This window comes from Misgurnus anguillicaudatus, chromosome 7 (assembly GCF_027580225.2).
Source record: "Misgurnus anguillicaudatus chromosome 7, ASM2758022v2, whole genome shotgun sequence".
NCBI lineage: Eukaryota > Metazoa > Chordata > Actinopteri > Cypriniformes > Cobitidae > Misgurnus > Misgurnus anguillicaudatus.
Window position 1 is genome coordinate 27,427,816 of NC_073343.2, and position 144,112 is coordinate 27,571,927.

General features: G+C 38.0%; 2 protein-coding genes across 2 annotated transcripts; both read right to left on the reverse strand.

The window, feature by feature from the left end:
* Positions 1-7,263: 7,263 nt before the first annotated feature.
* On the reverse strand, positions 7,264-78,429 carry ldah (lipid droplet associated hydrolase). Its single transcript, XM_073869685.1, has 7 exons — positions 78,299-78,429; positions 75,408-75,596; positions 57,164-57,298; positions 43,497-43,666; positions 33,178-33,418; positions 16,458-16,540; positions 7,264-10,512 (listed from the first exon to the last, which is right to left on the reverse strand). The coding sequence occupies exons 2-7, from the start codon at positions 75,565-75,567 to the stop codon at positions 10,321-10,323; spliced, it is 981 nt and encodes a 326-aa protein (XP_073725786.1). The 5' UTR covers positions 75,568-75,596; positions 78,299-78,429; the 3' UTR covers positions 7,264-10,320.
* Positions 78,430-103,489: 25,060 nt separating this feature from the next.
* Positions 103,490-141,364, reverse strand: apoba (apolipoprotein Ba). The gene is made up of 29 exons (XM_055171784.2): positions 141,218-141,364; positions 140,870-140,929; positions 140,125-140,237; positions 139,886-140,031; positions 131,115-131,262; positions 130,756-130,908; positions 130,545-130,669; positions 129,497-129,585; positions 128,105-128,552; positions 127,084-127,198; positions 126,861-127,004; positions 126,299-126,504; positions 125,897-126,101; positions 119,193-119,372; positions 118,908-119,111; positions 118,653-118,820; positions 118,368-118,573; positions 116,922-117,104; positions 116,195-116,325; positions 115,905-116,115; positions 115,524-115,696; positions 115,272-115,447; positions 114,092-114,213; positions 113,603-113,976; positions 105,940-113,478; positions 105,399-105,510; positions 105,288-105,311; positions 104,980-105,166; positions 103,490-104,907 (listed from the first exon to the last, which is right to left on the reverse strand). Exons 1-29 carry the CDS (start codon positions 141,342-141,344, stop codon positions 103,705-103,707), a joined length of 13,272 nt encoding a protein of 4,423 aa, XP_055027759.2. The 5' UTR covers positions 141,345-141,364; the 3' UTR covers positions 103,490-103,704.
* Positions 141,365-144,112: the final 2,748 nt, after the last annotated feature.

The window sequence follows — 144,112 nt, forward strand, 5'->3', positions numbered from 1 at the left end:
TGGCCCCTCACCAAGTACACATTTTTTAGGGGTGATTTTAATTTAACGCCGACCCCCAAATATTTGAACGACTGCCTGGAGGCTGTGACAAGAGGGGATATGATTTTTCTTTAAGAGGGATCTTTTTAAACAGCTTGTTTCTTCTTTATTGAATCATGTTGCAGAATCGCATTCAAGACCAAAAAAAGCACCGAAGCGTTCAGATTTTGACATCCGTCCAGTGTCTTTCCCTGAGAGCTATACTATTGGCCCGAATAAAACTTAATTTAGGAGAAAACCTTGAAAGACAGCTCAGGATGGAGGATGAGATGAGCCCGGGTTTAGTGCTGTCATCCAAATAGTTTCTTTGGATTTTGGGAAAATACAACCAGTTTAGGATGAATCCTGTTAATGTCAACATATTAAAATACAATAAGAGTTTTAAATTCGTAAAAATACTCGGTCATTAACTTATTATTTCGAAAACTGAATACTTTTTTAGTAGCATTTGTAGTATTTTCAGCGGCAAGTATATGTCATATGTCATACATATGTGGTAAACAGTGTTGGGGTAACCATAGACTGTAAAAAAAGATGGACGCCGCCCGTTCACTCTCTTCCATTGGTGAAAAGTAAAGCCGCTAGTGTCCCAATACGGCGCTGACATCTTGGGTCTTGAGTCTGCGCAGTAGCGATTTCGGGACCAGTCCTGCGCAGTAGTGAGCAGGAAGTAAAGCCGCGAAATCAAGACCCGGCCCTCCTCTCGTAGAATGCGCATGTCACAGCTGTCAATCATGACGTGACACCACCGTTTTTATAACATTAAATAACTAACTAAAAACAAACTTAAATTTAAAAACAAACACTTGAATTTACATCAGCGTGATAAAAGCTACAGTAAATGACAGAAACCATCTTTGGAAAAAAGATAATTGAAGTGTAATTAAATTGTTTAGTTGGTCTCAAGTACCAAAGAATATCATGGGGAGGCAGGGTTTATGACCTATACTGGGACCAGTCACTGGGGGGCAATCGAGACTTTTCAGGGCTTGTGCGGCATGCTTGGGGGTAACGCATTACAAGTAACTTGCATTACGTAATAATATTACTTTTCAGAAGTAACGAGTAAAGTAACACATTACTTTATACATGTACACATTCATATTTGAGTTACTTTTTAAAAAAAGTAATGCAAGTTACTTTTCAGTTAAATTAATAAAAAAATAATGTACTGCATTAAACTGAACTTATACAATGGGCCTGTTGAATGCTTTATTCTGATTGGTTGAGAAATGTTCCATGGGTGTTGATTATTTTTCTGTGAACCGCACACCTAAACTGTCATATGTCTTAAAAATAGGCACCAAAGCGATGTTTGTCGTAACCATGGTATGAGAAGAATCATTGACTCTGGTCCTTTGAATTTACATGAATAGATGTAGGGGAAAACACAGAAAAATCGATAGATTTGAAATGAAGATGACAGGCTTGACATTTTTGCTACGGAAATATGCAGTTTCTGAATGCACAACTTCTCTGTCTTAAAAACACCTCCAAAGCCTGAAAGAGATCAAGCCTCAGCCAAGTAAGAAAAGGTAATGCAAAAGTAACTTAAAAGTAACATAAGCATTACTTTCCATGAGAAGTAACTAATTAACGCAATTAGTTACTTTTTTGGGGAGTAACTTAATATTGTAATGCATTACTTTCAAAAGTAACTTTCCCCAACACTGGTGGTAAAGCATTGTGTTAGCGGTGCAAAAGGTTGTGGGTTTGATCCCAGGGAGCACAGATACTAATAAAAATGTATACATTAAAATGAACTGCATGTTGTTTGGATAAAAGCATCTGCCAGATGCATGAATAATAATGACCAAATGAAGAGTTTGGTTCCAAAACTCAGTATTGTAATATTTTAATTGTTTGTCCTGGACATCAATGAGATTAAATGTATAGCTAATGGAGTGTGCCTTTTTGCTTATGTCAGTTAGCTTTGAGCATATGCAGTAACCTCATAAAAGTAAAAAAAATGAGTTACTGCCAAAATCAGTATTATAATAATAGGTCAGTATTTAAATGCAAATTATTAATTTTACGCAAAATACAATATCCGCCGTGTTATTGTGTCATCTTTTGTCCCTTTTTTCCCAAAACGTGACAAACGCCACTCCTCATTTTCTACTGAACGCAATAAATCCGCTCCACAAATTACAGCGCACCATTCCACGCATTGTAAACAAACAATGGTGGCGCGTTGAGTACACAAAATTCTAGTTTTCCTCATCTTGTACTTCGTGATCAACAAACAAACAAAAACAAAATAATACTTTAATGGCATTGCTTAACCTGTGGTGGTTTTCCGTGACGAGAAAGAAACGTAAGCCATCAACATCTAATAATTTACGTGAGAAGCACTCACGAGACGGAAATGCCGGTTGCTTGTTCCCCCGACAGCATCAAGCTCTCTCGTGCTAACACATCTTATAAAAACTTTTATTTTACGCGAAGCCAACGAAAATCGAGCAGGACCAAAACATTTTACAGCTGATCGCGGTCAAAAACGTTCAGCGACGACGTCTCAAGGATGACAACAGCAATCAGTGTATACCACTAGTCAACTAAATGAATATAACATGGCAAAGATGAAGGCACATTTATATATTTATGATTCAATAGATTTATAGCATTTTGAGAAAAAAATTATTCATTTTTATAACAAATCTCTGAAAATCAAATTATGGATTTGAATATTATATGGTTTTTTTTATAACATAAAGATGCTATGTGAAAGTTTGTAAAAGAAAATAGTGGTTTTCATCTTGTCACTTTCTTGGTTTAGAAAACACGTTTTTACCCAAATTTGTCAAAATGGATTAATTGTGTTTTGGAACCAAACTCTTCAAATACAGCTGCGAATATATTTTTGTGTTTACTGAAAATAACACAGCAAATGCAAGGTAAAATCTACAGCATCCTTACATAAAAACAGTTTGATTTTCACAGTTTGAACTGCAGCGAAATGAAGTCAGTGCCATTTCCAAACATTTGAGCATTTGCTATTTTGCAAAGCTTTTCCAAAACTAGGAGTCAGCCTGCCAATATTTGTCAGAACTTAATTATAAAACTATCACACACCAAAGAAATATAAACAAGTACCAAGGAAATGTAAACTACAAAAGCCACTAGTTTCAATAATGTGCAAGTACAGTACATTATTATTATAAACCTTAATAGACACATATGCAGTTTGATTGTATATTAGTATGTATATTTCGTCTGATTTCTTCAGAAAAATGCTGAGATTTAAATGCAAATACTGCGTAAACAGACTTGATTCGCTTAAACGGAATCAATAGCAAAGATGGGCCACTGCGGGGGAGTTGCACAACCTGCAAAACATGTTCAATACCCCCTGAGAGAAGCTCGTGGGATGGGATGCAGCACTGTTTGCTTTTCCTACACTCACAGTTTTGTGTCATTGAATGGGAATGTGGGACCTGTAGTGTATATATACAGTATATGGATAGGACATAGCTAGTCGTGCCACTATAACAAAACGCAAAAGACTGTAAAATGTATACTAATAGATGTATACTGTATGTATGGTAAAAAATATCTATTTTAATTCAAGGTCAGAATGTATCGGTTGGTACAAAACCTGGGAGGCAAAGGGGAAACAGAGCAACTATTGCAATGTCAAAACAAAACATAAAGAGCGGGGGGAAAGAATATGATCTATTGCAGATGATATTTGGCAGGAAAATAGCAGAATATCTCTGGAATGATTCTATATCACCACAAGAGAACCCGAACCACTCCGGAGACGTAAAACAGTAAAGCTTGTTTGCTTTGCCACAATTCAATCCACCCGGGCAGGATTACTCCATTTCCTCCTATGAACTAGCCCTGCCTCCTGGTTTAAATCAAGGATAAGCAAATTAAGGGGCTTTGTCATTCTTTTCGAGAAGTCTGGGAAGGAAGATTAAAGAGACCTGGGCTTACACGGAGAGTCCCAACTCCGAGAGGGATCAGCTGGAAATATTTACAGAGCCACTCGGCAACAAGATGCGTCAATCACTGCCGGAGCGGTCCACCTCGGTGCTGAAGGAGATCGATTTCAAAACTTGCTCTGGAAAACACAGTGTTAAAGGAAAACACCACCGTTTTTAAATATTTTACAATGTTCTTACCTCAACTTAGATGAATTAATACATACCAATTTTTTTTCAATGCATGCACTAAATCTTTGTACAGCGCTTTGTGAATGTGTTAGCATTTAGCCTAGCCCCATTCATTCCTATGGCTCCAAACAAAAGTTTTATTTTGTGCCACCATAATTACTCGTGTAACTACTCATGCAACAGTCTTTAAATAGGGAAAACATGGAAGTGTTTGATGGCTTCTAAATTCATCCTTATTTGGATCCTAAGGACTGAATGGGGATAAGCTAAATGCTAACACATTCATAACACGCTGCACAAAGATCAAGTGCACGCATCGAAAAATATAGGTATGTATTAATTCATCAAGTTGAGGTTAGAACATAGTAAAATATTGAAAAACCGGTGGTGTTTTCCTTTAAAGGATTAGTCTATTTTCTCAAAAAAATCCAGATAATTTACTCACCACCATGTCATCCAAAATGTTGATGTCTTCCTTTGTTCAGTCGAAAAGAAATTATGCTTTTGAGGAAAACATTCCAGGATTTTTCTCATTTTAATGGACTTTAATGGACCCCAACACGTAACGGTTTAAAATTAGTTTAAAATTGCAGTTTCAACAGAGTTTCAAAGAATCTAAACGATCCCAAACGAGGCATAAGGGTCTTATCTAGCGAAACGATTGTCATTTTTGACAAGAAAAAAAAATGCACTTTTAAACCACAACTTCTTGTATATCTCCAGTCATGTGACGCGCCAGCGCGACCTCACGCAATACGTCATCACGTCAAGAGATCAAGGAGGACGTATGCGAAACTACGCCCCAGTGTTTACAAGTGTAGAAAAGAGGACCGTTCCGACGTTGTTGTATGTGGAATGATACTAATTAATGTCTTTGTACCAGTTTATTGTTTAAAATGGTCCGCAAATGTGCGTTTCATATATGTAACACGTGATCTTTCCACGGCATTACGCAATTACGTCAGGGCGTGCTGGCGCATCACAGGACCGGAGATAGACGAGAAGTTGTGGTTTAAAAGTGCATATTTTTTATTTTTCTTGTCAAAAATGACAATCGTTTCGCTAGATAAGACCCTTTTGCCTAGTTTGGGATCGTTTAGAGTCCTGTGAAACTGCAATTTTAAACTTATTTTAAACTGTTACGTGTTGGGGTCCATTAAAGTCCATTAAAATGAGAAAAATCCTGTTTTCCTCAAAACACATACTTTCTTCTCGACTGAACAAAGAAAGACATCAACATTTTGGATGGCATGGTGGTGGGTAGGTTGTCTGGATTTTTTTAAAGAAAATTTACTAATATTTAACAGTGCATATCTGCTATTGTCACGGCCAGACACTTTAAGTATCGCAGTGCACACTATAAAAGTTTTGATGTTTAATTGCATTGACCGAGCTCGTTTGAAGACAGAATAATATAATGGGCCTTTGGGCTATTGAGGTGAACTGTCAAAATATTTCGCTTGCTAACCCCCAGGAAGCCACGCAAGGAGAGATGAAGCCTACGGCCGAGGTCCCTCTTTGGCTCCTTCATTTACCATTTAACAAACTCTTGGGATGCGTCGGCAGCCAAGTTGGGGCCTACAGAATCTAAATGGATCGCAAGCTAAGAGAATAGCGGCTTAAGAAGTAAAACACTATTCCAGAGTCCCCGTGATGCTGTCTGGAAAATAAAAACCATCCATTCACGAGTGACAGGGCTAATGTTGAGGTTCATTCATATGGAGACAGCTGCGAATATATATAACTTTTCTGCCTTAAAATGGGGTATAGACTGAGATCCATTAAAATTCATAATTCTGTGGTTCTTTACGGCTGCTGAAGACACTACCATATTTGACCCTTGCTAGTACAGGCATTTCCTGGTTTCAAGATGTATTAATATGATTGAATTTCAGATAGAAATAAAAGGACATGTAACGTAAGAGGCCATGATCATCATCTTTTTTATTAAAAATCAAAAAGAAAATGTTAGGGGGTAACACAAGGGTGATATGAAATGCTACAACAATAAATAATGTATATATAATAATAATTTTATATAGCCATTCATTAATTTACTTTTACACATTGGGCAAATACAGTGACTACAGTGCATTACAAGGTATACATTTTAGCAGTATGTGTGATCCCTGGAATCGAATCCATGAGCTGTTGAGCTGCTAATGCAATGCTCTTCCCATTGAGCTAATGTACAGAAACAACTCCATCTTTTTTATAATGCATAAAGTATAGGGTCAGGGGAATGTACATTTTACATATGAATCTGTAATTTAACTCCATGAATATGTATTATGAGATAGGATACTTGTCATGCTCCCCTATTATGTTTTTAATGTTAAAACATGACAAATAAATGTTAAAAATTGGCTAATAGCTAATTAAAGGGATAGTTTACCCCCAAATTTAAACTTTGTCATTAGTTAACCACTAGTTAAAAGTTGGGGGTTTCTAGTTATAATGGGGGTGAATAGTGACCACCTCACTTACCATAAACTCCCATTGTAAACAGAAACCAAGCTTCAAAATGACTTAAAGGGGTCACACTTTATTATATGGCATCACAGTTACAGTGTAATTATACATTTAAGTACTAAGTAATAATCATTAACAACATGTACTTACTAGATTGGGGTTAGGATTAGGGTTTGGTTTAGGGTTAGCTGGATGTAATTATGCAAAATTAACTATAGTAATTGCATGTAGCATGTGCAACAAAGACACCGTAAAATAAAGCATTACCCCCAAAAGTATTAAATAAATAATTTGACTCTTTAACTCTTTCGCAGCCATTGACGAGATATCTCGTCATTTAAGAGAAAACGCTTCCCCGCCAATGACGAGATTTTCCGTCTTTCCGCAATACCGCTATTATCCACCAGGTGACGCACTTCCGCAACTTATACAACCCAGAAGTAGCGCCTCACGTGAAAGATAAAGAACTCCATGTATGTTTTAAAGATTGCGCTGCATCTGATCTCTATCAAAAGTCCTTCACAAAAATGGAATTATCTCAGCTTTTTGCTCAAAATTTGGTGTTTTTGAAGAAACCTATCCCATGTTTGAGAGGTGATTACAAGAGAACTAATGAAGGTAGGATGAAATGTTTTTGTTTGAAAGCAGAGGGTCTGTTCTTTCATCTGATATATTGTTTGTTTATATATTCAAAGAAGAACATTTTCTGGAAGGCATTAAACTTTTGTGAAAATCATGAAAAATGCTGGCGCTGGCTGGCAACTTTTTTTTTAAAAACGCTGGCGGGGAAAGAGTTAAGTGTCTTGAAGACAATGGATATCAGTTGTTACACACAATTGAAACGTGAATATCCTAAAACCAGTGTTGATCGAGCATTGAGTCCAACTCAAGATCGAGTCCTCATCCAGCTTTATCTGGACTTGGTCCTAACTCAGACTTGACGCTTGATCTCTGGATTTGGTCTTGACTTGGACTCGACTACAATTAAAAACTTGTTTAGGCATAGTGAATGTGCACTAAAAGACAGGCAACAGTTAAAATCAGTTAAATATCTGCATTTGGGTTCTGAAGAACAAAGAAAGTAAATTAGTAAATTATGACAACATTTTCATTTTGGGTAAACTAACCCTTTTACATTCTCTCAAATACCAACCCAATTTTTTTAATGATTCATAAAGTTAAATACACACCACAACTACACTGAAAAAAAAGATGAATTCAATTTACTAAATTTTTTAAGGCAATTGGCTGCAATCAATTTATTTAAGCTACATCCAAACAAAAGTTTTTTATTTTATTATAAATATTTTTTAAATGTAGCTTAAACAAATTGACTGCAACCACCTACCCCAAAAAAATGCATTAAATTGAATGAATAATTTCTTTTCAGTGTAAGTTTACATTTTCTAATAAAAATTAAAGGGATACTTCAACGAAAAACCAAAATTACCCCATGATTTACTCACCCTCAAGCAATCCTCAATGTACATGATTATCTTTATCCAGACAAACACAATCACAGTTATATTAGAAAATGTCCTTGCTCTTCCAAGCTTCATGGTAGTAAACAGAGACCAGGGAACAACTTGACTTTAAAGCCAAAACAGAAGTAATTTTTTTTAGAATAACGCCAATATTGTAAACTTTATGAACCAAAATAACTAGCTTCCGGTGCATTATTGCCACCTACTGTGTTGGAGTGGCTTCTATAATCTTTGACAAGAGTAAGTTAGGTGGCGATAATGTACCTTTACGTTGGTGCTACCCAGGGGCGTCATGCACCAATTTTTTTAAGGGGGCACAGTGTGCATAGCTCAAAGAAATTTGTGCATACAGAGACATCAAAAGAAATATATTATAGAGCTTTCAGTCTTTTCCATGGCACTTACATTTCTAACAATCTGAGCGCCTTCATGCAAAAACCTCCAAAATAAAAGTGTTGACTAACTTTTATCAAATACTAATCAATCGGAATAATGACATATTGGCATCATATTTACATCTAAAATGGCATGTTTTGTTTATTTACGTTTTGTTAAATGACTTGTTTAATTGTGTCATTAATGCATTTTGCACACCAACTGCATGATCCTATGAAATTAATGTGATTTTAAATCCATAAAGTATATAAACAATGAAAATGACATAAGCTATAGCCACGTGATTGATTTTAATGTTCAATAATAATTAAAAAAAATATGTTTAGATAAAATTATTAGAGGAACCGATTTTTGCATTAAATTTCACCTCATATGAATATGTGTGATTCCGCGCCCCCGTGAACTCTGGCGAACTTTGGCGTTGTACCAAGAAGATGAATCTAGAAATCTCTACTAATATAACGTTGAGACGGTCACATTTTAAACAATACATTTTCTACACAAAGGAGGTTAACTGCACATTACCGTACTGGGATTTGGAAATATTGTGAGCGTTTCTTACACGCAGCAGCAACAGCAAAGAGCTAGTGAGCGTGCTCAGATGATCAACATGATCAAAACACTATCAAAACGGCAAAAATCTCTGCAAAGTGACAAGGATGCAGCACAGAATTTAAAATGCTCCTCCCCGTTCTGTGATTGGTTCCCTATGCCGTTTATTGGGCGCTACGAATGTCTATCAAATGCATCTGTACGTAGCTCACAGTCAATCGGTGTGTCGCATAGACGTCATCATCTTGCTGCCTCCTCCCCGTTCTGTGATTGGTTCCCTATGCCGTTTATTGGGCGCTACGAATGTCTATCAAATGCGTCTGCACGTAGCTCATAGACAATCGGTGTGTCGATAGACGTCGTCATCGTCTTGGTGCCACCTCCCCGTTCTGTGATTGGTTCCCTATTTCATGATATGATATTTCAGAAATTCCATGTCCGACGGGAACCCTGACATTTTTTTAATATAACCCCGATTGTCTTCGTCTGTAAAAAGACAATCATGTACCGTTTGAGTAAATCATGGGGTCATTCCCACCTTTCGCCGGAATATCCCTTTAAAAGTCCGTTCACATTATAACGATAACTATACAAATATGGTTTTATAAATCTTTTTATATTAAAAAGAATAGCAGAGTTCACACCACAACTGCAACGATAAAGATACAATGAACTATATCATTTGGATCAGTTTCTGAGCGATTTTTTGTTTCTAACTGGTGAACGATAAACCATTGACGACCAATCAAATCTATTTAAATTTCAAGTGCACGCACATTTAATGACAGATGACACAGTGGAGAAGCTCATTGCTGGGGTTAAGTTATAGCTTAATATTACCTCAGGTATCCAGTTGCTGTGAAATTCACCACGTAATGCTTTTTTCTACTACATTGACTATGCCAAATGTAAGATATTAGATTTCATAAACTATTAGATTCTCTGTTTACAGTTACACGCGGCGTGTTGAGGACATCTGCTGGTTATACCCGCTGTGTAAATGCAACAAGAACAGCATACTTATTACTTAATTACGAGCGTTTTTAGTAAAGAAACATGCAATATTAGTTAATGCCATTGAAGGTAAATGATTTGCGCCTTATAGTTAACGTTATAATGTGAACGGCCCTTAACAGTGCTAAAATTAGTGCAATTTATGACCACAGACAGTATATTCAAGCACCCAAATAATAACTTTTGCATGATCTTGTCATCATCCATTAAACTGCATTGGAATGAAATGTTAATCTTAACAGTCACAGAGTCCTCAGATCATCGCAGATCCACTGTGCCGTCATGTTGGCCACTTCCTCTCCCGCATCTAGGACGAATGCATGTCGGATACCCCTCTCACACAGACGAATGTCACCTTCAGGGAAGTCCCTTTGGATATCTTGGTAATACTGCACGGGGCACCAGTGATCCGTAGCTCCATAGTAAAAAATAAGCTGACGGAGAAGAAAACAAGTTAGTGGAAGACCCGGAGCTGTAGATCCACTTGATGTCAGGAATCTGATTTAGGTGACGTCTCCTTTGGGGTTCACAAATCATAATGCGAGCAGAACTGACAATAAGTCTTTTTCTGATGGATCATATGATTTAGATAGAAAGTTATTCTAGTGCCTTAAAGGACTAGATCACACCAGCCATAAAGGAAATAAAAAACATGTCTTGAGTGATTGACTCCTGTTTGTACTGCAGTGGTCTGGGATGTCAAGGGTCATAAACAAATATATTGTACCAAATTAAGTGAAATTTATATGCAACCTTTCATTTTGACTCGAAATGCCAAAGGCTGCACAATATGCAAAGCTGATAAAACATCCCAGTAGACCATTCATCGGCGAGTACACAACATAAATCTATAAAGCAGAATATGTCAAATTATAGAGTACGCCTCATGCAAAGCCATACCACATATAATCCAACTGCCTATACAAGCAAGTGGGAAAACCATCAAGATGTTTTTGAATGAAAAAAGCTGACACTAAGACTTCCATGCCTGCCATCTCCCCTCGGACACCATTGCGGACACTTCGAAGTTATTTCCGCCGTAACCTCCACTGATTATAGCCAACAACATCAAGAGGAACAGAAAAACCACCCGTGTAGACTTCGAAGGGCTATTTGTCGGTGAGACCTCAAGAGCCGTGCACAATAGAAAGATCAAATTCTCTTGTCAACCGCTTTGCATGATTTCTCTGACAAACTGCATAATGTTTGGCCTTTGCCGACTGTACCAGTTAATCGTGATGGGTTCTACATCTGTCGGTCTGATCGATTTCACCACAACCCATAAATCTAATAGAGGAGTCAGATGCATGTGGTTTAATGCGGAGAGGGGTTTAAACATATGACCTCCTGTCTTCACCTTCAGCTCTTCCTGAAGAAAACGATTCCAGCGGCGGTATTGGCAGGCGAAGCAGACCGCGCGTCTCGTGAAGCAGATACGAAGGAACAGCGAATACTCAGACGCGTGTAAAGACGAACGGACTTTTTTTCCCAGATGGAATTTTTTGGGTGGGATGCTGAGGTCTGCGAAGCGAATTTGCGGAAAATATTCGATCGGAAATGTTCTCAAGGAATTTGAAAAACGTCTTCAAGCGGTAGTCTGACTGAGTAGAGTCTGCGCTAGGCGTAATCTGAGACTTGAAGACTTTAAATAAGCGATCCTTAAAAGTAACGGGCTGAAAGCTGTAAGGATTTCACCTTTTTAACTGATGACAGATACAGTCCATCAGCTATCAGCAGCCCTCCACCATCTGCATGTGCACGCGGTCTCTGGTTTGCATCACACCAGGGTATTGAAAAGGACAAATGCATCAGGAATCAGTCACAAACTTTCTAGTGGTAGTGCTTTTCAAATATGTTTAAAATTGAACCCAATACGCTTTAAAAAAAAGGGATGAACCCAACCCGGTGGGTCGTAAATAAAACTATGTTGGGTTGTTTCAACCCATTGTTGGGTCAAATATAAATATTTTCTTGGTTAACCCAACCTAGTCCCTTTTTGACCCAACGCTATAGGTTAAAATAACCCAGCATTTTAGAGTGTACAATCTGGGCAATAAACTGAAGAAACGCATAAAAGTGACAGTCCAAGCCCATTAAATAAATTTAAATGTTTTGTATTTTATTTTATAGGCCTAGTACAGTGCTTTGATTATATATTACTACATTAAATAGTGCTTTTATGTGCCTTGCGCACTAAATTAAAAGGTATGTAATTTTTTATACACTCTGGATGCCTGACAGTTAAAGGTGCAATGTGGGACTTTTAGCCATCTAGTGGTAAGACTGTGACATTGCAACCAACGGCTCGCTTCACAGTTCACCCCTCCTTTTTGAAACGCATAGTGAAGCTACGGTAGCTGCCACAGGACAAACATGTCATCATCTTAGATAGGCTTGTTGCGATAGTCAGTGAAACGGTGATTACTGGTGCTTCAGCCTCTCACCGGTTAGATCACTTGCCCACCGCGACACCGTCTTTCACCGTCGTTTTGATATTTTCTTGTAATTAAATCATTTAGTTTTGTTTGAGAGAGCAAAAACAACTGAATGTGTCTGCTGCCTGAATTCAGCGGAGCTGAGCGCGCGTCATCACAGAGCAGCGGCTGCGGGTGTCAGATTTCATTTATTCCTGTCAGACTGCGGCGAGCTGACTGACCAGACGACGGCAGAAGCCGCGTGCTTACTCATTTTTACACATTTTTGTTATAATATACATATATGATGTTTAATATAAGCGATATCGTTTTGTTGTTGTGTTTTTCATTAAGAATAATAATAAACCCATCATTCAAGCAGCGCTTTATGGAGAAGTAGCCGGTTGCTCTGCTTGGGACTGGCGGGTTTCTGTCAGAAGTACCTGCGCACATTGACTCAACCACTTAAACCAGCCGTTGCACATCTTTAATTAATTCGCGATTTAACACAGCGTAAGCAAACGCTGGATTTAAACAACAGTTGCATCTTCAAAAGTGAAAGTAAAATGCGCACGTCTGTATGTGTATTTATAAGCCCCTCCCACCCGGTGAAACCGGTATCACCGGGTTTGTCACGTGCTGATTAACCGGTGGGAAAATTCTGTCACCGCAACAACCCTAATCTGAGAGAACGTAGTAACAAAACGCGCTCTATAAATCAGTTTCCCCCTTAGGGCTACTGTAGAAACATGGCGGCACGAAATGGCAACTTCCATGTAAGGGGACTCACGGTGTATGCAGCCAAAAACGACTCATTCTAAGGTAATAAAAACAATACAGTTCATTATGTAAGGTATTTATACACCACTGATAATATAGTTATGTATTGCATTTCTGTCAAGAGATCCTTCTATAAGTCCCACATTGCACCTTTAAGTGGTTGGATTTGTCAGACAGAAGACAAGGTTTGGAAGAACTTTATAAGGTTTAAACTTTCCTTCAAACCCAAATAATGGTAAAACTTTACAATACGGTTGTTTTTGTTAAAATTAGTAAATGCATAAGCTTACATGAATTAACAATAAGCAATTTTTGTAGCATTTATTAATCATTGTTAATACCAGTACAAGCCCATTAAATGTTTCAAATGTTTGTGCATTAAGTAAAAAATAATTGACGACGGGCAGTTGAATTATAAGGAAAAATAATGCACACCTAAGGTGGTAATGCGGCATGACACGAAACGGAGTGTCATTATATCGCGGTTGTGCATTATTTTCAAATAATTCAAAGGACCGGAGTCAATTATTCAGCTTATACCACAGTTACCACAAACATTGATCTAGTGCCTATTTTTAAGACATTTGACAGGTCAGGTGTGCGTTTATTGAAAAATAATCAACACCCATGAAACATTTCTCAGCCAATCAGAATAAAGCATTCAACAGACCCGTGGTATGTTAACAGCTATAACTTTTGTTTTTAAAATGTATTTTTAAAAATAAATCCTGGATTCCTACACCCCATCCAGAACATTACGTCCAGCTAATAAATGGCGCCTTGTCATAACTTCACAAAAGGGAATCATGTTCCCATTCATTTTCCTTCACTACTCCCTGCTGGTGGAATGATCTTCCTATAGGATTCCAGTCAGCTGGAATGTTGCATTGCATCTATTGCAACGTTCAAAAAACTAACAACTAACAACCATTTTCCACATCAAATCATCCTAAAGAACATCTGTTAAAAATTTTAACTTGATAGCTTTAATATTGACTGTGTAAGGTCATGTCAAAGATTGAAATCAATATGAAATCAATGACTAAAATCAAACTCTTTGGGCTCTATCTTACACCCGGCGCAATTATCATTTTCACGTTTAGCATTGTTTAAATAGCAAATGCATTTGCGCCCCCTTTTGCGCTCATGAGTGTTCCGGTCTGAAAATGAGGTGTGTTCAGGTGCATTGTTGGTGCGTTGCTATTTTGAGGCAACTAAAATAGACTTCGCCATTGACCAACAAAAACCTGGTCTAAAGTCAATGGCGCAATATGTTTTTTTTGTTATTTAAAGAGCGTGTTAGTAATTATGCGCCTATAAACGGGACGGCAACGCGGGTTTGCTTATCACATACATGAATGCGCAGCAGCACAAAATCGTTTTTAAATATGAAAAATTAAAGGATTAAAATGTAACAGATTACTATTGCGTCTCCTGGACATAAATGAAAACCAATTATGAGATGTTAGAAGGCATAAAGAGCTGCTTCACCTGTAGCCTGTTAAGTAAATAAATGCTTTGCTTTAAACAAATGCATCTGTTTTTAAATGTTTTTTTTTAAATGCTACCTCACGGATTTATTGTATATAATGAACCCGTGGATATGGTGAGATGAGAAACATTTTTAAGTAATTCTTAAAAAAAAAACTTGTGACGCTGTCCAAGTGCTGAAACATGCGGAGAGCCGTTTGTAAATTCTTTATCTCCTGTTTGTAACAAATAAAGTATTTTTAGAGTACAAACCTTATCTTACATACTTGTAAATCATTTTTTGATGATATTGGATAGCCATACATTTAAAGCAATGATTTTTTACTTCCATGACTAAAAGAAAACAGGTTTTAAAGGTTTTAATAAAAAAATAACAATTTCAATACAAGTGAAAACAACACAATTATTTAACATTAATCTTAAACTGGAGATCTTCTTCCTCCGCTTAGTTTTTCAGTTTACAAAGTCCGTCATCTAAATAGGGATTAGACACAGCGCCAGCGCAACAGGCTTTTAAAGGGGATGAGAGCTGAGACTCTCATTGGTTTATTGCACGTTACGCCCAAAATACTCCCATTACTCATTAAAAAAATAGGACGAACCCTTTTCGACCATGCGCTCGGCGCACAAACCATTTTTCCCGTCGTTAAATTAGCAATGTGTATTGGTACATGTTAACGATATGCAAAAGGTACAAACCCCACAATAACGCGTGTTGTCGTCTCCGACGTAAATCTCTTTTCTTGGACTACAACAAACACACGGATGGTAGGCAAAAGTTTACTTCCTTGGTGATGTAGACAAGACCGACATTATCATAATTCCTTCCGCTTCGGACTCACAGCCTGTAAGTTAACTCCTGTCAGCATTGCATTGTGAGGGAATCATTCAAACATGGTAAGGAGCGTCACATTTCCTGCTGAAATCAGGTTATTCAGGCCAATCTCAGCGTACAGATTTGCTTGCCAATCAGGGACATAGAGCTTTTCAAATCTGGGCGTTTCATGAAGAGAGTTAAATCTGGAGCTACAAAAATGTACGCTATGTGGAAAATAATGTGTTTTTTTAACCATAAACCACACAAACACATTGTATAATACCAAATATACAAAATAACGTTGTTTTTAGCAATGCTCTTTAACTTGCTTAACCTTCTCCAGGAGGGCCGACATCCTGCAGAGTTTAACTCCAACCTCATCATCCAAACCTGAACAAGCTAATGAACATCTTCAGGGTTACTTGAAAATCAAAGGCAGGTGTGTTGACGCAGGTTTGAAATTGAACTTCGCAGGACGGTGGCCCTACAGAAGCACGGTCGGACACCCTTGAGCTAAACAGATGCGTGGACGGCACAAATGACACTCATATTTAAATCCCTAAACTTCACCCAAAGCCTAGTCATTTAGATATAGCATCATTTACTAATAGGTCGCTCATTGAGAGTGAATCGGTGTGGGTCTCATTTGCTTTGAACACGTTTAGAAGGTTCCAGATTGTCTTTGATTCGCTCCTTTAGTACGCAGGATATCGAGAAAAAGTGCGTCATTTGGTAGCATGGTTCTTTTCAGTGAAAGCAAATAGGCCTCTAGCCACGCATTGGAAACAATGGATGCTGTTTCTACTTTCTACTTTTGTAATCTGCTACGTTTATTCTTTCTACCACTGGTATTCAAATATTATGATGCTATTGTTACCTTTCTGAGGTGTTGACGTATGGTTGAGTCATCTCTTTTTACCACAAGTCTCATTTCTTGGCCTCCCATATACATAGCATTAGCTGTAGAGAGAGAGAGAGAGAGAGAGAAAGCACATGAAGTAGTTATAAAAACTCAAAACTGGAATAAATGAGGTAGTCCAAACAGAGCTTTGTAAACATTTACACATCACGCATAACACGGCAGCCACTGCGGTTTGCCTAAACATGAAGAGTATCAAAATAAAATACACAAGCAGAACGCAGCCGCAAGCTCAAAGGCCAGCGCTCGTACAAACACGGAAACAGCAACCAGATTTGGAGGATTACATCTGTTCTCATTCCCATTCACTGTGGATGTACAATCCGGCTAACAGTTTAATGATGCACAATGATGTCATTGTGTTGAGATGCAGGCTCGGAGCGTTGAAATAAGGTGTGTCATTTGTATTTCATGTGGCCTCTCTCTCTCTCTGGTCCTGCAGCGTGGACAGTTCGTCAAAAAATGACTAAACCAAATATACGAGGAGGGAAACATGGACAGGAAAGTGGAAAGTAACTCAATACCTTTGATCATACATTCCTAAATGTTTTTTTTTCTTTTCGGGAATGAAGTGGTTTTATTGAAACCATTAGGTGAGGTATACACATTAGTCTATGTTGTCATCTTTCATAACATTTCAAAAAGCCAGGTAGTGATGACATCAGTATTGTGGACAGGGATTCATAGATATAGAAAATCTGATTATATACATAAATACGACATTAAATTTATATTACTTTTACATTAATGCATTTGGCAGACACTTTCACCCATTGCAACTTGCACACTGTTTGAAAAATGGTCAAAATATGTAGGGGTGCATGGGGCAAAAACTAACGCGGGGTTAGTTGTAACACAGACTGTTTACATTGTTGCACAAGTTCGAGCATTTTTTTCACGCTGCCAAAAGACGATCTTCTGCAGATAATTGGAAATGTATAATGTTTTTCCGGAGAGTTATTGATGAACGAGTGTTTTGGTGGCATGTAAGTACATTTTTTCATCATATGTTTTTTTCGGTTTCTAAGTTGGTTGTGTAAGAGAACAAATCCAATGCTATGTCATATTAATCAGTGTCTTGTTGACTAAAACATAGCATCATTTTGAAATATGTCTTCAGCTCTTAGCAACTTTTTGGGGGGGCTTAAAAATATTTTGAAGCAGTGTGGTTAATTGTAAAGCTGTGTTACAACTAACCCCTCACCTATGGGGTAAGTTGTAACGTTTGCTCTTCTGTCACAGTTGGTGTAATTGTCCAATAATGGTAAGTACTAGAAAAAAACTTCAAATGCTGTCACTGGGGCAAGACCCTTTAAAAGGTACCATATATATACATGCATATACATACAAAGCTGTACTTTTTAAAATCTGGGGTACATATTTTGACTTTTTTTTTGACGGTGCACTGCATTGAAGTGTTATCGTGTGCTTCCTGTGAATCGAACCCACAACCTTTGCGCTGGTACCGTAATATAATGCAATAACAATTGAGGATTTTAATGTAAACACTTGTTATAAATAGGAAAGTCAACACCTAAAATAAATTGAACTCAGTAGTGGTTAAACAAATACAATAAAAAAGTCACCATTACAATATATGCTTTAAAGTGAAATTAATTTCTATGCATTTTTTTGTTCCAGGGGACATCTTTTAGTTCCATTAATAAAACCCCCCAAAACACACAAGAACTCAAAAGATTCATGAGATTGACACGTTGACCCTGGAAACTATTCAGAGACTGATCCTGATCCTGCCAGTGCCGTACTATACATGCAGCTGAGAGATGAATATCCTTCTCACGTGGACATTCCTCACGGCTCGTATTGATGATCGCGAGCGCTCGCATGTGTGTGCGGAGGAAACTCCTCCTCAAATGACTTGCTTCCACTGAGTGAAGAGGAAGTGAGGTCTGATCATACATCCGCCGCTCTGACTCCATCATATAAATCAAGCCCTGTGTACTCCATTAACTACAACTCTTAACACATTTCACAAGATGTAGAGTCTGATACTGAAAGTGAAAAACGACGAGTAATATATTTTATCCTGTTTCCAAAAGGAAAAGGCACGGAAAGAAAATGTTAGGTTAAGTGAGTAAAGTTACATCATGTTCCATTTGTATTTCAGAGCGGTGTATTTTAAAGCTTAGAGGAAATGATTTTTGCGATTAGGGAAAAACTAACGTAAGCCATCTATATACAGTAGAAAACGAATTTAATGTCTGGTTCTTGTTAGGTAAAGCATCACTATTGCTATTGCTCATACTTAATGTGAGAGATTATAACAAACCTCAAGTACTGAAAGTTGGGGCGTAATTTTTCCACAGCATTTGTGCTATGGACATGATTGATACTGCACCTCAAGTTCCTAACTTCAATATATAACCTAAAGATAAAAAATAATGTTTCACAGACAGGGTTTATGTCTTAAGATCTTTGCACACTATATTCCAAAATTTTTGTGTGTGTTTTTTCATCATCTTATTATCTCTGAGCGTATTAATTAATCCGTTGCAAAAATTTGAGTCTTTATAACATAATCACTATTCACAAATGTATGAATGACATTAACAACAAGCTGTTATTTAGCTAACTTGAGCACAGAATTGTATAATCTTTGGTACCCGAAGGTTGCCGGTTCGAGACTCATGGTCGACAGTTTGCGACTGAGGTGCCCATGAGCAAAGCACCTTATTCCCTGCTTTTTTAAAAAGTTGCCCGCACACATTTTTTGTGATTTTCAGAAAAGTTTCACAAAATGCCTTTCAGGAAACATTTCTTCTAAAAATATATAAACATACAAATATATCAAATGAAAGAACAGACCCCCTGCTTTCAAACAAACAATAAACAAACAAACAAAACGGGAAAAAAAAACTCTTATAAACTCTAAACTGCTTATAAACTCTTAAAGGAATATTCCATTTTCTTAAAAGAAAAGTCCAGATAATTTACTCACCACCATGTCATCCAAAATGTTGATGTCTTTCTTTGTTCAGTCGAGAAGAAATTATGTTTTTTGAGGAAAACATTGCAGGATTTTTCTCATTTTAATGGACATTAATAGACACCAACAATTAACACTTAACTCAACACGTAACAGTTTTTTTCAACGGAGTTTCAAAGGACTATAAACAATCCCAAATCAGGCATAAGGGTCTTATCTAGCAAAACGATTGTCATTTTTGACAAGAAAAATAACAAATATACACTTTTAAAGCACAACTTCTCGTCTAGATCCGGTCGTGATGTGCCAGCGTGACCCCACGCAATACGTCATGATGTCAAGAGGTCACAGAAGACGAACGCGAAACTCCGCCCCAGTGTTTACAAGCATGTTGAAAGAGGACCGTTCCGACGTTGTTGTATGTCAACTGATACTAATTTATGTCTTTGTGTCAGTTTATTGTTTACAATGGTCCGCAAATGTGCGTTTTATATATGTAACACGTGACCTCCCTACGTCACTACGCATTTACGTTAGGTCGCGCTGGACCGGATCTAGACGAGAAGTTGTGGTTTAAAAGTGTATATTTGTTATTTTTCTTGTCAAAAATGACAATCGTTTTGCTAGATAAGACCCTTATGCCTCGTTTGGGATTGTTTATAGTCCTTTGAAACTGGTGTCTATTAAAGTCCATTAAAATGAGAAAAATCCTGCAATGTTTTCCTCAAAAAACATAATTTCTTCTCGACTGAACAAAGAAAGACATCAACATTTTGGATGACATGGTGGTGAGTAAATTATCTGGATTTTTCTTTTAAGAAAATGGAAAATTCCTTTAAATATGGGTATTTTTGTAAAAAAAAAAGAGTTAATGGCATGGATTAAAAGCAGAGGTCATATTTTAAGTATGGGCATTCTGCACCTTAGCCCAAGTGAACTGCGCTCGAGCCCACCACTGCAAGCCGGCGCCCGGGCATGGTACAGATCAATCCCACTACTCAAACGAACCAGACTTAAGGGCTCGTTATAGTAGTGCTTAGGTCCTACGGCGTAGGTTCCATGTCGGTTTTCATTTATACTTTTGCGTCGTCGTCCGCGTTGACGTGCAAACACGCGCGCAGACCGCTGGTAGGCAGTATCCATGCGTGTAACCACAGTAGCAGCGGGACCGTCAATGAAGAAGAAGCATGGCAAGTTAACCCACAAGAAGAAGAAACAGCAAGTTGTTGTGTATGATTTGAGAAGACCAGCAGTGATGGAAGTAAATAAATAGGGATTTTGGTTGCAGTTTGAGTTAAATCACTCCTCAACTTGGCTCATCTTTGTTTTCACCGTCGCAAACGGAAATACCTATGACGCAGTTTGTTTTACCTGCCGGGAGGGGTTCTGATGGACCAATCACAACGTTTGCGGTCCGCATAGAACTAACACGCTGTTAAAAATTTTGCGAGTTGCACGTCAGGCTACACAGAGCTACGCACAGGCTACGGATAACCTATGGCGTAGAGCTTACGCACGACTATAAATCGGGTTTAAGGGGGTTTAACGCGCCCTGGCGCGGTTAGGTTTGTATAGTGTGAGTGCGCCCTTACGCATAGTCTGTGAATTCTGCCTTAATCTTTTCTCTCTCCCTAAACAGGTTGTGTCCCTAAAGAAAGCTGTACCTTTTTTAGCTAAAAGTCACATAGCACGTTTCACATGTGACCCTGTCTGTGAAATCTATAATCTAATTATGAGATTAGGAGCATTTCAATCATTGATTTTATTTTATTTTCAATATTTGACACGGTCTTACTGAGTCAACTTTTAAAAATAGCAATGTTATATATTATGTAGGATGATTTTAACAGTAAATCATTATGAAATGACTTTAGCTGGGTTTTCACAGACTCTGCCGCATTTTATTGCTTCCCTGTGAAGAATCACTTGCAAGTCGCTTTGGATAAAATCACCTGCTAAATACCCCAAAAAAGAGCAAGAAAATTAGCATTTTAAAAACTGTTTAACAATAATACCTCCTTTATACCCAACATAAGAAGGGTTTCAAAATGCCTCAAATGTTTGGGTTGGCTGCTTAATGGCTCTAAATAGATGCAGTTATATGCATGCAAACACAACTAACCTTTGCATTTTGATGTGTACTGGGAAACTTATGTCTAATATTTACCAAAGAACACTATAAACACATAGAAGCCGTTTAACTTTATTACATCAAAGAAATGTAAGCCATTACATCAAACCATATCCACCAATTGAGGAGGATGATGAAACCAAAGGGTTTAAAAGAAAAGGATAGTTTAATATAGGGTCACTTACTGAGTCAAGATGGTAAACACCGTCTCCCAAAAAAAATTTTTTTGTTTGTAAGTACATTACAATTTGCTATTTATCATTTACTGTATTTAAAAAATGTATCAAATTAGTTTTAAAGTTGCAGTGAATTTTTTGTTGTTTTGGAATATTGTGGTCATTTTTATCAATGACTTATCTGTGAGCTTTATTATTTTTTAATCACCACTCGCCACCACTGATCCAGACTCTCATTAATATTTAGGATTTGTGTCTTGGAAAACTGATCCTAGACCTGCAGGGTTTTTCCAGAGTAGTAACAGGCAGCGCTGGCACTTAGCCATACACACATTCTGACATTTACATTTATGCATTTGGCAGATGCTTTTATCCAAAGCAACTTTCATGTGTGTTCTTTGGGATCGAATCCCATGACCTTTGCGTTGCTGACACAATGCTCAGCTAACTGAGCTACATGAACACTTGCTTACTTTAAATATTGTATATTTTTTATAAAATACACATCCTCAAACAATCATTTTTGTGCATGTAACACAAATTTGAGAGATGGATGTGCAGATCATTAAGATGTGTGGAGTAAGAATGGGAAAAGTGATGAGAGTTTGGACAGGGAGACGGGTGTGCCAGTCTTGGGGCAGATATCTACGAGACATCCCCTGCTCAATCTCACTTATCTCCAGGGGGTGTCAGACTGGGGGGTTTGGCAGGGCACAACATTCCACACAATTTTACACATCCTCACACATGCACCTAGTTAACAACGGACTGGAGAAGTGGAAAAGAGGTATCTGTGCACAAACAGACCCAAAGAGACAAACACATGCAGATATGGCAAAATCTTGTGGGGGCATTGGATGCATTAACAATACAAAAAAAGAGTATTGTCTAATCCGTATTTGTGAGCAAGGGCTACCACAATGGATAAAACAATATGGAGGGTTACGTTTTTGATATAGTCTACTCAAAACTTTTTTTGTTTTACTTGTTGATTTTATTTATGTGTTTATATGTTTTGTCATTGTTTAAAATGTTAACATACATAACATAAGTCAAGCTAATATTATTAAAATAATGTTATAAATAAATTGAGGCTATTAATAAAATGTGCTTTGGCATGCAACTCCAACACAGACTCCGTGGGGGCACCATGTTGGAGACCATTGGTCTAATCTATACTCCCAAAATCGGACAGTACACTGAAGTAGGGATGCTTAACGATTAATCGCGATTAATCTATAGCAGAATAAAAGTTTTTGTTTACATCATATATGTGTGTGAACTGTGTATAATAACTTTGTATAGATAAATGCACACAAATGCATGTATATTTTTAAGAAATGTTTACATGTGTATATACATTTATATATTTATGTATAATTTATATTATATATAAATATATATACTTAATATATAAATAAATTTTTTCCTTAAAATTATACATGAATGTGTGCATATTTATATATACATATTTATTATACACAATTTACACACATATATGATGTAAACAAAAACTCTTATTCTGCTATAGATTAATCGTGATTAATCGTTAAGCATCCCTACACTGAAGATTAGGAGATTGAACAATGCGAAACAAAAGATACTGAAGATGTTTTCAGTTTGTTTTGTAGTGTGGTGATTCAGACAAAACTCTCACAAATAAAAGCTTTTAAATGTTTCATTGTGTTCAAGCTGCAGGAGAAAAAGTTAAATAGTTTCGTTTGATGTTTTTCATTGTGCCACATTTGGGTCTTTAGTCTTTGCATTTACGGCATTTTAATTTACAATTATCAGATTGATGTTAACTACAATACACAGTACACCACACTTAGTAAATAACAACTATTTATATAGTTGAAGTTATATAGTATATTTTGTTATTTACCAATCATTTATAAATCTATATCTTTACCCCAGTTCCAGTACTTTGCATTCGACCACGGATCTTGCAGTTTCTACATCATTCGACTAAATGTGCTTCTCTTCATACTTTTTCTTTATAAAGATCTAAACGAATGTGACAGCAATTTTTCTCTTTCCAATTCAATAACAAATGTCGTAATAGAAAAGCCACACCGACTGAAATACAATACAGTTTTTTAGATCCGTTAAACCCAGTGCTAGGTGGGTGGCCGTGGTCCACTGCACCTAACTTGCCAACAGATTTTTTAGGGGGGCTGCACAAAAAACAAACTTTGCATTATCACTTGTCATCACTGTTTAATTTGTGAAAATGCCTCTCATAAGCAAGATTTTTTTGTCTGAGGTTTTGGATGGCTTGGGTACTTTCGTTTCTTTGCACGAGGAATGACACCTGTGCCCAAATAAACGTGCTTAAAATGATCTTCACAGTGATGCAATATAAGAACCATTTTTGGTTCCTCAAAGATCCATTCTTAGAAGAACCATTTCTGTAATACATTTTTTAGTCTTAACACTGAAAACAGCTTTTTGTAAAACATACTGGAAATGCAACACAAATTTTGATTCATTTATATTTATTCAGTAGTGAGTAAAACTCGTAGATATGGCTTTTGATGCGATCAAATCCACCTTTTGCTGACCTCGCTTCCCATTTTTCCAGTCACATATAAGATCAAAATGGCATTAATTTTCAATAAAAATTAACAAAATGGTCGAAAAGTGAAAATAAAGTGCCTATAGAGTGTTTATTAAGAATGAAAAATTGGGTAGGGTCAAGGTAGGGAGGGCATTTATTCCCCCAATAATGCATCCATTTAATAATTGTAATAAATATAATTATTTAAACACTGTTTTTACTGCATCCTGTTAATATATAGAAATACTGAGGTGCAAATAGTATCTGCCAATATAAAGTATAGATAGCTGCGGAGGCTGCACACGTGCCTCATCACAACTCTCTCTTCTCTCGAACCCTGCATTGATCTCAAAGCACACAACAGACTGTAACAGGGTTTCCACACCTTGGTTAACTTCAAATTCAAGGACCTTTCAAGGACTTTCCAGGTCCAATACCCTCAAATTCAAGGACTAAATGTGAGGACACATTTCGAGTGAGAGCAAGGTTACATCGTGTTACCTTTTAAGATATATTGTTACAGTTCCTTTCAAGGGAACTTGTGCTGCATCACTGCGGTGACACTTTGAGGACGCCTCCAGGAGTAAGTGCGTCTGAATGTGTATATCAAATTCAACCAATGTTGAGGCTTAACGACAAAGACAGGGTGACGTGGGAGCCAGGAAGTATACCGCTATCTGAAATATTGCCAAAGACGCATTACAGGGACGAAGGAAGTATGGCAAGGGAGACGCAGCATCTCGTTCCCTTCTCAGGGAACAACAGTTACATACGTAACCCGAGACGTATTCATGTGTCAAACCCAACTATGCAAAAAAGCATTTTGGTATGAATCAACATTCGCATAAAGAAGATACAAGCATTTAAAGCGAACAGCATGTGTGCTTAAAAAGTCTATAATTTTAATGATATTACCCTACACTACACAGGGAATAATATGGATTTTTTTTCAGAAAACTTATTGCATAAAATAGATTCAAGCTCTTTCAATGACCTGTATCTATGTATGTATATTTTCAAAAACTTTTCAGGGCCTTGAATTTTCCCTCCCAGATTCACAAACTTTCAATGATTTTAAGGACCTGTGGGAATCCTGTTGATTATATGTAGAAAGCAGTAAATAACATAAAAATTACAAATAAATCTCTGCACTGGATTAAAACAAGTTATACTCCATTAGACGATCCCATTCTGTTTTTAGCATCTATGATTTTAAAAAACTACAGGAAACCACAACAATTGATCAATATGCTGAGAGGCAAAAGTGTCTGTTGCCAAATTCACCAACACAAAAGAATTCATTATTCCGGACAAGCCCCCAAGCAGAAACAGGTGGTCGGACAAGGAAGTGAATAAAGGTCTCCAAAACGAAGGTGCCAGGTAGAAAGCTTATGAGTTTTGCCTTAAGGTTCCAAAATCAGGTCGATGTTAACTTTGTTCCGCTCCAACAGGAAAGGGAGCTACTTTCCGCCATGCTCTGGTTTCTCGCTCTCCCCGGTGAGCCAAATTATGATTGAAACAGCAATACGGACGTAAGACACAGAAGTTCAAAAAGTCAAACTGCATCTCCAAAGATGGCAGGGCAGATCTCCTGGTTCTCATAAATCAGGTCAACAGAAGCCCCGACAGAAAAGCGCAAAAGTTTCTTCGATCATAAAAAATTGCCGTGAGAACTGGCATAAGTGGTCAGGTTAGTAAAAACAGAAGCCGTGTGAAGTGGACTGTGCAGTCCGCTGAAAGGATAAAACACATTAAGCGCTGTTACATAGCGGTATTCCCGGCGGATCCCAAGCAGGCATGCCTCATTGACGTTTATGCTCCTAGATGCTCGAACATTGATCTTTGCATGACAGACATTGTGTGCATGCTCCACATGCAGTTAACAACAAAATATCAACATTCTCGGTTTCAAGGAAAGGGATTTCTGAGCAAATAAATCCTTAAATGTGCCCAGGAAGTTCCAGCTAATAGCAACATGCTTTCTTAATTAAGTCTGTCAACTAGCCATTAATTATGTATGTAATGCAAGACAGAAAGTTCGAGCAGCCTTTCGTACGGAGTCACGAGCCAGCACTCAATGGTACAAAACGCACGCATGCACATGTGCTAGCGTACATACTGTATGGGACCACCTGGCCTTTCCGATGAATAACAAGGGATTATGTATCAAAACTTCCTTGTGGCAAAGTATTCCAGAATCCACAACAAAAATGAAAGAACCAAAATCTATTCCAATTGACACGAGATGAGAAGTGCTAATGATGAAAAACATGTTTATGAGCGCCTGTCAGGAGCGCAACTTTAATTCCCTGTGCAGAACAGAAGGAAAGAATGGAGCGGGTGGTGGTGTGCAGGCAAATACTAACAAATAGCTTTCTTTGTGGCTCCCAAAAGTGAAAAATAATTCCCATGGTTGGGAAAGGTAACATCTGCGAGTAGACTGATTAAGCACAAATACTATCATTACTAATTTCACAATTGTCGAAATGCCAATGCCATCTCTTTCAGATGACAGACAAGTTCCCCATGAAGAAAGCCACAGCGTGTCATCATTTACTTACCGTCAAGTCCTTCTTAAAGGAACATTTCACCAAAAAATTAAAATTATGTTGTTATTTACACATCCTTATGCCATCCCAGGTGTATATCACTTTGTTTCTTCAATTTTTTTATATTAAAGGCGGGGTGCATGATCTCTGAAAGCCAATGTTGACATTTGAAATCACCTAAACAAGCATGCCAGTATCCCAATAGAACCCGGACCTTCTTTTGTGTTTTTCAAAAATCATGCACCTGCCTTTAAAATGCTGTAAACTATTCCATTAAACTATATGTAAACAATAAGGTATGAGAGGCTGTGCTATATCGTGAAAGTCCTATTCACGATACAGCACTAGCCTTGAGTATCTTATTGCTTTTATAAAACGGTTACCACACAATGCAAATATTAAAGTGAATAAAATATGTATCAATGCAATTTTCATGTAAAATCACAAAATTTTCAAGTAAAATCACTAAAAGCCTTCCTTACACCCGAAAAAGTAGTCCCTAAACGACTGTGAACAGCAACAGAATATTTCACATGTTTATGTTGCTACAGTAAGAGTGCTGTGCAGTGATAATCGTTGGGTGCAGCGGTCAAAGCTGTGCTTTATCGTAAATATAAAAACACCTATTGACCAATCAGAATCAAGGACTGAAACTAACTATTTTATAAGGGTCGATTCACATTTTGCATGCTCAAGCGCGTATTCAAATGTAGCGATGTTCATAATGGAAGCGATGTGGTCGCGCTGCGCAGGAGGTGCGACGCGCTAGTTTTTTCCAGGCGCGTCCGCACCGCATCGAGTTAAAAACATTTCAACTTTTCAGAATGCCGCAAGCGCACCGCAGGTCATGTGACAAGAACCAAGCGACGATCGCATTTTCTGCATGGTTTTAGATGCGCAATGTGAACCGCCCCTAAGACTGTCTTTCTTATGTGGAATACAAGTGGGGAAGTTTGGAAGAATTGTTGAATTAAAATCATCAAAGTTTGATTTCAATCATTGATTTCAATCTTTGATGTGACCATAGCGCCCGATCACACAGAACCAGATTTTTAACTGTTAAAACACGGCCGTGCCGCACTGCCTTTTTTTGTTTATTTTAAAAAAGAGCAGTGCGCTGCGTTTACTAGCAACCACTGAGGAAGTTGTCCTGTCAATCAAATATTGAAGCGTGAGCTAGAGGTCTTCACGGGTCCACTTAGATCCAAAAACCCATGTCCAACACGAGTGGGTTCGGGTCTACAAGTTTCACATGTGCCTCGGACACGGGTCGGGTATAATAATAGCGGCATCGGGTCTCGGGTAATTTCAAACGACCCAAACTATCTTGTGTGTGTGCATTGAGATCTTTTCCAACACCCCCCCCCCCCTTTTTTTTGCCATGACCGCTTGCGATATGGTGTGTTAATTTCCCTTAAGCCAGACCTGTCAATCAATTTTGAATGCACATTTTAGGGGTTACCTTGGTGTCGTCGTCAGATAACAAAGGCCAACAGGGTTTCTTTCTGTCTGACTGGTGCGTGGGGGGCTGCAGACCACATACACATCGGTGGCGTTTACATTCGGTTTCAGTCAGGTAAAAAAAAGTTGCTGGTTCGGGTCGGACTCCAGCCAAATTTTCTCGGATTTGTCTCGGGTCTGGTCTCTCTTTAAAAAAAATATTTATGCACATCGGGTAAAAAGTGATTTGGGTAATTTCGGGTCAGGTACATCACGGCAGGCAGCAAAACCGCGAGGCGTCCGGAGGCCATAAACATTGCGCGTAATGCTCACTGCCCATAGAAAACCATTCAAAAAAGACGCCTCTCACTCCCATAAATGCCTTGTGTGATCCCTTCGTTAACTCGTTCCCCGCCATTGACGAGTTCAGTCGTCAATTGAGAGAAAACGCTTCCCTGCCAATGACGAGTATTTCCGGCAATCTGTGATACCACTATGATCCACCAGGTGGCGCTATTACCCAAATTATAAAACCCCGAAGTATTGCCCCAGGGCAAACAGCTGTATGTCTGTGTATGTTTTGAGGATGGCTCTGAATCTGATCTCTATCAGAAGTCCTTTACAAAAGAAACCTACCCATATTTGAGAGGTTATAAAAAGAAAACTAATAAAGGTATGATGAAACGTTATTTTTTTTAAAGCAGAGGGTCTGTTCTTTAATTTGATATATGTTGTATGTACATTTTCTGGAAGGTATTAAACTTTTGTAGCCTGACGTTGTCATACTCAATTCTAGTCAGAATTTGAGTCTGAGACCGCTCCATCGGGCTATGATTATGAGGCGTATCTCAACCGAAAAATGCCTCTGCACTCAATTTGATAGACCTACGACCAATCAGAGCAACGGAGTGTGTGACGCATGTTGAAATTACGTCTTTTGCAGCCAGACCGAACTGCTAGTTATTTCGCTACAATGACACTAACATTGTGATTATACGAAGTCTGAGTTAGCGAACGTACATCAACACCTACTATGTTTACAACTTTTTATTTATAACACAACATTAAGTATTTACTAAGTCAGTGTTCTTCACTCCCAATCCTGGAGAGCCGGTGCCCTGCAGAGTTTAGCTCCAACCTTAATCAAACACACCTGCAAGCTAATCAATGTCTTCACGATCACTAGAAGATCACTAGAACATCACAGGTAGGTGTGTTTGATTAAGGTTGGATCTAAACTCTGCGGGACACCGGCTCTCCAGGATTGGGAGTGAAGAACACTGTACTAAGTCATACAGTCAGACTATCTCTTACCATTTGTACATTAGGTGATCCACAACGATACCCATTACGTTCTGCTTGAAAAATATCGGAGCATAGCATGTCCCTCCACTTATTCAGCAGCCACGATTCCGGGGTTCCGAAAAGAAGCTGGCAACGACCGCTATTTATATCGATGACTTTTGCCAAATCCCGTAGGAAGGATGGCAAAAACATCTTTCTGATCAACAAATGCCTTGATCACGTTTCTCTGTTCCTCTTTTAAAATCAATGCTCTGTCGATATCTTTTAGAACAGACTCAGTGTCAGAATCCACATATTTGAATTCTACAGCGGCAGCCATTTCGTTGTAAATAGATTCAACACACGCGCTCTTTGGTGACGTGGTTGGTTATGTTACTGTTGATCATCTGTCCATCATCGTATAAAGCCTGCCCTGACAATTTGATTGGTCGACCAGCTTTGGGTCTCCTCAACGGAGAAACCCCAGACCGATCTTCCCGTCCTCAAAATGTTGTGGGCGGGGCTAAGATCGGCTGGCACCAAGGCTAAAACTTTCGTGAAAATCATGAAAAATGGCTGGCAACTTTTTTAAAAAATGGGGAAAAAGTCAATATTAAAGATATAAAGGTTATATTTTCACAGAATGTTCTTTATCAAAAAACGACATTTGCTGGGTTTCACAGGCAGGGTCACATATATAATATACAGAAACTATACCGAAAACAGATAGCAGAGATAATGGTGTTAAAACAAAAGACAAAAGGAGAAAGGAAGGGCAAATGAGAAAACTGGTTCTTCACAAAGTGAATGGAGACTAGAGCTCACACTAAGCCTCTGGGCTCTACTGAGGCCTCTCTGGCAGAGACTCTCTGGCCATCACAACATCCATCACTCTCTTCCCAGGACAGACAGGGAAAACACTCAGCCTTTCACCTAGAGAGAAACTCAGTGTTACTGGTCCGCTCGCTCGCTAGAGAGGCCTCTTAATTACTCCTACTCACAACACTTCATCTGCACCATTAGTCTGTGTTCTGAAAGCCCTCGAGATTAAATATGAGTTATGATAAATAAAACTTTATTCAAAACACTGGGAGACACTGCTCGCTTGGCTGCCACTCAAATATTATTAGCTTTTTTCCTCTTTGGCCTCGACTTATTCTATCTGAACTAGATCACCCGACTCACCTTTGAAGTGGTGAAATACTTCTTATCGCACGATAAAGAAAGAAAAAACGCAAAATTTGGAGAGAAGCCAGTATGCGAATGTTTTTCTGAAAAGTTTCAGCACCTCGTTGAAATGAGGATTAGGTCGTTGGAACAGAATCCAAATAACGAGAGATGGAAACGAAGAAGAAGAAAAAAAAGAACCAGGATGAAGAGACTTGTACAATTGACTTGAACTGCTGAAACCTATATTACTAGAAACATTCATCTGAATATCATGAAAGTATTTATATAAAAAGTGAAAAAAATTATTTGATTTTGAATTCTAAAAAATAACATTATTATAGTCCTGCGAAAGGATTAGTAAAATGAACCTGCATCATACAGAAAACTATTGCTGAAACAGATTTGTGACTTCACCTGTTTACTAAAGACCGAAGTATAGTCCATTTTTTACATGTACAAGGGTCCACGTACAGTGCGCGTGACGCAATTTTCAGTACATTCGCCTACCTCTGAAATTTTTAACCCGGTTGTGCATGCGCCCACAGAAAAATTTAGTATGTAGCAGTGGCGGCTCGTGACTGCTCTTCCGAGGGACGCAAATTTTAAAATAAGTGTTCGGAGTGTCATGTGTGCTGCTCATGTTTTCAAAATATGTGTTTGTGCGTCATGTGAACTATGTGCATCAGGTGTTTTGTCAAAATAAGTGCGAGTATCTGGCAAACGCGAGCGTCTCTTTTATCATAAACCCTTTAGACGCGTCTGCAGCAGGCACTTATTTTGACAAAGCATGTGATGCACATAGGTTCACTTGACGCGCCAAACACATATATTGAAATTACGAACCACACACATGACGGGCTACATATGTGTTGTGACGAACTTCGCATCATGCGCCCTCGAAAAAAGAAGTCACCGACCGTCACTGGTATGTAGCCCAGGAGATGCATTGCATTTTGGCGCAATGCGTCGAATGTCGTTTTTACACCTACGAGTCAAATATACCATACTTTGCAGGCTTTGCGTTCGACCATGCACACAGGTTCGCATACTATAAAAACAGACTAAACTTTGTTCTTTAGACTTGAATTCAATTCAATTAATTTTATTTATATAGCACACAGTTCTTTAATTGTATTAAAGCAACTTTACATTAATAAAAGCAGGAAAAAACACAGAAAAATCACAACATAAGCAGCAGAGCAGCTAAGATTATACCGTACTAGCGAGAGTAGTAATAATGTAACGTATAAAAGAGGGTGCTAAGTTAAGCCAATATCAGCTGACTCCCTAGGGGTTGGAAAAAAACTCCTAGGAGAAAAACCCTGTGACTTGACTTTACATAAGAGACATCACTTTTAAAAAAGTTGTCACAAGATGTCACCTTCTAAAAGGGCCTAATATGTACCATTTAGGTACAGATATGTATACATTTGGTACCAGTATGTAACTCTGAAGTACAAAGGTATACTTTTTTAAAAAGTGCCGCCCCAGTGACAGCTAGGGAACAATTTTTGACCATTTTCTGACAGGGTTCTGCTGTTTGTCTATGATGCATTAAAAATCTTGAAGCTGTTCTACTACAGCATAAAATACTGAGATGAATCCCACTGGTTCATCTTTAACCATTACATTACACGGCCTGATAAATCAGGGTTCCCACACCTTAGTTAACTTCAAATTCAAGGACCTTTCAAAGACTTTCCAGGTCCAAAACCATCAAATTCAATGACTCAATGTGGGGACACATTTCAAGTGAGAGCAAGGTTACATCGTGTTACCTTTTAAGATACACTGTTACAGTTCCCTTTTAAGGGAACTCATGCTGCGTCACTGCGGTGACACTTGGGGGCCTCCAGTGGTAAGTGCATCTAAATGTGTATATCAAATTCAACCAATGGTGAGGCTTAACGACAAAGACAGGGTGACGAGGGAGCCATGAAGTATGTCACTATCTGAAATATTGCCAAATACGGCGTTACAGGGACGAAGGAAGTATGGCGAGGGAGACGCAGCGTCTCGTTCCCTTCTCTGGAAACAACAGTTACATACGTAACCCAAGACGTTTTCATTTTCCAAACACAAATAAACTATGCAAAAAAGCATTTTGGTATCAATTAACATTCGCATACAAACTATATAAACATTTAAAGTTAACAGTTTAGCACGTTTGCTTAAAAGTCTAGAATTTGTATGATATTATCCTACACAACACAGGGAATAATATGAATTTTTTTCCAGAAAGCTTCTTGCATAAAATAGAAGTACTAGAATAGTCAATGACCTGTATCTATGTGTGTATATTTTCAAAAACTTCCCAGGGCCTTGAATTATTTCCCCCAGATTCACAAACTTTCAAGGATTTCAAGGACCCGTGGGGAACCCTGATAAATGTAAAGATGGCCTGTAACTGTAAAAACTTACCAGCACAGTCTACATTGATGAGGCTGACGGTGGCTGGTACGATGGAGGTGTCCAGCGAGTATAAATTCCCCATGGCTAGACGCACAATTTCAGCTTTCAGCCTCTCGGGCAGCAGGGACAGCAAGAAGATGGGCAGATATACGGCGTACCGAAGATGACAGAGCAAAGGGGTCATGAGCTTCCCCTGAGGGCTACAGGCCATGCGCTCGATGGTGGGAAACAGCATCACGGCCTTCAAAACCTAAGGATGACAAATCAATGGTTTGGTATGAATGCAAGCAAGGTCCTCATTAATATACATTTTTATCATTTTGGACCCTAAATGTGGGTCAGTCGTGAAAAAGCCAAACCTTTCGTCTCTCTGCTGTTTGGTCTAACTCAACAACACTTACACAGGCAATAAAAAGAAGAATAGCAGAAGAAAACGTTACACCCAGAAACGCAACACACGATATTTATGACAGCACAGAGAACGCTTCTAATCATAAAAAGATGACATATCTTAATTTCAACGCTTAAGAGTTATCAAGCTATGAAAAATGACATGAGCGCGGCCCCGATGTTATAAAAAATCGATAAGAGAGAGAGGGAGAAAAAGGGAGGAGAGAAAAAGAGACTTTCAGAAACAGGAAACACCTGCCTCTGTTTGGCCATTGAGTAGAAGGCAGCTAGACTCATTCAGTGAGCATGACAGAGTAGATGTGCTTCATCTGTCTCGGCAATGCTTTGCAGTTCCAGCCAAGTATTTTTCAATGAAACTAAACAGTGCAATATCTTCGATTCTCTTGTGTAATATATGTGATGGCCAGCACAATTCTTTGTCAGCGGTGCCAAATGTAATCTATTCAGTTTCAAACCGCTAAACTTCAAACTCGGCTAGCGCTGGAATCCTGAAGGAGCAGCGGTTTCATCACGCCCGGCAACAGGCGAACAGGCAAAGTTCTGCTGCCGCCGGATTTATCATCTAAACAGGCCTTAAGGAATGAAAATAATAAAAAAATATATGACTGTCAGTGAAAAAATAGATTTAAAATCCAGAGTCCCATTATTGGAAGAGAAAATGTTTCGGAATGAAGAGCAAATTTGAGTGATTTGTAGACAAATTCGCAAAACCATCTGCAATGATGCTAGTGTTGTGGGTGGTTGTTGGGATGCTACTGTGCAGATGCTAAGTTTTTTTGAGTGGTCATTATCGCATTGGGGTACGTGGTTGGTTGCTTATTAGCCCAAATAACAAAAATCAAAAGTCGGAACACTTAGAAATCTGTTCTGAACAAGCATTGCGGAACACTACCGATATACTAATGTTTAATACAAGTAATAGAAAGTACAAATCTATTTAAAGGAATAGTTCACTGAAATCACTGATATCATCATTTACTCACCCCTAAAGCCGAAAGTATACTAGGGACGTCCGCGTATGCGCGCCGTCCGCATGACGTCATTTTCGTCATCAGGAGGGTCCGCGGCCGGCCGCGCGGACCGTCCGCGTGCCGCCCAAAATTTGAGACCGCGCGGACAGTGCGCGTACAGTCCGTGTACGACAGCGCATGCGCGTGAAAATATTTAGACAGGACACGCCACTATAAACAATTATATAAAGGAAATAGACAGCATTTGCACACACACTATCGTTTTTCTTCTTTAACTTTTACTTCTTCCAAGAACAGAAAGCTCTGGAGCATGTTCGTTTGATTCCTGTTCTTTTGTTGTCTTGTTGTTTGTTCTAAACTGTGTTTGCAAAGGTGGATCAGTTACTTTTCTTCACCTATCCTAAAGTTTTAATGTACTGTAAATGTCGCCAAATCAGTGCTGCCCTGACAGCCTGTTAGAATAATAATTTGAATAAGAAATAATTTGTATTGCGTATAGTGTCGAACGCGGCCATCCGCGTGTAGCCGCGGGGACTATACTCGGAAAGCTGCGCGGACGCGTGCGCACGCGAGCCAGACGCGGACACGGAAAAAAGTATACCCCGGCCTTTAGTCGTTCCAAACCTGTATAAATTTGAATGGTGGACTTTGCTGCTGTAGCATGGCTGCAGCAGGCGTAGTGATATAACGCAGTGCTCGAAAATAGTCCCCTTGGTTACTTTCAATAGCAGGGGACTATTTTCAGGCACTGCGTAATATCATTGCACCTGCTGCAGCCATGTTACGGCAGCAAAGTCCTTGATTATTACGCCACAATGGGAGTATAGTTCCTAGCCATATCGCCCTAGAAAATCGCAACTTTTAATGTTCCGTCGGTCTTAGTACATGATGTAACAACAGAAGAGTCAAGTTTTAAATAGAAAAAATATCGAAACTCAGAACTGTCTTAATTCTACGTGGCATTGATTCAAGAAGGTGCTGAAAGCATTCTTTAGAAATGTTGGCCCATATTGATTGGATAGCATCTTGCAGTTGATGGAGACTTGTGGGATGCACATCCAGGGCAGGAAACTCCCGTTCCGCCACATCCCAAAGATGCTCTATTGGGTTGAGATCTGAAGACTGTGAGGGCCATTTAAGTACAGTGAACTCATTGTCATGTTCAAGAAACCAATTTGAAATGATTCGAGGTTTGTGACATGATGCATTATCCTGCTGGAAGTAGCTATCAGAGGATGGGTACATGGTGGTCATAAAGGGATGGACATGGTCAGAAACAATGCCCAAGTGGCACTAAGGGGCCTAAAGTGTGCCAAGAAAAGATCCCCCACACCATTACACCATTACACCAGCCTGCACAGTGGTAACAAGGCATGATGGATCCATGTTCTCAATCCATTTACGCCAAATTCTGACTGTACCATTTGAATGTCTCAACAGAAATCGAGACTCATCAGAACAAGCAACATTTTTCCAGTCTTCAACTGTTCCATTTTGGTGAGCTCTTGCAAATTGTAGCCTCTTTTTCCTTGTAGTGGAGATGAGTGGTACCCGGTGGGGTCTTCTGCTGTTATAGCCCATCTGCCTCAAGATTGTGCGCGTTGTGGCTTCACAAATGCTTTGCTGCATACCTCGGTTGTAACGAGTTGCTATTTCAGGTTTTGATATTTCAGGTTTTGATATTTTTTCCTGGACAAAAAATTATCCTACATAATGCAAAGAACATTCTGTGAAAATATAACCATGACATCTTTAATATTGACTGAGTAGGGCATGTCAAAGATTGAAATCAATATGATATCAAACTTTGATGCTTCTAATCTCATAATTAAATTCTGAGACGTTAGACTGAATTTCACAGACAGGGTCACAAATTATTTTTGCAGCGCACCCTCTCTCAAACCTAGTGTCAAAACACAGACACATAATGAGTGTGTGTGTGTGTGTGTGTGTGTGTGTGTGTGTGTGTGTGGGTTGGCAAATGTGGTTTACGGGGACATGAATAGTGTATAATGACATGTTAACTATGCTATTACCATGGTTTATGAGGACACAGGTAGTTTTTTATAGATTAAAGACTGGCAACAGGTTTTTGTGACATTGGGGTTAGGGATTGGGGTAGGTTAGGGGAATAGAATATAACAGTTTGGCCAGTATAAAATGCATTGCGTCTATGGAAAGTCCTCATAAACCATGTATGCCTGACTGTGGGTGTGTGTGTGTGTGTGTGTGCGCGCGTGTGTGTGTAGCAGGTGATCTTTGATGTGTAAGTAATGCACTTGACAAGAAGCAGTTCCTCTTCCTGGAGGTCACAGGAATGTTGAAGAGAACACAGAACAATCTGACAGGGACTCTGGGAGTGGCTCTTTAATCAGAAAGACAGACAGCCACTCACACATGCATGCACGCTTTCACCTATACAAGCTTCCTTTGCTAGTCTGCTATGGCCAGGAGGGGGGAAGGAGTGCTTTGCATCTGGTGATGGGGTGAAGAGAGTTTAAACGTCACAATCTGACTTCCACGGATCTGAGATGTGAGGGTGGATTGGGATAGCGGAGGAATGTTAATGACACGCAGATCTACTGAAGCTTCAGACGGCATGACACTTCCTACAGCTGACGCAGAGCAAGCCTGCCTTCATCTTGTTCGACAAAAGCACTTACAGTAACTCGATGGTTAATGCAATGTCAGTCGAGAAGCTACTTAGCATTTAGGAACTCATATGTGACCCAGCCTGTGAAAACCCAGGTAAAGTTTTTTTTTGTGATTTTGTGTTTCTGCATAAAATCAAAACCTACATAAATAAGAAAATATAATCTTGATATCTTTAATATTGGCAAAGACCATGTCAATGGTTAAAATCAATAACTTTCATGATTAAAAACTTATCACATATTAATAAAAGAAATTCAAGTTTTTGTTTTCTGAATAAGTAACTAAATGGACATTAAATTTAATTTAAGTTGAAATGATGTTGATAAATAAGAAAAAGAAAACATGGAGTGATATGAAATTAGCACAATTATGCATGACATTGTTAGCATGGGACAACATTCAGTTATACAACTTAGCGGTCATTAGACAAAAATATCTGTCAGCAGAATGCAGCGATTAACCAATCAAAATCAAGCATTCCTGAGAGCCGTGTAATAATTGATAAAAACATCGATATTGCGAGTGTTTCCCAGCCGTGTGAACGCATATCCAATGGGTTGGACGGGTCGTTCTGGGAGCTTTAAAATCCGAAGCTGTTGTGAGAGTAATTTGAGCCAGTGCCGTGTGCTGTAATGTTTAAGCCCTTGTTTGGCTCATGACGTGACTATAATGATGTTTTATTTGAGTGAAGCATGAAATAATGCCAATAACTTTACGACTGTCAGGCCGAACTTTGCTCCCCGGACAAAAGCCCACCCAGAAGACCGCGACACAAGCTCTCGCCCACAAGTTAACTCAGACACCCACACACGTAAGTGCTCACTCCCGAGAAGATACAGAAACAATGTGTCAGAATAACATAGCATCACTCCACTGAGGAAAAAGGTGCATTTACACGAACCAATTTGAACTAAAAATGAAAACGTTTTATTCGTTTTGCTCGTTCGTTTAAAAGGCTGTGTGTATTGGGGACCTGAAAATGAAAATGGGTTACAGAGTGTAACTTATGTTTTGGAAAACATCACAGTCGTCTTCTCTGTGTAAATGACAAAAATGCTAATTCATAAAAACGGTGATGCATATTATATTTTCGGACATCGTTTCGGACATCACCAACTACTGGCCTGGTATACTTAATTTAAGTGTTTAAAGTCACAATGAAACGTAAGTAGCCATTGTCTCATTTTCCTCCGTTGTTACAACAACGTCGACAATAATACTTTGTCAACAAATATCTTTGTTGTCGAGTAGTCGTTTGGTTTCACTTAACCAAATGTAAGAGCCTGCAAAGTCGTGATTTGACCCTTCATTAGTTTATGATTAGTATATGTCATAACTCAGCATTACTTCATATTTAAGTAAGTATTCATTTACATGTAGATCAGTTCATTATGGTAAATGGACACTTACTACAAAATGTCACCAATAAAATTACAGTAATCTTATGATTTATTTATCATATAAAAAAGGATGATCGAGTTTATGAGAAAGGATAGTAATAATAAATAGTTATATTATATAAACACTTTTAGATCTTATAGTCTGTTTTAGAAAAGAAGCTCTTAAAGCAACACTAAAGACTTATTGCTCGTTGCTCCCCCTACAGGTTAGAAGCGTATTTGTTCATTACCACTGTCGTAAATACGGCAGCATAGCTGGCTCTGATTGGATTGTAGGTCTGCCGTAAAGCAAGCTTTTGTAGTTTTCACTCGAACTACAGGACCGCTACCCAGCAGTTGGAAACTTCTTTACTGCGGTTTTGGCCGATATAGGGCTGCAAAGTGAATGTGAAAGTGCCATTCACCCTGTTTTGTGTGGATGAACCACTGAAACTTTTTCGGAAACGTTATTTTAAGGTAAAAAAAACTCTTTGGTGTTGCTTTAATACTGCTGACAAGAGATGTTTGTGTTAAAATTGCTGTTTAGTGTTTGTTTATTTTTTTACAGAATATTTAAACAATGTTAGAAAGCATGTGTGTGTAATTTTAGTTGGACTGAAATCCGAAAAATTAAGAGAATTACCTGCTCAAAGTTCATTAAAATAACTATTTCAAATGCTGAAGTGATTTTCTTTTTTTTAATTATTAGTTAGAATATGTATAACTTAATGTTTTAACTAACTGAAAAAGCTGAATAGTCATTCAAAACTTACTGATTAGTCGTCGAAATAATCGACGATTAGTCGGTTAATCGGCCGAATAATCGGTAGATTAGTCAATTATCAAAATAATCGTTTGTTGCAGCCCTACTAACTGCTAATTGCTGCTATCATTTCGTAAAGAGCGATGGTTTCGAGGAGCGTTTTTGATTAAGATTAAAATGAGAAAATTATTTTTTTGAAAATAAGGAAGCTCACAGATAAGTCATTTGTAAAAAAATACCAAAAAAGTTTGCTTTTTGCAATTTATTGTGGCTTTAAAGTCATATTTAAAGAGACGTGTGAATGGGATCGTTTTAACAACTTTGTTGTCTGTACCCGAAATTTGCCAAAAAAATCAGTTTTTTATACTGTTATTTTCTACATACCGTACATTTTTGTACCTCCAGATTTCACTCTCTTTCTGAAACGCACAGATTTGAAAAGCTCTGCGTCCCTGATTGGCCAGCTAATCTGTATGTTGTGATTGGCTTGAATTGCTCTGACGTCAGCCAGAAATGACACTCATTACCATGTTTGAAAGATTCGGCTGCTAACAGGAGTTAACTTACAGGCTGTAAGTCCAAAGCGGGGGGGAGTTATGATAATGTCGGTCTTTACTACATCACCAATCCCAGGAAGTAAACTGTTGACTACAATCTGTGTGTTTGTTGTAGTCCAAGAAAAGAGATTTACGTTGGAGACGATAGCTCGCGTCATCGTTTACTTTGGGGTTTGTACCTTTTGCATATCCTTAACATGTACTAATACACACCTATAGACGGTTTCATCAGACGCACGTGATACACGTCTGGATCCGAACTTTACTTCCGGTTTCGTTGTTTTAATGGTCTGACTAGTTGCTAAACTGATCTCTTGAACAAATGCCTCGTCGAAAATAACAAATGTTTTGGTTTCCTAGGTAATCTAATCTAACCGGAAGTTACGTGCAGACCACGACAGCCGCTTGTTTATGTTGTTAATGCTGAAACCGTCTATATACCAAAGGAAATGTAAAAACGTGAATCGAACAATAGGTGCTCTTTAAAGATTCACTTAAGAGGGTTTTTCCAGCTGTCCTCTTTAGTGCTCCACCTCAGACTGAGGTGTTGGCCTGTAAACGCCTGCAGGTTTCCAGTCCCTGCTGTGACTTTTGAGCCACACATCAAGCGTTCTTTCTAGACTGGCTTTTCTGCAAATGGCATATGCAGTCTTCAGTGTCACTGCATAGCAACTTTCTAGCAAGGCATAGAGAAAGACATGGAACTGCACTTATGACAGAGACAAACACTTATAGTAAACCCCTCCAGGTGTAGTAGATCACTAAACTCTTCCTCCGAGCTTGGAATTGCATTAGGAAAGTTTTCCAACCTACCTCATGCCGCACCTGGTCCTACGCTGAATTTTGCAGGCATTCTTCACCAGAAGTACACTACAGAAACCCCTACCATCATTTCAACCGACTTAACTGGTCCCCTTTTACTCCAAAATAAATATCTAGTAACAGTTTGTGATTATCACACATCATATGTTACCAGGCATAATCGCCAGGTTGGCTTCCTGGCAGCCTGCAATCTGCAGCAAGACAGGAAATCTTTCTCTACTCCCGTGCATGTAATGGTCTTTGGGGCACGACATATCTAAATACAAAAAGTCACTTTAATGACCTGAATAAAAAAATTTTTTCATAGTTTATGTAAGGGGATTTCTGAAACGATGTCTTAAGTATGTGTCAAAATGCAACCAGTGAATCTGATGTTGGGATTGGGAAAATTTAGGAAGAATAAACAGACCGGCTTGGTAGCTTGTATTAAAACGATCATTTAAAAAGTTTTCCACAAGAGTGGATGAGGATTGTTTCCAAAAGTATCAGAACATATTTTTACAAAAATAATGATATAGATCTTTAACACTGCAAGCAAAGCAATGTCTAACAGCACCGGACCCATTAATGGAGCTTAAACCCATTTCCATTTGTTAGTAGGACAACACGCCCCTTTGGTGAGGGGAATTACTAAAAAAATTGAGTGAGGGAGAAAGATCTGCGGATAAAAAATCCTTGAAAATAAAAATGATGAAAAGCACATCTTAGGAGCTGGAAAACCCCAGAGGGAGAAAGAAAATCGGGGTGTTACTTAATCTCCTGACCTTTTTATACGGCAAGCAAATGTCTTATAATAATCCTGTCTCACTGCGCTTTCAGGCATTGCTAACTTTTATGCAGTGACCATATATTGGCCCCTTGTTTTGCGATGCCAAACTTGCAAATCGCCAAGGTGGTCGAGGTTCTGTAGAAGGTGGTAGCCATTATTTGTACCGTTTAATGTGGTGAACCAGAAGAAAATCAGCAGATGGGCATTAAAACAAGGAATGAGTGAATAGTTGTTAGGGAGCTTATTTTATTCACTTGTTTAAAATAAGACGTTTAAGGGAGCAATTCTGAGCTGTAGAGAACATTAGCCGAAGGCGGTGATCTAAGGGTGCCGGTACTCAACAAAACTGAGTACCGGCAAATATGCAGTACGAAGAATTATTCAAACAGCCCTTTTTATGAGCTGCTGTTTGTTACTTGGCAAAATCTTTACATTATAGGGTTTTCAACATTAACGTTCAAAAGATAAATGTAATTATTTGTACAAAAACAGGTTTTTATTTTTTTTCTTAAAAAAAAAGTACCCCTCCCTACAACCCAGTACATACTGCCTATTATATTATATTAATGATATAAAATTAAGTTAAAATAAATAAATACAAATAATACAAGTAAACCAAAATAATCATAAAGATAATATATAAATATATACGGTCATAGAGTCCAAAACGCAATAAACGGCATTTAAAAAAAAATAGTTACCACCAAAATCAATATGTATCTGGTCAGTATTAAAAAGTAAATTCTTAATTTTATGCAAAATCCAATATCCACCGTGTTATTTTGTCATCTTTCCTCCCTTTTTTCCCAAAATGCGCTAAACGCAGACGTCCTTCTCAGCAGAATGCAATAAATCCGCTCAACAAATCACAGTGCACCATTTCACGCATTGAAAACAAAAATGGCGGCACGTTAAATACACACAGAATCCTGGTTTTCCTTATCTACTTTGTACTTCGTGATCAACAACAAGAAAAAAAAACAAAAAAATACTTTTGATGGCATTGATAAACCTGTGGTGGTTTTCTGTGGTGGGAAAGAAACTTAAACGTCGGGCACTCGGGCGACAGAAAAATGCCGGCTGTTGCTTGTTCTCATACGGCAGCATCAAGCTTCTGTCATGCTAACACATTGACCCCAGGGGATCTTATGAAAAACTTTCCATTATTTTACTCTAAGTCAACAAAAATCGACATTTACAGCTGATCGTAGTCAAAAAAGTTCAGCGATGACGTCCCAAGGATGACAACTGCAGTGACAGTGTTCTTAATATGACAAAGTACGTTAAGTGTTTTGATTAATGCTATTAATGTTACATTTTTTTTAATCAGTGTATACCACCAGTCAACTAAATGAATATAACATGGCAAAGATGAATGTACATTTATATAATGATTTAATAGATTTATAGCATTTTGAAAAAATGGCATGGATTTATTGCATATTGCGAGAAAAAATTCAGTTTTTATAATAAATCTTTGAAAATCAAATTATGGATTTGAATTTTTTATGTTATTACAGAAAATAGTGGTTTTCATCTTGTCACTTTCTTGGTATAGTAAACACATTTTTTCCCAAATAGTCAAAATGGATTTATTGCGTTTTGGAACCAAACTCTTCATTATATATAGTATAAAATATAAATATAAATTTGATATTTAATTTAATTAAATTTAATACAGTTGTTTGCCTGTTTGCGCTATTTTATATTTCACCAATATGCATACTTTGTACATATATATTCTACTATTTTCTTATTAATTTTATTAGGTCCATTGTGTAAATTCTCACCAGGATTTAAATAGATCCTTTTATTCATTTATTTCGATTTTTTCTATTTTCTACTTTTTTCCTACATTTTTTTATTGCAAACTACAGAAGTTAGTCACACCAATTTCACTGCATTTCAAAGTGTGTTTAAACTTAAACAAACAAACAAAAACTGCATTTTTTAAAGCATTATTACTTCAAAGGATTTGCTTTTATCATATACTGTATATACCTTCAGCTCCGGGTCTCTCTTCATCATCTCCAGGATAATGTAGCAGCCGATCGAGTGACCAATCAGCAGCAGAGTTGTCTCTCGAGGCACATGCTTGCGAAGGAAGGTCAGCTTGTGTTCGATCTGTCCATCAAGCCCGAAAACATCCTCCTTCTCAGCCACAGATGCATCTTAAAACCACAACAGAAATAAAACAGAGTAAACCTCAAACACTACATGACGGCCAAAACAGTCGCCAGATTGTTCATCGTGATGAATAAATGAATATATGCAAAGGTGCCTAATTTCATTGATTGGGGACCTCCGATTACAGTTCATGGAAATTGCGAAGGACCCAGCAGGCAGTCGAAATTGGTAATCGCACCCTGTGAGAAGTTTTCTTTCAACATCTTGTTCTTCATTATTTCTTTGGAAAGGAGTAAGATTACGCTCTATTGAACAATTCCGGTAACTGGAGATCCTGATAGCGCTTGGCAGACTTTGATATTAACCGCTTTCTGAATTCAGCACCGCTAACCTATGAAAAGAGTAAGAGGCGCAGAGACAAAAGAAAGAAGAAAGGACAGAGAAGAAGCTGGTCTGTGGTTGGGTGAGACTGAGACATGTATCACTGTGATGAGTTACGAGAGCAGAACTGTTGATGATGAGACACTGGAAGATGGGAGTACCAGAAGGGAGAGAGAAATAATTCATATTAGCTTCAAGACATAAATAGACGAAGTGCTCCTTCAAGAGACGTTTCACAATATATGGTTTCTGGAGAGCACTGCATCCTCTCTCCTCTTACTAAAATAATAGAGATATCCCAGCTGACATGGCTGCACATGGCTAATTACTTAGACCTGTTTTATAATGAGAAGCGCTGGAATAAAAATCACTGCGAGTGTGAAACAAATCCTGAGGGTCTCTTAAGTTATCTGGAATTGGATTGTTGTTGAAAGACTAATGAACATATTCTGAATCAGTGACAACTGTCAAGTGTTTCATAGTTTTGAATTAAAGAAACAATACACCCAAAAATTTTAATTAGTCATCATTTATTTGCATTCATGTCATTCCAAATCTTTTATGGGGGGTTGGAACTGGGCTGTATATATGGAGGAATGCCTAAAACTTCACAATACTGTTCAGTTTCAATCTGTTCCTGACTAAGAGCTTTCACATGGCTTCAGAAGATTTGGAAAACAGTGCACAAGTTGTACAAGACCCCACAAAAAGCCAACACAATTCACTATAACAACAAAGTGAATGGTTTTAAAGAGTCTGACACCTCAAAAACAGACCTTTAAGAAGACCAATTGAGGGGGAAAGGGTGGATTGAGGAGCAGGAAGGTGAACAGTAAGATGAAAAGAGAGCATATGACCATACAGACAGATGCAGGAAAGATTAAAAGAAAGCCGAACCAATGAAAACCGTTAAACCGTGTGTACGTTTTAGCGGCATGTAGTGGTGAAGTTGCAAATTGCAACCAACGGCTTAGTCCACTGCTCACCCCTCGCTTTTGAAACACAAAGAGAAGCTATGTTAGCCGCCACCAGACAAACATGTCATCGCCGGAGACAACTTAGTAAAAAAAATGGTCCTTTAAGGGCTTCTGTTGAAAAATGGCGGCACAAAATGGCGACTTCCATGTAAGGGGACCCTCGGTGTATGCAGATAAAAAGGTCTCGTTCTAAGGTAATAAACAAATAACGGTTGGTCATGAAAGGTCTTTTACACCCCTGATAATATAGTTTTGTATATTATTTTGCATTTCTGTCAAGAGATCCTTCTAAAAATTACACATGGCACCTATAACATTTAATACATTTTCATTGCATAAAATACCAGTGGATGTACATAGATGATAAAGGTACATTCACACAGGGCGTTAACACTTCTCATTTACTTTAAATGGGTGATGTCATGCGTTAGCAAACTGAATTGTGGATCCGTCTGCATCACGTCACTGCGTTGCACAGCAGAAGTTGAACATTTCTCAACTTTTCAAGTGCCATTGCGTGCAGAAGCCAATCAGATCGCCTTATGCAAATAACCTAGTGCAGAGCCAGCCAATTACATTTATGAAAGACCAGGGAACAGAGGAGCATGTTCCGGCCACTGTGATTGGCTGTTGGCCACGCCCTACGTCAAGCGTTACCGCGGGCACCCCGTGTGAATGTACCGTAAGAAAGTATAAAATGCAAGATTCCAAATCCTGAGAATTCCAAATTCAAGTGTAAAACATACCAAGGTCTTCCTTTAAAGATCACCTATTGTCCGATTCACCATTTTAAATTTCCTTTGGTGTGTAGGTGTGTATTATTACATGTTAACGATAGGCAAAAGGTACATACCTCAAAGTAAATGATGACGCGAGTTATCACCTCCAACGTAAATCTCTTTTTTTGGACTACAACAAACACACGGATTGTAGGCAACAGTTTACTTCCTGGGATTGGTGATGTAGACAAGACCGACATTATCATAATTCCTCTCGCATCGGACTCACAGCCTGTTAGTTAACTCCTGTTAGCAACCGAATCTTTCAAACATGGTAAGGAGCGTCACATTTCCGGCTGATGACAGAGGTATTCAGGCAACTCACTACGTACAGAGCTGGCCAATCAGGGACACAGAGATTTTCAAATCTGTGCGTTTCAGGAACAAAGTGAAATCTGGAGCTATAAAAATTTACGATATGTGGAAAAAAATGTGTATTTTTTTTTAGCAATGAAATAGGTGCTCTTTAATATACCATTGCACTTGATTTAAAAGAAGGAAAATCTCACTTGATTGTACAGTTCATTCCTTAACTTTAGTTACAAATCCTAATTTTATTTTCCAAATTTAACTGCAGGGAATTTTCAGAAATTTTTTTTCAAAAATGGTCCCTAGTTGTCATTATGGCAGTACCCTTTCAAAAATTCACATTTGCACCTAAAAAGTTCATATTAGTATCTCAGAGATGCGTATTGGTAACAAAAAGTGGATTTTAGTACCTGAGAGGTACACATTGGTACCAAATGTATATACACTCACCTAAAGAATTATTAGGAACACCTGTTCAATTTCTCATTAATGCAATTATCAAATAAACTAATCACATGGCAGTTGCTTCAATGCATTTAGGGGTGTGGTCCTGGTCAAGACAATCTCCTGAACTCCAAACTGAATGTAAGAATGGGAAAGAAAGGTGATTTAAACAATTTTGAGCATGGCATGGTGGTTGGTGCCAGACGGGCCGGTCTGAGTATTTTACAATCTGCTCAGTTACTGGAATTTTCACGCACAACCATTTCTAGGGTTTACGAAGAATGGTGTGAAAAAAACATCCAGTATGCGGCAGTCATGTGGGCGAAAATGCCTTGTTGATGCTAAAGGTCAGAGGAGAATGGGCCGACTGATTGAAGCTGATAGAAGAGCAAATTTCATTGAAATAACCACTCGTTACAAAAGGTATGCAGCAAAGCATTTGTGAAGCCACAACACGCACAATCTTGAGGCGGATGGACTACAACAGCAGAAGACCCCACCGGGTACCACTCATCTCCAGTACAAATAGGAAAAGAGGCTACAATTTGCACGAGCTCACCAAAATTGGACAGTTGAAAACTGGAAAAATGTTGCCTGGTTTGACGAGTCTCGATTTCTGAGACATTCAGATGGTGGAGTCAGAATTTGGCGTAAACAGAATAAGAACATGGATCCATCATGCCTTGTTACCACTGTGCAGGCTGCTGGTGGTGGTGTAATAGTGTGGGGGATGTTTTCTTTGCACACTTTAGGCCCCTTAGTGCCAACTGGGCATCGTTTAAATGCCACAGCCTACCTGAGAATTGTTTCTGACCATGTCCATCCCTTTATGACCACCATGTACCCATCCTCTGATGGCTACTTCCAGCAGGATAATGTCACCATGTCACAAAGTTTGAAGCATTTCAAATTGGTTTCTTGAACATGACAATAAGTTCCCTGTACTAAAATGCCCCCCATAGTCACCAGATCTCAACCCAATAGAGTATCTTTAGGATGTGGTGGAATGTTGAGCTTCGTGCCCTGAATGTGCATCCCACAAATCTCCATCAACAGCAAGATGCTATCCTATCAATATGGGCCAACATTTCTAAAGAATGCTTTCAGCACCTTGTTGAATCAATGCCACATAGAATTAAGGCAGTTCTGAAGGCCAAAGGGGGTCAAACACAGTATTAGTATGCTGTTCCTAATAATCCTTTAGGTGAGTGTATATCTAACAGTGTGTACTGTGCTTTAATATAGCAATTAAATTTATGTATAGGTCCAACTCAAAAAATCTACTGCACACACACAGAAATAAAAAACTATGAAACCAATAATATTTGCTCAAAAGCCAAATACACTGACAGGCCCTCAATCCAGGTCTATTTTCATTCATGATTCTGTGTGAGATCAGGCACTGTGCTGTGAAGGCAGTGACCTGTGTGTGCATACGTATTTAGCTCTCCCCAACCACTTCTTACCCCTCATTTCCCATTTTCCAAATCTGATCTTGATATTTTTCCTGAAGGTTCCCACTAAAGTTTGGCTACAAAGGGGCCGTACATGTTTATCTACCAGCACAGAGGGGCACTGTGAGCCCACAGCCCAAACACAGAAGACTGTGAAGTTCACACACCAAGTGGTCTCTTAGGATTACCTCATGAACATTTAAGACTATCCTTTACTATGTTAAATACACACCCAGCTATTTCTGAAGACATTTAAATACTACAGTTCGCAGGCACGATGTTAAAACGATGTAAAGCAAGTTTAGGTATCTTTGTGTATTACCGGTATGTAGTAATTTTTAAAGCAAATTATTTATTTTTTTAAGGCAGATCTTTAACAAATGTGACCCTGGACCACAAAACCAGTCATAGGTAGCACGGGTATATTTGTATCAAAAGTCAAAAATACATTATATGGGTCAAAATTATAGATTGTCTTTTATGGAAAAAAATCATTAGTATATTAAGGTAAGATCATAAAGATATTTTGTAAATTTCCTGCCGTAAATATATCAACACTTTATTTTTGTGAGTGGATGCAGTTGCTAAGGACTTCATTTGGACAACTTTAAATGCAATTTTCCCAATATTTGATTTGTTTGCACCCTCAGATTCCAGACTTTCAAATAGTTGTATTTTGGCCAAATATTGTTCTATCCTATAACAAACCTTGCATCAATGGAAAGCTTATTTATTAAACTTTCAGATGATGAATAAATCTCAATTTCAACAAAATGACTGGTTTTGTGGTCCAAGGTTGCAAATGTTGAAATCATGTTTATTTACATTTCTCATATTATTGTTTTCTTTGGATAAAAACACTTTCTAAAGGAAATGCCTAAATGTAAACATGATTATGAATAAAAGCATTTATCAATATTATTATTTTATTTTTGGGGGGTTACAATGAATTTTTTTAACAAAAATTGTAAAAAAAAAAAAAAGGTCACCAAGCTGTCACTGGGTTGGTACCCGTTCAAAAAGTACACCTTTGCACCTGAAGAGTTCATATTAGTACCCCAAATGTATACAAATTTGTACATATTAGGACATTTTTAAGCTTGGGGCCTTATGTAATGTGAGCATAATGTGAATCACGCACAATACAGTAAAACCAGGATTGTGTGTTAGGAAAAAAATAGGGCCAGTTTTGATTTCATGTTGACTTGTCTGTGATCAGTAGACCGTGGATTTTGAGATGAACCCAAAGGAAATCTTTCAGTATATGGAACAAGAACAAAACAAGAGCAACTTTTGTTTAACAAGCCCAAAAAGCAACATATGGCAAACACTAATACTCAAGTGACTGTTCGAAATAACAATCTTTGTCCAGATCATAGAGATATATAGGGAGCGAGCTGTTAAGTGATTACTTCCCCTCTCAGAAATGTGCAATAAATATGTGGTGCACGTTTCATTCACGGATCAGGTTACTGAATATTAATGACAAAAGCAACCACAACAATGATGTTACTGATTAAAAATGGGTGGATGCTGAGGCCTTTTCGCTCTGATCCTGTGCTGCAAGCTTATAGGATCAAGGATCTGATGTATTTGGAATGCAAGAACATGCTGTTCATATCTAAAGCATGTATGTTTATGAAAGCGAGATGCACCTCAGCAATTGAAGAAACCTTGAAGAACCGTTACCAGTAGTCTCTAGGGTCAAAGGTTGCCAAAACCAAACTAATTACACCTAAAAATCTTTCATTTAGGCACTGGAAAACAGATGTTGTTAGATCACATAGTACATCTGGCATCTAACAAACAATTGTTACAAAGATTAAATTAATTTAATGGTATTTTGACAGACGCATTAAAGGGCACCTATTATGCAAAATCCACATCAACAAGGTGTTTGGACAAAAATGTGTGTGTGTTGGTAGTGTGTGAACACAACCACCCTACAATGGAGGATCTCCTTTTTTACACGGTTCCCACACCTTAGTCAACTTCAAATTCAAGGACTTTTCAAGGACTTTTCAGGTCCAATATCCTCAAATTCAAGGACTAAATTTGGGGACACATTTCAAGTGAGAGCAAGGTTACATCGTGTTACCTTTTAAGATACATTGTTACTGTTCCCTTTTGAGGGAACTCGCGCTGCGTCACTGGGGTGACACTTTGGGACGCCTCCAGGGGTAAGTGTGTCTGAATGTGTATATCAAATTCAACCAATGGTGAGGATTAACGACAAAGACAAGGTGACGCAGGTGCCAGGAAGTATATTGCTATCTGAAATATTGCCAAAGACGGCGTTACAGGGACACAGGGAGTATGGCAAGGGAGACACAGCGTCTCATTCCCTTCTCGTGGAACAACAGTTACATACGTAACCCGAGACGTTTTCATGTGTCAAACACAACTATGCAAAAAAACGTTTTGGTATGAATCAACATTCGCATACAGCATTTAAAGTGAACAGTTTAGCATATGTGCTTAAAAAGTCTACAATTTTTATGATATTATCCTACACTACACAGGACCAACATGGATTTTTTTGTTGTTGCATAAAATAGATTCAAGCACTTTCAATGATTGTTATATGTATGTATATTTTAAAAAACTTCACAGGGCCTTGAATTTTTTTTGCCCCGGAGTCAAAACAAAGGATTTCAAGGACCCTGTTTTAGTGCCCATTAAACCAAAGCAGTTCTTAATAGATATGCTGTTTTTATCCTCTTCTTCATACTGATAAAGAGCAAAAATCGAACGGTTCTAATAAAAAAACAACAACAAAAACGAACCATAACCCCGCACCTAACCCCAACGTCACAGGGGTCAAGGCAAATCGTACCAAAACTTACAAATGTGGTCATAGTGAATTATTTCAATAGTGAGATATTATTGTCTCAGACTGTATTCACAGGAATCGGATGTATTTTAACAAAAAGTGCTCATTTGGCAAAGGAGTGCAGTGTTTCCCACGGGATTTTGAGGAGACTGTGGTGGTGTTGACGTCACCCGCTAATTAGCATATATGTGATGTCATCATGTCGTGTTTGCGTTTGATCTAGTGTTGGCAACTGAAATATATTTCACTTCTACTCTTTGATCTGCTGTATTTGATCTGTGTTATATATCAAATTATATTTTAAGCCGAATTAAGTTGTTTTAAATAGTGAAATAAAAATGTAAATGGGAATCATGAAAATTCTATTGAGCAGTAGCTCATTTGCATTTAAAGGTTCATACACAAAAACAGCGCATTTTTGCTCCCACCCTATAAGCATTTTGGAAATGCTATAATAAATGGGTATTTTGAGCTCAAACTTTACAGACACATTTTAGACACACCTAAGACTTATATTACATTTTGTAAAAATGGGCATGATAGGTGACCTTTAATCCAGAGTAACTTAAAGGGGTCATAGCATGAAAATCTGACTTTTTCCATGTTTTAGTGCTATAATTGGGTCCCCAGTGCTTCTATCATCCTAGAAAACATAAAAAAACAGTAATTTAATTTTGGTAAGACATTTTTGGTTGTTCAGATTTTGCCTGTTTTGTGACGTAGGTAGCAAGGCCAATTACAATAATACCGTCCCTTAATCTGCACCATCCAAACCTGTCACGGCCATTTAGATCAGAGATAAAGAGAGAGAGAGAGAAAAATAACTGACAGCACAATTGAGTTTCAACTATAACAAACCACCATCATTGCGATCAGTGTTTGAATTTCATCAGCTCATTTGCATTTTAAAGGACACACCCCAAAACGGCACATTTTTGCTCGCACCTACAAAGTGGCAATTTTAACATGCTATAATAAATTATCTGCGGGATATTTTGTGTTAAAGCTTCACATACGTACTCTGTGGACACTAAAGACTTATTTTACATCTTAAAAAAAAATTCACAATATGACCGCTTTAAAAGGTTTATATTTTTATCATCATGTGTGTTCCCTGGGTTCGAACGCATTACCTTTTGCGCAACTACTGCAATGATCTACCACTGAGCTACACAAGAGCTTTCTTATGATTAAACTCCTTTTGATTAAACTCCTTTTGTTTAAAACGAAATGGTCATGCGCCTCCCTTCTTCTCCCAATTAGCAAGACAAACACAACCCCAACCTGGTTACAGCTGACAAAAGGTTCACATCAACTTAACCACGGCAATCTATTTTTCTTGTACTCTTGTAATCTCACAAAAATGAAGGAAATTCCATTGTCTGCCTGCTTAAATAGTCTGGTTATAAATAGTAGGTAATTTTATCAGCGAAGGAAAACTAGGTTTTGAGTAGTAGCTTTCCTAACACGCTCTGACAAAATGAATGAGATGTGTAGGTTTGGCAGACAGATTGACCCAGCGCAGGCTTATTGACATTGGCAGCGTCTAAAACATTCCCGCTGTTTGTATTAAGAGATATTTTTACTGTAATCAAAGAGCATCAATCACAAATTGCAAACCACAGGAACAGTTCCTTCACTGAGAAGTCTGGCATGTTTACCCCACCACCTTTTCCCCTGCTATGTTTATGTTTCCGACACAGGGATGTAATATCGCTTAATACATGCTGTTAAACAAACAGCCTAATAATGCCAAGGGATCTTAAGTGTTTGGGGGTGGGACTTTAAGATCTTATCAATGAACTCTCTCTATGAAGTCTCTCTATGGCTGGATGTTTCCCCAGACGAAACAAGGTTTCTGTGGGTTCAGAATGACCAATCCGGCTTCTGACCCCTGGCTGACCAGGTGCTCTTTGAACAGTAGTAAATCAATGGGCGGCATTCATGGTGCACTCGCAAGTGAAAGGCAACAGTGACTTTTGGAAAAGGAAGTTGGAGTTGAGTTGTTTGAGTTGTCTGAAGAAGAAACGGTAAACTACGTTTGACGCCAAGTCGGTGATGTCATGGTGTTATGGAAAACATCACGTGGAAGACCACCAATTAGCTGGCTCTTTGAAAACTTCAACCTAAAAACAAAACATATTGACGGAATAAACTGCACAATTTCAACATAATTAAACAGCGATTTCCCGTAAAATGTATTTTTTCGCACTTTAGTTACATACATACTTGAGCTGCCATAGACTCGCCAATATTTGATCAAAGATAAAACCTGTAATGTAAAATATGTAAAAAAAAGAAAAAAAAGAATTGATTCATTTCACGTAGCTTATACTGTGGCCCATGTCTAAAAAAGTTAGCTTTCCAAATGTACTGTAGTACATAACAATACAACACATTACCACGCATCCAAACCTATTAAGCTACAAATCAGTGGGACACGTGTCAAATAAATAGCTTGAAAGATAAAAAAAGTAAAAGCTTCCTAGCAGTCTTTAGTTAGTTATGGTTTCGTACACAACATCCTCAGAAACGGGCAGTAACGCAAGCAGCTTTCCTTGGGAAAAGGGCATCTGTGAACCAAATGGTAGAACATGATGAGGGACGGATCATTGAGATGAACAAGACAATGGGCTGGGAAATAAAAGCCCCGCACATTTGATACCGCCCTGCTCGGGACGTCCGTTGATGCTAATCGAGAATGTCACTCAAATAGCGAGTTTTGGGAAAAGCAATTGAAGTTTTAATTGCGGCTTCTCTTTCATCCGGGCTGCCTTGGCAAAAGCCTGCCGCTTGTTGTCATCTTTTGGCACGTTTGATTTGGCTGCCGAGTTTTGACTTTTAATCATCCGCCTCGTGACTGCGCGACATAATGCGACCAGCAACGGATGTCATCATCTGTTGCATTTGCCAGGGATCAGCTGCCTGTCACTGTGATTCGCTAAGAAAGAATTCAATGTGTTCACGATAAAAACTGAATTGCTTGACGCTTCGGTTTGTAAGTACTTTAATGCCTTCTGTACGAGCTTCGGGATGGCGCAGGACCTGTAGGTATTGCATCACAAATCATCCGTTTTTTTAGGGAAGAATTAGCGATCTGGTTCATATTTCTGTTTGTCAATACTGTAGCTTCACCAAAGGACATGCTGGGAAGTCCTTGCAGCTTGTTCCTGACAACAAACCTGATGGGGCCGATGTCCACCTGGGCCATGCCATCCATCATGCAAGCCTATCGAGGTTCTGTTTTTGCAGCCATCTGCATGTGGTTGTCTTACTACAGGTGAGGGCTTTGTAATGTCTTTCCCACGCTCAATAAAAATCTCCACACTGCTTTATGGATGAAGATACTTGACTGGTTCGGAAAGAGGAGACATAGGCCAGTTGGCTCGGTTCACCGGTCCTGAACGCATTCCACCTCACCGTGCACTTTGTGAAAATATTTCAAGAGTGACATCCAGGACTATCTGACAAACACTACAAACTAAACTATCAGTCAATGCCGGGTTATAACCTGAATAAGTGTGTCTGAAACCGGCTAGTCAAAGACATTTCTTTCAGACTAACAAAAAAACTGGATTGATGGATATTGTTGGATATCATAGAAGGCTAAGGATGCATTCATGCTACCCCCAAAAATCAACCAGATGCACATCTTTGATGCCTTCCTGTATACAGCACACATCCTATACAGTATTGTGCTAGTGTAGAGAGAATATTGAATGAATGCATTAAAGGGAGATGAAAGGAAAAGGAGTAGCTGAAAGGATACAGAGAAAGCAAAGCATAACAGATAAATATCTCAGCATACTGTAACTGAAGTCACTTCAATGTTTGCTGCCATCTACTGACTCCATCATAACAGTCACAGAGGAGAGATACAAGCTTCTGAAGATTATCTACAGTATAGATAAAGCCAACCTCTACATTAATTTTACAACACAGTTAAAAGAAAATAGTTATTTTTATTATTAATAGATAATTAAACAAATAAATGAAAAAATGTATTACAGTATAGTGTGCAAACGTTTAAGGCCACCATTAGATTTGCTGTTTTTGCAACGGTATAGTGAGCAAATATAATTATTTCTCTCGTTATTGGAATACAATTACAGAAAATAATGGAAATTTGAGTATTAAAAAAAATTAATGCAAAAGTGACAAGTATTTAGTGTGACCTTCCCTTACATTTAACAATTAGCAGGAACATGCAGGCTCTCTTAAACCTTTAAATTAGTGATGCACCGATGTATCGGCCGCCGATATTTATCGGCCGATTTTTGATGAATTTGAAACCATCGGCATATCGGCAATAGCACAAGAAAGGCCGATACCGATTGTTTATTAATTAACTGCATAAAGAAATACATTAAATGTAAAAAATGAGTTAATGTTGTTAATAAAATAAATGCTGAATAGCAAAAACCACCTTTGAAGGTTGTCATGCTGTCTTCTTATATTTGTTTTAGCTTAATTTGTGCCTCTCTTATTTTGTTGGTCAGTTGAATGTTAATTAGATTCAATCCATGTTCAGTAAAAATAATTTGATGCAGAAATAAACTAGCTAATAGAACAACTAGTATTATATACAAGTGTTTAATATCGGCATCGGTATCGGCCAGAAGTTGTCTGTTTAAATCGGTATCGGTATCGGCCCAAAAAAATCCTATCGGTGCATCCCTACTTTAAATCCTAAATGAAATCCTAATTTCTAATTATAATCTAATGGCTTTAGGACTTCAAGATGTGTTTAGTGCCAAACTAAATACTGACTTTTGTCAAAAGAAGCCATTTTTCTCTGAAAAGTTTTTTTTATTTGACATTTTGTGTCCATATGTCCTGTATCTTTTTAACAAAGAGAGCAAAGAAATTATGGATTGCCATTCACATTTTGCTAAAACAACAAAGCTGTGGTAGCCTAAGACTTTTGCAAAATACTGTATATTACTACAATAAATAATGAATTATTTTATTTAGTTTTCAATAACTGAGTTACTTAACCCTTACTGTGCGTTCACACCCGACACGGTAGAGGCGGCAAAAACACGCTATTTGCACATAGTTGGACGCTTGAACATTTCAAGTTTACTCGCTTTATTCACGTGTGAAATTCTAGTCATTCGGAAATTCGCATCATTGGAGGGGCTTCACGTGACTACTAGAGCAAGCTCCTGAATGGTTAACGCAGAGCGAATATCCGCCAAAGTTTAGATTTTTCAACTGCCGCGTTTCCCGCATCAACGCTCAATTCGTGTCTTTGCATTGATCTAACATGTAAATCACTCGTGCTTGCCGCCTCTTCCGGGTCTGGTGTGAACGCCTCGTTATGGTTTTTTTGGGACGTTTTCATACGCTATGGGTTTTTGGGTTAGTCTAAATTTGGCCACAACTTTCTCTGTGTTTAAGCAAATAAAAGGATTTTTTTGTGACAAATCTTATATTGACACATATTTTGGGAAAATGCTTTCAAATTTTTCCAACTCAACAATACACTATGGGGCAAATGTACTACCCTTTCAAGTTGTTCGTGGATGAAAACATCCACCAAATAAAACTGCTGTAAAAATGTATTATGAATTTTTTTATTGTTTTTGCATAAATCTGTTAATCAACATCAGTACTGATCAAAACTACCAAATGTTTTCATGAATTTAACTCTTTAATTGCCAAGTTCATAAGTGATGTCACTGATTTGGGGAAAAAACACAAAATGACAGATTTTTTTACCTACAGTCTTGGGCATGTCAAAGATTAGTAAAAACATTGTCTCTGATGCATTTTTTGTTTTTGTGCAGCATCAGATGTTGTTAAAATAGTCATCTAATAATTTTTTTACAGCCATTTAATTTAGTGGATGTTTTCATCAACAAACAACTCGAAAGGGTAGTGAATTTGAACAATGCATAAGGTTTGACAGTACATTCACACAGGACGAAAGCATTAACGCTTGACGGAAGCCAATCACAGTGGCCGCTACACATGCTCCGGACTTCCATAAACATAATTGGTTATTTGCATAAGGTGATCTGATTGGTGGACGCACACGTTGCTGCTTGAAAAGTTGAGAAATGTTGAACTTCTGCTGCGAGCAACGGTGACCGGTGCCGACGGATCCACAGTATGTGAGTATAATGTTTTTACATACCTTTTTATTTATTTATGCATTTGGCAGACGCTTTTATCCAAAGCGACTTACAGTGCATTACAAATGTACAATTTTTTTGTTACTCTCAATTTTTTTCCCTGGGTTCGAACCCATGATCTTTTGTGCTGCTAACGCAACCACTGAGCTATACAGGAGCACATTTTATGTGTTTTAGTAAGAGTAAACTCCACTTTAATAAATATGGAAAGGAAAACGTCCCACCTTCAATCATATCAAAGGTGTCTGGAGGCATACAGTGTCCGGCATGGCTCACAGCCCAAACTGGATACCTTCTAAGGAATGTTTGATACAGGGTCCACATGTATGTCTTGTAAAAGCCCACCACACCTGGGTTACCTGTAAAAAATGAGGATACTGTTTAGGCAAACATTCATATTTAGCCCTTCCCTCTACCTGGATTTAAACCAGGTTTTAAATTTTGCCTACTGAACTCCATACAACAAACATTCCTTTTCCTATTTTGCCCCATCAAATGTCTCAGCCATTCAAACCAATATCAAACTAAAAACCTGTGGGTCTACGCAAGCGAAAAAACTTTAAAAACTGAATCAGGTGCTGAAGGAATGGGGTTTCTTTGGTTTTCTTTAATCCTGGTTGAAACAAGAGTTCTGTTCCACGCCTATTGACGTAGCTCAGTTGCTCTTCACAGATGAGGTTAACTGCAAGTGAGGGGAGATAAGGAGATAAATGGCATCTCTGATACCCAGCTGCCTCCATAGCAGAACAATGGACACACTGTGTGGTCAAAACCAACTTACCCTCTCACTTCAAGAGAGTATCGACATGCAACAGCTTTACATGGTGATACATTTACTGTGATGCGTCATCTGTACCGACGTGACAGAAGTATCCAGCATAGTGCTTTTATGAATGTTGTTTTCACAGAGATTGATCGAAGGCAGAATTATGTAGGAGGTAATGTGACTGAAAGTCCAAAGCACTAAAAAACAGGTTTGTACAGATGTACAGAAAGTAAACTGTTCTAATGCTAACTTTTTGCCTAAAGCTAATCATAAACGAAATCAGGCTTATTAATCAAATCGTCATTAATCGTCATTAACTAAAGCATTAGGAGTGTGAACATTGCAAGTGCAAACTATCAACACTTCCCTTGTTTATTAGTAGCGAAAAACATTATTGAACTAGCCAGAACATTAAATAAGCAAACATGCATGGGGTGGGGCTGGGCATGTGTAGTAATAAATGATTTCCACAGAGGCAAGATGTTTATTTGGTCATTAAAGCAGCAATTCACAACTTGCCTCTCTATTGCGATCTCTGTTTGAAACATAAAAATGGAGATTAATTTAAACAAACGTACGTGGGTTGAAGTCAAATAACGTCAAACTAACATTTTCGGCAAAACCGTACCTGAAAGCTCAGCTTATGAATCATTATTAAGATTCTCGTTGTGAATTATGGTTAAGGTTAAGAGATTTCTTTATAGACTTGTCTAATAACTAATTGATAACACTTTACTTGAAGGGGTTTTCATAAGACTGACATGACACATTCATAATCATGACATGACATGTGCTATGAACCTGAAGGAGATTTTATGCACGTTTATGACAACTGTCATTATTGTGTCATTCGTTTAATTATGTCATTTTTAATGCAAAGACATTGTTTGAGATGTCTTTGTTATGACAACTTGACATTAACCAATACATCATAACTTGACATGACAACTTGACATTACCAAAACATCAACTGACCACTTTTTACCAGTGATACAAACTGCAATTGTCACTAAAATGTCATTAAATGTTAATACTCTGTCATATAGTTTTATAATAGCGTCATGAATATTTTTCTTGACCTCAGCTACAGTCGTAAAAATATAATTTGTCATTAAAATGTAATTAAGTGTTAATACTCTGTCATATAGTTTAATAACAGTGTCATGAATATATTTCTTGACCTCAACTACAGTCGTAAAAATATAATTTGTCATTAAAACGTCATTAAGTGTTAATACTCTGTCATATAGTTTTATAGGAGCGTCATGAATATTTTTCTTGACCTCAACTACAGTCATAGAAATATAATTTGTCATTAAAATGTCATTAAGTGTTAATACTCTGTTATATAGTTTATAACAGCGTCATGAATATATTTCTTGACCTCAACTACAGTCGTAAAAATATCATTTGTCATTAAAATGTCATTAAGTGTTAATACTCTGCCATATAGTTTAATAATAGCGTCATGAATATATTTCTTGACCTCAACTACAGTCCTAAAATTATAATTTGTCATTAAAATGTCATTAAGTGTTAATACTCTGTCATATAGTTTTATAACAGCGTCATTTCTTGACCTCAACTACAGTCGTAAAAATATAATTTGTCATTAAAATGTCATTAAGTGTTAATACTCTGTCATATAGTTTTATAACAGCATCATGAATATATTTCTTGACCTAAACTACAGTCATAAAAATATAATTTGTCATTAAAATGTAATTAAGTGTTAATACTCTGTCATATAGTTTTATAACAGCGTCATTAATATATTTCTTGACCCGAACTACAGTAGTAAAAATATAATTTGTCATTAAAATGTCATTAAGTGTTAATACTCTGTCATATAGTTTTATAACAGGGTCATGGATATTTTTCTTGACCTCAACTACAGTCGTAAAAATATAATTTGTCATTAAAATGTCATTAAGTGTTAATACTCTGTCATATAGTTTTATAACAGCGCCATGAATATATTTGTTGACCTCAGCTACTGTCGTAAAAATATAATTTGTTATTAAAATGTCATTAAGTGTTAATACTCTGTCATATAGTTTTATAACAGCGTCATGAATATTTTTCTTGACCTCAACTACAGTCGTAAAAAAATATTATTTGTCATTAAAATGTCATTAAGTGTTAATACTCTATCATATAGTTTTATAACAGCATCATGAATATATTTCTTAACCTCAACTACAGTCGTAAAAATATAATTTGTCATTTAAATGTCATTAAGTGTTAATAGTCTGCCATATAGTTTAATAATAGCATCATGAATATATTTCTTGACCTCAACTACAGTCGTAAAAAATATAATTTGTCATTAAAATGTCATTAAGTGTTAATACTTTGTCATATAGTTTTATAATAGCGTCATGAATATATTTCTTAACCTCAACTACAGTCGTAAAAATATAATTTGTCATTTAAATGTCATTAAGTGTTAATACTCTGTCAAATAGTTTTATAACAATATCACGAATATTCTTCAGTTCATAATGTTTTTTTAAGTTTTCACCATGTGTTTAACAAATAAATGCAATCATCTTATAATAATAATAATAATAACAACAATAATAACAATAATAATAATAATAATAATAATTAAAATTGATAAAATTATATTTTATTGCATTTGGACACTGATTCACCTTGAATTAAATAAAAACAGTACAAAAATGGGTTAAGCCAAGCAGCATTGGGTCCATATTGCTGCAAAGTTAGTTACATTAAATTAAATTGATTAAATGTTTTGATAACTTCAGAACCCTCTGTGTTTTGTTAGTTGTTGTTTTTTATATATTGTGCAAATACATAAAAGTTAAGTATAATATTTTGACGTGTCTGTTGCATTTTGTTAAGGGATTTAAAATTATTTGACATAGTATTAACACTTAATGACATTTAAATGACAGTTTAATATATGTTAACCTATAAAGCTAGGTAGTTTCTTAAGTTTGATAATTATTCTGCTATGTCATGTTTATGACAGATTTATTACAAGTTATGATGTATTGGTTTATGTCAAGTTTTCATAACAAAAACAATTCAAACAATGTCATCTGTGGATTAAAAATGACATAATTAAACGAATGACACTAAATGACAGTTGTCATAAATGTGCATTAAATCTCCTGCACGTGTCATGTCATGATTATAAAGGTGTCATGTCAGTCTTATGAACACCCATTCAAGTAAAGTGTTACCAACTAATTTTCACCTCAACGTGACTCACGTCAATTTGTATCTATTTTACAAGGTAAATTAGGTAATTCATGAATTCATTACATCTCATTTTTTTGTTTTGTTTTTTACAATCTGCTTTCGCCTCAGTGATGTAACGTTTAGGAGCGTGGCTACATAATTGCTTTTTCCTAATAATTTTATGTTTTTGTATAATCCACACTGCTCGAATTCATATGAATTAGCCACCTTGTAAAATAGTTATAATTTAGTTCAGACACCCATACACCTTGCAATACAAATAAACCAGGAATAACGCATACAGCAGCAAAGCATCTCATGCCAGTTCTCATAGCTCACAGCGTACACCGAGATATCCAGCACTCATAGGCCTGCACAGGGCAGGCAACTATAGTCGAGGGCCAACTGCAGCCCTCTTCAGACTGATTAAATCCATTTGTATGTTTTCATTCATTCATGCTGCGAGTTTCCAAATCTCTTTCAGATGGGACTTGACATGCTCAAATTCCGAACTGCTTTGAGCCACTATTATTGGTAATGGCAGGTTTTTCCCAACCAGCCGCCACAATAAAGCCACCGGCTGTCTTGCACTAAACGCAGAGATGAAATCAAAGATTTCACTGTCACACGGACCCAGACAGATCTCCTCTGCAGGGGCTAGAAAAGGTGGAAGAGGCGACAAGTGTTCAACAGCTTGAACGCTGCTGCGCTCCTATGATCTAATAGCAGTTTTGACAACAGTGAATGCAATCTGTCTGGCCACTTGAAGGTGAAAATGTTCAGCAAAGCAATAAAAGCAGAGCCAATTTTACAGCCGTGGTCGCCAAAAAACCAAATGTTGCTTTGTGTGACATCACTGACGGAAAACAAACATTAACATTCATAATCTCATAATTAGATTATGCCTTCACCCTGGATTTCAAACGCATGGTCACATACAGTACGCACATCACCGACCTAATAGTAATTCAGAAGTAAAAGCGTTTGCCCCCATGCATGGAGAAAGAATGCAAAGGAGGCATTCCTGCCAGAGTAAGAGGACAGAGGCATGAGCTATCTGCTCCTCTCCCACACATTATCATTTCCCCCTCTCCCTAAGTTCATAAATTCAGGGCTGCTCAATGGGACATTAAACAGATACCCTGCCTGCCATCTCTGACCCCAAGACTGCCTGGACTACCACACCACTGACGTAGCCCTGCAGGTGCAGGACATTCTCTCTTTGTTATAGTTACGCACATACATACACTGCTCACCACCTATCCCTGACTCACAAACGTACGAGGAAAGCCACTAAATCAATTGATAAACACCAGCCGTGATGTGGATTTCACAGAATGAAATATGTAGTCAACACTGGCAGATGAATAAAGAATCGCTTTTGATAGCAGTTCAGCACTTTACGGTTAAACCTAGTTTATAGTATGTGAACACGCCATTTAACCACCCATCTTTGGGCTTCTGAACATTCCTCAAAATATCTTCCTTTGTGTTCATCAGAACAAAGAAATGTATACAGGTTTGTAAGAACATAAGTGCATAAATGACGACTGAATTTATTTTTGGTAAGCATTTTCACTTTTTAATCAATAATTATTTAATCAATAAATAATAATAATAATTATTATTATTATTATGTTGATCGGTATAGATGGTTTCAGTAGTAACAACATAAACAAGCGGCTTTCATGGTCAACACATAACTTCCAGTAAACTCAGCTAAGAATAAATAACGACAAAATCCGTTTAAAGTAGTTTATTTATATAACAAGCAAAATAAACAACACGTAGACTACCTAGGAAACCAAACATTTGTTATTTCGACTAGGTATTTGTTTAATCCTGCATTCACACCAGCAGCGGTAGAGGCGTCAAGCGCGAGTGATTTCAATGTTAAGTCAATGTGAAGATGTGTTGACGTGCATCTGGAGGTATCGTCGCGTTTAACGTGGCGCGGTAGACGCTATTCCGCCTCATTCGCGTGTCTAGTTCGCGCGAATGGAGTGTTGCCGCGGCAAACGCGCTAGTTGAAAAATTTGAACTTTGGCAGAAAAACGCACTGCGTTAACCAATCAGGAGCTTGCTCTAGTAGTGACGTGATTACAGGAAGCAAGCGGAGTCGCAAAAGCCTATGGAAGGCCCTCTCATAACGCGAATTTCCACGTAAATGTCTCGATGACAAGAATTTCACGGGCGAATGAAGCGAGTAAACTCAAAATGTTCAAGCGGATAACTAGATGCGGTAGACGCAATTTTGACGCCTCAAACGCGGCTAGTGTGAACCCACGGTAAGAGTTCAGTTTCAGCAACTAGTCAGACCATTAACAAACAAAAACCGGAAGTAAAGTTCGGACCAGACGCATAATCGCGTCACCACGATGAAACCGTCTATAGGAAGTTCTTGAAATCTCAACCCCGTTGACATGTTTTCCATAGTAAGCAGTGATAACTTAAAAGTGGATGTAGAAATATCAGCCTCAAATTCTTTTGGGTGAAAAATATTAAACTAAATTAATTTAGCTTAACAAGGCACCATGTAATTTAAACCCATTATCCGTCTTATAGGATGATCAAAAATGATCAAATTGGCATCAACCCCAGCCTTAAGGAATGCATTAGCATCTGCTGCAATTTGTTCATGCAGACATTGTGTGAAGTTGTCTTTAACTTATTAGCTCTTAACATGCCATCATGCGGATCCAGTCTGCAGAAGTGAAAATGCTTATTGACTCTGGCAAACCTGCAGACAGATTGGTGACTATTGCCAGATCACCTGACAGATGACTCTCTCAGGATTACTTCAATCTATTCAAGAGGTATTGTAATCCCTGATAAAAGGTAGTAGGGGAGTCATCTACCGAAGGAGCTGGAAGAGCCTGGGTGACAGAAGAACAATTTACAAAGCAATAGAGAACAGGTATTTTTAATATAAAAGTCAGTTTAAGCTCAATTGGCCAAGTCAGTATACCTTACCATACTGTTGAAGATTAAATTCCTATTCATACAGTCTCCCCAAAAAAGGATTTGGAAAAAATAGTTGGACAATATGTATTTAACAGATTCACTTTTAGTGAAAAACTAGCTTTGGTAACATTACAGTGCTGCTACCCTGGTTCAACTGATCCAGCATGGCAATATCGCAATGTCAAGGGATCAAATGCCAGGTAATACACACACTGTAAAAAATGCAGCGTGACGTTTAAACAACTTAATTATAAGTCAATTCAATCTACTTTTTAAGTTTTGACTTGTGCTAAGATGACATAACTCAGAAAAACAAGTTAAAATTCTATAAAGTGGACATGAAAATCTGACTTTTTTCATGTTTAACTGCTGTAATTGGGTCCCCAGTGCTTCTATCAAACTAGAAAATGTGTAAAAGATCAACCCAGTAACTTAGTTTTGGTAAACCATTCTCTAGAAGCATGTGAAAAAGTAGGTCATTGAAATTTGGCTCCCCTGTGATGTCAGAAGGGGATAATACCGCCCCTTAATCTGCACTATCCAACCACGACACTGCCATTTAGTTTTCAGTAAAAATATCTAAAAATTCCTAAATTAAGATGTATTTTCTTGATGAGCAAAATAACCTAGAAAAATAAGTCTAGTTGTTAGACAAAACATATAAACTTTAAGTAAACGAGTGCTTAAAACAAGCAAAAAAAAGAATTTTCTTGAAATAAGTTTACTTTTTTCATAAACACTTAATTCAAGAAAAAAATGTCTTATTCCATTGGCAGATTTTTTTTTTTTTTTTGCTTGTTTTAAGCACCAATTTACTCCAAGTTTATATTTTTTCTCTAACAACTAGACTTATTTTCCTAGGTCCAGTGGTGTAAAAAGTACTCAAAAATGTTACTCAAGTGAAAGTACAAGTACTGAGTGTAAATTTTACACAATTAAAAGTAAAAGTATCTGGCCAGAATTATACTTGAGTAAAAGTAAAAAAGTACCACATTAAAACTGAACTTGAGTATTAAAAAAGTAAAAGTATCAGGAAGAATGAAAACTAGAAACTTGTTTAAGCTTTTAATCTCTAAAAACATGAAGTGAATGAACCACATACAAGGTTTTATCCTTTACAACTGTTTGTATTAAATTGTATTTCATTATCAAACTATAAGACTACTACCTAATTTCCAACATGATCTCACAAAGTTCCGTGATATAGTCACAGAATTTTTTGCTCTTTTATCAGTGTCATTGTCACGGATCTCCGCATTTTTCTGCGTCTGTACCACAGACTTTCTTTTTCGTGACAGTTTCACATATAGATTATTCAATTGTTTTTCCTATTTTTAAACCATTTTCACGTGTGTTTGGGGTTAGATTTGGGGTTTGGGTTAGGATGTCACTTTAACAAATGGTTTATACTATTTTTTCCAGACTTTTAAACAATTCTTGCCTGACGTTAGGGTTAGGAGTTGGGTTTGGATGTCATTTTATGTTACAGAAAGTCGTTCTAACCCCAAACCCAAGCGAAAATGGCAAGAAAATAGGAAAAACAATTGAGCAACCAACACGCAAAACTAACACGGAAAAGAAAGTCCGCGGTAAAGACAGAAAAATGCGGAGATCCGTGACAATGACAATGAATTTCAGTATGCAACATGCTACTCAAAATTGTAAAACCTTAAAAAATAACTTAAATTTCAAGCTCTATCAAGCCTCTCACAGGCAGCCGATGCAGGAAGAGGTGTATTAGACCTTGTTTACACTGTCAGTCCAAATCCAATTTAAGTGCATATCCGATAGGAATGCAATCACATTTAGAACATGTGAACGGCTAAAAACCACATGAAATCTGTTTTTTCTAATCTGTTTCAGGCTACATCCAGAGGTGGTTTGAAATCCAGCCTGACCGCCCTGATTGCATTTGTTTAGCTATTCGGTTACGTCATGCTGTCACGTCACATAAAACACGTCAGACGTCGAGGCAAATTGTCGTGCCAGCGCAACGTCATTGCCATAGAAACAGTGCAGATAATCCGAAAAACGGCTATAGGACGCACAGATCGGATCTAAACAGTTGTGATACACAATGTGGACAGTGAGTCTGTCAAATTAGATATGCACCAAAATCAGATTTGGACTGACAGTGTGAACAAGGTATTAGTCTTGATAGAGAGGCTGCAAACAGCAGGGAACGTGTCACATTTTATGTGTTGTCGGTTTCAAAGAAGCGAAAAAATCTTCATCATTAGATGAACTGTTGGCCAATTCCTTAGTGTGGTCCAGAATAAATAACATTTGAACTAAACTGGCCATCAGCTCAATTCAATTGGTTTGATAGAGCAAGGGAAAACAGATCTCTAAAATATAAGTAATTTTTGACTGTAAATAAAATTGTAAGGAGTAAAAAGTAAATTTTTTCTTTAAAAAATGTAATTAAGTAAAAGTAAAAGTATTGATTTTTAATTGTACTCAAGTTAAGTAAAAATCCCCAAAAATAATACTTAAGTACAGTAATCAATTAAAAATATTCAAGTACTTTACACCTTTGCCTAGGTCATTTTGCTCATCAAAACAATACATCTTAATTTAAGAATTTTTAGATATTTTAACTGAAAACAAATCAAAAACACTAAGTAAGTCAGTCATTTTTTTTGCAGTGTAAGTTGCTTTAAATAAAAGCATCTGACAAATGCGTAAATGTGAATGAAAATGTTTAGCTAGCATTTCCAAATCTTGTGTATCGTCAGTCTCGTCCTTCTCTCCATCTACTAATATTTTATTCACTTTGTCCTGCAGTTGACGGAAAGCAAAAGCTCATGGTGTACCAGCAATCGCATGCAACCTTCAGGTAACATTCCTAAAAACATTATGCCCCAAATCTCAGCAACACTGTAAAACCAAACAGTAAAACTAACTTATAATAGAAAGTACATGGTACTCAAAATGTGCCAAAAAGTTTAGCTAACTATTATTTTTGAGTTCATTCAACATCTACCATAGATTTAAGTTAACAGTAAATATTTTTTTGAGTTTTTACAACTACACCAAAGGTAAAGAGTTTAGGGAACTTGAAAAGTAGATTCAACCATAATTAAACATTTTAAGTCAAAAGCCCTCTAGAGGCGGTTTTTACCAAAAAGTGACGTCATCATTGAAAGGGCACTCAGACGTGTTTTAAACGGATGAATTTGCTCTTGGATGCAAATAATTACAAACTTTTGGTGGTTGTGATGAGTTCAATTTGCCAGGTAAGCTACACTGAAAAAAACAACTTGTAAAATTTACTTAAAAAAATCCTCGTAACAATATGCACAAACTTTTTTTAAGTAAAATTTACTGCTCTTTTATAAGTAAAACTTACCTACTAAAATCAAATAAAATTTACTTAAAATTGCATGATAAAACATATGTTAAATAATTAATTAAATGTTACTTAATTATTTTATTTAGAAGTTAGATTTATTTTAATCGTTTAGGTAAAGTCTATTAGGTTTTTTTTGAAAATTGAAGCATTGCTGTCCTAATAATATTAAATAAATCGTATTTTCTGTTTGTTATTTTCTTTAACATATTCCTATGGATCTAGTTATTTTTAGTGTTATAAATGGCATTATAACACAAAATTCATGACTGACAACAAGTCAGTCATTGAATAAACTTGATTCGGAACAGAAACGCACACAAACTGTGTATCTGACATGCATTATCAGCACTGTGGAGAGAATTACAATACAATGTTCTGAACAGCGTTCATGTAAAGAAACACTGATCACCTGAACGGTGACTTCACAAAATTATTATTTACAACAAAACAACATCAATAATATAAGAGCTTAAACCTTTATGACATTTCATTAACAAATATTTAAGTAGTTAAAGTTCTTATCAGTTCTTATTCTGTGATAAAGCTTAAAAAATAAAAATATTCAGGCGCAAAGAATTGTGGCTATTCCTTACAACATGTGCAAATAAATGTAAGTAAATTTTACTTTGATTTTTTGGTTTAATGGATTTGGTATTTTTAAGTAAAATGAACTAAGATTTTTACTTAAATCTGCTAAAATTTTTTGATTAAAATTTACTTAATTATTTTAGGACTATGTGCAGTGACTATAAAACAGTTAAATAATACAAGAAAATATCTAATAAGACTTACTATTCCCACACAGTTCATTTTTTACATGAATTAATTGTGTATTTATCATCGTTTTACTTAGGAAAATCTAGTTCTCAATAAATGTTAATATTATTATGTAGAAATTATGAGAGTTAATCTAATAAATAATACTACACCAAAAAGTTCGTTTTTTCAGTGTATAAGAAAGAGTCTGTCACTGCAAATTTACTTCATAATTTTACTTCACAAGTTAAATCAACACCATTGGTTGAGGAGGTTCAGTTCCCAGCATGCTTTGCATGAGCCCCGCAAAATGAGAGCATTTTTTGAAATTAAGTGATATTTTATGTGGTTTTTAGTAAACAAAAAGACTCAGTAGTGTTAAACATTTATTTATGTTGGAGATTTAGAAAAGTTTGCTATTTTTTTAGTTTTGTGCTTACCATTGTTCAGAAGTGTAGTGCCTGTGCTTAGGCTTTAGGTCAATAATGTGTTGCTTTATCATATAAACAATACCTATGATGTGAAAGTCAGCACTGAGCTCAGTCTCAACACTTTCACTGGTATCAAATTTTCATGAGTCACATGATATGTTTCTGTGATTTGTGAACAAAATTAAATGTTAGTTAGTTTACTTGAATATTTTGAGTACTCTGAACTTGTCGGGTTTTACAGTGTTCTGTTAAGTTGTAAAATGTAGATATTTGAGTAAAGGAAACTTAAGAAAAACAAGGCAATCAGTTGCCACAAAATATTTAAGTAAAACTACTACTACAATTTAAGTTACATAAATTATATAATTTAATTTATATAAGACTTTATCTAAGTTTAGATAAATAATTTTTTTTGATTTGAATTGAAGTTGTCAGTACTCAAAACGTTTAAGTTGGCAAACTTAGAAAAATAGCGGCAATCAGTTGCCTCAATTTTTTTGAGTTAGTAGAACTTATCCGGGTTTACAGTGAATGCATGAAAAATAATAACTTTCCTTGGCAGGCCCATCATGACCCTAATCCACCTGCTATTCAAATACTAGCAATCATTATGGTAAAACTTAACAAATTGTATATACTGTAGTTGAATAGCAGTCAGTAAAGTTGGGTGGAGTGAGGCTGTTACTTACATGAACCATTAAAACTGACACAAATATTAGTTTCCCCCTGAAAAATACCCCTTGGATTATTTGAAGGGAATAGAAAAGACCAGAGATACTTTCTTATTAGAAACATAATTTAAGAGTAAAACTCACCTGCCTCAACTTTTCAACTTTCCACTTATAGAAAGAAAAGAGGAAAACAGCTCGGTTATACTGTCTGAAGATGGCAAAGGAAAGAGAAATCTTTGTAAGACTATTATGAATTATCAAACAACGTGATACTGTGGGCTATTGGATACAGCTGCCGGGACAAGCGGAGTGCTTTGCACAGCAGGTTCCTATAAATCAGAACCATCTGGAGCTCCAGCCCTGACCCACTGAACATCTCACGCTTTACATACTGTATGAGTGATCATAACTTATATGTTTTACCTTTAAACTATAAACAGCTTGAGGACTTTTTCAAAAACGGCTTATTTCCGAATACAGTATATTGTATAGTTTCTTTACAATATTTAGAAGATAAACTTAATGTAGACACTTCGTTTGAAAGAACAAGGAACAAACTATTCAATATTCCACAATAATCATTGATCATTCAGTTCTGACCTATAGCAAGCTCAATAGGTCAGTTTTCGATGGTAAAGTTTTCAATATACTGAACACTACAACATAAGACACTTTGTGCCCAGCCGGGTACATTTAAAACCAACTATAACACAACAAACCTGCTGCCATCCAGTGGTTCAGTCAGTTATCACAGATAGTATCCTTTGTCAACTAAGGTGATTTGACATTTATGGTATCAGAGATGAATATCAAAGTATCGATATTTAACCTGATGTTGGGCATAGAAAGAAATCTCCCTAAAACATGAAAGAAACAAGCAAGACACAACTGGCATTTTGAGTGATAACACCAGACAAGTATGACTTCAAGGTGTTGTCAATATCCACCACTGCTGAAAGAAATATTGCTTTAGTTTATATCGTTCTAACATGCTTAGCTTGTCTTGACAATACGACACCATTCCTCATCCATACAAAAAAGTCCATTAAAACAGAAGCACCTGTGGTATACCTGGCGGATATGAGAGCCCAGGGAGTCTCTGGCGAGACTGTAGAGATTATTGCCGTTATCTCTAGAGAAAAGGGCACAGGCTCTACAATAACAACGCTGCCGTATGGACTCCCATAAAGAGTCTATTGAGCACAATGCTCAGTGACATTCAGAGCCTGGTGAATAGAGACCACTAAGAATAAGCGTCTAGAAGGTCATCAGTTTGACCACGCTTTCTTTCCTGCACATCTGTGGCTGGGGCTCCCTTTATTCCCCAATAGTTCACGTCAGCACAACAAGTACTCAATGTACTTTGTTTAAATTAGGAGATTAAAATGACTGCTTTGGACAAGAAAAATGACTTTTCTGTTTTTGGAGATTTTGGGGGCGGGGCCTTAAGAGATCCTGAGAGGAACCCATGACATGATCTTTTTGCAGACTTGTTGAGTACTTGTTGATGTGCTTTTTGACAAATATTTTATTACAAATATCTAGAAATTCTTAAATCAAGATGCATTTTCTTGATGAGCAAAATGACCTAATAAGTCTAGTTTTAAAGCGATAGTTCACCCAAAAATGAAAATAATGTCATTAATGACCAGTGTTGGGCAAGTTACTGAAAATTAGTAATTAGTTACAGTTACTAGTTACTTCTTTTAAAAGTAACTGAATTACCCTTCCAGTTACTGTATATCAAAAGTAATTAGTTACTTAGAAAAGTACTTTTAAGTTACTTTTATGTCTGCTTTTTAAATGTAAATATGAACAGTACTGAACAGTCAAACAGTAAAATGATATGGATTGGCTATTTTACACGTAAGACTATAATACAGTGTTCTTCACTCCCAGCCCTGGAGAGCCGGTGTCCTGCAGAGTTTAGCTCCAACCTTAATCAAACACACCTGAGCAAGCTAATCAATGTCTTCATGATCACTAGAAGATCACAGGTAGGTGTGTTTGATTAAGGTTGGAGCTAAACTCTGCAGGACACCGGCTCTCCAGGATTGGGAGTGAAGAACACTGCTCTAATATATTACATACTGCAGGGCTCCAGACTGCGACCAAATGGTCGCATTTTGCGACCAAAATTTGAGAGTGTGCGACTGGATGTAAAATCGGATGTGCCGCGACCAGTAAATTTGCCTCCCCCACCCTCCGTATTTTTTATACATTAAACGTGGAAGGGGCATGTCAATGATCAATGAAATGAGCAATGAAATAATCAATGAGAAATGAAATAATCAATGAGACGCGAGCGCACGCAAATGTTAATTACAGGTAGCTCGCTCGTGGGTTTATTTATTTATTTTCTGTGGTTATGGCGGCATTTGGATGTCTGGTTAGTGTTACAAGCGCCTGTGGTAGTAAAGACTGGGTGCGTGTTTGACGTCGCTTTGAGCTGTGTAGACAGGCGTATGACATCAGTAATTTAACATGTATGATTCAAAAACAGCGCTTCTCCTAAACTGACGAGGGGTTTCAATTTAAAGCATGCGCACAGCCTGTCTCTCTCAATGCTTCTTAAATACTCGCGCCCGTTTCCGCATTGCAAGACTTTGCGCTTGCGTCTTCCACAACAGACAGGTGTTTAAACTTGACGCACACGCGCAGCCTGTGTCTCTATGCTTATTAAATACTCACGCCTGTCTCCGCAAGTCCTCATCGCAAGACTTCACACCCGCATCTCCCAAAACGTATGATGCGTTAAAACTTTACACATACACTCACGCCCAACAATGCTTACAAGCCTGGCTCCTTATTTAAAACAAACTGAAATACTATTTAACTTGGTTGCTAATGTCACTTGAATGAAATGACATGACATTTAACGCATTTGGATTTTATATTCATTTTAAAAATCCCAAATGTAGCTATTTAATATTTTGATAGTTATGAAGTTGAGTATTACAGTTCTTTGTTTACAAAAAAACAAACATGCATTCAAATCTTTCCAGTTAAACTCAGTCACCCATTTAAATATTTTAACTTGTTGTTAAAGTTGCAGCTATAATGAACCTACTTATTTAAATACTGTTACAGTGTTTATTTCATTAATATGTGTAAAGATAATATGCAAAGTGTTTTCTATTAAAATAAATTCTTCTGATACACGTGTACACAAAAACTCAAACTGAATTTGAGAGGAATGATACATTATCTAAGAGATTTAGGTATTACGTGACACAAGTAGCTCTCGACCACTTCTATTTTTTTAGAAAGTAGCTCTTCAATGAAAAAAGGTTGGAGACCCCTGGTCTACAGTGTCACCGTCGGATGATGATGCAGAGTTACATACATTTAAGTATTGTTTGTAGCTGTGAAATGACCGAAAGGTTACTAAGCACTTTGTTACTAAGCACTTTTTTATTCGGAATGGTATTTTGTTTACTGTTTGTACTGTCATGACAGCGATGGTGCTGTCAGTTTACCTTGTTGTTGCATCTTCAAAAGTGCAGAATAAAATGTGACACTGAATTTGAAACATCACATTTGTAATTTCTGCATCTATTATTAAAGTATTTATTAGTAATACAGTGGAAATTAGTAGATTTGGTTAGCATGTTGATTTACGTTGTGCGCCCCTAAATTTTCTGGTTGTGCCCCTAAAATTTTCAGTTGGGGGCCACTGTGCTCCTAGTGAAAAAAGTTAGTCTGGAGCCCTCTACTGTAGGAGCCTATTTTGCTTTAGATTCAACCTTTGAATATTTTTGTTAGAAATTATCTTAATATGTAAACTTAGTTTATTTATGTATATCATTTAGACCATTTAGACAAATATTCTGCATGTTTACAAAAATATATAATGTGTTAAAATTGTGTAGTGTGTCTTTAAAAATTTGGAGACAATTGTGTCAACATGTCATATTTTCTAAAATAAATTATAATTTTTCTGATTTCATATTTATTTTAATAAGTTAGAAACGTCTCTGCTGTGTCCTGCTGACAGGCGCAATGCGCGTGCAGCCGATGAGGCAAATTATGGATCCTCCGAAGGTTAGACCGTCTCATTTCAGTTCTCTTTGCGAACTTCTGAGCGCCTTGAAAGGCCGAGTGCTCACCTTTTATCGCATGCTTAGTAGGGTGCAGCCCTTGAATTGGAACACAGCTTGTGAAGCTTGCCGCAGGGACTGCGCTCTTTGGTCATATATTGTTTGTTTTCTGTTGGATTTAAATGATACACAGGATTAAAGGAAGATATTTAATCAGAAAACGGAGTAGGCTACGTGGATTGTTTTGTCGGACGGACACAGAGCGAGTGGATTGTTTGTTTGGATATGGAGAGACTGAAACTAAAACTAAAAGCGAGCTCACACATACTATGGAGTTTTAACACGGGTGTACAGCGCAGTGTGAATATTTTAGTGAAAACAACAATCGCGGATCGTTCTCTTCCATGAAGCCAATGTAAACATCTAAGAATATATGAACATTTCTTAGATTTATTACCTTTGTGGACTACAAATGCAAGTTGATGTCATACTGCGATTGCTTGGTGAAGATAATTTACAAACATGAGACCGGATGGATTATGACTTGCGCACAATTTTTAAACAAAGGTATGTTGTCCCGTTTAGATTTTTCATGTTCATTCTATATGCACTGTCGGCTATGATGAAGTGTAATGAATCATTGCGCCGCCAACTACGGTCCTGCGACGGCAGATATGTCTTTTACAAAATAGAGTAACGCGAGTAACAAAGTCATTAAAATTTTTAATTGTAATTGCGTTACTTGATTAAAAAAATTACTTCGTTACATGCTCGTTACTGATAAAAGTAGTGGAGTTATAGTAACGCGTTACTTTGTATTTATATTTTTGTATTTATATTTTTGCTTGTTTTAAGCACAAATTCACTTAAATTTTGTGTTTTTTTGTCTTATTTTTTATTTTATTTTTTTAATTCATCTTAATTTAAGATTTTTTATTTTTGTACTAAAAACAAGACAAAAATACTAAGTAAGAAAGTCAAGATTAGTAAAGATTTTTTGTTTACTAAAACACTTTTTTAAAACCTAGTTTTTACTTGCAAGTTTAATAGTGTGGATGATTTTTTTCTGTTTAGTGATATTTGGCATATAAATGATTAATTACAATGCAGGTCCACTAAAGGTCCTGTCAATTTTTAGCGGCATCTAGTGGTGAGATTGTGAAGTGCAACCAACGCCTCAGTCCACAGCTCACCCCTCCCTTTCGAAACGCATAGGGAAGCTACGGTAACCGCCACAGGATAAACATGTTGTTGTCCGAGACACCATAATAACAAAACACGCTCTATAGGACATTTTGTCCATTTAGGGCTGCTGTAGAAACATGAAGGAAACTTCTATTTAAGAGGACACACAGTGTATGTAGATAAAAACAAATTTCTAAGGTAATAAAAACAATACAGTTCATTTTGTAAGATTTGTATACACCACTGATCATATAGATATGTATATTATATTGCATTTCTGTCAATAAATCCTTCTTAAAGATACACAATGTACCTTTAATAGACATTAAAATGTGATGATAATCCAAACAGCATTTTTAATGTTTGACATCTGCTTCTGAGCTAAAGCTTTTCCATAAGGTCAGTGAGCAAGATGCTCCTGTCAGGGACATATAAAATCATTTTCCACTGGGGATTTCTTCTTAACCCGAGGTCAAGTATAACAAGGTTCTGTAGAGGCCTGATTCCACACTAAACTTTCTGCATCTGTTCGACTCTGTTGTGTTCAGTGTATCACATCTAATATATGTCTACAGTATAACACTGAATTACCTGTGGACCAGCCCATGCTGTCTGTAGGTATTAGCTTTTTATGCCTATTCCTCATCAACAAAGCTTGGACTAAGAAAATGAAGTGTATTTGGGTGATCTTAATTATGAAAGAGTGGTCATTACTTTAATGCTTGGAAGCTGAGCAAAAACCAAAAAAGTTGAAATCTTATTAAACAAATATTATTTAAAGTATTGTGATAAATGATGAAAAAAATATTTTGATAAATGATGGTAAGCACAAAGTTGACTGTATTAAATTCAATTATATTTGTTTTTCCTATTATGGAAGTGAATGGGTACAATCAGCTGTGCGCTTACCATCATTTATCAAAATATCTTCTTTTGTGTTTATCAGAAAAAAGAAATTCATACAGATTTAGAGGATGAGAAAATTATGACAGACATTTTTGGGTGAACTATCCCTTTAAATATGCTGATCACTTATTTAATATAGTGACAAAACAGACTTTTTGCCATGCAGAGACTTGATCTATCTTACCTGGAATGATGAGAATGAGCATTTTGGGAGGGTTTGGGCCTTTCCTGGCAGCGTGCAGGTCTGTTGGACCATACTTGAGCACTTCAGTGACTGCACCTCTGCAGTAGATGTTCTCCACAGACGGATCCTCTCCGTGTCCCTCAGATCCTGGGCTGCACATCACATTAACCGAATCAGTCTTGAGCACTCCTGGACCCAGTAAAGAAACAGACACGTGACTTAATAATTCACAGATGACACATGGCTGTACCAGAATACAGACAAACTGACCAATAAGAGCTTTAAATCAAAAGAGGGAGAGAGATAATCACAGTATAAGGCAAATGACAATCAAGGACCCCCCTCAAAAATGGCAAACATGCAAAAGAGACATTCACTACTGAAATGATAAAACTCATGACATGAATAAATGAAGGGCTCAGATCCAAAACCCTCTTAGTGCGTCTGATATGTTTTCTTATAAATAAGTGTTTTTTATTAGGCTCTTGTGTCTATGTTCAGTAATGGCACTTTAATGGCAATGAAAAAGTTATTTGTCAGTTATAGAAATGCCTTAATTTCACAAAGGTCCCTTTAGTCATTTCATTGTTTTTTTAACAAACTTGACTTTCTTTAACTGCAAACCCATCTAAGTACTTCAAAATCTTTATGTCTTCACTCAAAATAATCGCTTGCATCTCTTTACTTTCTTTTCTGAATAAAGAAATCATCTAATTCTTCTTTTGTGCACTTATTGTGTCGTTTAATGGAATCTGCAAAGCAAAGCACCACAACGTTTATATTTATTTAGCAGCTTTTGCATCTAAGTTCTTCAAATAAATATACATAAATATTAGAGCTGTCAAATGATTAACCGCGATTTTTGCAGCTCTAATAAATATATATCAGTGGCGGCCAGTGATTTCTTTTTTCGAGGGCGCACGATGCGAAGTTCGTCACAATATGTATGTAGCCCGTCATGCGTGTGGTTCGTAATGTTCTGCACGTCGAGTGATCCCTGTGCATCACGTGTTTTGTCAAAATAAGTGCCTGCTGCAGACGCGTCTAAAGGGTTTATGATAAAAGAGACACTAGATACTCGTATAATCTCATGCGTAATCAGAGTTTACTGTTAAGGGAGTGTCTTACGTTTATTTTGTAAATATGAGCGTCTCTTTTATCATAAACTGTTTTGACGCATGTGCAGCAGGCACTTATTTTGACAAAACACGTAATGCACATGGTTCACATGACGCAACAAACAAATATTTTGAAAACAAAAGCAACACACATGACACTCCGAACCATATTTTGAACTTGCGCCCCTCGGAAGAGCCACCACTGATATACATTACTAATTATTACCATAATAATTATGATTTATATTAAGTTCTGCCCAAATATTATCTGTCATGTTGTCTTATTTCAAAGACATTTATTAAAAAAAAAAAGTATATTTAATTTTCAAATTGAAACATAGCCACCTGTCTTTAATTTCTACTTTTGAATTTACTTTTGATATTATCAGTGAGACATGTCTGTAATAATCAGCACAATAAGAAGTAGTTGGAACAAAAGTCACAGACAGGAGAAGCCAGCGATTTGCTAAGCCTTAACCTTTGACTTTTAATGACAAATTGCAACACATAGCACACTGGAATTTAGAGTTAGTTATCTTATTCTGTATGTTTCTTCATGCCAACTAGTCTATATGTGACCCTGGACCAAATAAGGTAAAGATGTTCTGTGTTCTAATTTCCTACGGTAAATATATATATATATATATATATATATATATATATATATATATATATATATATATTAGTGCTGCCTCACGATTAGTCGCGACTAATCGTTTGCAGAATAAACGTTTTTGTTTACATAATATATGTTGGTGTACTATGTATAATAATTATGTATAAATAAATACATACACATGCATGTATAATTTAAAGAAAAATATATATTTATATAATAAATATTTATATTTATATATATTTATATGTAATATAAATTATATAAAAATATAAAACTTTATATACACATGCAAATATTTCTTAAATATATACATGCATGTGTGTGTTTGAATTTATACATAATTATCATACACAGTACACCAACATATATTATGTAAACAAAAACTTGAATTCTGCAAACGATTAGTCGCGACTAATCGTGAGGCAGCACTAATATATATATATATATATATATATATATATATATATATATATATATATATATATATATATATATATATATATATATATATATATATATATATATATATATATATATATAAAAGATTTATCATTAGTAATATGTGTTATTAGGACAACTTTAAAGGTGATTTTCTCAATATAAAATTTTTTTGCACCCTCTGATTCCATAATTTCTATAACAGATATCAATAGAAAGCTTATTTATTCGGTTTTCAGGTGGTGTATAAACATCAGTAAAAAATAAATGACCCTTATGATTGGTTTTGTGGTAAAGGGTCACCTATAAGACTTTCAGTATCTCAAATAAAGCAGTAATATGGAAAGGAATGGAATATAATTAAACAAATAACCAAAATAACCAAAACAATAGATAAAGAAATAACAGATTAGAATGAATAGAATAGAATAGAATAGAATAGAATAGAATAGAATAGAATAGAATAGAATAGGAATAGACAATAATTATGGGGATTGAAATTCAGATATCACTGACAACTTAAAATAATGCAAACTGCCAAGTTGCTTCATTTTTTAGTAACAATAGTTTTATTAGATAATTTAAGATTTCAATAAAATCATTACTTTAAAATCTCATAATGAACATTCATTCAGTTAATGTAAGCTACAGCTTCACATACAAAGATACAGCTGTAAAACCTTTGAGAGATTTAAAAGACTTCATTGCTTTCTTACCAACAGACGTTTTTCTTTTGGGCTTTTGTGAGCAAATAAAGTTCGCAAAAAGAGATGTAATGACATTTACTGTAATCTTCTGACAGTTACAGCAGGTACAAAAGAGCAAACACTTCCTACTGTCTCTTCTTCTCTCCTCAAGTGTTCATATACTGCGAAAAAAACGAAACTCTATATCGCCCCCTACTGTAGTGTATGATAAACCCTTCAACCACAATACATTCATTTGACAGTGAATATGTTACTCAAACACTCTACACGTGCTACATAATAAGTGTGTCTATATGTATTTAAAAATGTGTATACTATTTGTACTATATTAAATATGAGTAGAACAGTATTTGGTCAGATTTTCTGACATTTTCAACCCCCAAACAATCAGATTTATGAATAGCATACCCTGTGACTGAGCTAACAGCAAACTACACTACACATAGAGACACATACTTGCACATTGCACATTTATGATACCTCCCATTACTGTGTCTTGTTCTTTGTCATAGGCTGTATGTAATGTTTAAACATGTTTGCATGCATTTACTATATTGTGTTAATATCTTAGTACTTTTATTTAACTTAAGTTTATTTAATATTATGTCTACTTTATTTATAGGTCAGTCCTATGTTTTGTCCTATGGCATGTAGCACTGTGTCCTGTTGTAAATCCTTTTATTTTCAGTCATTTAGTTGATATTGCGTTGATAAAACAGATTGTGCTGTCTGTTCCACTTTGCAAATTCCAATTACATCATTAATCCTAATATGTTAGATAATAACTTATCACCATATTAGGTCATTTTATGTGTGTACTGTATGTTTTATTTGGGTGAGGGGTGCAGGGGCTTAAAACAAAAAACCTATTGGCTAGGAGCCAAAGGGAAACAAAACATAAGACCTTTACAGAGATAATGGCACACCACTAATATTAAAGACATTTATTATAGAAGAGACAAAAGTACTGATCATTTAGCTAAGACATTACATTTATGGATTTGGCAGACACTTCCCAGACTCTGGAGCAGATCCACACCGAAGCTGCCGACTAGATTCACTATCTGGGTTCTCCAAAGTGACATTTTTTTGCATGTGTATTAACAGAATTCGAACCCATAACGTTTTGCGGTGCCAACACAACTCTACCGCTGAGGTACTGTATACAGGAGCACAAACTCTTGATAATTTGGATGTGAACTCACAACTCATTGGTCTAATATTTAATTGGTTTCGACTGTATTCAGTGTCTTGGAATGAGCTGTGTTTGCAAAAAGCAATGTGCATTTCTGAACTGACTGCACATCACCGCCAACCTTGTTTTGACCTGTGGGAATCTCAAGAGCTGATCCACTTCAGCAGACTGCCAATCTGGTGTGACAGGTATCAGCCCAAACCCGAGCACCATAATGGCCACCTGCACAACTGTGCTATAACAGCAGTGTTACCTTTGGATTTTAAATGCCATCTAGTCACATGCTGTGAGTTTTTATTAAGACAAATGTTCATAGTAACAAACCAATTGCTTTAGGCTTTCCCAAAACTTTCCGTTCTCAATTGCGCTTTTCCGAAACTATCCGTGATATTTTCAACCTTCACGAATATCTGGATGCCGTCAGCGCTCGTACAGAAATATGTTAAATGTGATTTTCTGCTGTTGCTGTAACAGCCAGTAAAATGTCAGCACAAAATCCAAACAAAGCACAAAAGGCTCCAACACTGGCTTAGGCAGTAATCTCAGTATTCTTTCAAAACACATTTTTGAGTCAATCATTAAAAGAAAACAAACTGATCAAACTGGTATAAAAATGTGCATTAGTCATCTTTCGATTAGATAAAAAAAAGACTACAATCTTACATTACACTGCATGATATCTGTGTTTCGGCCAAGATACAGGTGCTGGTCATATAATTACAATATCATCAAAAAGTTGATTTATTTCACTAATTCCATTCAAAAAGTGAAACTTGTATATTCTATTCATTCATTAAACACAGACTGCTTTATTTCAAATGTTTATTTCTTTTACTTTTTATGATTGACAACTAAGGAAAATCCCAAATTCAGTATCTCAAAAAATTAAAATATTACTTAAGACCAATACAAAGAAAGGATTTTTAGAAATCTGGGCCAACTGAAAAGTATGAACTTGAAAAGTATGAGCGTGTACAGCACTCAATACTTAGTTGGGGCTCCTTTTGCCTAAATTACTGCCGCAATACGGCATGGCATTGTTCTGCATTGTTGGGTCTGGCATATCGCATCTTCCTCTTTAAAATACCCCATAGATTTTTTATTAGGTTAAGGTCAGGCAAGTTTGCTGGCCAATTAAGAACAGGGATACCATGGTCTTTAAACTAGGTACTGGTAGCTTTGGCACTGTTAGCAGGTGCCAAGTCCTGTTGGAAAATGAAATTTGCATCTCCATAAAGTTGGTCAGTGGCCAGAAGCATGGAGTGCTCTAAAACTTCCTGGTATATGGCTGCGTTGACCTGGACCTCAGAAAACACAGAGGACCAAAACCAGCAGATGACATGGCACCCCAAATCATCACTGACTGTGAAAACTTTACACTGGACCTCAAGTAACGTGGATTGGGTACCTCTCATCTCTTCCTCCAGACTCTGGGACCCTGATTTCCAAAGGAAATGCAAAACTTACTTTCATCAGAGAACATAACTTTGGACCACTCAGCAGCAGTCCAGTGCAAGACGCTTCTGATGCTGTCTGTTGTTCAAGAGTGGATTGACACAAGAAATGCGACCGCTATCTGTCTGTAGAGGTTCTTGAAGCACTGACTCCAGCTGCAGTCCACTCTTTGTGAATCTCCCCCAAATTTTTAAATGGGTTTTGTTTTACAATCCTTATCCCTATTGCCTGTACACTTTTTTCTACCACATCTTTTCCTTCCCTTCGCCTCTCTATTAATGTGCTTAGACACAGAGCTCTGTGAACAGCCAACCTCTTTTGCCATGACCTTTTGTGTCTTGCCCTCTTTGTGCAAGGTGTCAATGGTCATCTTTTGGTCAACTGTCAAGTCAGCAGTCTTCCCCATGATTGTGTAGCCTACAGAACTGAAATACCATTTGCAGGGTGTTTTGAGTTAATTAGCTGATTAGACTTTGGCACCAGATGTCTTCAATATTGAACCTTTTCACAATATATTTTAAATTTCTGAGATACTGAATTTTGGATTTTCCTTAGTTATCCGTTATAGACGGTTTCATCGGATGCACGTGATACACGTCTGGATCCGAACCTTACTTCCGGTTTCCTTTTTTTAATGGTCTGACTAGTTGCTAAACTGATCTCTTGAACAAATGCCTCGTCGAAAATATATATATATATATATATATATATATTTTTTTATTTGGTTTATTTGCACAGATACAAAAATATATACAATAAAAACAAAATATATACAATAAAAACAAAATACAATCCATATATTGTGCAGGGAGAGGCAAAAAACCCGAAGGGCTTATTTAAAGCCTCCACCTAAACAAAACAACAACAAAACTAAACAAAATATAAAATTAAAAAAAGAATAATAATAATAAACATCAAAACTATATAGAGTAGATAAAATACATAAAACCTCAATAAACAAAAACACAATTACAAATCAGCAATAAAATTATTCTTTATACATCTTTTATAACTTTTTAAAGAAGAACATTTTTCTGCTAAATGAAATAAATTATTCCACAATTTAATACCCCTAAATCGTATAGAATATTGACCTCTACAAGTAAGAATTTTAGGGAAATGAAAATCTGCACATTGACGAGTTAAGTAACTGTGAACCTGTGAATTAACTTTAAAATACCCTGTAAATTGCTCTGGAATGTTACCTTCACCTGAATATATTTTATAAATAAAAACACAAATTTGAGAAATGTTGATATCATAAACAGTAAGAACTTGAAGTTTTTGAAATAGAGGAGCCGATGAGGTATATGAATTGGATCGGGTTGCAATCCTAACAAAACGTTTCTGAAGGGAAAAAATTTTATGAAGAGTGGTAGGAAAAGTGCTCGCCCAAACTATATTACAATATGAGAGATACGGATAAATTAAACTATAATAAAGAGTAAGAAGACACTCTGTCGTAATAAGATGCCTAACCCTCCTTATTATTCCAGTAGATTTATGCATTTTCTTACTTACATAATCAACTTGTTCCCTCCAACTCAAACTCTCGTCAACAAAAACTCCTAAAAACTTTACAGTTGACACTTGGGTCAACTCAATAGATTCAACTGTGATTTTTGCTAAGTCCTTAGGGTATATTTTTTTTCCACTAAACATAATAAAATTAGATTTTTTTAAGTTTAGAGATAATTTATTTAAATTAAAAAACCAATTAGCATAAGCAGTTAGGTCATCATTTACACTCTTAATCAATAAATTAAAATTTGAATGAGAAAAAATTTAGGTGGTATCATCTGCAAACATTATTGGGGTAAGAATATTTGAAACATTCGATAGATCATTTATATATATAAGAAATAGTAAGGGTCCAAGAATGGACCCCTGAGGAACCCCACAAAGTAATCTTGCTGTAATAGAATAGCAACCATTAACACAAACAAACTGTCTTCTATTGGAGATGTAATTTTTTAACCACTTATATGAAAAATCATGAAAGCCATATTTGTACAACTTTTCCAATAAAATATAATGATTAACTGTGTCAAACGCTTTTGACAAGTCAATAAAAATACTACAAGTGAATTCATGATTTTCAAGTGCAAGAGTAACATTGTCAATCAGGTGAAGCAGAGCCATATAAGTAGAATGGTTTTTTCGGAATCCATACTGATGTTTATAAAGAATAGAATTAGAATTTAAGTGACATAAAATCCTTTTATATACAATTTTTTCTAAGATTTTTGAAAAACATGGTAAAATAGATATAGGTCTATAGTTGTTAAAACATTGAGGATCATCTGCTTTAAACAAATGTTTTGGTTTCCTATGTGTTGTTTTTTTTGCTTGTTATATAAATAAACTATGTTTAAAGAACTTTGTTGTTATTTATTCTTAGCGGAGTTTACCCATATACTAATAAAATACAATATGCCAAAATAATTTGCCTCCTTAATTTATCTATTTAAACTATTATTTATCTTGACGAGAGATGTGTTTCTACAATTTAAAAAATGAAGTCTACTTAAGTTATAACAACTCATCTCAAGTCAAGATAAATAATAGTAAGTTAAAATGACGTGTAAATTCAAGTTGATTAAACAAAACAGTTTAAGGAAGAAATAATCTTTTACAGTATAAATAAATGTATTCTGTTAAAAACAGCATGAGAACATGTTTGTCTCCAAGCAATGTCATTTTATGAAAGAAGAATATATGAAATGTAAGACATATCATACTTTAATAAACTTTTACTGTGTCAAAAAGATAAGTTTTAAGATTGCAGATGTCTGTTTCGGGATATTAATGTTTAACATAATTGTTATTCATGATAAATGTGACAGCAAAAATGCTTGCAGATATAAACACAGAGTGGTAACAAACTGAAAACAATTTGTTTCTAATGTAGCTATTTTGGCTTGCTCTTATATAATGTGACGTGATGTAGGTCAGTGTAATAGCTGAAAATATTAAGCTAAACACTTGTCCAAAGTTACACAATTGACTTTTTCCGTGGAGCGGGCCAAGCGTAAATTGGAAAACTATTTGGATTGGCTATTGTGTCGGACAAATTGTTCCAGCTTTCCACAAGTATGCACTTATTCCATACTTATTCTCTGAGAGCTGTATCTTTGGATTCCATAAATTCTTGAATGAATAAATGAATTAATTATCATTTCAAAACATATATGTTTTAAAAATAAATTAAAATGTTAGGAGAGTGACTAGCAGAAAATATTTTTAAAAAACGTGAGATTGACAGATTACCCCTACTTTCATCTATTTTATTTGGCCCTGTCCGCATACATACATACATACATACATACATATGGCCCTAGGGTAGGGCATTGATTTTATGAATACTGTGTCGGGAATTTCACAAATTCCATGCTTCTGATCTGACATTCCCACATATTAGTCTAATCAATAATAATGTTATTTTACTGGAAACACATGTAACATTTAACCACACGCAGTCTAACGCATTTTTAACAAGCCGTTCAAGGACAACGGGGAATACTTAGCACACCTGCAAAAACACAGTATCAAAATATTGTTCAAAAGACTGTCTGTGAGTGTTTTTTAAAAAGAGAGATTAAAATGCTACATTTTTCCCGAACATATCATGATGCATGATGATGTGATGGATTTCTCACATTCCTTTACAAATTCACAGCTGTTACTTTTGGTATGTTCCACTTCCCCCCCCCCAAAAAAAGATCAAAAGCATTTGCAGAGGTTTTTGTTCACTGACGGTTATAATGGCACAATGTCCTGAATGAGTTTCATAAGAATTCTCATCAGGATAAAATGTTGTTTTTGGTTTTCTGGATAGTATTGGAGTGGATGGTGACCAAGGCTGCCCCATCCACTCCAATTGTAACCAGAAAAATCCCTTAAGCTTCAAAAGGACCCAATTTTTTTACATAATGTAACTCTACTCAACTTGTGTCATATATTTTAAGTGTCCTGAAGAATTTTACTGATCTACTCTCTTTGTTGTGAATATAGCTGTTGTTTAAAACGGACTAAACAACAGTTAAGACGCAAAGAACGTGCACTGAAAAAGGGGCACAGGTCAAGATTTCATCAAATAATGGATTATATTTTAGTTTGTTTCCACCGCACCCTTTTGTATGCCTTCAGGACACTTAAATATATGGCACAGTTAAGTTATTTGTTTAACAACTTAACTTTTTTTTCTCCTAGGGGGTTTTTCAACCCGGGGAGGTAGCCTTCTTGGGCTATAGCACCCTCCTGTTACATTAGTAATACACTCGCTTATAATGTTGATTCATAGCCGCAGCAAATTTAGCTGCTTATGCTATCGTGTATTATGTTGTGCTGTCTGTCGTTTTTCTGTGCTTTTCACTGCTTCTATTAATGTAAAGCTGATTTGAAACAATCAACTATTGTGAAAAGCGCTATATAAATAAATAAAATTGAACTTCTGGGCCCTTTAGTAGCTTGATGAAGCAGTCACCATCTACTCCCATAGTAACCAGAAAACCCAAAACAACACCCTGCATTTGGTTTCTGAAGAACAAAGAGAGACATTGGGGATCAAATAACATAACGGTGAGTAAATAATGACAATAAAGTTTCGTTTTTGAATGAACTATCCCTTTAAATTAAATGTCGTATACTGTACACTGCAAAAAATTATTTTCAAGAAAACATTTTCTTAGTATTTTTGTCTTGTTTTAGGTAAAAAAAAATTCTTAGATGCTTTTTCTGGATGAGCAAAACGACCCAAGAAAATGAGTCTAGTTTTTAGTCCAAATATATCAAATTCAAGTGATTCAGTGCACAAAACAAGCAAAAAAAAATCTGCCAATGGGGCAAGCAATTTTTTCTAGATTTTTTCTTGGATTTAGTGTTTAAGAAAAATGTTCAAGATTTTTTGCTTATCCCATTATACCCCATATATAAACCCCATTCACACAGACTTTTGGTGTTAGAAAATACCTGTAAAATTGCCAGATGCAAACACGTCCCGTAAATCTTCTGGAATCGTTGGCCAGAAAGAGGACCTATACACGGAAAACCCTCTGTGTGAACAAGAAGCCGAAACAGTGCCGTAATGGGCGTGTCGTAGTAAGGACGCAAGCGCCATCACAACAAAACTTATGGTTTAGCTCTTTAAAACGAGAGATTTACATGCAGATCAACATTCATGACGAGAAATGTCGCAAACTAGATTGAATCAGTTATCACGAAATAAAAAATGAGACGCATAAACAATGACGCGCGTGCCGTTGTAAGGACGCGCGTGTCATGGTAACATGAAGTTGGTTCAACTCTTTAAAATGAGGGATTTACAACATTTACGACGAGAAATGTCAGCAAACTGGACTGAAGCAGATATCAGGTAAGTTAGCTCGTCATTTACTGGGCTGAAGCGGAGATCATTCTGCAGCATAAAAGAATATCGCGTCACATGCTCATTTGAGCTTATAAAAATCAAAAATGCCTGTGCGTCATTCCCAACAAGATATCGTTCAGCTCCTCAAAACGGGCGTTTTAAATGCATATTAACAATCACGATGAAAAATGTCTGAAAACTGGATTAAAGCAGAGATCAGGGAGCTCGTCAAATATCCACTCTGAAGCTGAGATCATTCACCAGCATAGAAGGCGCGAAACGTGCTCCTTAATAGTCTTATCATAAACAAAAGTGTTTTCTGGAGAGAGAAATAATAAATAATATGCAAACTTCAGACGCTTCGTAGAACTTTAAAAAGGTCACGTGTCTTTCCGGGACCTTGTAGATGCCGGCAAATCATTGGCAGTGTGAATGAACAAAAAAACCAACCGATCACGGAAAAATCCAGGATGCATTTTCCGTGTATTTTCTAGAATGTTTGTGTGAAAAAGGCTATATTTGTGTGAAGGAAACGGAGGCGATTTCAAACTGCGGGTTATAGTTTGTCTTTGATAAACTTCAATTATACAGAGAAAATACACAGCAATGGTGTTGAATGATGAATTTGTACATTGGTTTGTCTTAAAACAGATAAAAAACACCACATAGACACATAAACAACAATAAAAACTTGAATTTCTCCACAGGGGGCCTTTAAAATAAATCTGAACTACTTAAATAAATCTGAATCTGAAAAGTGAAGTGAACTGAATCATATTACATAAAATTTATAAGAACAAAATCTGAATCCTATTGCCCTGTTCCAACACAACTTCCACATGTGTGACGCACACGAGCTCCTGGAAATGTTTCAAAATTCCAAACTGCGAACTATGAGGAGTTTTCCCTCACAGGAAAGTTTCACTCAGCTGTCATAAGTGTGCCATGTCTGTAATCTGTTGCTCAGTCTTTGACCAGCTGTTGTTTTATGCTCTGGTTTTATCATAAATCATCACAAGTTATAAAGAGAGACTTTGAAACCTGCTACAGTGATTTACATGCACTGTAGACCTAACAGGTTGAGATACATTATCTTCACTCTCAAGAGGAGGAGGATGCTGTCCATTAGAATCACTACGCAACCCCCCCCCCTCCCTTGGCCAAACTGGTTAAAAACAGATGCATCCAAAGTGCCCTGTGTGGTTTAAAGTCCACATTAGTGTCTTGCTCCTGTGGGGCTCTTAGGTCTGTACAGTGTGTGTTTGTGTATGTGTGTATTTGTGATTTATACATGTAGAGGTTAGAAAGAAGAAGGGGTTGCCTGGTGTTCGGTACAGCACCTGGCCCATCCTATCTGATCACATCAATTCTCATTTTTTCCCTTTTCTTAAAGACATTTATCAAACAAGTTCCAGCACTACATGCTGTAAATCTTTTTCATACATTTGAGGAAAAAATATTTCCCATTCCACCACATGTGCATCTGTTCTACTAAGAGTTTAACACGTATGGTTTTAATCTTGGTTAAAATTAACAAATTTTCAGTGCTAAATGTTGAATTCTAAAACATCATGCATTTTTTATTATACAATTATATAGTTTTAAACAAACAATAATAGCTTATATTTATAGGTTAAAATGTTTTATTTGTTTAATGTTGTTGTGCCTGGTTAATAGTAACCAAGCTTTCAATCAGACTTAAATATGTTTATTATTGTTTATGATAAAGATCTACTTCATAGCATCACCAATATGGACTGTTTCTTAAACTATTTCATGCCAATGATCAGAAAACACACAGTTCATCCCATAACGCTTTCCATTGTCTGTTCCAGAGTGTTGCTTTGTGGAACTGGTTGGGATGCTCAAACAAACATGGCAAAGTTGCGATTGTAGGCTACCAATAATGTACACTTTGTCACATAAACCAGCCCTGAAATGGCTGTCTCTTTTGCACTGGAATAGAAAATATTTACCATAAAAAGGACACAGACTGTCAAAATTATGTAAAAATTATACAGTAAAAAAATGAAAAAACCTTTAAACATGTAAACATTTAACAAGACTTTACATTTAATTTTATTGTAAAATAATGTGAAATATATGGTTTTTGAAAGTAAAAGGGACTGTACAGTATACACAAAAAATGTTCTTAAAAAATCTCTAAAAATTCTTTAATTAAGAAGCTTTTTCTTGATGAGCAAAACGACCCAAGAAAATAAGTCTAGTTTTTAGACCAAAAATATCAAATTTAAGTGATTTTTTGCATAAAACAAGCAACAAAAAAAAAACTGCCAATGGGGTAGGCAAGGAAATCTTGAAAAATTTTCTTAAACACTAAATTCAAGAAAAATTTGCTTACCCCATTGATGCGTAAAAAGAAAATAAGGGGATTCCTACCCCATTGCCAGATATGGCATCATAATTTAAGAATTTATAGATATTTGTACTGAAAACAAGACAAAAATACACTGAAAAAAACAACTTGTAAAATTTACTTAAAAAAATCCTCGTAACAATTTGCACGAACTTTTTCTAAGTAAAATTTACTGCTTTTTTATAAGTAAAACTTACCTACTAAAATCAAATAAAATTTACTTAAAATTGATGATAAAACATATGTTAAATAATTAATTAAATGTTACTTAATTATTTTATTTAGAAGTTAGATTTATTTTAATCGTTTAGGTAAAGTCTATTAGGTTTTTTTTAAAAATTGAAGCATTGCTGTCCTAATAATATTAAATAAATCTTATTTTCTGTTTGTTATTTTCTTTAACATATTAATATGGACATAGTTCTTTTAAGTGTTATAAATGGCATTATAACACACAATTCATGACTGACAACAAGTCAGTCATTGAATAAACTTGATTCGGAACAGAAACGCACACAAACTGTGTTTCTGAAATGCATTATCAGCACTGTGGAGAGAATTACAATACACTGTTCTGAACAGGGTTCATGTAAAGAAACACTGATCACCGGAACGGTGACTTCACAAAATTATTATTTACAACAAAACAACATCAATAATATGAGAGCTTAAACCTTTATGACATTTTGCTAACAAATATTTAAGTAGTTAAAGTTCTTATCAGTTCTTATTCTGTGATAAAGCTTAAAAAATAAAAATATTCAGGCGCAAAGAATTGTGGGTATTCCTTACAACATGTGCAAATAAATGTAAGTAAATTTTACTTAGATTTTTTTAGTGTAATGGATTTAATATTTTTAAGTAAAATGAACTAAGATAAGCTAAAGTTTTTGATTAAAATTTACTTAATTATTTTAGGACTATGTGCAGTGACTATAAAACAGTTAAATAATACAAGAACATATCTAATAAGACTTACTATTCCCACACAGTTTTTTTACATGAATTAATTGTGTATTTATCATCATTTTACTTAGGAAAATCTAGTTCTCAATAAATGTTAATATTATTATGTAGAAATTATGAGAGTTAATCTAATAAATATTACTACACCAAAAAGTTCGTTTTTTCAGTGTACTAAGTAAGAAAGTCTTTTTTTGTGTGTGAATTACCATATATTTTATTTAAAAAAAGTCTCTATACACTGCAAAATATGACTTTCTTACTTAGTATTTTTGTATTGTTTTTTATACAAATATCAAAAAATTATTTAATCAAGATGCATTTTCTTAAAGCAACACTATGTAGTTTTTTTACCTTTAAATAATGTCTCTAAAATTATTTCAGTGATAGAACAACTTTTAACTGGACAAATTGTATTGTTGCTGCAACCTGAGCAGCCTCCTAGCTGCTACAAGCACACTCTGAAAGTGGCGGTGGAGGGTAGAGCAGCCCCCGCCCCTCCCCCTGCCTGCAGAAGAGTGTCTGATAGCAGGCACTGTTGCGCTTTTCAACCACATGGGGGAGCTGTAAGTCATTTTTACATGGAAAATACATAGTGTTGCTTTAATGAGTATAATTACCTAAAAAAATTAGTCTAGTTTTTAGACAAAAAAATATAAATTTGAATTTGTGTATAAAACAAGAAAAAAATCTGCCAATGGTGTAAGCAAAAATCTTGAACTTTTTTCTTAAACACTTAAAGGGATAGTTCACCCCAAAATGAAAATAATGTCATTAAATGACTCGCACTCATGTTGTTCTAAACTTGTAACACCTCCGTTCATCTTCGGAACACAGTTTAAGATGTTTTATATTTAGTCCGAGAGCTTGTTGACTCTTCATTGAAAATCTATGTACGGTATACTGCCCATGTCCCGAAAGGTAATAAAAACATCATCAAAGTAGTCCATGTGACATCAGTGGGTCGGATGGAGTTTGTTGAGGCATCGAAAATACATTTTGGTCCAAAAGATTGCAGAAGTTGTGACTTTGTTCGGCGTTGTCTTTTCTTCTGCGTCTGTTGTGAGGCGCATGCGCGGGCCTGGAGTCACGTGACTGCAGTGACACGGATGATGTGTTATCCTTAGACATGTTTTTGATTTTTTTTCCAAACTTTTTCAAACTTTTGAGCGCCCGGGCTTCGTTTACAGTCTGAGGGAGACGCATGCTGTAAGTTTGAAAAAAAAACTTTGTAAGCTTTCTATTGACATATGTCTTATTAGTATAGGACAATATTTGGCCGAGTTAAAACTATTTGAAAAGCTGGAAATCGCCTTTAAAGGTGCAGTGTGTAATTTTTAGAAGGATCTCTTGAAAGAAATGCAAAATAATATACAAAACTATATTATCAGTGGAGTATAAAGACCTTTTAAAATTAACCGCTATGTTTTTATAACCTTAGAAAGAGACTTTTTTATCTACATACACCGAGGGTCCCCTTACATGGAAGTCGCCATTTTGTGCCGCCATGTTTCTACAGAAGCTCTTAACGGACAAACTTTTTTACTAAGTTGTCTGCGACAATGAAATGTTTGTCTGGTGATAGCTATCGTAGCTTCTTTATGCATTTAAAAGCGAGGGTTGGGCAGTGGACTGAGCCGTTGGTTGCAATTCGCAACCTCACCACTAGATGCCGCTAAAATTTACACACTGCACCTTTAAAGTTGTCCAAATTAAGTCCTTAGCAACACATATTACTAATGATAAATACATTTTTGTATATATTTTCAGAAAGAAATTTACAAAATATCTGTCAGGTTTTGCAGAACACGAACCCAATTGCAGACAATCGTTAAACAAAACACAGAACTTTATTAAATAAAGAGAAAAACAATACCCATAAGGGGGCAAAATGTAACAACCAAGATACACTATTCGCTGACTGGACTAGACTCACAACAAATGAAAACAGGGCATCAACTAGACTACAAATAACTTGACTAGGTTTGAAATACACGACAACGTACTCACAGGTAGTTTAGACAAAGCACAAGCACAGGACAATGAATACAAGAGGATTAAATAGGGGAGCAAATCAAGAGGGGAACAGGTGACATGAATAAAACAATGATGGGATAATTAACGAGGAAACAAGGGGGCGGGGTCAGGAGACGAGACAGAAAGCACATGGCAATGAAAAAACAAAGCCAGTGCTCTCACACAAAACATTGGGCTGCCATGATCCTGTCACTATGACTTAAAACTGTGACTTGAAGACAGGACCATGACAATATCTTCATGGAACATAATCTTTACTTAATATCCTAAGGAATTTTGACCCATACAATGTATTGTTGGCTATTGCTACAAATATACACGTACTATATGACTGGTTTTGCGGTCCAAGGTCACATATTTGTTGATAAATGATAATTGTACCATTAACATATATACGGTTGCTTTATGTTTCCCTTGTGTTGTTTAAATAACAATAATAACATTCTTTTCATTTTTGTATTTGTGTGTATGAGCACCATTGCTATACAAGTTTAGACAATGATCTATGGAAAGACAACTTTGAACTTTGGTTCATCGATTCATTATAACCACAGTATTATCTGCCCTATAGGTCATTGTTGTGCATACCACACTTTTATCTGTATTGTTTGTAATGGCAGCAATTATACCATTTCCTGCCTTTATGTCACCTATCACAAAATCATCCACTCAGATTTCATTACCGTAGACATTTCAGATAGAAACCATTGGCAACACTTATTGTCTGGCATGGGCTGCCCAGCATCAGGTCTCTTTTATGAGGGTGTCTGGGTGAGCTGGTTTAGGGTCACATTCAGCAGCCATTAATTAAACACACAGCTGCGAGACGGATGAGAGAGTGTCACAAGTGCCAGCATGAGCCTTCCAACGTCTGCATTTATCTTAAGAGTGTTATGTAATGAAATGCCTATTACAGCACAATTTGTATATTTTTAATTGTGCAATAGCATCTCAAACCCTGAATTTGAGTATTTATTAATTTTTACAAATACTGCTGGGATATTTTTAACCCAATGCTGGGTAAATATTGGACAGAACACATACATAAACCTATGCTGCGTTGTTTCAATGCAATTAACCCATCATGGGTTTATTTATAATTTATATTTATAATATCACATTAAAGTGCAGGTTTATAACCTTTTGGTCCTCCGTGACAGTACCAGCTAGATCTCACTGGAATGTGAATTTTGCTAATTCTTATGATACAGTTTGAATCATACCAAAACGTATTATTGAAAAAAAAACAATAATGAAAACTTATCACTGGGTCTAGAGAAGATGAAATAAAACTTGTTGAATAAGATTATACAAATTTGTATATATTGCCATTAGATTGTGTTTGACAGTACCCTGCAAAATGTCTGCATAAATACACAATTAAATACATTTTTATCTAATCTGACTTTATCAAAATACTTTATTGTTTCCCTAGACAATTTAATTGTGTGAGGTAAAATTGAAATGTATTAAAGTCTTTACATTCATTTGAAAATTTTAATGCTTTTGCCATAACTCTTTTATACTATATTTATGGTTTTATACGACTGGATAAAATGAAGCATCCCTCAGTTTTCTACTATATAAAAAACAAAGGATGCTGCTTATTCTTACTATTCACCAAGGGATCATTGGCCTAAAAAGGTTGAAGACCACTGAGTAAAGGTTTTCTAGTACACTTAAAAAAAAATGGTCAAAAATGTCTGCCTTAACTGGGGCTGCATACAGTATGTACAATTTATGTGCAGAAATACATTTGGTAACAGTACGTACTTTTAAGGTTTTAATATGTAGTTATATGCACTCTCTGAGGTACTAATATGCCCTCTTTGGTAAAGATATGTACCTCTAATGTACTAATATGAATTTTTTAGGTGCAAAGGTGTGTTTTTGAAGGGTACAGGCTCAGTGACATCATTTTTTCTGACAGTGTACTGTATACAACATCTTACATACTTAGATTAAAAACTTTATATATAAAAACTATCTATAAAAGATTGAAGGTTGGGAGCCTTAATGCTTTGTCAAATGAGTGTTTTAATGTGTGAAAATATATCATGTCTGGCCTGAATTGTGCTGTAATTTATTAAAATTCATTTAAAAAACATTATAAAATCATTAAAAAAAACATGCAATGGTATGCAGACACTAGGGAAGTTAACTACACTTGTGTCAGTTGGGTCACGTCTTTAGAGTTTTGTTAACAGCCTAATGCAGTCAAAAATGTGTTAGTTTAGTATGCATGATATTTCAAAAGACACATGTTTCATTATATAAGCATGTTGAATAACAGAATAGATGGAAATTTTGCACATAGTATGCTAAATCTGCTCAATTACAAGAACCCTAGTTTTAGTTCTCTAAAAGTGAGAAAGCGAATCAAAGGAGATCTTTATCATTGTTGGAAATTTTGTCATTATTTACTCACCCTCCATATTTGTAATTAAGCAAAAGCACCATTGACTTTCATAATACTATGGAAGTCAATAGTGCTCCAAACTATTTGGTTACAAACATTGCTTAAAATATCTTCCTTTGTGTTCAACAGAACAAAGATATTCATACAGGTTTGGAACAACTTGAGGGTGAGAAAATGATGAAAGATTTTCCATTATTGGGTGAACTATCCCTTAACCTTTGTGGGTTGTTCAAATTTACTACCCTTTGTTGTTTGTGGACAAAAAGGCTCCTAAATTAAACAACTGTACAAAATTATCAGATTGTTTTCCCTAAATCTGGTAATCACACTCAGTACTGATCAAAACTACCAAATGTTTACAAAATATCCAAATATCCAACTCTTTAATTGCCGATTAATTAAGCTCTGTTTTTGCACAGGCCTACCAAAGGGTTAATGGTGCCACATCAACATTAAAATGACGAATTTTACCTCTTAGCAAAAGGAAAAACCACCAACAATCAAGAATGCATGATTATATGGTCTCATGGCTTTGCAATAAAAAAAAAATCGTTATAATGGATATCAATGGGGCAAAAAAGCCACAAACAACTAATTACAGAGAAAAAATTTAATCTGATGCTGCACAAAAACTAAAAATGCATCAAAGCCAATGTTTTTAGTAATTTTTGACAAGCCCAAGACTGTGAAAAAGGTTTTAAAAAATCCAGTCCACAATCACTTTTTATATTGAAAATCTGACATTTTGTGTATTTTTTCCCCAAATCAGTGACATGACATCACTTGTAAACATTTGGTACACTGTAAAAAATACTTTGCTGCCTTACATTTTTTTTGTTGAATCAACTCGGATTTACAAGTAATTTCAACTTGCTATTATTTATCTTGACTAGAGATGAGTTGTTATAACTACAGGTGAGTTGTTATAACTTATAAAATTAAGTTGACTTTTCTCAACTATATTTTATAAGTTGTGACAACTCATCTCTGTTAGTCTCGCGTAGCCAGACCTTAAATACTGAAGGTCTGGTGTTTTTCGCTGCTTTTTCTAGACAAAGCCCGCCCACGAGCTGTTTGACCAACATGTCAAACAACCAATCACAGTTTGTTTCATCTAGCGTCACGTTCGGACTCCCCACAATAACGAGCCGGCTGGCAACAAGTCAGTTATTGAAATAACCAGCCGCAACCGAATAGTATCTAAATAAACAACATTACTCACCATAGAACAACGTTGAGCACTTCATCAACAGCCACACTAATGAGACGATCCTGTTAAACGTCTGTTTGAAGCATATCTCTCCACTTTTTAACACATACAAGCAATTCAGGAGAACCAAACTTTTAAACTCCACTAACTGCCTTAAAGAAAACTCTTGGACGTCTTTTAGAGAGTCGATGCCGCGAACTATGCATATTTTTGAGAATCCAGTGTTTAGCTGATCATGATAACTGTTCATTATTATCCACGTGAACACGACTGATTCTCTTCCTCAATGGAACGTCAGAGCTTTGTTTTCCAGGGACTGAAACTAATCGCGACACTCGCGTCTCCTGGAAATCCGTTTTTTTCCAACCAATCAAAGACGACTTTAACATTCTCACAGGGTTTCCAGAAAAGTGTACGAAAAACATCAGACATTCAGGCAACAGTTTGTGGGCATGACGTCCGAGGCTGAGACTACATCTCTGTTGACATGACTTGTAAATCTGAGTTGATTTAACAAAAAATTTAAGGCAGCAAAGTATTTTTTACAGTGTAGTTTTGATCAGCACTGAGGGTGATTAACAGATTTATGCAAAAATAATTATTTGATACATTTTCCAGCTGTTTAATTTAGTGGCTTTTTGTACATGAACAACCCGAAGGGTAGTAAATTTTCCGATGGTACATTGTTGAGTTTTTTTATTTCTTATATACGTGTCAATGTAAGATTTGTCACCAAATATATTTTTTTTGCCAAAAATGGCCTTAACAAACCATAAGGGTTAAAATCCCTAGTGGACTTGCAAGGCACTGCAACTGGAAAATGTACACATCTAAACAAGGTCAACTTTTAAGCCACCTGATCGCCATTGGTCTCCTGTTGGCATAATCTATTTACATTCAAGCATGCGGTCAATCGTATGAACTGCGTCACTTTGAATATAAAGTTCGCTGAGGGGCGGAGAAAGCAGGTGACCTTTCTATTAATGTGATTCTGGGGTGAGGTGCTGATGATACCCAAATGCCAGAGACCAGCAGAGTCAGTCAGCATTTGATCTGCAAGAAGGTCAAGTGAGAAGCAGAAAAAATAAAGAGCATGAAATCATCCGTCCATGTGATATTTATCAGTGTGTTGCCAGCTGCGGAAGGCCTGGATGGTCAGGTGAGGTGGGAGGAGTGTATAGCAGCAAGTGTTTTATTGCCTTTTGCACACTCTTTAAATCACTGACATGTTGTTTTCACTTGTAGTCTTGTTACTCCTCGGTAGAAATGAGATAACTTAGCCCTGGCATCAGTTCAGGGCTTTCTGACAGTCAGAGATGTTGTTATGGTACATGACTTGTTACAGTAACATCTGCACTTGAAGCCACCCCACAAATCTCCTGCTTTATTCAGTCTAATAACTTTACATATCTGTCATCGTTCAAGTTTACTTGAAAATAATAAAAAACATTCTTAATGCAAAACACCACAGAAGAGCAAAACTGAGATGACGATGATGAAACAGTTTGTCAGACAGTATATCTTGAAATGTTTGTGTTTTTGGTATCCTATGGACGTTTTACAAAAAAATGAGTTGTGTTTAAACAAGAACAATCTGTTTTCCAGTGTGGTAAACAATGCATACTCAAGAATTAAAGATTTATCATTATTTACTCACCCTATCTCAAAGGAGTTATACATAACATTATTGACTGAAAACTTGAAAGATCGTAGCGTTAACATAAATCGTACCCCTCATGTTCCATGGAAAACACACAATTATCTTTTATATGTATGTATGTATGTTATTAACATTATTTCCATTTTTAACCCATTCTCACTCCCCAAGGCTTCAAAATCTGACTTCAAAACGTTATGCGACGATAGGCAGGATCATGCCGCTTCTGGACGGTGAAAACAACGCTATACAGATAAGTAAATTGCAACATGAACTCACGGAAAGTCATGTTATAGTGACGAAAAATGTGATTCATTTATTTGTGTTCTTGAGCATGAATCTTTTTCGTGTCACCCGCACAAATCTCTATAAACAGTTTTTCGTGTCCGTGGCACAACTTTTTTTCGTGTCATTTTATGTACTGTTTTCTTTTTTCCCCCTATTTTTAAATCACTGTCGCTTGGGGTTAGGGGTTAGAACCACTTTCTGTTACATGAACCAACAAATTCTTTTTTTACAGTGTTCTTTATCTCTTTGGAACTGGTATGTTAATACAACATTTCACCAGTTACATTGTTCCTGTACCTCATTTGGTAGAGCTTTGTGTTAGGAGCGCAAAGGTTATGGGTTCGATACTGTACATTGAATGCTCCGTTAAGTCACTTTGGATAAAAGTGTCTGCAAAACGCATGAATAAAACTAAAGCAGTTAGCTGTTCTTTAGTCATTTTGTATACCACCATTTTGTTATTGGTGCTGCGCTTGATCAACGGTCAAATTAACGTACAAGCTTTTAAAGAATAAATCTTTGTTGAATTTTTTTTCACTCAAATGTTTGTTAGAAAAAAGATATGTTATGTCAGGGTGATCACACACAAAAAAATGTCAGGGTCGCACCAGGGAGGCTGATTCTCTATATTCTTAAAGGAATAGTCTAGTCATTTTCAATATTAAAATATGTTATTACCTTAACTAAGAATTGTTGATACATCCCTCTATCATCTGTGTGAGTGCACGTAAGCGCTGGAGCGTGCTGCGACGCTTCGATAGCATTTAGCTTAGCCCCATTCATTCAATGGTACCATTTAGAGATAAATTTAGAAGTGACCAAACACATCAACGTTTTTCCTATTTAAGACGAGTAGTTATACGAGCAAGTTTGGAGGTACAAAATAAAACGTAGCGCTTTTCTAAGCGGATTTAAAAGAGGAACTATATTTTATGGCGTAATAGCACTTTTGGGAGTACTTCGACTCTCCTGAAAAGTCCGCTCCCCTTCTCACTCTTATAATGGGAGAGGGAGGGTGTTACTGCGCCGAGTCGAAGTACTCACAAAAGTGCTATTACGCCATAAAATATAGTTCCTCTTTTAAATCTACTACCCAGTCTCCTGAGGATGCGCACAAACAGCACGAAGTGCAAAACTCGCGCAATACATACGCCAAACTCCACCCTGGCGCGCACACGACACGCAAGTCCTTCCCATTCACCCAAACGGTGCATCCCTCTTTGTCGCTTTATACATTGGTTTCTCAATTTTTTTCTGTTTTTAAACCATTTACGCTTGGGTTTACGGTTAGATTTTAGATTTGATTAATAAGGTTATTTAATATACAGGTTTCTTCATGTTTTTGTCCATATTTAAGCCATGGTCGCTTGGAGTTGGGGTTAGAGTTAGGATGTCATTTTTATATAACAAAAAGTTGTTCCTAACCCTAAACCCAAGCGAAAATGGTAAAAAAAGCAAAAAATTGGAAAACCAATAAATAAAACGACAAAAAAAGATGCATCGTTTAAGTGAATGGGAAGGACTTGCGTATCATATGCACGCCAAAGTGGAATTTGGCGTATGTATTGCACGAGTTTTACACTTCGTGCTATTTATACGCATCTTCAGGAGACTGGGCTCAATTGTCCAATGGGCAACCTTCAATAGGATTGATAGTACAGGCCCATATCTCTATTTATTTATTTTTTACATTTATTTCTGCCTAAAAGTAAATGTATTTTTCCAAAGGATTATTGTGCTTGGGAAAATTGAAAAATAAAATAACAAAAAAAATACATATATAGAAAATAGAAATCTATGTACCACCTGCTTACTACAAAAAGCACATTTAAAATATGTTTTATAAATGACAGACAGCTACTGTTCTGCACTTAGCTACCTATAAAACACACATTTACGTTGTTTTGCCAAGTATCCATGGATAAATAATAACTGGCATATGCTTTAGAGTGTGTTAGGTTAAATCTCTGACAAGTGAATGAATGAACGCCAAAAGAAACTAAAGGGTTTTTAAGCAAGTGCAGTGAACAGTTTGATTTGAGGAAATGCGATATGTTAATACATAAACAAGTCATTTGCTTTAATTACAGCAACACATTTTATGTCTTTTAATATTAATGGCAGGCAAATAAGAGAAAGGGCGAAAGAGAGTAAAAGAAGCAGAAGGGGATTTTTGCATGACTGATCAAAAGCAGATATGTTAACCATCTGTTGCATGAGATTTAGATTGAGAAAGTGATATTTGCAAAAGATACACATCATCCAATGACACAGAATGCACTACAGGCTATTTGGCAGTATTGACTGTATAGTTTCTAAGAAACAACACAGATGTGGATGTATGATGAGCGTTTAGACATTAAAGTGTCTAAACATCACAATGAATTCAGGCGATGCTTCATTCTAAGTGAGGCCTGACTTTTGACACTCAAAATATGAGAAAAGAATACAACAGTACAGTAGATGATACAGAACACATGATGTAGGGGAGGCTGTGGAGTGTTAGATGCAATATATAAACTATAAGCATATAGCTATAAGGGTTAAATCACTATCATGAGACCACCATCCTCCTGGGATGACAGAAAAATATTTAAAACTTTATTTATAAATAAATGGTATCCAGATCCGGTGAGTCTAATCATGCGCTGTGCCTGTGAGTTGTTTTAGCTACAGATAGGGATAACTCAATATCCTCTTGTCTTATATCAAAATCCTTGGTTTTTAGACGACTTCTTATTCGTGACTTCCGTTATTTTGGTCTCGCCACTGTGCATTCACGTTCTTCATTGACGCTACGTCTACGCTGAAACTCTGATAAATGTGCATTGTCCGCTAACTGAAGCTAGTTATTATAGACGGTTTCATCGGACACACATGCGGTGACGCAATTACGCGTCTTGTCAGAACTTTACTTTCGATTTCATTTTTTTTAATAGTTTGACTAGTTGCTAAACTGAACTCTTGAACAAATACCTCATCAAAAATAACAAATGTTTTGGTTTCCTAGGTAATCTACATGTTGTTTATTTTGCTTGTTATATAAATACACTACTTTAAAAGGACTTTGTTGTTATTTATTTTTAGCGGAGTTTACCGGAAGTTACGTGTTGACCACGAAAGCCGCTTGTTTATGTTGTTACTGCTGAAACCGTCTATAGTGTGTATGTATATATATATATATATATATATATATATATATATATATATATATATATATATATATATATATATATATATATATATATATACACACACACACACACATATATATATATATACACACACACACACACACACACACACACATATATTCGCGCGTGTAGAGCGGAGTAGACGCGCGGGAAAGCAAGCATTTGACGCGCGTCCGAAGAAAAATCCGCTTCTTGTGGGAGGGGCAACTGCTGTGCGAGTGTCTGTTTGCAAGATGACTGATATTAGTTGTGCATTTATCAAGACAGTTACCAGTTTGTATTGGGTAACCTTACTATAGGGGGAAAATAAACGGCGCGGGTCGATAAACGTCACGTGACTCAAAAGTGAAGTGTGTATTACAACTTACCAGGTTGCCCAAAGTCCTTACTGACACTCTTCCAAGCGAGGTCCTTTTTATTCCTGTCTCCTCTATAGAAATAACAACTTGTGTCATATAGACCCCTTCAAGGTTTGTAAACATTGAATGATATCGGGTGCGCGCGCAGCACGGGGTCGAACTGTTCATACCATTTAGGCTTTATAATTTAATCTAACAGTGCTGAAAAATGATGACTTACCTCAAATGAAGTGAGCACTACAAACACAAGCCTCTTTGATCTTTGCATTGTTCCAGTCTGCACGTTAATTGCTTGCAGACGCAGATGTTGTATTTTTTTGTTTTTGAGATTCTGCATGAATCGCGAAAACTTAACGGAAGACCTGGTGCGATTTTCACAGCCCACGACGTAAGTAGGCATTTTTAACGATACCGAATAATACGCAACTCAATCTGCTGTAATGACTTTTCTGACCCCGACATGCGCAGTGGGAACAGCCTGTGACGTGAACCGTGAAGGGGTCTATAGCTTCGAGTGACTGCTTGAGTGAGTGACTCCGGGCGGGGCTGCCACCACAGCAGCAGGCAGGCTCCTGATTGGTTAACGCGGCGCGAAATTCCGCCAAAGTTCAAATTTTTCAACTCGGGCGTCAGCCGCAAATTCGCGTGAACCGCAAAATGCACAAAAGCACCATTCGCGCGTACCGCGCACAACGCTCAATTCGCGCCTTTCACGCGAGCTTCACGCGCGAATGAGGCGGAAACGCGCCTTCCGCTCCGCGTCGAACGCCTCTTCCGCCCCGCGGGACCCCCTGACGCGCGTCAACGCGACTAAACATTGAAATCACTCGCGCTTCACGCCTCTACCGCGGTTGGTGTAAACTCACCATACCCTACCCTTTACGAGAATTAACCATGGTTTTACTACAGTTAAAACAAAAACATTGTCACTGTAATAAAAACCATAGTTAAACCATGGTTAGTGTAGTAAAACTAGATTGATCTTATGAAAGTGTTATAGTCACATAAAATTGTATTAATTTATTTGTGTCCATGGCACGAAATGTAGCTTTTTCTTGTGCCTTGAGCACAAAAGTCTTTTTTCGTGACAGGAAAAAAGAGAAAACATTACATAAAATGATACAAAAAAGAAAGTCATGCCACAAACACAAGAAACTATTTATAGAAATTTGTGTAAGTGTCACGAAAAATATATTCGTGCTCAAGGAAAGAAAAAAAGCTGAATTTCTTGCTATGGACACAAATAAATTAATCAAAAAACATGGTTAATGTTTGTAAGGGTGGAGCCGTGTGACATACTTCTGTGAAAGATGGATGCACTCCCTACTGAAAAATCCAGCAAAGACCAGCATAAGCTGGTAGCTGGTTTAAGGTGGCAGTAGCTGGTCTAGGCTGGTCCTACCAGCCTGGCGAAGCTGGTCAAGCTGGTGGGGCAGCTGGTCTTCCAGCCTGACCAGCTAGACCAGCTTGAAAAGTGACCAAACACAGCTAGACCAGCTTGCTACACCAGGAATACCAGCTAAAACCAAGCTGGGAGACCAGCTAAAACCAACTCATGCTGGTCTTAGCTGGATTTTTCAGTAGGGCTTTTTGGGGCTTGTAAGTTGTGGACCCTGTTTTCTACCATTATAAAGATAGACATTTACTAAAATAACTCAAATTAATTTTTTTTTAAAATCATGGGGTAATTTTTTTTTTGCTAAAATATGCCTTTAATGTTTGGGACAAAAAGCACCCAAACTCAGAGTTACAAATGTTACAGATATAAAAAAAAGCTGTAACAACACTCCTCGGATTCCCACTCCTCTCCGAATCCTTGTGTTACAAGACAGTCATAGCCCAATGAAATAAAAAAGCTACCTGTACTTTCAGTAGAACCAGGCCTAAACTCACCCCCTCCCGAATTCTGATACTGATGACCTCTGACCTCCACAGAAAAGACTGCGGTGGGAAAACTAGCATTCACTTGAACACATCACAGCCCCGGATTCCTAACAGGTGGCAGTCTCTCTGCTTAGCAACATTTGTTTTGGAGGTCTTTTGATGAGGTTATATGAAATAACGGCAGGAGGGAACTGTTCCCCACCAGGTAACCAGGGGCAGTATATGGTGGGAATGTAAGCTACTATATTAGATCAGGAGTGGAGAGAAACAGCATGGCATGTTAACCATTTAAGATCTTATGATGAGCCCAAGTGAAATTGTAGCTTGAGCAGATGTCTGCTCTCATAATGATGCTGCCCTCTTTTGGTTGAAAGCTGTAAACGCTTGCTTTATTGCTTCTCCGTAAAATATTTTTCATATACATTTTGAAGTACAGTCAAATTGGCTTTACAAAGTACGTTTTTAAATGGTTTTTCATTACTTTAACTTTTTAAAATAAGTTAAAGCGATACTCCAGCCAAATATCAAAATAACCCTATGATTTACTCCCCCCCATCCGAGATAAACATGCACATCATCTTTCAGACGAACACTTTTAGAGTTATTTTAGTAAATGCAAGCCTATAACGGTACAAAACAGGGTTCAGAGAAAAACTTTGATTTTGAAGCCCAAAAAAGTGCATTCATCCTTCAAAGAAGTAATCCACATGGCTCCAAGGGGTTAATAAAAGTCTCAAAAGTATTTAAGTCCTAAAAATGTAAGACAGCAAAAAATATTTTACAGTGTAGTGTTATTTGAGCATTTCTGCTATACAGAGTATTTAATTGTACAGTTTAATGCAAAGAAAAATTATTTTATTTCCTTTTCAACATTCAATTATACATGAATTAACAAGTTTAATTCTGAAAATGACATACAAAATACACAAACCATTCTTTTGGAAGCACAATAACTCAAGGAACTACAAGAATAGACAATATAAAGGCAACATTTTCAGATTAGACGCATTTATGCCATGTTGGGCCATTCCCCAAAAGATTTCCAATAGAAAGGAAGAGGAACATCTATGTCCATCTTTTTGTTGGACATCTTTAAGTATGGTTCTGCATATGATGACAGAGACTTTATAAATTCAAGGCAGTTCTTATAAAGACTACTGGTGTAAGATTCGAACGCCATGAGAAGGTTACTGAGATGCAAGTTGAGGTTCTCCATACTCATTCCGTTATACAGCTCCTGGATTTTACTTTTGCTGAAGTCTTTCGCTTTAGACAAACCTTTCTTGGCATCCCGCATCCATTCACGAATCGTCTGCATCACTGGCAGGTTCCCAGTCTCTTTGTAGATGGCATCGATGCGAGAGGAAAGTTCGTCCAGTTTTTCAGTCAGAGACTTCAGGAAGTCTTCTGCCTTCTGGGCGTAAGGCTTCAGAGAGTTTAACAGGTCTTGTATCGCTTTATCCAACTTGAAATTTTCCCATCGTTTAACCAACTGCATAACAAAATCCTGTGCCGATTTCATTGCTGACTTCAGGTTCTTCATAACGTCCTTGCCTCGAATAATTCTCGTAGTACCAGGAAGAGTAAATTCTACTTTATTCATAACACCTGAAAGTGAGTCACCAATGGTTTCCATGAGACTTGTAAACCTTGTAGTGGCTCTGTTAATTGCCTTTGTAATAGACTTCTTCATCCTATTGTATAATTCTTGCCCAGTAAGCTTCTCCTCCAGGCCTGGCAGATGAAATTTGGTGTTACTCAAGAACGTCATGATAGCATCCATGAGAACTGGTGCGTTTGCCTCAAGGTTCTGCAGGTGTTCATTAACGCTACTGGAGAACCTACTGCTCAAGTCCTGGAGATCAATTTGGGGCAAGATCTTCAACATCTCTTTACTCTGCTGTCTGAGCTGTTCGCCCGAGCTCTGTAGATTATCAAATACGCGAGGGATCTCCTGAAAAACTCTTTCGATACCATTAGAGAGCGCGTTCTTCAGCTTTACGGCAGCACGGTTCAGGTCCATGCCGAAGTGGTCAACGTGATACTTGTTGATAAACTTGTGAAATGCTGCTGTGATGGAAGGAAGCCTTTCTTTGAGTCCATTAAGAACGTCCGAGAGTCCGTTCATATAGCCAACCTGAATGTTTAGCCTTTCTGAGTTTTTCAAGGTCACCTTGAAACTCATCATGTCTGTGTCCTTGTCAGGAGTTGACTGCAATAGAGGATTTTTGTTTAAATAACATGTAGGAAAGCTTGACCACACATTGTTTTATTATTCTCTTACCAAATATCTACTGAACAGTTTCCCAGAAAACTGAGATGGTGACCTCTTTGTAAGCTGGAACCCGATAAAGCCAGCTGCTGGTGAGGATATTGAGGATGTTATACCATTATTTTGTAATGCATAGCGAAAGCTTGCATCAGCAAAGGTCTGGCTTGTAACATCAATATCCAGCGTATGTCTCGAAGCACTGTAGTGTAAAAACATCTGTTTTAAATTATGAAAAACCACAAAACACACACAGGACAGTACAGCAATGTATAGTACAGTCAGATAAATATGACACAGAAAGGATAGAGATTTAGGATTACCTGGAGGACGCATCACGTTTCATTCTGTGGAAATAACAATAAGCATTATGACTTTGACAAAACATGGTGATATTACAAATGTGTAAGTTTGCCTGGTTTTATTGGTCTGACCTTAGATTCTGACGTAGATCATGCTTCCATTTAATACTTATATCACTATGGCTGAAGGTAGACTTTGCATCAAGGCCTATAGCTCCATTCTCAAAGAGTATGGTGGCAATTGCTGAAATTGATTGTTAAAAGAAACATTCAGAAACATTCATTAAAATCTAAAGGGCGTGAGGCGCAGTACTCGCGCAAATATTGCAAATATCTTTAAAAATATTTTTTAGTTGTAGTTATTGTTACAATGTGAACAGCCTTTCAGAATATATTTATTTTTAAGAATATATTAAAAGTTATATGTATAATTATTTGAATGCATTTTCACTAATGATTTGTTTAGCATTATATGTATGATCGTTCTTTATTTGGTAAAATGTTGAAAAAGGTACACTCCAAAAAATGCTGGGTTATTTTAAACCCAATGTTGGTTAAAGAAGGGACAAACCCATAAACCCAAAATGTTTCTATTTGACCAAACAATGGGTTAAAACAACCCAGCATACGTTAAATTACCACCCAATGTGCTTTTTTAGAGTGTATGGCTTACCATCCAATTCATACTCCAGGAAAACCATGGTAGATTTGCAAGTGGACTTCAACGTGCAAACAAATTCCGACTCCTTGTTTTCCGTCGTTCCGGTCCATGTATTGTTATAAATTGGGGAGGAAACTTTCACAGTTGCTGACAGGGCACCGAAGCTTGGAATGAACACACCCGCTGGAAGATGAAGTGATATTTCTGGGACTTCAATTTTTTGTTCAGGGATAGTAATGGTTGGCATTTCATAAGAACATAATATGTTTGTGATGTCTTCCAAATTTATTGTATACTCTCCGATGTTGATTTCATACTGTGGCAAATTTACAAACAGGTGAGCCATTTTCTCTTTCAGATACTTAGTTTTAGCATTAATGCTTGGGACCTCCACCTCCGGCAAACCAGGCAGCGTGATAACAAAGGCGGTTGTGGTGATCTCATTAGGGATTTTTAGATCCTGCAGATCAATGACAAATGAAGGTATATGGAGAGTGGTGAAAGGCAAAGTAAACTCGGGAACAGTTATGACTGGTGGAATAGAGATAACGTCAGGCAGATCAGCTTCTTCAAACCGCATATCCACCTCTCTTATAATTTGTGGAATCCCTTTAAGCCAGTCCGGAACGCTGAGTGTCATTTGTGGAAAATTAAAAGTTGCACTGTCGCTAAAAACTTCTGCAGGTAGAGCAAACAGTGTTCCATCCATGCTCTTGGTGTATACCAGTGCAGTTGAGGTGTTGAGGAACTGTAATTGGTCAATGCTGGTGACCTCTCCAAATTTCAAAATGTCCCATAGATTCTTTTGGTAGACCGGCAATTTAATGGATTTTAAGAAAGCAATATGTCCCTCGAGGGATTTTGAGATTTCCATGCGTATTTCAGATTGATCATTTGACAGTGTTAGATCCCAAGAATGGATTAAGGTTGCCAATTGTTCTTTGCCACTCCAATGTAATTTTTGTTTGTCTGAAGTGATGGAAAGATCAGCATTATGCATTATGCCTGCATGGCCAAGGTTACTTGGCTGTGATATGTCAATATCAAGATTAGCTGACAATGTGGTCAGTGGAACAAATTCAAATGTTGCCCTTACAATTTGCTTTCCTGTGGTTGAAAAAGATCCAAGATTAGCTCCATTACTACTTGTATGAAGCAACGTGACATAAACACGACGCAGTGAACTCTCAAGAGCAATGTTCTGAGTAACATCTGCATTCCAGACAATTGTCTCTTGATGGTCAACCTTAGAGGTTATATCGGTTTTCGATGTCGTACGAAGACCATTGGCATTCAGATAAAACATTGCTTCATTGTCCAAAGATCCAGCAAAATGTACAATCTCCATTACTTTTGCATCTGTTGAACTTTTCCAAGCACTCTCCAAAGACAAATAGGAAGACAATGCTTCAAGAGCAACACTGTGGTCTATTTTTCCAGTGCCTTGTAACTCAATTAGGGCTAACTCGTAAGTGTAGCTAAGTTTGATTTTAGAGACCAAATTTGGTTTAGACTTAATATTCCCATGGAGCACTTGATTCAGATCCATTGTAACAACTGGAAGGTTAACTGTAGCCAGGTTTGTTAAGGAAGCCTCTATATTCTTCATGAAGCTGACTGTACTTTCATGACTACATTTTGCATTCGTATGTTCCAAGGACAGGGCTGTGGCCATCTTCAGACATCTTTTTGTAATGATGGTGGTACTGCCATCAAGTTTGAGGTTTAGGACATTAAATACAGATGTTGACAAGACATCAAACTTGGCCACAATATCAGGTTGACTGTACAGGCCACCATTGGCACTGAAAGTTATTACTGGAGATTTGATTGTGAAATCATATGTTATATTTCCAAATGCTGGTATCTTGATGTTATTTTTATTGAGAGGTAATGTCAGTGTGGGTAGGGTCAATTCAAAAAGTGTGTCAGGTACATTCAACACTGGCAGCTCCAAAGATGGAAGCACGAGAGTGTATGATGGCATGGAGAAACCTATCAGAGGAACTTTAAAACTTGGTGTGCTGACTTCTTTAGGTATGAAATAACTGAATACGGGCAATTCGGCTCTGAAGGCTGAAACCTTAATGTTGAGTAGGGGTATGGTATATCCAGGAACTCTGAAATATATTGGTGGTTGGTTTGATGTGTCAATTTTGTGCTTTCTAAACTTGAGTCTGGCGCTGTTGTAGGAATCTGTGAGGGCATTAAAAATGTGGTCTCTTCCTTGTTCAAACTGTAGTCTCAGGAACTCGGCATTTTTAACAATGGCTTCATAAATAGGTTCAAGGTGTAGATAAAATGTGTGCTTTTCAGGGTTTTTCTGAAACAAGAGCTTGAAATCAATGTCAATTGATTGTTGAGGAGTAGTCAGAAGATCTTTCAGGCCATAATCTTCCCAAAGTGAAAGGTCTTTGATTTGAGGTGTTTTTACATCCAAGAATGGTACTGTCATCTCAGGAACACTGAGTGGAACAGTCAAGAAGTCAAGATTGGCTTCACCACCCATTAAAACATAAATACCAGCTTCGTTGTTGCTGTTATCTACAGTGATGTTGTGTTTGTACTTGTACTGGTTAAAGCGAGCCAGACTGAACCAAAAAGCATGTTGTCTATCAGAGTTTAAAATAAACCCAAAGTCATCTTGGAGATCAATCTTTCCGGTTAGTTTTAGTGGCAAATGAACTTTGGAGTTCGCTTTATTTTTGCAGTCAAATGTTGCTTCAAATGGCTGAGCCAAGAACTCACAAGAGTTGGATATGCTCCCACTCACTTTTCCGGTGAGCTCGGCATTATGCAAAATTTTTATTTCTGTTCGGAGATCCTCCAATCGAGCTTTTCCTTTCAGTGTCAAAACGCTGCTCTTGATAAAGGGCGACTCTATCTCGGACGTGGCATCAACAGTGATGTGACTCAGGATGACAGACTCTGCATTAACTAACTGCTTTAATTTGAGTGTTCTGCTGTTTGTATCTCCATTAAAAGTAAGCTTTGCAGTGCCAAGGCTGATAATGAACTCCAGATTACTCTTGTGTGTAATTTCATCCGAAAAGTCATCGATTGACCTAGTGATCCGTGAGGGACTTGATAAACTCCACTTTCCACTTCCCACTGTTCCACAAGTCCACAAAATGGTTCCCGATTCAATGCGAAACTCTTCCTTTTTGGTTATTGTAGCCTGACTTGAGAAATCTATGTTGGGGATGTTCAGATTATGATTATAGGTTGTGTCCATATTTCCAGTTATTCCATTCTTTAGAGCAATACCTATATTATTAATCAACTCAGCTGTGTATATAGGAGTGGTGGCTTTGGCAGATGTCTTGGCTGTGGCTTCTGCTGAAGAACCACTAAAAATGACAGAACCTTCATGGTCGATATTAAATGCCATGTGACTGAGTTTCACTGTCTCACTAATAACCATTTTCTTCATTTTTGGAGCTTCAATTTGAACCATTGCATCCAAAACATAATTGAGGTATTCAAAGCTTGACTTTCCCTCTGAGTTTAAGGTAGCTTTAAGCTGTGGATATTTAAGTGTTTTTGTTTTATTCTCAAGAGCCGCCGAAGTCATCAATGTATAGTGTGGAGAATCTAATTTGAGTTCTCCGTAAAGCTTGCCAAAAGCTGGTAAACATGGTTCGAGTGAAATTTGAGGGAGCTTGACCTCAGGGATGGGCAACATCGTGATCTCAAAACTCTCTAGATTAAGTTTTGGCACAATAATATCTGGGATTTTAATCTCTTTAAGAGTAATGTCTGAAAATGTGAAGTCGGGTAAGTCAGAAAGATAAAGAGCTCGTAAGTCCCCGAAGATGGCATCAGGATCAACTTCTGGAATGTCTATCTGGCGAATTTTGTCAACTAAGTCGACAATGTTCTGCTTGATTTTCTCAAAGTCAACTGTAATGGAAGGAATACTAAATAAATCCAGAACTGTAAATGCTGGTATTGTTATCACGGATGGAATCGTAATGTCTTGTATCCTTGCCATTTTGATCTTAAAGGCAGGAACCTCAAGAGTCGTGAATGGAAGAGTAAAAGATGGTATTTCCAATTCTGCGGTCTTCAGTGCATCGAGAACTCCCTTCACAGCTTGGTTAATTTGGTTAAAGAATTCCTTATCTTCATTCATGTTTTTAATTTCCTCAATTAAATTTGTGAACTGTAATAAGATGTATTCAATTACATTAACGTACAAACCACTTGCCCTTTCCAGGTAAACCGAGATTTCGTCTTCTATATCCATGTCACTGATCCTCTCTCTCACATCCTCAAGAATGTCCTGGACTTTCAGTTTTATGTCTTTGTATGCAGTAGTGTCGATTACATCCAAAATGTTTCTGCAAACCTCAGCTATCCTAGTATTTTTAAGTTTCTCCAAGTAATCAACAACAGTTGCTTGCATCTCTTTTAGAAACTCCCTGGAAGCCTCTATTTTTTGTGGGATTTCATAAACTTCATTTATCTGCATGTTAATATAACTTATCATTTCATTGTTCCATACATTTACTTTATCAACAAAGCTGTTGTAATCAAACGTTCTCATGGTCTTTACAATCCAGAGAATGTAATCATTTATGTAATCAATAATCTCCTTGATATCCATATACTTTAACAGACTGACAATGTTATCCAAGAGATACCCAACCTTGTCTGAGATATACTCAAATGGGATTGATTTTAAAGTGTCTACCACAGCCTGTACCAGCTCTTTGACTTTGTACTGTTTGACTAATACAATTGCCTGGTCAACGACAACTTCAATTTTCTTGTCAATTTCATACCTTAAAAACAGCTCCTGTGCATTTAAGTAGATGCTGTTGATTTTTTCTGGAATTCCGTATTCATCTATCCAATTCACAATCACATCTTTCATAGAATCTAGCACTTTCTCAATGTCTTCATATGGGATTTGATCAGACAGCTGTTGCACATATTGAGTCAAATCAATTGAGATTATATAGTCTTTCAAGTCCTGAAGAAACATCTTGATGTCAAATGACTCAACACGATTCCTCAGTTCCACTAGTATCTCCAGAAGTTTGGTTTTAATCATAAATTTTGCCTCCAGTTGTTTTAACCAAGCAGCACTGTCCTCCAGCTTTTGTAAATCAATCTGTCCAATTATATCTTCAATAGCATCAATGAATCTGATGATTGTTTTGGTTAATTCATAGTTGTCATCAACAGCTTTAAGTTCATCTCCAATCTTTGTCAAAAAGTTTGAGACAGAGTTTGCCCATGATCCACTCTCAATGCCATCTTTGATTTGAATCATAAGATCCCTTATTTTGGTTGCTAAATCAATAATTTTGTTTCCAAAATCCTCCTTAAATTTCTCAGCATATGCTTCAAGATCCTCTATCGTTATAGTATAGTCATGTATCAGGGAGATCAGCTTGTTCTTGACACTGTTTACTTTGTTCTCTAGGTCCATGTCCACAATGATGTCATTTACTATTTGAGGAATCTTATCTAAATTCGCCCTAAACTGACCAATCAAACCATTGATATCAAGACTGTTGAAGTAGTTTTGAAGGGACTCGAACTGATAAAGAATAGCGTTTTTCATAATGTCAAAGGCAACAGGAAGGTTCTCAAAGAATGGAAAGTAGATTATGTGACAGTCATTGTTCTTATCATATTTGATAAACCCAGATGCACTAAACTTTTGATTGTCCAATGGGATATAACTAGATTTTGGTTCTGTATTAAAAAGATTTGTCTGAAGTACTCCAGACAACTGGACCCCCATTTCACTTTCTTTGTTGTAAATACTGACGTCTTGGTTGTATGCATGGTTATTTAGTTTAGATTTGAACTTCCATGCCACAGATTGTTCATTGGGTATTAGCAAGCATTCGCACTTGTTTTCAATATGCGTTTCGGTTGACTCCCCATTTGGCAACACATGTACAGTGGAAGCTCTCCAGTCATGGGACTTGGCAATAGCTAAAGGCTCAGCCTTTAAGAGAAACTTACTATAAAGTTGACCAGTGTGCTTGCCATGAAACTTCACTGAGCCATCGCTGTTCAAAATGGAATCAATTGTGAGGCTAAATGGCAAGGCCATTGTGCGAAGGGTATTTTCAAGACGTAAAGGCTCAGAGTTGACTTGTGTCTTGATGTTCATAAATGAGGACAATCCAGCAAAATCCAAGTCAAAGTTGTTACTGATCTGCGACTCACAAACTTTTGCAGTTGTAGCACATTTGATAGTGCCAGCCAGATCTGCATAAGTCAATTCACAGCTGTGCTTCAACTTATCCTCTTCCCTGTACTTTCCATTGAGGCTTCCACTTGCGTCTATCTTAAATGGCTCCATCCTAAGTTGGCCAGCACTACGTAATCCAACATCAAACATCTCAAGGTCATTATTTGCACTTATTGAAGTGACAAAAGGTCTCAAATTAATTTTAATGTCGTGGTTGTAGGACCCTCCATTACAGATGAATTTCTTAGCTTTGGAGCGAAAAGCCAAGGTCCATAAAGTTATATTAAGGGTATTGGTACACTCAGATCTCATCTTCTGAAAAGTACCCAACATGGTGTTTGAAAGACTAAGGCCTTGCCTATTAATACCAAGGTTTAATGCATTTCTTGCAGTTCCATCAAAGGCCTTCCCTTTGAAAACACTGGTCAGATAGACCTCTTTGGGTGAAATCTTGCCCTCCGTACTGACCTCAAATGTGTTATCTTTGGCTGATCCCTTGGATACAAGAGACATAGATGCTCCTCTGCAGTTGGCACCACCACTGAAGATATTCTCAAAAGTCAAAGAGCCTCCATGAACTGTTGTTGTGCAACTGGTAGTCAGGCCATTTTCTCCAAAAGTAAGTGTACCTTTGTGTGTACCATGGGCATTTTCAAAATTAAGGGAACCCTCAATGTTCATTTTTAGGCCGTCATCATTTAGGGATCCAGTAAGTAGCGAGTACGCACGATCTGCCTGGCATTCAACATTCAGACTGGCTGCTTTTTCACTTTTGGTGACACCAAGTTCACCTTTACAGCGGAGAACTTTCCCAAGAGCCATTACACTTCCATCTGACTTCACGGAGAGCTGGCCGTTCTTGTGCTTCAATTCCACCAAATGCTTCAGGACATCATTTTGCAAGTTTGTTTTAGACAAAAGTAAGAGCTCTCCATTGACATACGATCCCTTGAATATATTCTGACCCTGGAAAATTGAGGAATCAAACTTCATATTAGACTCTCCCTTCCCTTCTCTTTTAGGTATATTGTAGGTATAGGATTGGCTAAGTGTGGTGTTGGCATAGAGACATCCTATCTTGATGAACCCATCAAGATTCCCATCTCCAATCACTTCATCACTTGTGGTAGCTGACTGAGCTGAATAAAAGAGCGAGGTTTTCAGACCAAGTGGGCTAGATGCTTCAATCCTGTAGCTGGTTCTACCACTGATCTTATCAGCCATGCTCATAGTTTCAAAGACACTCATGCTGGCAGTAAGCAAACAATGACTGATGGAGCCATTTACAAGGTACTTTATAGTATCGTCGACAGTACCAGTGATCATGCCCATACCTGTGAAGAGAGTAAAGGATCATTTAATATTTAATTATTTTAAGTTTGCATTGTGACTCTATAAGAATTATTTGTAAAACATGACAATGAATTTTTGACACAAAAACACCTAAACTGAAAATACCTTCAACACTGTACGAGAGGCATTTCAGAGGACAGCTGGCCATCATTTTGTAAGCAGCAATGTAACTTGGAACGTCAAGAGTGTTGTTGCCACCAGTGATGGAGCCCTCCCATTCATAAATGTTGCTACTCATCTTAGCAGACACTTCTGCTAACCCTATCTTAGGTAAGGAGAAGTCCAAACTGCGGGGAATTGTGAATGATGGAATCTCATAATTTTTTGGAGGAATCTCCAGTCCAATGTGGGGAATCCGAATCCGTGGGAGTGTAATGGTAGTAGGGATGTTGAGTTCAGCAGAGGACTTTCCTCCCAGGAGAAGAGGAAATGAAATGGAGATTCTGCCTTTGTTGAATTGGTATCTCATCAACGTATCGCTAAATATAACAAAAATGGAAGAGATGAATGCACAAGCATATACAGATAGTCTTGGTCTCTTCTACTGTATATAAATATGATCTGCGACTCTGAAGTCCTTAAATTGTTACTTACAATGTCAAGTATAATTTTTCAGGTAAAGATGGCAGGGTGAGTTCTGGAGTGCTTCTCCTGTTCCTCTTAATATCCACAAATGAACTACCCGATGATAATTTATCCAGCCAAATACGTACTGCCTTCGAAAAAAAGAGAATAACTTTAAGCCAACCTTCTCAAGTATTAGAATTAATGCAATAAATTAGAACTAATACAAAAACCATTAATATAACTACTGTATCCCTCAATAATATAGGTAAGCACAATTAAGATCCATTGCCTACTCTATGTAAATTCTAACTTTTTTTATTTAGACTGACTTTTTACCGTTCACTTAATATTACAATTAACCCCACAAAAATTTACTCACCCTCATGTCGTTCCAAATTTGTGAGACCTCCGTTCATCCTCGGAACACAGTTTAAGATGTTTTATATTTAGTCTGAGAGCTTTCTGACCCTCCATTAAAATCTATGTACGATTTACTGTCCATGTCCAGAAAGGTAATAAAAAATCATCAAAGTAGTTCATGTGAAATCAGTGGGTCAGTAAGAATGTGTTGAAGCATTTAAAATTACAACTTTATTCAGCATTGTCTTCTCTTCCGCATCTGTTGTGAACTGAAGCGCATGCGTGAGACTAAAGTCACGTGACTGCAGTGACGTGAATGACGTGTTATCCTCAATTTTTTTTTTAAACTTACAGCGTGCATCTCCTTCAGACTGTAAACGAAGCCTGGGTGCACAAAAAAAACAGCTGGGGCGCACCAGATAACACGTCAGCCGCGTCTACATCATCCGCGTCACATGACTTTAGTCTCGCGCATGCTCTTCACAACAGGAGAGAAGACAATGCTGAATAAAGTCGTAATTTTTGTTATTTTTGGACCAAATTGTATTTTTCGATGCTTCAACACATTCTAACTGACCCACTGATGTCACATGGACTACTTTGATGATGTTTTTATTACCTTTCTGGACATGGACAGTATACTGTTACTAGATTTTCAATCGAGGGCCAGAAAGCTCTCGGACTAAATATAAAACCTCTTAAACTGTGTGCCGAAGATGAACGGCGGTCTTACGAGTTTGGAACAACATGAGGGTGAGTCATTAATGACATTATTTTCATTTTTGGGTGAACTATCCCTTTAAGGTGAAATACAATATAGATAAAGCATTTACTTTGATTTACTCACCTCTATCGCTTTTGAAACAATGTGACGAAGCTTCATATCAGTTTTGGTGACTTTCTGGTCAAGCACATCATCAATACTCGCCTGCAGCTGCCTACGATAATCCTCCAAATTCGGGAATAGTTTCTCAACTTCAGAGTTTATATCTGATTTCATCTCAAGTTCAACCTTGTTATCATCTGCAAAATCATTCATAAAACATTATTTACTGACGAGAAATTCAAAGAGTCTTATTAACATTTAGCGCTTCATTACCGTATCTGAGAATAGCTTTCTGCACAGAAGTGATCTCTGGCATGTTAAAAGCTGTTTCAAGCTGTAGGACGAGACCGTTGGTGTTTTTTAGGGTTGCTGTAGCAGAGGTGTCCATCTGAAGTGCAGGTACTGTCATGTGAATCTCAAGCAAACCATCCTTCATAGACTCCAGCCTACTCACAAGCACATTAAACATGTCATGTTAGAATAAAAGTTTTAGAAACTCCTTAACTCATAATCAGCATCTGTCTACAAATCTTATTTCACTCAAATGCATCGTTTCATTAATAAATTCGTAACTATTCAGTCAATTTTGTCCAGAATTTGAATTGTTCCTGTATATATTTGTTCTTTTTAAAATTAAAAATATCTATACTTTACCTGGCATGTCCAACTATTGAAAGTTGTGGGATGTTTCGGTTAGTTACATCGATTGAAATGCCATGCATCTTTTTTCCTTTCCCAGCGCTATCTGTAACCGCAAACTTCATGCCTGCTTCAATGTCAAAATCTGGGACTTGAAGCTCAGTGTTGACGGTATTCTTATTGCGGTTGTATTTCACAACTGCTGTGGCTTCAGTCGGCTCATCACCTTAAAAAATTACATCTCTGATGAGAAAATATCATAAATTAAAGATATAAACATAATACGAAATGTTCTCAGGACTTACCTTCAGCCCTTAAAACGATTTTCACAGAGTCAACTTTATGTCGGCCCTCTTTGCCCTCCCTCAACAATTCATAGGAAACGGTTGCTGTATACTCAGTTACATCTCCCGTAGGTTGAAGTTCAAAAGCAAGCCTGGAACAAAATTGTGTGTTCATTTTAAATAAATTGTGCATTTTTATTTTAAATTTAAAGGGGACATTTCACAAGACTTTTTAAAGATGTCAAATAAATCTTTGGTCTCCCCAGAGTATGTATGTGAAGTTTTAGCTCAAAATACCATTTAGCCACTTTGTAAGTGTGAGCACAAAAATTGCAGTTTTTAGGTGTGTCCTTTTAAATGCAAATGAGCTGATCTCTGCAATAAATGGCAGTGCCGTGGTTGGATAGCTCAGAAAAAGGGGCGGTATTATCCCCTTCTGACATCACAAGGGGAGTCAAAATTCAATTACTTATTTTATCACATGCTTTCAGAGAATGGTTTACCAAAATTAAGTTACTGGGTTGTTCTTTTTCACATTTTCTAGCTTGATAGAAACCCTGGGGACCCAATTATAGCACTTTAACATGGAAAAGGTCAGATTTTCGTGATATGTCCCCTTTAAAATAAAGTTAATAGACCAGAAGCACATATCTCATAAAAGGGACAGTGTCCTGAGCGCCAATTTTTTTTTAAATTGCCCACAAAAATGGCTGTTAGAAAGATAAACATCTTTTGGTCAGCTACTTACCTTGTTTCTCCTGTGAGAGGATAGTATGGGGCATTATTATTGGAACTGGCGTTTGAATAGCGCAAAATGGTGCAAAAGTTCAACCCAGGGAAGAGAGGATTACACTCTGTAGAGTCAGTCCTGTCCTCCACCATAGACGGGACAATCTTAGTCTGAGTGGACGTCACTGAGAGCAACTTGTTGCTGTTGTAGAAGAGAAACATTTTTTAAGTTTCACTGCCACATATTAACATTAATATCAATATGCAAGAGTAAAAAGGAGTTTCTTCAACTATAGATACTTTAAATTTCACTTCACTCTTAATTTTAATCTTTTACCATGTTTTTACACTTGACCGTGTCTGTAAAATCCAGGAAAAAGTCACATAAACGTATTATGAGAATAGAAGCATCAGTTTGATTTCAATCTTTTAGATATATTTAATATAATACATATACACAAATATTTTACCAGCAAGGTATTGTTCAGAATAGTGAAAACTTGCACTTCTTGTTTTATTGCATCCCTATGACAACTCACTTTATTGTTTCCTAATCTTTGTAAGTCCCTTTGGATAAAAGCGTCTTCTAAATGCCTAAATGTAAAAATGCCTAAAAGGCATGTGCTTTAATATTAATCAGTCAATATTAAAGATATCAAGGTTATTAGTGTTTTTTACTTTATGTATGATGATTTTTTGTAGAAAATCACTTTAGCTAGGTTTCAAAGACAGGGTCACGTTTTTGATATATTTTAGGGCCTTTTATTTTTAAATTACATTACAATAATTACTATGCAAAAGTGATCAATATACATTTTTACATAAATTTAATGGGTTATTTTTAACCCATGACTGTCAGAAAAATGTTTAAAACTGTACATTTTCTGTCACTACCTTTAAAGGTTCATTTTTGTACCTTTATGGGCAGACAACACATTGAAATGTTGAACCAATTGTGTACATTTAAGGGCCTCAAGTTACAGTAATTTACCCAAAAGGTACAGCATTGTATTTCATTTTATATACCTGTTGAGGTACTAAATGGTACCTTAGTGTACCACCATAGCGACAAAAGAGTTTTAAACTTTTTTTCTGACAGTGGCGGGGACAAACCTAACCACAGGGTTACATAAACTTATTTTAAATTTGGCATGGTTTAAAATTACCCCAGCATTTTTAGAGTGTATTTGCACTGACATTTTTTTTTTAATTTCCTATAATATAATTGTACCAAATTTATTTCACTCTAAAAAGTGCTGTTTTCAACCCAGCATTGGGTCAAAAAGGGACAAACCCAGCTGTTGTGTTAAATTTACCCAGACAATTTTTATATTTGACCCAACAATGGGTAAAAACAACCCAGCATTTTGGGTTGAAACAACCCAACATAAGTTAAATTACAACCCAACCCAGAATTTTTTAGAGAACTTTTATCATGTTTTATCATGTTTGTAGGGCATTGTACCTGACGCTGAAGAGCTGGATGTTTCCCTCTGGTGCAGGGATGGAAAGCTTGATCTGACTGTCACTCATGGTGACCTTGGCATTCAAAGCACTTTCGTGGTACATGCTTGTGTGTGTCTCAATACCAGCTAGTACAAACTCTGGGATATAAACGCCCATTTGGGTGATGAACTCCACTCCCACAGATGGCATGAATGACAGCCCATGCTGTGAATAATGACAGAAAACCATCAACAAATTACAAAGTAACTGTGAAATGCAAATAAACACTAGTGAAATAGATTACCATCTTTCGATCAATGGTCAGACCTCCTTTGGCTCCAGGAGCCAGAACGCCAGCCAGAGAAAACTTTAATGGAAATCCAGCACTTGTGGGTAGCGTGAATGCTTTATCCAAGAACATGTAGTGGACAAAAATTTCATTGTCTGTGTTGGATGTCAACTTTTTCATTAACTGCAATGATAAGAAAAAATCATAGTTATATACAGACTTTTAATATAGTTAATATATCATGTTTTTAAATCTTTGAATGACACATACATTCATAAGTAACGACTTGAATGTTTCCTCGTACAAGTTAATATTTTGAACGAAGCGACTAAGCTCATTGGTTTTTAAGTATCCCAATTCTTTTCCCATAAACCGAAGGTAGGCCATGGCTGAAGGTGCATTTTCAATCTCTTCAAGGCTTTTTTTAAACTCAGAAAAGTATTCTTCAATATCCTTCATGATATTCTGAGGAACCTAAGGGAACAGAAGTATTATTTATCATTTAATCAGATTTTCATTGTCCACTTAAAAAAATACTAGATTTTCATTATGTACCTGTCTTTTCATTCTTTGTCCTCTTAGGGGTGAAACCCATTTATCCAAAACCTGATTGACTGGATGTGAAATTTTTTCGTTGACCCAGTACATTGCTTTTGAGATTGTATCAGGAAAGAAACCATTGTCACCAAAGAGAGCATCAATGGCCGGCTCGAAGCCTTCGCCCTCAAGACCAATCTGAGAAAAACAGTGATTACATGGATTCATAATGATGAAAATAAAATAAAGGAAGTAATAACATAATAGGATATTTAAAGTCCTGGTAAAGTCATTAAAAATTGTTTCTAAACACATTGTAAATGATAGGAATGTTTTGCTGAAACATGTTACACTATTTTGTACTAAATTGTGGAGTTTTTCCACATTTCTGTGTTCAGGATTATTTGGGCGGGACTCAAACAATGGCTCGATGACACACTGGAGTCAACGAGTATGCCCCGCCCCTAACACAATCACAAGCATGTGTGGTTTCAGTGACGAAAGTGGACACACCCCCAGAGTTTGAGAGCAGAGAATCCTGCCTTTTTTCCAAGATTTTGAGACTTATTTTATTTACTTGCCATTTTTAAATCAAAACTCATATAATGTCAGACTTTACACACACTTTAAAATGTCACCTTTACACAAACGGGTGATTCTCGCAAAATTAGACTTATGAGGTGTCATGAAACATTTTGATAAAAAAAGTAAATGCTTAGCCTGACGTTGTCATACTCAATTCGAGTCAGAATCCCGTTTTTCAAATTGTGGTGGGCGGGGCTAAGATCGGCTGGCACCCAGGCCAGGGAAAATTTTCATTACCGCAATATGTCCATGAATTTATAATTTCAAAAAAAAAAAAAAAAAATTAAAAGCTTTTACAGTAACATTTTACAGTAAAGAAACGTGGTATTTGTGTCACGGTAGGAAAATCCATTGTTTTCCTCTGTGTCATGTTTGTGTGTGTGTGTTGTTCACTTACCCCTGCCATGTGCTCGTTAGAGCAATCCCATTCCCCTGTGTGTTGATTGTCTCGCTCCAGCTGTTCATCATTACATCATCTCCATATATACTCACCTGACTTTCTGTTCCCTGCCAGATTCTTATGTTTGCTCAGTCCCCGTGTTGCTTGGTTGTTTCGTGTTCTTTGGATTACGTGTTACAGTTGGATGTTTATTGTCATCGTCGTCGTCTTCGTGTGGATGTTCCGTGTCAGCCTGGATTTCACCACTGCTCACCACTCCACCAACGTCGCACTCAAAACATCAACTTCCACCATAGTCATCGTCACCATTGCCCACCACAACACCGGACTGGATTACTTCCGCATTGACTCTGAATACTCTCTCTTTGTTTACATTTAATAAACATTGTTTATATTTCACCTGCATTTGCTTCCGCTTCATACGTATCATTACAGAAGAATCTGGCCAACATGGAAGCAGCAGGTGGTCAACCGATCTCGCGTTGGAGGAGTTTCTCCAGCGATCTCTGGCTCGTATGGATCATCAGGATAAAACCATCGAAGATATGCGGAAGGCCGTCCAGGTAATGGTGGCGAAGGTTTCCGAGCTCTCTCAGCGATCTCCGGACATCACGCCTCCCACTGCGCCACCCATGCCGCCCGCACCATCTTCACCTCCAGGGGGTAGCTTCACCCCGGAACCGAGACTTCCTATCCCGGAGAAGTACGCTGGTGAGCCCAACTATTGCCGTACTTTTCTCTCTCATTGTTCTTTACACTTCGCCCAACAGCCCCGGTCGTTCTTTCTCGAGGAGACGAAGGTGGCGTTCACACTCTCACTACTAACAGGCAAGGCTGCCCTCTGGGGGACAGCGGTATGGGAAAACAAAGACAGCTGTTGTTCCTCGTTCGCCTCGCTTGCTGAAGAGATGAGGAGGGTTTTCGATCGCTCCGTCGCCGGGAGGGAGGCCGCCCGTCTACTCACGGATCTCCAGCAGGGGGAGCGGTCCGTCTCGGACTATGCCATCGAGTTCCGTACCCTGGCGGCGGAGTGCAGGTGGAACGAGGAAGCGCAGTGGGATCATTTCCTGCATGGGTTGGCTGATCGGATCCATCGAGAGATCATTACGGCGGAGTTACCGAAGTCGCTTAACGGGTTGGTGGATTTGGCGATCCGGGTTGACGCACGCCTTTCCACTGCTGCCAAGAGGAAGACTCAAGGTCCGTCCCTACGTCAAGCGGAGTCTACGGATCCGTTCTACGAAGTTTCCGCCGGTGGTCTCTCAGATCCGGAACCCATGCAGGTGGGTCGAGCTCGGTTACCCCGGGAGGAGAGGAAGCGGCGGAGATCCCTGGGACTTTGTATGTACTGTGGTGAGCCGGGTCACCAGTGTCAGAGGTGCCCGGTAAAAGACCAAGCCCGATAGTAAGACAGAGGCTACTATCGGGCGGGATCTCCGCACAGAAAACCTCTACTACATCCACTCTCCTTCCGGTGAGACTACGGTGGTCCACTATGTCACACTCAGGGCACGCACTTCTGGATTCGGGGGCGGAGGGCAACTTCATCGACAGCTCACTAGCACGTAAGCTCAAGTTACCTTTCACTCCACTCACCCACCAGATTGCGCCCTTCGCCCTCAATGGACATCAGTTACCCACTATCAAGTACACCACAGCACCCATCACACTCATCACTTCTGGAAACCACACTGAGACTATTTCATTTTTTATTACTGACACTGCTCTCTCCCCCATAGTTCTTGGACACCCTTGGCTTCATTCCCATAACCCAAGAATTGACTGGAAACTGGGTTCTGTTACCAGCTGGAGCGAGGAGTGTCATAAGTCCTGTCTTGTCTCTGCTTGTGTTTCTGTTTCTGAGTCTGTGTTTCAGGGGAAAGCAGTGGATTTGTCTAACATGCCCGCGGAGTACCACAATCTGAAGGAGGTGTTCAGTAAGTCGCGGGCTGATTCTCTTCCTCCTCATCGTCCCTATGACTGTGCGATAGATTTATTGCCAGGTACGTTTCCGCCTAAGGGCAAGTTATACTCTCTGTCCGTTCCGGAGATGGAGGCCATGGAGAAATATATTTCTGATTCTCTGGCAACGGGGTTCATTCGTCCTTCCTCTTCTCCAGCGGGGGCGGGGTTCTTTTTTGTGGGGAAGAAGGATGGTTCCTTGCGACCTTGTATTGACTACCGAGGGTTGAACAACATCACGGTAAAGAATACGTATCCTTTGCCGTTGATGTCTTCTGCCTTCGAGAGGTTGCAGGGAGCGTCTGTCTTCACTAAATTGGACTTACGTAATGCATATCATTTGGTTCGCATCAGGAAGGGGGATGAATGGAAGACTGCATTTAACACCCCTCGTGGCCATTTTGAGTATTGCGTGATGCCTTTCGGTCTCACGAACTCGCCGGCAGTCTTCCAAGCACTCGTTAATGACGTGTTGCGAGACATGGTAGATCAGTTCATATATGTTTACCTGGATGACATATTGATTTTTTCTTCATCTCTCCAGGAACATTTGCAACACGTACGACGAGTGCTTCGCGGTTGCTAGAGAATGGGCTTTTTGTCAAGGCAGAGAAATGCGTTTTTCATGCACAGTCTGTTTCTTTTTTATGACACATCATTTCGACTGAGGGTGTTCGCATGGATCCTGAGAAAGTTAAGGCTGTGGTAGATTGGCCATCCCCAGAGTCTCGCAAGGCCCTGCAGAGATTTCTGGGGTTCGCCAATTTTTACCGGCGTTTCATTCGCAATTTCAGCCAACTAGCCGCGCCTCTGACCGCTTTGACCTCCCCTGGTTTGACGTTCAGGTGGTCAGACGCAGCTGAGGCTGCGTTTGCCAAACTGAAAAGCTGCTTTGTTTCAGCTCCCATTCTTGTTACCCCTGATCGTTCACGTCAATTCATAGTGGAGGTCGACGCGTCAGAGGTGGGGGTAGGAGCAGTGTTGTCCCAGCGCGCATCCTCAGACGGAAAGGTGCATCCCTGCGCGTATTATTCTCATCGTTTATCTCCTGCGGAAGTTAACTATGACATTGGCAATTGAGAGTTGTTGGCGGTCAAGCTAGCACTGGAAGAATGGCGTCACTGCCTTGAAGGGTCGGGTGTACCTTTCATTGTATGGACGGACCATAAGAATCTCGAATACATTAGAACCGCCAAAAGACTTAACTCCAGGCAGGCTCGGTGGGCATTGTTTTTCGGTCGTTTCGATTTTACCCTTTCTTACCGGCCGGGTTCCAAAAACGTCTTTTTGAGCGTTCCGATCGTACTGCTACTCCCGAGCCCATTTTACCGGAGAAAATCATTATCTCCGCGCTCAGATGGGAGGTCGAATCGAAGGTTTTGACAGCCTTAGAAGGGGTAACGCCCCCCGCTCGCTGCCCACCGAACCGCTTATTTGTGCCGGAAGGGTTACGGTCAGACGTCCTCCAGTGGGGTCATGGTTCCAGTGTTGCTTGTCACCCAGGGGTTAGTAGAACTAGGTTTCTAGTCAAGCAACGATTTTGGTGGCCTGGTATGGCTCGTGACGTCCACGACTTCGTCTTGGCTTGTTCGGTTTGCGCCGTTGGTAAGACTTCCAATCGTCCTCCAGATGGGTTACTTTTACCGCTGTCTGTCCCTTCGAGACCCTGGTCCCACATATCGCTAGATTTTATTACCGCCCTCCCACCCTCTAAGGGTAATACGGTGATTTTGACCGTAGTGGACCGGTTCTCGAAGGCGACTCATTTCATTCCCTTGCCCAAATTACCATCAGCCAAGGAAACAGCGGTAGCTGTCATTGACCACGTCTTCCGTATACATGGCCTCCCGACAGACGTGGTCTCTGACAGGGGTCCCCAGTTTGTGTCCAAATTTTGGCGAGAGTTCTGCAAATTGCTAGGGGGACTGTTAGCCTTTCGTCCGGGTTTCATCCCCAGAGCAACGGTCAAACCGAGCGAGCCAATCAGGACGTCGAAAGGGTGTTGCGATGTCTGGTTTCCAAGAATCCTTCGTCCTGATGTCAGCAACTCTCAATTGTGGAGTACGCACACAATTCTCTGCCGGTGTCATCTACGGGCATGTCTCCATTTAAGTGTAGTTTAGGGTACCAACCACCTAATTTTGTCAGTACTGAGTCCGAGGTGTCGGTTCCCTCCGCACACGCACTAGTCCAGAGGTGTCACCGCACCTGGACCAGGGCTCGCAGAGCCTTGCTCCAGGCGAGGTCGCGCACCAAGGCTAAGGCCGATCACCACCGGTCGAAGCCTCCCCGATACGTCGTCGGTCAAAGAGTGTGGCTTTCAACCCAGAATATTCCGATGCGTTCCGTCTCGAATAAACTTGCTCCCAAATTTATTGGCCCGTTTTCTGTTACCAAAATCATTAATCCGGTAACAGTGCGTCTTAGCCTTCCTCCTGCGTACAGGAGGGTTCACCCCGTCTTTCACGTTTCCAAAATTAAACCGGTGATTTTTTCCCGTCTTAATCCGCCTGCCCCGGTTCCCCCTCCGCCTCGTATAGTTAATGGGGAGACCACATATTCGGTTAACCGTATTCTGGACTCCAGACGGAGGGGACGCGGATTTCAGTACTTGGTGGATTGGGAAGGTTACGGTCCGGAGGAGAGAAGGTGGGTCCCTGCTCGGGACATACTGGATCACCGCCTTATTGATGATTACAATCAACAGGTAAAGCAGGCTGGGAACGCCGAGGGGCGTTCCTAGGGGAGGGGGTACTGTCACGGTAGGAAAATCCATTGTTTTCCTCCGTGTCATGTTTGTGTGTGTGTGTTGTTCACTTACCCCTGCCATGTGCTCGTTAGAGCAATCCCATTCACCTGTGTGTTGATTGTCTCGCTCCAGCTGTTCATCATTACATCATCTCCATATATACTCAACTGACTTTCTGTTCCCTGCCAGATTCTTATGTTTGCTCAGTTCCCGTGTTGCGTGGTTGTTTCGTGTGCTTTGGATTACGTGTTACAGTTGGATGTTTATTGTCGTCGTCGTCTTCGTGTGGATGTTCCGTGTCAGCCTGGATTTCACCACTGCTCACCACTCCACCAACGTCGCACTCAAAACATCAACTTCCACCGTAGTCATCGTCACCATTGCCCACCACAACACCGGACTGGATTACTTCCGCATTGACTCTGAATACTCTCTCTTTGTTTACATTTAATAAACATTGTTTATATTTCACCTGCATTTGCTTCCGCTTCATACGTATCATTACAATTTGGTGATCATAAATGTAGAGACAATTATAAGGAATATAAATGCGTCCAAGACCAATTTTCTCACCTCTGCAACCATTTTCAATCATTGTTTAAGCCCTCAAGGAACTAGCATTTAAAAAAAATTGGTGGAAGGGACATAATTGACTGTGACACGCAAGATGGCTACTAGGTAAGCAGTTCTTATTTTTTCTCTCCAGATAAAAGTTTAAATTTTGTTTGTTATATTACCTAGAAAACTTTTTAGTTCTCATTACCGACACATGAGTTTGTAAATGCATATATTTAATGTAATATCATGTTGCGGTAATGATATTTTTTATAATGATAATCTAAAAAATGTAAATAATTCTATAGGAAATATTTTTAAAACCCCATAAAATAATGGTTATAGTAAGTTCAGACCTTAATCTTATACGTGCAACAAAAGTTGGCTTCAATGGCTTTTAAAAAAAAATCTGATGCTGGACACCATTTAAGTCTGGATTTCGTGAGAATCACCCAAACACTAATGTAGTACCTCGAATATTTCCGTATTGAAGCTGTCAAGGGTGGTGGCTAACATGACTTCTCTGGGCAGGTAATTTGCAGAGTCGAAAATCATGTTGCTTTCTATCGAGCCAGCTCTCGCGAGATCAATTTTGTAATTCCGTGAGAACTTTGTGGAGTCCAAAGGGTTAAAGTTTGCATCCCCTCTCAAGGCTTTAAGGATGTATTCTTTGGCTCTAACATTCAACAAAACATAGAAAAATATCTGAATAAAAGCTTGGGTATAAAATCTTGACTGCATAAATCATTTTTTGTCCAAAATTTGATGCTTTTAGCAAAAACATCCAAAAATCAATGTGAAATAGATTGATTGATTAATAATAAATAACACACTTGGAAACTGAATTGTGTATTTAAATACTGATATACATACGTGCTTAAATTTGGATCTTCTGATTCCAGTATGTTGGTGATATGGGAGGAAACAAAGCTCTTAACTTGCTCATTTGGCTCAGTCTTAAGCGTCCTCAGAACTCTGTTTGCTACATCAGGGTTTCTCATTAGCATGAGATACGCAGCAATGCGTTTTTGGACAGGTGCCCCTTGAGTCTCATATTGTTGAATCAGGACACGTCTCACCTTGTAACAAAACAAATCAAAATACACATTTTTTATTCATCCATTGAGAACTGATTGGATTGTTGGTAAACGCTAATCACTGCTAGCCTGGGCCCCGCCCTCCCACCATTCCTCTTGACCAGAAGTAAAGAGAGATTTTTTTGAGGGGAAATTATTAAAGATTATGAGGGCACATGAATTTTTTAAAAACAATGAAGCTCACAGAAAAGTCATTTGTAAAAATACCCCAATACCTCCAAAAAAGTAAAAGTTTTAATTTCAATTTCATGGTGACTTTAAAAGCAAATGTTGGGCATTCAGGTTACTCAAGTAACTACTTGTGAGACAAGGAATCATAATAACAAGATTTGATTTACATCTGAGTCCAGTTCCATGAGTCTGAAAGCTTGGATAGCTGCTTTTTGTACTGGAAGTGGGGCGTAAGTCTTGCTTATGCATTTCAGAAGAGAGGTCTTTAGAGATGGAAATCCCTCCATGTACTTGCCCATGACACCAATAACCTGTTGGACATATAAAAATAATTAAGTGAAAAAACTTTAGAAAAGATGTAAAACAAACTCTTGTAAGATTGATATTTACCCTTAAGGTGAGAAAAGTACTATCTTCATCTCCTGAGCAATCACCTAACATGAACTCCATGAACTCAGCCACCTCCTTAACCTCAGGTGTTGATGTTGCTTGATCTTGAGGAAGTCTGGATCAAAATATACAATTGGCTTAAATTGAATTCAGCTCGAAATGATGAACAATCACAATATGTGACCTAGCACCACAAAACCAAATGGGTCCATTTTAATAAAATTGGGAAAATCGCCTTTAAAGGGGGTGCATGATCTCTGAAAGCCAATGTTGATATTTGAAATCACTAAAACAAACATGTCCCTACCCCAATAGATTCTGGACCTTCTTTTGATAGACCCGCTCCCACACATACGTAACCCAGGCAATGATGTTGTTTAGTAGACACGCCCCTTATTGCTGATTGGCTACAAGTGTGTTTTCCCTAATGAAAAATCCAGCTAAGACCAGCATAAGCTGGTAGCTGGTTTTAGCTGGTATAAGGTGGCAGTAGCTGGTCTAAGCTGGTCCTCCCAGCATGAAAAAGCTGGTCATGCTGGTGGGCAAGCTGGTCTTCCAGCCTGACCAGCTAAGTCCAGCTAGACCAGCTTAAAAAGTGACCAAAACACAGCTAGACCAGCTTGCTACACCAGCAAAACTAGCTTCCTACACCAGCAAAACCAGCTAAAACCAAGCTGGAGACCAGCTAAAACCAGCTCACCAGCTTATGCTGGTCTTAGCTGGATTTTTCAGTAGGGTTGGTAGTCGGCCCAACTCCCTTTTCCAAAGTGTTTTTCAAAAATCATGCACCCTGCTTTTAAATTTGTCCAAATAAAGTATTTAGCAACTGATTGATCATCTCACAAAAATAATTTTTTGATGTATTTACGGTAGGAAATTTACAAAATATCTTCATGGAACATAATCTTTATATAATATCCTAATAATTTGGACCCATACAAATATACCCCTATGACTCAAGAAGGGTCATATACTGTATGCTAAATGACAACACACAATGGATATTAATCATGACACTTACTGTTTCACTGTGTTGGCAAGAGCATACATGATGGCCTTGCTTGGTTTGTTCTGCGCCATGCTCAACATATCTCTCACCCGCTGAGGGCTTGCCTGCGGTAGCAGTCCCAAAGCGTAGACCATGGCATCCACCTCTAAGGCGGTTTCTTCAAAAGTTCTGAGGATCTGCAAGATGGCACTGGTGCATTCGTCGGTTCCACACTGAAAGAGCATCTGCCACGTGAGCCACTGTGAGACCTTCATCATCTCATCCGCCGCTCCAGACAGCGTCTCGTTTTTTAAGCCGCGGACTTCAGACACCAGCTTATGGAAGAGGCTGGCCCTCTGTTGACTCTTTCCTGAGCTGGACAGCGAATTTAACTCATTCATTGTGGCAAGCATGTCCTCTTTTGATTGGATGGGAAGCTTGTCCTCCACTTCCTCCAAAAAGAGCTTTCTCTGAAGAGTGTCTGATTGAAGAGGATGTTATTAATTTCTTTGTTTACACATCCATATTTCCTAAACGGCACATATTATGTTTGGACATAAATGTGTGTTTGCAGTGTGTGAACACAATAACCATACAATAAAAAAATCACTCACTCCTATTTTAATTCCTCATTTAGCCAGAGAAGTCTCATTAGACAGCTGTTTTGATTCACTTGTTAATGTGATGTCACACAAACAAAGCCCCGCCCACAGCCATTGACTGACTGGTTAACTTTACCCACAAGCTTTTCTAAATGTGTTTGTAAGCACGTTGTAGCACTAATGTGGCTAAAGATACAATTGTCCCAGACTGTATTTACCGGAATCAGATCTATTTTAAACTTAAAGACATAACTTATTTGCATTTAAAGGTACACAGATGAAAGCAAAACTTTTTTGCTCCTGCCCAAACAGGGGCATTTTGGACATGCTATAACTAATTATCTGTGAGGTATTTTGACCTGAAACGTAATAGACACATTGACACACCTGAGACTTATATTACATCTTGTCAAATTGGGCATAATATTCTCCCTTTATGTCTCAACACTTAAAGGGATAGTTCAACAAAAAAAAATTCTGTCATCATTTACTCACTGTCAAGTTGTTCCAAATTTGTATACATTTCTTTGTTCTGATGATACAAAGAAAGATATTTTAAAGAATTTTCATAACAGATCTGGGGCACCATTGACAATAGGCAAAAATAATACTATGGAGGTGAACGGTGCCCCAAATCTTTTATAAACATCTCCATGTATTCAACAAAACAAAGAAATGTATACAGATTTGGATCATTTTGAGGGTGAGTAAATGGCATAATTTAACTTTACCTTTAAGATTTACAAATTGAATTAATTAATTAATTAATTAATAGTTCAACTAAAAACTATTTTACACTCTTGGGTAACTTGGAGCCACCTACCATCTTTGTTGAAATATCTGTTGTTGATTTTTACTGAATCTTGCAGAGAGAGAGTCTGTTTCACTTCTGAGGAGATACCATACTGCCCCCTGTAGGAGAAATTAAATATACATTTACATTTAATGCATGGGCAGACACTTATACAAAGCAACTTGCAGTGCATTACAAGGTGTAGATTTCATCAGTAAAATTCCCTGGGAATCAAAACCCATGATCTAAATTAAAGGTATAGCGGAAGATTTAATTTTTCCGGGTGAATCATCAAGTCTATTGGTCATCCCAGTTGTTAATCATTCTGGTGATTTGTTTACGTAAAGATGTCGTACGTGCTCATCCCTAGGTTCGGTTTCTGCACATGCGCACTTTCAGGTGTATATGTGTGGTGAGCTATGGTTTCAGCCATTCATTGAAGCTCGCATTCTCCCCGTGTTTTTTTTTTCAAAATGTCTGAGGGTCGCAAGACAAACAGTGTCTACAAACTGTAAGACAAGAAAGTGCTCTGAAGAAAGAAACAAGACCAGAGTGTTTTCGGGGGAATATTTCACATGCTGGCATGCGCTAAAAGCAAAGGTTGGGCTTCCCACTGATGCTTCAGTCGCGAAGTTTCTAGATGGAGAAATCCATTTAAAATCACTGCTAGTAAAAGTTGATGTAAGCTATGATTAGCGATGCTAGCCCTGGCACAAATCACGAACCGCCCAGACACAGTAAACTCAATGTGTGAGCCATGCCGCCAGCAACTTGTAAACAGAGCGTGCACGAGAAGAACTAGGCTCGTGTATGCTCTCTCGTGCACACGTTTAATAGGCGTTCCCTCTCGGGAGCAGAGTGTTGCGCAATTGTATTTTTTTTTTAATGGAGAGGGCGTTTTTTTTTCTATACTTCGGGAAAATCTTCCGCTATACCTTTAACTTTCATAAATATGTTACCCCCTCAGCAGAACCGCAAATAATTACATTTGTGATTTCATCAATAACTTAAAAAACTGGGTGCTGAGATGTTGTCACCCGAGGCACAAAACAAAGTCACAAATGATAAGATTACGCACTTGTGAGAGAAAGGGATAAAGAGATGCTTCTCTGTACACTCCGCCTCAGTCATGTGACTCCTCCTGTTGTCAAACTGATAGTTGCATGTCTGAGTGCTCCTGATAAGCTTGGAAATAAGCCCATTCTGCAAAATTACAGAAGTTGCTTTAGTGGTCTTACAACAGAGATAAGTGTGGAAGAATACTGTAGAAAATTGATTGTGTATCTTACCAGGCCAGGTAAGAGGGAAAGGGGGCTGGTTGGGAGACTGTGAGGTGAGAAATGGCTGCAGGCTGACAGGTCTCTAACCACCGTGATGTCCGTGTCGATCTCTTTTCTTGCGTTGACTGTCAGATCAGTCTTGCATATACCATGGATTGTAGTCTAAACGAATGAAAGGAACATAAATAAAAGCAGATAAACAAAATTAGCCATTACATCACTTACACTAAACCTACAATGTAAAGCTTGAATGGACTGTAAGTCATTTTCGATAAAAGGGTTTTAAAAAGTTTAATGCAGTACATGGCAAATAAATCGATTTTATAAATAATTATTATGTTTTTATCTGTATACTGTTTTAAACATACCATTTTTTCATTGTGCTGTTCCTCTGGGACTGGCACGAGAAGAGCGGAGATTATTCCTTTTTTGATGTTCAAAATGTTTTCTGGTTCATCTTTCTTTGGATAAATGGAGACCTTGGTTACCTGCTCTACCACAAAACTCAGAGGGTTCCTAGAAAGACAATATCAAAAAACATTAATTACACTGTTCTACAAATTTTGGTAAATTATCGACTTCCGAGATAAAATGTGTTTTAATTTTTACATATTTTGATTAGATGAATAAGAAAGCAGGTGATAAAGATGTGGGTTGGCTACAGTTTTCAAGATATTTCACGATGAAGATTTATAATTATCTATAAACAGTGAGCATATTTGCCTACAAGGGACAGGGGTGCCAAATGATCATGATGGCTCGTAACTTCTCAACAACGTATACGGGAGAACAATGACAATGGTGCCATATGAAAGTTTATACATGTATCTTTATTTTGAACCTAAAGATTATTACCTAAGTGCGAAAGACCCACATGTCAGAGTGCTGCCCACTACACCATTGGGCAGTGTTGGGGGTAGTAACGCATTACAAGTAACGCGAATTACGTAATAATATTACTGTTCTGAAGTAACGAGTAAAGTAACGCATTACTTTATAAATGTACACATTAATATTTGAGTTACTAACAAAGTAATGCGAGTTACTTTTCAGTTCAATTATCAATTTAAAAATAAAATAATGTACTAAATTAAACTGAACATATTAACGTAGAATGACGCACTCTGTGCACCTGAGCAGGAACAGTTTGAGTCAGAAAACGGAGATGGCAGGCCAGAGCTTAACATTTTTGCGATCATAAAAACACATTCAAGGCCTGAAAGAGATCAAGCCTCAGCCAAGTAAGAAAAAGTTATGCAAAAGTAACTTTAAAGTAACGTAAGCATTACTTTCCATGAAAAGTAACTAAGTAACGCAATTAGTTACTTTTTTGGGGATTAACTTAATATTTTAATGCATTACTTTTAAAAGTAACTTTCCCCAACACTGCCATTGGCTCAGACACCTAAATGTAATTTATTGGTATTTTATTGCAGAGTACATTTGTCTTGGCCAGATTTAGTTATATTTGGTGTCTTGTTAAAGTGTCATTGTCTTATGTGTGATATTTTCCTTCAGAAACTATTCGGTCAGTTTTTCATGAAAAAAGCATGAAAATTTTACATGAAAAAGTCATTAAATGAATTAAAAATTATGTTATTAGTATCAGTGTTGGGTGTAACTAGTTACTAAGTAATTAGTTACTGTAATTTAATTACTTTTCCCTTGAAAAAGTAAAGTAAGGGATTACTCTTATTTTTCTTGTAATCTAATTACAGTTACTTCTGATGTAACTAAATACTGTGTATGGACTCTAAAACAATTATGTATACTATAATACAATAGTGGATTTAACTTGGTTTAAGTTTACAATTCTCACTATTAACTGGTTGATTATTAGCCTTAATATTAATGAGATGCTGTATGTTTATTAATACTTAAAAGCACATATTAATGCCTGATTCTGCAAAATCTTAATCTATGTCCTTAACCCTTCCCATTTCTACCAATACTTAAAATTAACAACTTCTTTAGTATTAATAAGCAGTAGTTGGAGTACATTGAGGCAAAAGTACTTAACAGTTAGTTTATAGAGAGAATTGGACCCTAAAGTGGGACCAGAATAATTTATAATTTTATATATTATTTCTTTGAGCCATTTCAAGCCTATCCTTGTATCATGTACTAAATAGGATTTAGAGAGTAATTAGTAATAAGTAATTAATTACTTTTTGGAGAGAGTAATTTCTAAAGTAATCTAATTACATGATTGAAGATGTAATACGTAACTAGTAATTAATTACTTTTTTTCAGTAACTTACCCAAAACTGATTGGTATCAATAAAAGATACATTTATAACTATAAAATTAATTGCAATATAATTTCTATATCATATTTTGCAGATAAGTGATGGAGCATAATCACACAAAATGAAATTGTTATGCAATTTTGACCTGAAGATGTTATGCTGTAACACAGAACCTATTTTCCTTTATTATTGAACCAATTTTGGTCAAACTGAGCTACTTTCATTTCCGAGGCTTTCTACTTGTGATATTAGAACGTCTCGGTTACGTATGTAACGCTCGTTCCCTGAAGGAAGGGAACGGAGACGTCACGTCGTGACCGACGAATTGGGAACCGCTTCGCGGGTGACCTATCTACTTCGAGAACTATCAGAAACGCCAATGAACTTGGCATGCAGGTATTTGCATAATGCCGGCGCCGCCCCGCCAGGTGCGTATATAAGGCACAGGTGCATAATACCAAATCAGCTATATTATTGCTGAGAAGCCGAGCAACAGTGCCCGGCCTGGACAGCAATCGAACAGCAAACTGTGGCGACGGGACGTGACGTCTCCGTTCCCTTCCTTCAGGGAACGAGGGTTACATACGTAACCGAGACGTTCCCTTTCAGTCGGTCACTACGACGTCACGTCGTGACCGACGAATTGGGAATCCCTACCAAAACGCCACTGCAGCTGAACCCTTCCAGTGCCTGCAAAAGCCCTCCGCCCTCCACATAAGGGGCGGAACCTAAGGCGAAATGCAGAAGGCCGGTCACTACCTGTTCCTTAACCCACGATAGTGAAGCAGCGAACTGGGGGAAGCGTCTAAACTGAGCGGAGCTAGAACACTGCGGAAGCCATCCCCTAAGAAGGTTAAATGGATGACATAAAAATATATGAAACAACCGACAGGTTGCTCAATAAAGTCTCTGAACAATACATGGTATGTTGAGAGATGCAGAGCAGGCTCTGCTAAGGAAAAACGTGGAGGATTAGAACCCCACGGACTATACACACAAATGAACCCCACGTAGGGGACAAATGTGGACGCCTAGCCTACACAGGTTTACAGAGAATACATCAGTGATAGGTTGACAGCGGATGCTCCGCAACACCAGCTATCAGGGCGGTGGAGGAGAGGCAAATACAGTTTTTTAGACGTTTTTGCCCCGATGGCCTTCAATAATGGTGCAAATGTGCAGCACCAAAATATAGGCTCCAAGCCTACACACGAGCCGACCCTCGGCATTCTTAACTAGTTAGTAGAAAGAACCCGAGTGGAAACCGGTTCGACACGAACACTATAGAATCTTGTGAACGTATTAGGTGTCGCCCAGCCTGCAGCTCTACAAATATCTGTTAGCGAGGAACCGCGAGCCAGTGCCCAAGATGATGCCACACTGCGAGTAGAGTGGTCACGTAAATTAAATGGACAAGGCACATTCTGCTTTTGATATGCAAGGGCTATAGTATCCACAATCCAATGGGACATCCTCTGCTTGGTGACAGCTTTTCCTTTCTGCTGACCACCGTAACAAACAAAGAGCTGATCTGAGGTCCTAAAACTTTGCGTCCTGTCTATATACACACGTAGTGCACGAACAGGACATAACAAAGCCATGGCTGGTTCTGCCTCCTCCAAAGGCAGTGCTTGGAGATTCACCACTTGATCTCTAAAAGGAGTGGTGGGAACTTTGGGCACAAAGCCGGGCCGGGGTCTCAGTGTTACGCTGGATGCAGCCGGCCCGAACTGAAGGCACGATTCATCGACCGAAAATGCATGAATATCCCCTATCCTCTTAACAGAAGCCAAAGCAAGGAGAGTTAAAGTTTTCATTGTAAGAAACTTAACACTCACACTATGCAGAGGCTCGAATGGGGCTTCCTGGAGTGATTTCAGCACCAAGGACAGGTCCCAAGGAGGAATAGAGGGGGGACGCGAAGGATTCAGTCTTCGAGCGCCTCTGAGAAATCTAATGACTAGGTCGTGCTGACCCACTGTTCTACCGTTTACGGGTGAATGGTGAGCTGATATCGCAGCGATATCGACTTTAATAGTGGATGGTGACAGCCTATTCTCCAAGCGACGCTGGAGATATAAAAGCACAACACTAATCGGGCATTCTCGTGGGTTTTCACTTCGGGAAGAACACCAGTCGACAAACAGGTTCCATTTAAGCGCGTAAGCCTGTCTCGTAGACGGCGCTCGCGCAGCAGCAATAGTGTTAGATACCTCTTGCGGTAAATCACTCATATCCTCCGTGCCCCGTCCAGAGACCACACATGGAGGTTCCACAGGTCGGGGCGCGGGTGCCATAATGTGCCCTCTTGTTGAGAAAGAAGGTCCTTCCTCAGGGGAATCTTCCACGGAGGGGCTGTCGCGAGGAGAGAGAGTTCTGGAAACCAACTCCTGGTTGTCCAATACGGTGCCACCAACAGCACGCTCTCCTCGTCCTCCCGGATTTTGCATAAGGTTTGCGCAATGAGGCTCACCGGAGGGAACGCGTATTTGCGCATGTTTCGCGGCCAGCTGTGTGCCAATGCATCCACGCCGAGCGAGTCGTCGGCTAGTGAATAGAACAGGCGACAATGGGTCGTCTCTGGGGAAGCAAACAGATCTATCTGCGCTTTGCCGAAACGTCTCCAAATTTGCTGAACCGCAATGGGGTGGAGTCGCCATTCGCCGGGACGCGCAGCCCGAGAGAGCGCATCCGCCTCTACATTGAGCGTGCCCGGGATGTAAATGGCACGAAGAGACCTCAAATTCTTCTGACTCCAAGTGAGGAGGTGACGGGCGAGATGCGACAGGTGACGCGAGCGTAAACCGCCTTGACGATTGATGTACGCCACGGTCGCAGTGTTGTCTGTACGAACTAATACATCTTTGCCCCGTAACTCGTTGCTGAAACGGACGAGCGCAAGATATACAGCCCACATTTCCCGGCAGTTTATGTGCCAATGCAGCTGGGGTGTCGTCCAGACCCCCGAAGCCGCAAGCCCATCGTACGTGGCCCCCCACCCCGTGTCTGACGCATCTGTGCATACTATCGCGTGCCTGGAGACCTGTCTCAGAGGCACACCGGCTCGGAGAAACGCACGGTCTGACCACGGAGTGAAAGTGCGACGACACGCAGGTGTAATGATAACACGGTGAATGCCGCGCAACCACGCTCTCCTCGGGACTCGATCGTGAAGCCAACGCTGAAGCGGTCGCATATGAAGCAGTCCGAGCGGAGTTACAGCTGCGGCTGCTGCCATATGCCCCAAAAGCTTCTGAAATTGTTTCAGCGGGACCGCGCTCTTGCTCTTGAATGTATTCAGGCAAGTCAGAATCGACTGTACACGCGCTTCTGTTAGACGAGCTGTCAAATCGATCAGTTCCATACCGAGAAAAGAGATTCTCTGCACGGGGCAAAGCTTGCTCTTTTCCCAGTTGACCCGAAGACCCAAACGAGCGAGGTGTTTTAAAGTTAAATCTCTGTGATCGCACAGCGTCTGACGTGTTTGAGCTATTATTAGCCAATCGTCCAGATACGCGAGAATGCGCACACCTCTCTCTCTCAGGGGTTTTAAAGCCCCCTCCACTACTTTGGTGAATACACGGGGCGACAGAGAGAGCCCGAATGGGAGGACTTTGTACTGGTATGCTCGCCCCTCGAACGCAAAGCGGAGAAACGGCCTGTGCCGGGGGAGAATCGATACATGAAAGTACGCGTCCTTCAGGTCGATAGATGCGAACCAATCGTTTGGACGAATGCATGGAAATATGCGTTTGGGCGTCAGCATTTTGAACGGCATTCTGTGAAGTGCACGGTTCAGCGAACGCAGGTCCAGGATCGGTCGCAAGCCGCCGCTTTTCTTGGGTACAATAAAGTAAGGGCTGTAAAACCCCGACCTCATCTCGGCTGGAGGGACCGGCTGAATCGCGTCTTTCGCCAATAAGACAGCGATCTCCGCACGGAGGACGTGCGCATCGGCAGCTCTCACCGTAGTGAAACGAACGCCGGAGAATTTGGGGGGACGCCGGGCAAATTGGATCGCATAGCCGAGACGAATCGTGCGTAAAAGCCAACGCGACGGGCTGGGAAGCTGTTCCCACGCCCCCAGATACCGTGCGAGAGGGACTAAAGGCACGATCGGTGTACCCGCGGCGGGCGCAACGGAGGTGATCGCCGGTGTGTGCGTAACGGCCGCACCGACAGCAGTGTTGTGTGTGATAACACTCACCTGAGTCCGTTGCTGGGTGGTTGAGTTAGGGAGGCTCTGCTGAAGACAGCTCACACCACTCGATGCACCCTCTGGCGAAGGAGGAGGGAGACGATGGGTTATGAGCCCGTAGCTGTCTCCTACCGGCTGAGAGCGCGGTGGGGTTATGAGCCCGTGCGTCGCTCTCGTTCTCCTCTGATGAGTCGGAGAACAAGGGGGGGTTATGAGCCCTCTCGTATCTCCGGAGCTCATCTGAAGACCTAGAGATGGAAGTGGAATTCGCTCTTTTTGTGGATTTGTGGGTGCCGACTGAAAAGTCGGCGGAACAGAAAAATGAAACAAAAGATTCCCCAACCGGCCCTCCTCCGGTGGGGGGAGTGGTGCCTTCACCATCTCCCGAAGAGCGATCCCCTCCATCTCTAGGTCGCCCGTCTCAGGGCCGCTTTGATCTTCTTTTACCACCCTTTGCAGCGGGCTGAGCGGGCGGGGCGGGCTGCTGACGACCGGTTCCTCGCTTCTTAGAAGAGCCCCGGGGAGGAACGGAGGCGGCCGCCGCAGGACGCCCTCGGCGAGGAGCAGGCTGAGGCGCCGACGTGGATGGGGCAGGCGCAGGACGCTTTCGACGTGGCATGATCTGAGCGATGGCCTCAGTCTGCTTCTGGCCGCGGAGAATTGCTGGGCAAACTCCTCGACCGTCTCGCCGAACAGGCCGGTCTGGGAAACCGGAGCATTCAGGAGCCGGGTTTTATCAGCGTCCTTCATGTCCGCCAGACACAGCCAGAGATGGCGTTCCTGGACTACCAGGGTAGACATCGCACGCCCGACGGCGCGTGCGGTGACCTTGGTCGCACGAAGCGCCAGATCTGTAGCCGCACGTAGTTCAGAGAACTCCGCCGAGTCGTGACCTCCCGCGTGCAGATCCCTCAGAGCCTTAGCCTGATGAACCTGCAGCAATGCCATGGCATGCAGGGCAGAGGCTGCCTCCCCACAAGCCTTGTAAGCAGCACCGGACAGCGCCGAAGACTGCTTACAGGCCCGTGAGGGGAGAGTAGGCTGGTCCCGCCAGGAGGAAGCGACACCGGCCGGACACAACTGCATCGCGACCGGGCGCTCCACTGACGGGATACCAGTGTACCCCTTGGCATCTCCACCCTCGAGAGAGGTGAGAGGTGAAGGCTGATACGGCAGGTTCCGGGCGGAAAACGGGGTTTTCCACGACCGCGTCAGCTCTTCATGCACCTCGGGGAAGAAAGGCACCGGGGGCGAGGACTGAGAAGCCCTGGCACCCCCGAAGAACCAATCATCGAGGCGGGACGGTTCAGGTGGGGGAGGTTTAGTCCACTCCAAGCCGACCGCCTCCGCCGCCCGAGCGAGCATGGCTGCCATCTCAGGGTCGAACGCAGAAGCCGCAACCTGGCCCGAAGGCGGGAGCGGATCCGGATCGACGTCCGAGGCTGACAACCCCCCCTCCGACGTTACGGTGGATATCGCGTCAGGTGGAGGCTCGACAGAGCGCGAGGACACCGTAGAACACGGGCCGCTCATCTCCATCGGGACCTCCGCTGGCAACGGATCAGGGCGCTGGGAGCTACTGAACGAACCAGCAGACCGACCCAGCACCGTTATACGGAGGTCATCCTTCGCCAATCTGGTAGCTGCGCCCTTAGCAGCACCAGACTGGGAAGGCGGGGGACGTTGCCGGAGGAACGACACCCGTCTCCGCAAATCCGCTATAGTCATGCCCTCGCAGACGGGGCATGAACTATCACGCAACGCTGCCTCTGCGTGCTGGAGCCCCAGACACGAGAGACAACGCTTGTGGCCATCCTGGGGGGCGATAAACACACCGCATCCAGAAACGGAGCACGGACGGAAATCCATCTTTAAAAAGACGACCCCGACCGTGACACGAATGAGTGGCTGTCTTTAAAAAGACACAAAGCTCAAACGTGCTGCTCTTTTAGGGAAATCACTCTTTTGTGCGAGCTGGTGAAACACACAGGGAGAGGCAAACGCACTCACTCGAACTCAAGTCCTAAATTAAAGAGACAGAGAGAGAGAGAAAGGGTGGAAAAAACACTGCGAGCCTCCACTGAGGTGTCTTTGCCCAACCAACTTCAGCAAGCTGAGATATTTTTTCCCACACAGCACAGGATCTACGAAGATCAGTAACAGCTTCTCGAGAGCAGATGTCTGCCGGCTTCGAAGCAATAAAGCTGATTTGGTATTATGCACCTGTGCCTTATATACGCACCTGGCGGGGCGGCGCCGGCATTATGCAAATACCTGCATGCCAAGTTCATTGGCGTTTCTGATAGTTCTCGAAGTAGATAGGTCACCCGCGAAGCGGTTCCCAATTCGTCGGTCACGACGTGACGTCGTAGTGACCGACTGAAAGGGAACAACACTCTAAAATGGCTGAGTTACCCATATTGGACAAAACACATGCTGGTTTTAAAAAATGACCCAATGTTGGGTTGTTGTTATGTGACCATGGGGTATAATAACCCAGCAGTTGGGTAAAAACAACCCAGCATTGGGTAATTTTAACCCAGCGTTGGGTTCTGTCCAATTTTACCCAATATGGGTCAAAAATAACCCAGCCATTTTTAGATGGAAAATCATCATAACTGCAAAAACTGTTTTCTCTATCAGTATTTTGTTTTACATCCGTGTGTATAAGGGGATCACTTTTTCCACATACTTTTCCATGGCAACCTGAAAGGCCTCAGCTCCAGCAGCCTGCCTGTAAACAGGTTGACCCTGTGCATCAATGACAGAGACCTCACTCAGGGCACATTCTGTGGTGTGAAGGACGAAGCTACACGTCTGTGGGACTTCCAGTTCAACCTGATGATGGAGAGAAGACATACAGTATATATTCTGCTTATCCTCCATGTATTTGTTGTACATGCAAGCACTTTATTTAAACTTCTCTTTTACCTTACAGGTGATCTTTGGCCCATTCCTGAGGTTAGCTGTACCCGCTACCCCATTTTTGCTCTCTGCAGTATACTGATAAACATATTTTCTTAAGTTTTTGAACCTTGCAGCCACTGGAAATTGAAATAAAGTTAAAAAAGTTAAAAACAACAAAACCGATGTTCCAATGACTTTGCATTTCTTTCTTTCTTTATTCTTCACAGCGTTTTAGCATCTATGGCTATATTCATGTTAAACCATACACAGGTTGCAAGGGGGCAATATGGCATCTCACCTAACTTTTGCTTTTTGCTTGTGGGAGTAAACCGTAGTACCTACTAAACCCATGCTGACACAGGGAGAACATGCAAACTCCACACAGAAAGATCACCTGACCTAGCCAGGCCTCAAACCAGGGACCTTCTTGCTGTGAGGCAACAGTGCTACCCACTGCAGCCCCCCAATGACATTGCATAAAGGTTTAGGGTATTCATGAATTGCTTTTAAACCATTTCACAGATATTTCATCTAATCAGATGAACTGGGAACCTTTGGACCTTTTGTTGACAGAGCGGCCCCTCTCTAATTCAATACTCCTGACACATACACAACAAGTACCAGGGTCCAGACCTACTATCCTCCACAGTCGATATATAGTAACGGATCAAAGCAGTCAAAAAAATAAAATAAAAATCCTGATTGGATGCAGATACATACCACAGCTAACTAATCCCAAAAATAATCCACATATCTGTTGGTCACTTACATGGGCATATGGATGGTTGTTTATCTCTGTTGTCTTCATCTATAACCTCAGCGATTGCTTCTACAGAGTAAAAAATGTTAAACGTATAAATACATTTCACATTTGACAGCCTTTTTAACTAATCTCCTGTTAGAGGACAGCAGAAAAGCTAAAACGGAATTTTAACAAACCAAATACTAAAATGAATGACTTTAGTAAACGTCCGCTAGACTGTCACTTAAACACTGCAATCTGTTATAAGTTCCTAGTATATAGTTAAATAAATACCAACAATAACAATGTTTAATAGTAAATATAAGAGAAACTATAGAATGAAAAAAGATAGAAAATACTGATACACAAACTTACCAGCAAAAACGCATGCGCCAAGGAATAGAAACAGACACAGCTTAGTGTCCATCTTAATGGACACCAAAAAAAACTTTTCAGTTTTTTCACTAACTTTAAAATATCTCTGATACCTCATGCGGAGCATTTATAGCACGCCCCCACCCCGAGCCTCCAACCAAAGTTTCATCCAATCAGACACAAGACACAAAATGACAACTATAGCGTGTTTTCACAAAAAATGTCTAGCAAACTTATTTTAAATGAAAAATCAAAAACAATATGAGAAATAATGTAAATACAGTGCAATCCACTTTGTAAACAGATTGCGGATGTCCAGTCACATGAGTAGACTCAGTAACAAATATAGTGTAAATGATATTATTAATATGAACATTTCTATATTTATAAGCCATGACTGAGTTAAAGGAATTGATATCCTTTCTTCTTTTGATCCTGATTTTTGTCATTTAAGTGTGTACTGTAAATCACACTATTGCATACTGTTTTTGATCTCATTTCCTAATCTTCACCCCTTCTTATTTCTCCGGCCATGAGCAAACCTATTTTCTTACTGTAATGTATTAACCCAGTGTCCTACTTTAAAGGCTGGGATGATGTAACACCTGATTAACAGATATAATCAATATGCTATTTAAAGTATACATAGTATCGGAGTCCAAGCTTATATCTTAAACACATACAGTAACTGCCATATAGGTCTACTAGTCTACTAAGAGAATTGAATAATCACAATTATCTTGGCAATGCAATATTATTATTTTTTTAACTGCTAAATGTATATCTAAAGATCTAAATGTTTAAGTTTGAATTAACTAACATCTATTTATTTAAAATTAACAAAAATGTAAATAAATATTCTGATATGAAAAAAAATACATTAATGGAAAGTTATGTTATTGGTATCAATAAAAAGATAAAGGTATATTAAGTTAATTAATTACTATATAATTTCTATATCACATTTTGCAAAAAAGTTATGGAGCATAATCACACAAAATGTATTACTTTGATGCAATTTAGACCTGAAGCTGTATATAGGAAACTCTTATTTTTTTATTACTGACCCAATTCTGGTCAAATTTAGCTACTTTAATTTCTGAGGTAACTGCCATATAGATCTACTAGTCTACTAAGATAATTTAATAATCACAAATGGCAATGCAATATTATTTTTCGTTTTTTTAAACTGCTTAATTTATATCTAAAGATCTAAATGTTTAAGTCTGAATTAACTAAAATCTATTTATTTAAAATGTAAATTAACAAAAATGCATTATTAGGCACATTTGGGTTTTATGTCAGCCTGTCGTCAATGTCTCCATAAAAGGAAAACAGGGAGACATTGCCTCAGGCCGGAGAATCACAGCTAAATTGACGGTGCTTGTCGATATAATAGTAAGTTTCTAACCTTATAAATAATCACTAAAGCAGATTGATAGAAATCGCATTGTAAAAAGCATTTACCACGCAAATTTTAGAAACACTTTCAAGGATGCTTTCTAGGCCTACACACGTAAAACTGGACAAAAATATTTAATTAATCTAATCTAAATGTCATACTATTAGATTATATAGTGTCCAGGAAGGTATGTTACTTCGCTGTTAGCAAGCTTTGTTTTGTTTGCTAATTTAAACTAAAGCCAGCCAGTATTTTCCTCTACAAAATATACCAACTGTACGTTTGCTCCCGCGCGAACTGCGCATGCGCCGACAAATTCCTGTCAAAGTTTTTGAACTTTGCTCCTGACGCGTTCAGTTTGGAAGCAAAAGTGTTTTGTATTAGAAGAACATGACTCGAAAGCGCGTTAAATTCAGTCGAAAATCAAAACACAAAAAGAAGGACAAATCAAAAATTGTCGACATCGATGGTCAACAAAATACGGAAATAAATAAGGCTCCGGACGCGCCGCACCTGTTGGACGTACCTGTACAGAAGTGCGTGAAAACGAAGCAGAAAACTGCGAAACAAGTTCACATCGCTTTTCTTCCAGCGAAATACGAGCCACTGGTGGAGGAGGAAACTGATGACAAAGCACGAGAAGACAAGAAAAAACAAGACAAATATAAAAGATTTAGAAAAGTATGTGGACATTTTCTAAGGTGTTTGTTTGGCATTATTATGATTGCATAATAACAACACTAACGTTACTGTTTGCTTAAGTAACGCCGTATTACAATAGCAAGTAAAATACTGTTTCAGTAAAAAAACATTCATAATTATCTTTATATATCTTTAAATTGTTATTTAATATTAATATTGTCTTTAATACAACTGTTAAATACATGACAATATATGACTGTTAAAGAGTTGTTCAGTGTAGTCAAATGCAAATTAACGTTTATGTAAATACAGTTTGTGGACATATTTTCTCAACAGCATTGTAGACCCTATATTTTTTTTAAAACCACATACTTTATTAATAACTTTTCATGTAGGTGAATATCTAAATATGAAAAAATACAGTTTATCACCCTAAAGTGTCTACATTTCATTGTGAATTGATCTAAAACATTTTTATAGTAACTTATTTGTTGTTGTCATTCAGTTTGTTTGTGCTTTTTTTGCAGAATGTGGGAAAAGCTCTTCGCTACAGCTGGAAGTGTCTGGTGGTTGGACTGCAGGATATCAGCATGGGCTATTCAATGCCAGTGAGCGCAGTTGTGCCTGAAATCTACAGAGCTACAGCTCATCACGTCTAATAGAGAGGACAACATCTGATGTTAAAGTGAACTCAGATTCAAAAGTGCAATAATGAGTGTATTTTTATGTATACTCTTATCAAATGAAAAGAAGTACGTCTAACATAAGGAATGTCCATTCAATCTATTTTGTTTACTGATCCCTTATTGTAAATGTCTGACCTTATCTACAATATGATCTGTGCACAGTGT

What these genes read in the sequence shown, in the direction of transcription:
- ldah (XM_073869685.1), bottom strand. Translation starts at nt 75,567, where the DNA reads ATGTGCAGCCCAGGATCTGAGGGACACGGAGAGGATCCGTCTGTGGAG. An exon ending in CACCTTTGATATGATTGAAG is followed by an intron (nt 43,667 to 57,163) that starts GTGGGACGTTTT and finishes TGTGGTTTTAAG; the next exon opens with ATGCATCTGTGGCTGAGAAG. An exon ending in TACGTCAACACCTCAGAAAG is followed by an intron (nt 10,513 to 16,457) that starts GTAACAATAGCA and finishes CTTCTCCGTCAG; the next exon opens with CTTATTTTTTACTATGGAGC.
- apoba (XM_055171784.2), bottom strand. Translation starts at nt 141,344, where the DNA reads ATGCTCCGCATGAGGTATCAGAGATATTTTAAAGTTAGTGAAAAAACT. An exon ending in GTACTTTTCTCACCTTAAGG is followed by an intron (nt 127,005 to 127,083) that starts GTAAATATCAAT and finishes TATGTCCAACAG; the next exon opens with GTTATTGGTGTCATGGGCAA. An exon ending in TCAAGTCGTTACTTATGAAT is followed by an intron (nt 118,821 to 118,907) that starts GTATGTGTCATT and finishes TTATCATTGCAG; the next exon opens with TTAATGAAAAAGTTGACATC.